Below are 144,179 nucleotides of genomic sequence, written 5' to 3' on the forward strand. Positions count from 1 at the left end.
TGGATGTGATACCCTGGACGGGTTAGATAGGAGTTGAGTGATATATTACTCCTTATATCCGTGGACCAGATTGCATGACCAGAAATTTTGGGAGTTCGTAGGTGGGGTATCAGGTAGTGACTTATAGGACAATCTTCCTACAGATGCATGATGTGAGGTTGGGATTCGACATTCAGTGGGTCCATTTGTTCACGATCGTCTTACAACGGTTCTTGGTCGAACCACGATGCCAATGATTCAATTAATCCCGTATGCAGTTCCCTTCGTCCAGCGGTATGTTACTTGCCCGAGATTTGATCGTCGGTATCTCCATCCCTAGTTCAATCTCGTTACCGGCAAGTCTCTTTACACGTTTTGTAATACAAGATCTGGTGACTAACTGCTTAGTCACATTGCTTGCAAGCTTCTTGTGATCTTGTATTACCGAGAGGGCCCACGGATACCTCTCCATCATACAGAGTGACAAAATTCGAGTCTTCGTCCATGCCGACCCAATAGACACCCTCGAACATACCTCTAGAGCATCTTTATGATCACCGAGTTGCGAAGTGGCGTTTGATACACATAGGGCATTCCTCCATTATTAGGGAGTTTCATGATCTCATGGTCTTAGGAACACAGACTTGACATGTAGTAAGCAATTGCAATAAACTTTGTGATACGATCAAATGCTATCCTTATGGTTGGATCTTATCCATCACATCATCTATCTTCTACTCCCTCTATTCCTAAATATAAGGTGTATTATTTTTTTAAAAAGTCAAACTTCTCTAACTCTTACCAAGTTTATAGACAAAAATATCAACGTCTAGAATATGAGTTCATTATACCCGGATTCACCATGAAATGTATTTTTATATGATATATATTTAGTATTGTAAATCTTTATATATTTTGCTATAACGTTGGTCAAACAGAGATAAAGTTTGACTTTTTAAAAAACTAATACATCTTATATTTAGGAAGGGAGGGAGTATATATTATCTCTCTCTATTATATACTAAAAGAAAAATACGGGTCAAATGTACCAGAACATTGTAGAAAATCCCACAATAATCACAAAATACGAGCCTTTGATCTTGTAAATCTTTTGATATAAACTAGCAAAAGGGCCCATGCGTTGCAACGGGAGAAAGAAATACCACACGGCACACGCTCTTAATTTATAAAAGATGTCTATAATTTGAGAATTTATAGTTACGATACAAATAAAGATGGTCTTATCCTACAAAAATGCAGTTCAAAATTTCACAGGTCTTCTATTTTAACACGGCTTGCTTGTAGATTTAATACGTATAAAGAATCAGTCAAGTGACCTTCAGTTTCATCTCTAATCATTTTGTTGACGTGTTCATCCCCAACCCGGATGAGTACCGGTATGAAAGAAAGACGAATAATGACTTATTTATTAAGATTGCACCCTAGATAGTACTTTTATTAAACGTTTAACAAATAAAATAATATCATATTTAAATTCTACATATTTTTCTAATCAAATTTCATGTATAATATGTTAAATTTGGAGTTACGGTTTAAAAGATACGAGTGTTTTAAAAAATATTTAATATATACTACGAGTTTAATGTCATAAACAGTAAGAGTTTTTTTGTAAAATCACCTCGGTGCCTCTTTATTATTAAGGTAAAGAGTAAAGATAAAGATAAGTAATATCCGTCAGATCTTTCTATACAATGTAAACTTAGTGGACCCGGATTCATATTCCAAATAATGTAACGTGTCCAACGTCCAACACGGAAAATGCAATTTGACGCTCTATGTGCAGCCGTGTCAGGGCTTCACACACAGCAGGAGAGCGATCGGGCTAGACCAGTTAGCTGGGTTGCAGTGCCCGATTTTGGAAACCTTCTCGACGTTTTGAGTCCGTTTTTTCTGGTTTTGGAAAACTTCTACAAGGTTCCTTGAACCGTTTTTTTTTTTTCATTTTTCTTAATTCTTTACTCTTTTCTTTTATACTTTTCTATTTTTGTTTCAAAAAATATTCTTGTTGTTCAAAAATTGTTTTTGGATTTTTAAAAAATATTCTTGATTTTTTTAAAAAAATCTGTATTTTCCAAAAATTGGTTTCGGTTTCAAAATTTGTTATTAAGGTTCAAACTTTTTCTCGTTTTCAAACTTTTATTCTTACGATTCAAAAAATGTTTGTCCTTTAAAAAATTGTTCGAGCTTTCAAATTTGTTCAAGATTTAAAAAAATTGTTCCCAGTTTCAAATTTTGATCTCAAAATTTAAAAAATGGTCATGCTTTAAAAATTTGTTCGCACTTCTAAATTTATTTGGAGTTTTTCAAATTTGTTGCCACTTTCAAAATTTGTTCTCAAGATTCAAAAAATGTTCGTGCTTTCAAAAATTGTTCGCACTTCCAAATTTGTTCACTTTTTTAAATTGTTCTCGGTTTCAAAATTTGTTCTCAACATTCAAAAAATTTGCTCTAATTTTTTTTCGCGCTTTCAAATTTATTCGTGTTTTTTCAAAATTGCCCTCCTTTCGAAACATTTGTTCTCAAGATTCAAAAAATGTTGTGCTTTAATAAATTTGTTCGTGCTTTCAAATTTATTCAGGGTTTTTCAAAATTGTTCTCCTTTTCAAATTTTTGTTCTAAAGATTCAAAAAATGTTCGTGCTTTAAAAAATTATTCGCGCTTCCAAATTTGTTCATGTTTTTTAAAAATTGTTATCCGTTTCAAAATTTTTTCTCAAAATTCAAAAATGTTCGTGCTTTAAATATTTGTTCTCGCTTTCAAATTTGTTCGGAATTTTTAAAACTTTGTTCTTAAGATTCAAAAAATGTTCGTGTTTTAAAAAGTTGTTCGCGCTTGCAAATTTGTTCACATTTTTAAAAAATTGTTCTTCAAATTCAAAAAATGTTTTTACTTCAAATAAAAAAAGGAAAGGAAAAAGGAAAGAAAACACAAACAAAAAAATAAAATAAACAAAGAAGGAAAGTAGTAAAGTAAAAAAAGAAACAAAACTGGGTCAGGCCATTCGGGACGCCCCCCCCCCCCCCCCCCCCGGTGCGGCCGAGGGCTCCCTGCCGCAATGAGCAGCTGTCCCGTCCAACATGTCTAGCTATTATCTATGTACGCCTAGCACGTCCAGCTTTCTAGGCCCACCACGTCTAGCTAGGTTTTTAGAACACTTTCGCTTATTAGATACTCCCTCTTTCTTAAAATAAGTGTTTTAACTTTATACTATCTCTAGTACAAAATTGTACTAAGCTTGAGACAGTTATTTTGGAACGGAGGGAGTATATATGTCCCTGTGTCTAGTACATGTACAACATTAACCTTCTTTATAAAAAAAAACATTGATCTATCCCAAAGTCCACTATATCCCTTATATACACGTGTTCTGATGGATGCCGAAATACTAACATTGTAGCAAGACCAGCATCCACACTTTGGTCATCAAATTTAGCCACTGTAATCCTGATGAAGCTTGATATCTCTTTGGTTCAATGCACATCCCAACGGGCTGTCCATCCCAGCCGATGGTGTAATTGTGTAGGCGTCAACCAACAGACATGAAAGGGAGGTTTAATCACGGAATCCAACATTGATTTACAGTTATTATAGATGCTCTCGGACACTAGAGCATGCCCTTTATATCACACTATAAAGGCTGATATAGGTCACGTTTGCGGATGCTTCTCAATGTAAACATGAAAGTGTTTGTGTACTATCGAAACAAACAATGTGAAACTAGCTGTTACAGCTACTTGTAAGAAAAGTCCATTGTACATAATTGGTTGTATATATATATATGGTTAGCTCTTTCATTGTTTCGCCTCTACTTGAACGGTTGGTATAGTTCACACATATCTTCACGTTAATCTGAAAAGTAGAAAAAATAGCTAGAAAATGCTACATTAATCAGAAACATCGGACCATTAATCTGATCCCACTAAACATAGCCATTAGATTGGTGTAATCGTCCCATTTATGTTAGCACTACGTCCATCATGTGGACCCTTGAAAATTACATACACAATAGCTTTTTTTAGACAAAGTTACACAATAGCTGCCCGACGGACCTTGCATGTGAACAAGAATTTCTAAAAAAAGGGAAAGCGTGAACAAGCAGGACACCAAAACCCATTTGCACATCTCAATTATTGTTACGGCCACCCATCAATTGGTTGTGTTTTTTTGAAAGTTATTCCCTCATTAGCAAACAAAAGTTATTGCCTAATACGAGTACATGCAAGAATTTTTTTGTTTTCAAAACTAACTTATAACTGGCAGCAAAATAAAAATAACAATTGGTCCAGTTACGTACACTCACATGTATTTTTTTAAGAACTACACACATGTGTGTTTGTTTGGTTGCAACAACATTGTACAGGTATTTCCTACATGGAGAAAATATATTATACAAACAATTTACTATTATACGTAATCTTGATTACTTAAAAATACATAATAAAAGACAAGAAACTATCATAAGGTACTACACATTTAATGTTTTGTTTGTGAAAAAAACAAATGAATTCCCAATTTGATGGACCCTTCCATCTGTCAATCTAAATTTTATACTTTTGAAAGTATACATACAAAAGTAATAATATTTTATAATAACATTGATTACCTAAAAAAGTTATATTACATAATACAAAGATGATCGGCTTAATGAGAAAAAGAGACACGCACTAGAAATTCGCATAAAGTACTACCAATTTAATGATTGATTTTGTGAAATACAAAGTTGATTCTGTATTTGATGGAATATTCTGTCCTTCAATCTAAAATTTAAACTTTTAGGTTTTAATATCACACAAAAATGCAATCAGCTGCCATGATATCTTGCTAACTGCACATTTATTCCATGCATCAATGTAATATATTCTGGCAGAATTATTTTTATTAATTGAATATCATGTAAAATTATAATAGGAAGCCTCCCAGGAAAAATAGAACATCTAGCCATACATCTGGCAGCCCCCTTCTAATTAACAAAGTACGACCAGTCGTAGATCATCAAATAATGTCCAAACATCTTTCAACCGTTGATCTACAAATTCAATATTAGTTGAGCAGAATATGGCAGATCTATATATCCGATAGATGCTCTTTTAATTAATGATGTATGACCAATAGGTCTAAATTTATCATTGTAACAAAAAAGATGATACGGAGCTTAGATCTTCATCATTATCTAAGATCGTCTTTAAATCATTAACCAATTTTATCTATGTTACATGATCATAGACGATAGGCCCTCCCTATGTAAGAAAACTTGAGATTTTGATTATGCACATACCCCCATGTTTAATACTACCATAATTTCATCAAAAATTTCCTGCTAATCTGCCACACCCTACAATTTCATATAGTATAGGTGTGGCAACCAGCTGCCGTTATAGCACACACATGGAAAAACATCTTATTTTTCCGTCAGTCTTATAATATTAGTGTATATCATGTGTAACATGGAAAGCAGCTAACATGAGAGATTGCAACAAAAAAGATGTGTCTCACATGAAGGTAATATATTCGAGTAGAAGTATAATTTATTATTATTAATATCAAATGAACCAAGGTAAAATTCGTCCAAGAAAAACCAACAAGTCTAACCATCTATCACGTGAACCCTCTTTTGGTCAACGAAGTATGAAATATGCATCTTCCACTAGTAGAAAACAGGGATGAAGTCCCGGTTGGTTAGGGCTTCTAGTTCTGAGTCATCAACCGGAACTAATAATTTGGTACTAAAGGCCCCGCCCCTTTAGTTTCGGTTGGCCAGGACTCAGGACTAATGCCTTTCCACATGGCTGGCTGCGCGCGACCGGGGGGGGGGGGGGGACCTTTAGTCCCGGTTGGTGACACTAAACGGGACTAAAGGCATTGGGGTTTTGAGGTTTATTGTTTATTTCTGCTTTTCATTTTGTGTTTTCCATTCAATTTTTTTTTCATTTCAAACATATTTTACGTTACTACATACTATACACATTATGAAAATATCATAGAATTTCTCGTAGGACCAATCATATATCATTCTTGAAATGAGATCGGGATTTGATCCGTGACAATAACTCCGTATTGACGTACAAATTTGTGTGCATTCTTCTTGGGAGCATTTGGTTCGCCACTAGGTGTTATCTCGTCAATGTTATATATATATATATATATATATATATAATACATCTAATGATCATCCGAGGCCAAATATATATACCTCACTGGACTTTGTTAATTGGATAAAAATTTCTTCGCCATCATTGTTTGGTTCCCCTTCGTCTCTTGGTTGTTCTTCCTCAATTTACTCATCGGATGGGTTAAGATATTGTGCGCCATCATCTGCTTCTTCATTCTCTCTGTTTCTGGAGCGTATCACGTCGAACAAGACATACTCTTGATCATGGTCTGTGTCTCTACCATCCATAGCTTAACTAATCCAAAACAAATATAAAACAACTAGAATGCATTCAATAAGAAAAACCAGAGATATGCAATCAATACAAGGAAATGCAACAATATGATCATATATAATATTATCATCGGTCTCCGGTGATCGCCGGGGACTCCTCGATCTCCAGCAATCGTCGGGGACTCCTCACCGACGATCATCGGGGACTCCTCAGACGATCGTTGAGGACCCCTCACGGGCAATCGTCGGGGACTCCTCACGTGATCGTCTAGGACTCCTCACCGGCGATCATCGAGGACTCCTCACCGGCGATCATCGAGGACTCCTCTAGCGATCGTTGAGGACTCCTCATCGGCGATCGTTGGGGACTCCTCACCGGCTTTCACCAGGAGTCAGATCGGAATCATGCCAACTGAACTTGTTGCACTCATAGCCAAAAAATACACTGTCATGGTTACTCCAAGCAACAAATCACTCGGCAGCAACCACAAATATGCAATGAAAACAATTGCTATATCATTTTGTCCTACACTGTGAATTCACACACACACATAGTTGAAGCCACTCCGAGAAGGTCTAAGTAAGCATGTAACTAAAGAAAATAAGACCATATTATCTAAGTGCTGGCACCAAAATTCTTCTTTTTCTACAGATTATGAACACTAATTTGGATCATAATTAAGGGTGTATATCTCTGTGAAGACACTCTTCTACCAAAATAAAGGCCAAAAGGACTTCAAATGCCTACTTTTCATAAGTGTGTCTCTTCCTAGGACATTCATTTTGTATAGTCATATAAACAAAAAGGCTTTAGTGGAAATAGTTATTAAAGTCGTATAATCAACTGACGGAACAATCGTCCCTTTTGTCGTGTTTTTTGCCAATCAAATGTAACATTGTTGTAACAAATTGGCTTATAGAGTCATTTTAGCTAATAATTAACATGTTGATATATGAGTCGGGGGGAAAACGCTAACACATAACAGGTGTGTCTTATAATACAAACATGAACTCATATCTGAGCATACTCAATGAAGGCAACAAAAATAATCAAAATGCCAAGTGCATGTTATTGTAAAGAAGCAACAGTCTAGAGGGGATGCTAACTACAGGAAACGGCGTTGCGGGGTCGTCGAACGGTGGCGCGCATTGGTCCCAAGATGTCGAGGGCACGGGCGGTGCTAAGGGGTCACCGGAGACGCACACGGATGCCGAGGCCGGGCACGGAGGGCACGAGAACGCCAGAGACCCGCGCAGACGTCGAGGGCACGGGCGCTACGGGTCGCCAGCGAAAATGAGCAGCCTGACGGCGTCGCGCTAGAGAGGGTGCCGGCAGCTCTGCTTTGTTTCTTCGTGAAAATGTTGGTCGATTGCGAAGGGGAGAAGGCACCAGTTATATATGCCAGGGACCTTTAGTCCCGGTTGAAGCCACGAACCAGGAGTAAAGGGTCTTTAGTCTCGGCTCTAGCCACCAGCCAGGACTAAAGGTCTCCTTTTCGGCGGCCCAAATTCCGCGCGGGAAGGGACCTTTGGTCCCGGTTGGTGGCTCCAATCGGGACTAAAGGTGTATTTTCTTTTTTTTTGGTTTGTTTTGTTTTCTAAATAGGTTAGTTTCTGATTTTAGATTTGAAATAACTATTAGACTATTAATAGTTTTTGAATGAATCTTTTTGCTTTAGGTAAAAAATTACAAACTTTCTGTTAGTGCGAGTAGTTTTAAAATTTAAATAGTTTAAATTTGAATTCTTTTGAAATTTGTGTGAATCACTAGTGTGTGAATAACTTTACTTTAGAAATAGATTTTTGAGTGATTCTTTTTCGTGATGTTTAATATTAGTGTGATTTATCATTATATTAAATTTGGTAAGTTTTAGGTTCTTTTAAACGGGTGTTTAAATCAAAAACAGATTTTGTTTAGTTGTTTTAGTAATATAGCTCAAAATATCAGTAAATGCGTGAAAATAGCAAATGAAGTGTGAAAGTGTTGAAAATTGATAATTTTTCTCTGAATGGTGCATATGGAACGCACAAAATGTTTGGAGTTAAAATAAGTTTTTAAAAAGGAAATGCCTTTGTAATACATGAGTTTTCGTCCGAAACCCTCATACTTCGATAGAGATTGTCTAGTTTATACACGAAGTGCATCAAGTTTTTGTCGTAACCCTCTCAACTTTTTAGCACATGCTATGTGGGTGAAATGATGATACCATGCCAAGTTTCAGCCTTTTTAGAGTTTATTTGTAGTTTTTTTCAATTTCAGGGGGATTTGGCTAAAAAATCATTAAATGCATGAAAAATATCAAATGAAGTCAGAAAGGGTTGAAAATTGATGACGTGGATTTGAATGGTGCATATTGAATGCATAAAAATTCTGGAGTTGAAATAAGCTTAAAAATGAAATGCCTTTGTATGAGATGAGTATGTGTGTGAAACTGTGATACTTCGAAAGAGATTATCCAGTTTGTATACGAAGTGCATCCAGTTTTTGTTGTAACCCTCTCAACTTTTTAGCACATGCTATGTGAGTGAAATGATGATACCATGCCAAGTTTCAGTCTTTTCAAAGTTTATTTGTAGTGCTTTTCAATTTCAGGGTCATTTGGCTCAAAAAATCATTAAATGCATGAAAAATAACAAATAAAGTGAGAAATGGTTGAAAATTGAGGACATGGCTTTGAATGGTGCATATTGAACGCACAAAAAGTTTGGAGTTGAAATCAGCTTAAAAAATGAAATGCCTTTGTAAGAGATGAGTATTCGATTGAAACCCTCATACTTCGAAAGAGATTGTCTAGTTTATACATGAAGTGCATCCAGTTTTTGCCATAAACCTGTCAACTTTTTAGCACATGCTATGTGGATGAAATGATGATACCATGCCAAGTTTCAGCCTTTTCAGAGTCCATTTGTAGTACTTTTCAATTTTATGGTCATTTAGCTAAAAAATCATTAAATGCAAGAAACAAATGTTTGCACATAATTGCATTGATTAACTCCTACATAGTGTTTCTTCGCGTTTCAAATGCCACAACACACGCGCGCGCGCACACACACACACACACACACACACACACACACACACACACACACACATATATATATATATATATATATATATATATATATATACCCTAACTCTTAAACAAAGATTCCCTCCAGTTTGTCCGAAGTGGGACTTTCCAGATAAGTCCGAAAACTCACTACACAAGAAAGTGATGACGGTGAAGCCGGTCACATTCGAAAGTGGGATCTTGGCTATAAAACATTTTATTCATGTGTGTCCCTTTGTGCCGTAACCATGGACAATCTTCATCATTTAACAGGATGCTTGGGCCAGTTTTCATTTAACAGAAACTTTTCATAATCTTGTGACATGTCTATCTTGTCCTCCACTCCCATGATGTTTCTTTTCCGTGAAAGAACTATGTGGCGCTTTGGCTCGTCGTATGATGTATTCGCTTCCTTATCTTTTCTTGTTCTCGACTTGGTAGACATGTCCTTCACATAGAAAACCTGCGCCACATCATTGGCTAGGACGAATGGTTCGTTTGTGTACCCAAGATTGTTGAGATCCACTTTTGTCATTTTGTATCCCAAGTCTTCCTTTACCCCGCCTCCTTTAAGATTGACCCATTTGCAGCGAAACAAATGGACCTTCAATTTTTTTCCATAGTCATGTTCCCATATCTCCTCTATGTAACCATAATATGTGTCCTTTGTCCTATTGATGTTTGCTCCATCAAAGCAGACACCACTGTTTTGGTTGATGCTCCTCTTGGACGATCGTGTAAAATGTATTTCCATGACTTGGCGAGCAAGTACAGGTCATCTCCAACAGCGTCGTCATGCATGAAATGTGTTTGCAACCAACCGCCAAATGATGCCATGTGTGTACGTTTGATACAGGGCTCAGACTACTTTGGGTTCTTGGAGCGTACAATATCAATGTGTTCCTCGATATACGGAGCCACCAAGGTGGAATTTTGTAGAACTGTGTAGTGTGCTTGCGCCCAAGAATTATCGTCCCTACATATTACTAAATCCTTTTCTAGCATGCCTTTTCCACCCAGTCTGCCCTCATGCCGCGATTCAGGAACACCAATCTTCTTAAGATGAGGAATAAAGTCAACACAAAACTCAATGACCTCCTCTGTTTCATTGCGCTTGGAGATGCTTCCTTCTGGCCAAGCACGGTTATGAACATATTTATTTAAGACTCCCATGAACCTCTCAAAAGGGAACATATTATGTAGAAATGCAGGGCCCAGAATGGCAATCTCTTCGACTAGGTGAACTAGGACGTGTGTGATGATATTGAAGAAGGATGGTGGGAACACCAACTCGAAACTAACAGACGTTGCACTAAATCATTCTGTAACCATGGTAGGATTTCTGGATCGATTACCTTCTCAGAGATTGCATTGAGGAATGCACATAGCTTTACAATGGCTGATCGGACGTTTTCCGGAAGAAGCCCCCTCAATGCAACCAGAAGCAATTGCGTCATAATCACGTGATAGTCATGAGACTTTAGGTTCTGGATTTTTTTTCTCTACCATATTAATTATTCCCTTTATATTCGATTAGTTGCCAGACGGAACCTTCGTACTGAGCAGGCATTCAAAGAAGATTTCCTTCTCTTCTTTGGTAAGAGCGTAGCTGGCAGGACCTTCATACTACTTTGGATGCATGTCGTCTTTTCGTGCATATGTTGCTGGTCCTCTCGTGCCTCTAGTGTATCTTTTGTCTTCCCATACAAGCCCAAGAATCCTAGCAGGTTCACACAAACATTCTTCGTCACGTGCATCACGTCAATTGCAGAGCGGACCTCTAGGTTTGTCCAATAAGATAGGTCCCAAAATATAGATTTCTTCTTCCACATTGGTGCGTGTCTATCAGCATCATTCAGAACAGATTGTCCCCCAAGACCCTTTCCAAATATTACTTTTAAATCCTTGACCATATAAAGTATATGACTACCAGTACGGTGGTCAGGCTTCTTCTAGTGATCTACCTCACCTTTGAAATGCTTGCCTTCTTTTCTTAAGAGATGCTTCATCGGAATAAATCGACGATGTCCCACGTACACTTTCTTCTTACATTTATCCAAATATATACTTTCGGTATCATCTAAACAGTGTGTGCATGTGTGGTATCCCTTGTTTGTCTGTCCTGAAAGGTTACTAAGAGCAGGCCAATCATTGATGGTTACAAACAGCAACGCTCGTAGGTCAAATTCCTGCTGTTTGTGCTGATCCCACACACGTGCACCTTTTTTATCCCACGGCTATAAAAGTTCTTCAAATAATGGCCTTAGGTACACATCAATGTCGTTTTCGGGTTGCTTGGGGCCTTGGATGAGCACTGGCATCATAATGAACATCCGCTTCATGCACAACCAAGGAGGAAGGTTATAGATGCATAGAGTCACAGGCGAGGTGCTATGATTGTTGCTCTGCTCCCAAAAGGATTAATGCTATCTGCACTTAAACCAAACAATATGTTCCTTGCGTCATCTGCAAAGTCCCCCCCCCCCACACACACACACACTTTCTCTCAATTTCCCCCCACTCCGACCCATTAGCGGGTACTCTCAAATTTCCATCTTTTTAACGGTCTTCTTTGTGCCATCACATCAACTTGGCATGCTCTTTGTTTTGGAACAAATGTTTCGACCATAGTATTATAGGAGCATACCACATCACCTTGGCAGGAATCCTCTTCCTGGGGCACTGGCCCTCAACATCATCACCAGGGTCATCGCGGCTGATCTTATAGTGCAACGTACCACATACCGGGCATGCATTCAAATTCTCATACTCCTCACTGCGGTAGAGGATGTAGTCATTAGGGCATGCATGTATCTTCTGCACCTCTAATCCTGGAGGGCAGATAGCCTTCTTTGCTTCGTACATACTATCGAGCAATTCGTTGTCCTTTGGAAGCATCTTCGTTAACATTTTCAGCAACTTTTCAAATCCCTTGTTAGATACACCATTATTTGCCTTCCATTGCATCAATTCCAATGTGGTACCCAGCTTCTTCTTGTCATCTTAGCAATTTGGGTACAACAATTTCTTGTGATCCTCTAACATGCGCTGCAACTTCAACTTCTCCTTTTCACTTGCGTAGCTTCTCCTTGCATCAGCAATGGCCCGACCAAGCTCATCAGCGGGCTCGTCTGGTGCCTCTTCTTTAGCTTCTTCCCCCATTGCAGTACCATCATATTTAGCGAACACAAGATAGTTGTCATCATCCTCAGCTTCTTCATTCTCTTCCATTAGAACCCCTCTTTCTCCGTGCTTGGTCCAACAGTTATAGCCGGACATGAAATCAGACATAAACTGGTGGACATGAATGACTCTGGACTTAGAGTAAGTGCTATCATTCTTACAAACAGCACATGGACAACACAAAAAACCATCCCGTTAGTTTGCGTGAGCCGCACGTAGAAAACTCTACACGCCATTAATGAACTGGGGAGAGCGTCGGTCATCGTACATCCATTGCCGGTTCATCTTCATTACACAAGACCGAAAAGACCAAATTAATACAAGTTTATACACACTTATTCTCATAAAACAACATACAAGAGTACCTAGCTAAAGCATTTAAATGGAACAACAAATGTGATCAAGATCGCAACTAAGGTAACAATTGATCCAACAACATAGTGATACCAAGCCTCTTTATTAACGGCATATTTTATAATCTTTTTAATCTTCAAGTGCATTGCATCCATCTTGATCTTGTGATCGTCGACGAGATCGGTGACATACAACTCCAATTTCATCTTCTCTTCTTCAATTCTTTTCAATTTTACTTTCAAATACTCGTTTTATTTTTCGACTAAAATTTACTTCTCGACAAGAGGGTCGGTTGCAATTTTCGGTTGACATACCTCATAGATAAAATATCTATGTCAACTTGATCGACATAATTGTCATAAACGCAAAATGCAACAAATAGTTATAAAATACCATGGCACTATGTATAACAAACAATCATACAAGTAATAAAACTATCTAAATCATACAAATAATTTTTTTTTATAAAAAGGATAAGAACAAGAGGATCACCATGGTGATGCCGGGGACGAGACGGTGCGGGCGACCGATGGTGGTTAGGATGGGGACGGGAATGCACTAAGTAAATCACACCTACACATATGCAAACTAAGAAGTTAACCTGAGCTCAAATTGCATATAAATCAAATAAACTCCCACAAAATTACTCCCAAACTAAAAGCCACAAATCACTATACTTATAGAGCTTTGCACGAGCTAATATACCAATGAGGGATGAAAGGACAAAGATGCTAACCTTTGTGAACACTTGGAGAGATGGCGTGCCTCAAGTCTTGACAAATCTTGGCAAAAAATGGAGGATGAGCTCGAGCTAAGGCGAGGAACAGAGAGGGGAATGGAGAAAACACAGAAATGGGCTTGGTCTGAACGAAGGGCTTATATAGGGACATCTTTAGTCCCGGTTGGTTATATAAACCGGGACTAAATGGCTACCTCTAGTCCCGGTTTGTGATACAAACCGGGACTAAATGGGCTCGTGGTGGCCCCAGTATGACGCCCGCATGCCACCATACCTTTAGTCCGAGTTTGTATCACAAATTAGGACTATAGGTACAAAATGAACCAGGACTAAAGATGCCCGTGCCGCCGACCGTTCCTAGCCATTGAAACCGGTACTAATGGTCACATTAGTCCCTAGCCGAAATCAAACCGGGACTAATGATCCAAACGTAAGGTCTATTTTCTACTAGTGTACATACTCGCATATAAACATCATATAGACATCACTGGAACATTGATATATATATATATAATCTTTTATTAGTTGATAACAAACAGCATATACATGGAAGACAGAAAAACTCCAGACTTTAATTATCTCTTTGCATCTACATTAAATACTCCTCCCACATGATCACAACTTCTGCTCCTAATTTGTTATGCCCTATAATCGGATGTTGCTATTCTCGACCATTGTCATTTAACATGTTTTAATGATAGTCTTAGTGTCACTAGGATGCCTTCACATTTGCGAGGGTCACTGTGCTAGTTCTCCTAATTATGTGATCCCGTTATCAAATGACAACTCATGTCTATGGTTAAGAAACCTTAACCATCTTTGTTCAACGAGCTAGTGTACTCGAGGCTTAATAGGGACACGATGTTGCCTATGTATCCACACATGTATCTGAGTATCCGATCAATACAATTACAGCATTGATAATAAACGATTATCATTAACAAGGAAATATGATAATAAACAATTTATTATTGCCTCTAAGGCATATTTCCAACAACGTCTTGATCTGATTCTTTTGATTTTGTGTTCCATACAAAATTGAGAGCTAGCGGTCGCTGATAGCCTAAAGTAATTTGCTTCCCTAGAGATATCAACAACACATGCATTGCATCTGACAAATACTGAAGAATGAATTGTTACAATTAGTCTTTGTAACGAAAGCACTAATTTCAAACACTCACACCTCAACTTACTAATGTTTTTCTTCATATAACAGGGAACTCACACAATTGGACTCTCGAGAGTTTTGATGCTGTGTAGAAAAATAGCCATTTTCTCATAGAGGTACATAGGCAACACATTGTTTCCACTTGTATTCTTGCGTTTTCCTCTCTTAGAAAAGGCATTTTTTTTACTTTTTGGATAAGTTCATTTACATTGGCAGTTGGACTCCACATATATATAGCTTTCTAAGTAGATTATTGAGATTTCATTACTTATAAACTTTTGTCGAACTTTCCTTTTGCAAGGTATTATTGAGCTAGCTATTGACCCCTAAAAAGTTTCACTTCTATTTTGCTCTCAGAAAATCTGGTCCAAGAAACAGTTTTATTGAGAATCTGATCCTCAGCTGCCATTCTTATGGATGGTCTGCACGGCGCACACACTTGCTTGTCTCCATGGAGGGTTATATCACAACAGGAGAGGCGGGTTTCCTCGGTCCGCTGTCAAGGAACATGCCCTGCTGCCTCACCAACCGTTGGCAAAGGGGGTTGTCCCATTGTACCTGGCCTTCCCACATTCATTTTTAGACCTGTGAGCATACAACTAACATGTTAAGTAGAAACAGTATACTCTTAAAAAAAAGTAGATATATTATACCCTTTGTCGTTCCACCGGGTAAAATGCCCTTAATTTTGTAGATTGCACGAAGGTGTTCAAGAAAGGAGGGCATGCACTGCCACTTTGAGTTCTTCGGCGAGATCCTCGAGATCGTCATCGCCGTAGACAAGGGCACTGGAGGATTCGTGAGTACCCGCCCAAACATTTCTATCTTCCGCTCATCCTCGATTGATCTTCAATAGTTATTTTTCTCGCTTAGTTCAGTCCCGTTAGTTGATGTTATGCCTGGATGGATGCTTGGCATATTACTTTCAGGAGGCGGAGGAGGCCATTACGGCGTGCTTTGATCCCTACCCAGTGATTGACGGTGGGAGGGCCAACTGCAACATCCCATTCCTCGGGGTCGAAAGGTTCAAGGAGCCACAACCAACTGCCTCTGCATCCATATGGTGGAAATTAATTAGTTTGATTTTTTTACTAGCAAAATGACCCATATGTTGTAACGGGAGAAAAAAAATCTCATAATCTTTAATGACCATGATCTCATTTTGCTGCAGTATCACTCACATTTTCATGAAATGTTGAACAATTTTTCAAAATCCTGAACATTTTTATAACTCGTGAATATATTTGAAATCATGAATATTTTTCAAATTCATGAACAATTTTACGGATTTTCAAACATGTTCTTAAATCATGAATATTTTCAAATTAATGAACATTTTATACTATTTGCAAACATTTTTAACACTATTCGTGTGACTTCAATATGGGCAGCGGCTTGATTACCAAAAACATATGTTTTTTGAGAAAATGCAAAAATTGTTGGACTTTGACTTAAATTTGTATTGCATGTTAATTTACAAAAAACCGAGGGATCTTTTATAAAAATGATGCAATGGTGAACCGACGAAAGCACTTTGTACTTTATTATTAGGTAGAGATTAACTTAGAGTTCATTGAATTATAAGATTTATTAGTTAGTGAGAATTAAGTGCCATGCATTTCTGTGTTAGTCATTATTAGGATAGCATCCTATTGGAGAATCTTGGTGATGTTGGGACATTGCAAGGAGTGTTTGAACTTGAAGCGCATTTTCTTACATGCATGCTCATTTTATAATAATTTCTTTGTTTGTTGTGAATTATTTAGTGAACACAATTTTTTAGGTCGTTGCATGAAAATAAGAATACTTACATCATTGAATTTCTGATTGTTTTTCATCGGAACTTAGTCCAGTTAGGTACTTCTATCTGCTTAAGCTTTACTCGGGTAGTTTTTTTCTTGCAAGATCATATCCATTTATCTAATTGCAACCTAGATTCACTTATCGATTGTAAATTTCTTAACTTCCCTACACATGAAAAGACAATATGCTTGGATTTGTGAAACAACTATATTTTTCTGTACAATGGTGAAACAGCTACATTCTTATATTGCTCTATGATTCAATTTCTTCTATTCCATTTGGACATAGGAAACTTGAATACTATACCACAACTCTTAGGCCTACCAAAATATAAGGATGACCACATGGTCATGAGCGAAACTAGACGACCCGGTAAGGATGGAGGCGAGATGAGGCAAACCTCTACGACAAGGCCACGAAACTGTCACCATCCTAGTTAAAGAGCACCGACAATTCAGAGTGGACCCCCATCATCATAGAGTCTCATTTTGCCCAGGACGTACCAGACCTCTACCGAGGGCAACAATTGTAGCTTCTTCCACAGCCGGAGTCGCCCATGGATTCAATGTCATGGTCACCCAAGAGCCGAATCCATCGCCGAGGCCACACAGTAGGAGCTTCTGTCACCGAGGTCATATCTAAACCAAAACCTGAACTTTCTATGGCTGGTAAAATGTCTAACCTCAATCTTCTAGGAGTCGGTGCTCAATGGCCTCTCATCTATATTCACTTGTTGCTCCTATGAAATAGATGTTTAAATGTTTATTTTCTTGGTCCCTTCTAGACGGTAGTGATGTGGAGACACAAGAGATAGTCAGGCCTATGCATATAAATAAAATCAAGCATTGATCTTTCTTATCTCTGATTTACTTTTGCGATGATGAAAGAATTGTTGTTCTAGATGTAGACCTATTGGGTTGCATATTTGACCATCACTCATGGTGGCCTATAGCTCTTATGGTTTACCATAGGAGTAGTACCAATCTTAGAAAATGCTCCTAATTCGGGTAAAATCTGGAAACATTTATTCATGGGTGAATTTATGGACTTGTTCCTTTATTACCTAATTGTATAGCTCATGATCTTATATAGTATAGGGTCGCTTATCATATTATTTATGCATGAAACTAAAGCTAAACATAGCTAATGACACAAGTGATCTATTAAAATATATTGCGGAATAAAGTACTTATTTTCGTTTCTACTTTTTCCGTGATGATTGGGAAGTTTGCTAAGTATGGAGCAAGTTATGTTGGTTGAACTTTAAAGTGCTATAAGAAACTTGCAGTTCTTTTCTTTTAGTTATATCTTGTAAGCTACCAAAAATAGTAGTATCATCTGTTTGTCTCCAGATGATCATCGAATGATTGTTCCATATCTGTTGATCCGCAAGATCCTAAAGTTGGTACGGGATGAGTGGCCCATGTTAAGTGTTACTAGTAGTCCAAACATATATTAACGTCAAACTGATGGATATAGTAGTTATGATGAGTGAGATGGGAAATGTGCAATAAGGAGACGTCAATAGATTGACTATTTATATTAATATCGCCATAAGATACTTCTAGTTTTGAAATTATGATGTGAGTGTATGATTAAATCCTGGTCATATCGGGTGTAAATGATTTCCCTTTTCCATCAATGCTTCCTTGTGAGTGTTCATTTTGTGACATGAAGAAAGTAGAAAATGCCTTTGTCAAGGATTGCATATGGTGTATTTTTTGTAAGAGAAAACACAATATTTTCGAGGTTTTTTATAAATGGGGTCCAAGTTCTGTGAGCTAGAATTTGAACTACATGATTAGAAATTGTAAACATTTTATGGAGATAGATTAAACTAATACCACAAAATTATGTCATTCAATGAAACGAAGGCATAATGGATTCAAGAGCTTGAAACAAAGTTGATTCTCCTTAATATTAAAGAGTGATTTTTCAATATAATCAAAATAGGGGAGGTGACTTTAAGAACATATAAGGAAAATGGTATGCTGAGAGCGGTGGAAGGAAATCACATATTAACACATGATATAAGATCTTGTACAAAGGATATTGTGGGTATAGGAAGCTCGGATGATGTGTCATGTGCAAGTCGATCGTAAAGTGATATGTTAAAGAAGGTTAATGTTCACCCAATAGAACATATACGCCCTTGTTGCGGTGCATGCATAATAAACAATTTAGGATAGGATTGATGTTGAACCATTTGAATGTGTATGTTCCGTTGCAACATACGAGCTTGTAGCTAGAAATGTCTCGCTATGGTAGAACACCGAGCAGGTAGGGGAAGGTCCGGTGGGAAAAGAAAAGGATGCATCATGGGGTGTTTTTTTTGTTGAGACCGTGTTTTGGAGGTAACATCGTGGATAGTCCGGACCACATTTCTCCCTCATATATGGGCTTGATTTGGGGGGACCCGGACACCACACGGTGGGATTTTGGGGAACCCGTTGGGTGCCCGTTCGATGTCCCAACACATCCGGACATATGAGGGAGGAGTAAGTTCCGACCTTAAAGGCCATTTTTTTATTAATTTATATGCATTGTAACCCGTAATAATGCATACGTTCTACTAGTCTAGAAAAAATAATCATGGGAGAACCCGAGGCTCCTCAAAGCTCAACAATGTTTGATCGCCTGGTTCGAGTTTTTGATGTGTTTTGGGCCGTTCAATCTCTTTCCAGGGTGACCTCGTCTATTTGATCAAAAGGGGTGACTATAGATAGGAATTTAGAAATAAGAACCGTGGGAGAACCTGAGGCTCCTTGTAGTTCAGCGATTTTTGGCCGCCTGGTCGATCTTTGATGCGTTTTGGACAGTTTGATCTCTCTCCTGGATATCTCAACCATTGGATCAAAAGATGCGACTCTAGGTAGGAATGGTGAAAAAAATTCCACTCTCGGATTTCGGCCTTATCTAGGTGAACTGTGGGGTCTGTCATGTGCGGGTCGTGCCTATGAGTGGTCGTGGGAGAGTGTGCTTGGTGTGATCGTTCTGCAGTAGAAACACTCGTGCCACCGCTAGTGAATTTGGTGCCCCGCTGAGGGCATTATTGGGATTTTGCATGATGGGTATGTGTGTGTTAGTGGGTGGATGGCTAGGGGAGAGATAGGGCTGAGAAGGATGATTGCTTCTCTCCTTCCAGGACCTGCATTGAGTGAAAAAACTTGCTGCTAGTCCCCATCATGAAGAAAGTACGACTACGGCAACCACATTCATTATAACGTTTCCGCTTTCGGTCTACAAGGGTATTTAGACTTTCCCATATTAGATGTTGGCTGAATTCGTATGATTTATTTTTTGTTTTCCATGTAACGATTGCCTATAGTGGTATCATGAGCATGGTCTATGCATAGATGTTTCGCATGAGTAGAACACAAATTTGTTGTGGGTGTTGATGTTCATGTTGCTGCCCTCTTTTATCATTTTGGATTTCTCGGTGTTGTGAGATGAAGCAGTCTGGACCAACTTTCCACACACAAGATACTGGTTCCTCGCTTGGCATGTAACTTGTATTTCATAAAGTGGTTGGCGGGTGTGTGTTTCTCCCAGTTTAGTTAAATCTCATTTGACAACGGTGGTCGTTGAAAAAGGTTGAAAGGTAACTTGTATATATATATATACAAAGTTGAAAATGTTTAACTCCTCAAATTTCTACTTTGCAAACAAATAAAGTGATGCAAGGTATTCAAATGTCTATGGTTGATCAGAATTTATATTGGGTTCAGCAATAAATTGGTGCTTAATTGTTGCCTTGGTGATTGCTACTGTTTCATGGTTTCAGAAACATGTCTGCAGTTGGACTGTCTCACAGTTTATGCCTGTTTCCAATCCGTTATATACGTATATCTACCTCATGTTAATGCTCTATCAAAATTGTCTCATTAATTCTTCTCACATTATTTTTCTCAAATACGAGTAATCCTTTGATTGGCCTGCACCTAATTTTATAATTCCTGATAGAATTCTAAATCAAACTACTTCATATGCAGAACTAGAAGAATTCTAAGAAAGATCGTTGCTTAAAGACTGGTAGCTGCCACAACATAATTGACATCAAAACTAGATCTGGGTCCTAGATATCCGGTCTTGCTCGGTGATATTTCTATTTTCCATTGTGTTATATACCTATATGATTGATTTGCTACATGAGGTAGTGAGAAAATCACCTGATACAAGGTCAAACTAAATTTCCATTTCTACAATACTAGCTACTAACCAACAATATGTGTTAACGATCTCATCACAGAGTGATCTCTACTATTAAAGGGGAATCTGTCGTCGTCGTGATGGTTCGACCTTCTTCGATCAACCCCTCCTATCACTACCTTCCACCCACGTCGTCCCGTTTTTTAATTAGCCTCTGAAAACCAACCGCAACCGCACGAAGACAAATTGCTCCACCCACGTTGCCCCAGGCAAGGCATCGCCTCGCCGGTCGATAGGGTTCCTACGCAACCGCCTCACCAGATCCCGCTCACCGGATGCCAGACGCCGACCTCGTCACGCAACTCTGGCCCTTCTACGCCGCAGAGCTCCTTCCCCGCCTTTCGCTCGCCCGACGTCGGACGCCGCCATGATCCGCCTCTGTGCCAGCTCGACCCGCCCTCTCGGCCAACTGCGTTGCCCGAGGTCGCTGGTGAGTAACATCCCCAGGAGGTGCTCGCGCTTCAGGAGCTCGGCGTGACTGGGACCGTCACCGTCGCGAAGAGGCGCTCCCGCCCACTCGCCATCGTCAGCGATGAACGCCGGCTGCCCTTTCCCGACTCCTCCGTCAATTTCGTCTTCGCCGGCCGCCGTCGACCTTGTCTTCGCCAGCCGCGCCCTCGATTTGTTAAAGCGCCTGGACCACCTCGTCGGGGAGGCCACGCGGGTCTTGAAGCTGTAGGGCCATCTCGTCGTGCTCACCTCCAGCGCCGACGTCGCCTACAGCCTCCGCCCGCTTCAAGTGTTCTTCCCGTCCCTGCAGTTGGCCCTCTGGCTCACGAGATCCACTGCCCCGACGCGTCCACCCTTCGGGAACTGGTCTTCCATAAGCTTCAAGACACTACCGCATCCACCTCCACTGATGATTCACCGAGCAACTTCACAATTGGGGATCACTAGATCCAGCTCCTGACGCACGCCGAGCTGTTGATCCAGGAAGAGCCACTCAAGTCATGACTCACGCTAAAGCGAAGCATCCACAACATCAAGTACCTTCCAGAGCTTGCCGACATCAGCTTCAAGCGCCGGTATGTGTATGTGGATCTCGGCTCACATAGCTATGGATCCAGCATAGGCAGCTGGTTCCAGAAGAAGTACCCCAAGCACAACCCAGTCATGCCGCCCCGACCATGGTTGTTAGAAACAGCATGGGGTTCATGATTCACGCATGTGATTATTTAGTTGCCTGAGTGTCCATTGTTAAGTGCTCATGAAGGAGATGACCACTCAAACAACACAAAAGTGCCTCAGTTAATCTGATTTATCATGGTGCCATATTCTTTTGTTGCTGCTGATTATACTAATTAAATGTGAGTCTGTATGTTTTCAGGGTGGACACTAGAGAAGATCAAGAAATCCTTCAGTAGTGTTGGCAACATGTTGTATGATAGGCCTGACAGGGCATGCCCGAGCTACTACTCGGGGCGTGAGGTGCTCTCAACAACGTCACCTTCACCATTTCGTAAGGTCTCTGTAGCAAAATCTTATGTTCTATTGCTGTCTGCAGACCTTCACTATGCGGTTACTAAGTACTAACACTTGTTCATGTGTGCAATGATGACAAATCTCTCCGGATTTAATCTTGGTGGCAAAATTTACCCAGCCAGCAGGGAGGATTTGAAGAGCATTATCGTATAACGTATGACATTGTTTCCTCAAATTTAAATGGTTTCATTTGCGTAATGAGTTTCAGTAACCTGTTTCACTAATTTTGTGTCATATGCAATGGTTTGCGGTCAAATGAATTTTTTGGGAAAATGATTGATGAGATTGGTGACTGTTCGTTGCTTAAATTGTTGTGAGCGAGCTTCAGACTGAGTTCACATGTCGCTCTAACCCAATAGATGGTTTTTGTGTTTTATGAATACAATAAGGGACCATGATAATTAATTTGTTTACATTATTTGTGTTGTGTGCCCTATTATTTGTGTTTTGTCAAACTAATGATTCTTTGGTGCACACCAATAAAGCCATAAAATCTTTCCATACTAGTATTGTTTTTGCAATCCATGTCATTTTCATATGAATCTTGTGGATCTAATCTGAAGTGACTGACCAATTGTTACTTATAGGCATCATTTCAGATTCTGTGGAAATGGTCTCAATAGTGTTTTCAATAGATTCTGGTTCTTGTGGATTCTAATGTATGTTTTCTTTTTGCTAATTCTTGAGCTGATTAATTGGTCGATGATTAACATATGATATTAGGTATTTAGGGCAATGACAGTGCTACGACATTAATTAACATGTCAATCTTTTGCCAACAATTTTAATCGCCTGTAATTAAACCTCCCATGAGATCTCCACAAGCTTTATCGGCAAGGCAATCGAAGATTTTCAGCATGCAAAGTTTCGAGAAGGACAAGTATGAAGTATCTCGGTTATAAATATCTGGCAGAAATTAGAAGAACTTCATATCCATTGGTTGTCTTCTTCTCAGCTAGCTTTAGCTTGGATTATGTATTAATGGAAGGTAGATGGTATGAACTAATTTCTAATCTCATCGTTGTATCACTGTAAAAAAATGTGTTAGCATGTAAGAGTTTAGTGTTATTCTGGCTTTGTTATGCAAAAACTGTAGATATCCACATAGTTCTGTTTGCTTTTACAGAGAGGTATTTCTCTCCCTGAACTTTGTGTTATCCATTTGAATTCGACTAGACATATCCTGCTTGCACATAGTAGGTTTCATACAACAAGCACTAAAACATCCTGGATCTACACACACGATTACGTATATATACTCAAGTAGCTACCGACTCTTAGTTCTTTTTATTGCATAGACTTTGTGTGCATGCATATATCGACCAAATTATGTTCAGATCTTATATATCATATTATCATTATCATATTTTAGAAAGACTTAGACCATCTTTTAGTTTTCATCTTTCCAACTTGGTATTCTTTTGCTTCAATCCATATGATGAGTTATTACAATAAATTCAGGTTTGAAAAATACATGAAGCTTTCGTTTGAATGGTCTGATTAATCCAACATATAATTTTCCAGAGAAACGCATTGACACACCTACACATGAACGTTACCAATCTGTACAAAAAGCAAATGGCACAGACGGCAGCATATCATGTCATATTGGAGTTTTCTCGACTGAAGTAGAGTGACGACACCAAAGCTAGAGCAAAGGAGCAGTTTGAGATAAAACCGAGAGGGAGGAGGGCAGCGTTTGTCTTGTTGGTCGGGGTAAGGTGTCCGTGGCAACGCACGTGCAATCAACTAGTACTAATAAAAACAATACAAGTATACATTATATTTTATAGATTATTAAATGAATAAAATAAAGCTTTAATTTGCAAAAGTGTAAGTTCACATCACATACTAATATGTTATATCAGGCGTAGGCAAAGTTAGCCGACTAGCGAAGTTGAGTTGAAATACACTATTCTCTCTTTACTATGCATGTCTTAGTATCATAACGAAAATTATGTGACTAGATATTAATGTTTAAACTAATGCATAACTTTTAATTTAATAAACGTGTAGCCATCTCATTTGCACGAAATCCAACCAAGTAAACCTGAACAAGCACGTTAGGTAATTGAATCATACATAAAAATACAATTAACAATATTTTTGGTTCTTCGATGATTCTATTACTGAACCCAACTTGCAGGCCACCTTTTTATGCCCTAAAAATTTCCATGAATTTACCTAATAAACACTAGAGACCACTATTAAAATATTTGTTAGTGTGTATATAAATTAGAAATCTCTACCATAATATTCAATCATATTTAAAAAAATATGCACATACATATAGATATGCAAACGTGTATACAGTACATTGTTTAAGTAATAGTAGAAAATAAATCTGAAATATTATTTTAACAACAAATAATTTTTTACATCATAATTTTCCATTTTGTAAAAATATATATTTAATAATATATATATTTAAATTGCATATCAATGAATAATATAATTACAACTATGACTAAGTAATAGAAAAATATATTTATTACAACTGTAATATGGTACACTGTTATTAAAATAAATAAATAAAATTAGTATGAAAAAAGTTGTTTACATCGTCCCGGGCCAAAAAATTCTTTAGACCGGCTCTGCCCGTTGGTAGCGGTTTCCCCATCCCTCGCCTCGCCGTCAACTGCCGCTGCAATCTCATCGGCAACGTCGCCCGATTCAATCCCGCCGTTCTTGCCGTCTGAGCTCGTCTCGCTCTGGACCGAACCAACCGCAGCTGCTTTCTTGTAGTTCTTGCCGTCTGGGCTCGCCTCGGCGAAGCCCGTCTCGCTCTGGACCGAACCAACCGCAGTTGCTTTCTTGCAGTTCTTGTCGTCTAAGCTCGCCTCGGCGAAGCCCGTCTCGCTCTGGACCGAACCAACTGCAGCTGCTTTCTTGCAGTTCTTCCCGTCTGAGCTCGCCTCGGCGAAGCCCGTCTCGCTCTGGACCGAACCAACCGCAGCTGCTTTCTTGCAGTTCTTGCCGTCTGAGCTCGCCTCAGCGAAGCCCGTCTCGCTCTGGACCGAACCAACCACAGCTGCTTTCTTGTAGTTCTTGCCGTCTGAGCTCGCCTCGGCAAAGCCCGTCTCGCAGAAGCCCTTCTCGCCGGGGATGGAACCAACCGCCGTTTCGATCTTCCTCATCTTGTCGCCTAATCTCGCCTCGCGGAAGCCCACATCGCCGGGGACGGAACCAACCGCCGCTTCGATCTTCCCCATCTTGCCGGCCAATCTCGCCTCGCGGAAGCCCGCCTCGCCGGGAACGGAACCAACCGCCGCTTCGATGTTCCCCATCTTGCCGGCCAATCTCGTCTCGCGGAAGCCCGTCTCGCCGGGGACGGAAGCGACCGCCTCATCGACCTTCCCCATCTTGCCGGCTAATCTCGCCGCGCGGAAGCCCGTCTCGCGGGCGACGCGCGGAATCAACCGTGGCGGTGATTTCCGCTGAGCTCCGATGACGCCGTGCACGACACCGCCCCGGCCCGCTCGTGAAACCACGGCTCCTCAACGGTTACGGCAGGCCAACTGGCGGCAATCGATGGAGCTTGAAGTTGGATTGGTTGGTTATACTTGCCGTAGCAAGGGCTCCCCTGCTATAAATACACGGGGCTCCGTATGGTTCCTCTTGCAACAAGCCATTTGTTGCAAAAAATAATTTTCTTCTAATTTTCTACAAGACCTTTGTTGTAAAACCTTCTCTTCTCTAATTTATATTTTCTTTAATATTCTGCAACAATGGCTTTATTGCGAAAATTGCAACAACATAATATCTCCACCATATCTAATTTTCTATAGCAAGACCCATGTTGCAAAAAATGCACCACATCTCGCGTGGTCATCGTTCGATGCCACCGCTCTGCAACAAGTTGCAAATAAAAGTGAGGGAGAAAGATGTGTGTGGTCAAGCAGACCACGTGTCAAGCAAGGAAGGTAGAGGATGCCCCACGTTAGATTGGTCGGCTGATCAGAATCATTTACCTAAATATATTGGAGTCTCCGAACGCATTGCTGTTATAGAATTAATAAAATCCAAACGATAGAAATTTATCAACAGCTCCGAACGACCCGATCTCGCCCATTGTAGATCGGACGACACTTGTTGTTCTCGTGATAACTTCTATAGCCGTTATCGTTTCCGTGTCTTTGACAGGTGGGACCGACCGCGCCGTTCGCGTTGCTAGTTGTCCCATCATCGCGCATGTTCTCTACTCCACCCACACGATCTCCTTCAGCCGCATTAATTCAGGGGCTAGGTGGTTCGATTCTTGGGTAATTGCGCCGTGCTCGTACTCCGCCATTGCTCTGCCTCCTCTCTCCCTACTTCCTTCAAGGAAATTCGAGGCCGGATCAAGGGCAGCTCCTCCTTCCGCGGCGAAGAGAGGTAGGAGTGCGGGGTTCATCTGCGGCGGATGGCGACCAAGTTTGGCGGTGAGTTTTTCAGCAATTCCCCTTTCTATGCAACCCCCATCCCGTCTGTTCCTTGTGCAATTCTACAATAGATGTGTTAGAACGAGATTTGATGAGATTGATTTGTAGCACAGGTAGTTCGAGGTGTGCTGGGTTCAAACCCCCCAAGTTCAATCCCGATTAGGCGAACATCATGGTGGTGATGTTGTTTGCACCGATAGGGATTTGAACCCCCTCTAGTTAATCCCCAATTTTGTCAGTGGTTGTTGATTTTTGGTCCTATTTGAGATGTTGCAATCCGGGGGTGCATGTGTGTTTTGCTGTGTGTGTAGGGTTTGCTTGTGTATTTCTAGTCTATGAGGTAGTTTGTTTTTGTTATATTTTCTATGGAATGTGATAAATTCCTGTCGATAATTTTGGCTACTAGATTAAATTTGTATGTGGAATTGGACTCTAAATACAGATCCTCTCCCCCACAAGTCTCCTTGATCTATTAGAACTCTAGATCCTCATTTTGTTTGAAAATGCATGTTGTAAATGAGAAATGTAGTGGCTCTGTTTCATAATTTATCACCATGCTATATTGCTTGAAGTTACCAATGCTGGCTTATTGCATTTACGAGGGCAGATTGTCTAAAATTCATGAGGTCCATATTGCTTGTAACTACCGATCCATAGTGCTTGTAATTAGCAACTCAAATTGCTTCAAATCGCCATGATATGTAATTTTTTCTGCTTATTGTTTTTCCCAAAATGTTCAGGTCACCATGACATTCATGCTTCTTTGGTTACTTTGAAATTTTTGTTCTATGCTAATGTCCATATGTCTTTGTCTCTATTTTTTCTGTTGTTGTTGTGCGCTCATGATTTCTTATCCCGATCTTCTTCTTTTCCCTGGGGTATTATGTTGCTATGTTCTTTTTGTGTATGTATCATGTGTATTGTGTAGGAATTACCATGTTGTATGCATGTAAATTACCGATGATATTACTAAAAAGTCTATGCCAAATTATATAATTATCATGCCAGATCTGTATAAATTACCACTGCTATATCATACAAGTTACCATTCTTGTTGTTTATTATTCTTTTTTTATTTTCTTTTGTACCAGGCTATTACTTGTTGTGTCTTTTATTTGATTATTCACAATTTTGAAAGTGGTGTCCAATTTTTTTATCGCGTTCAATTTTTTGTTTCTTCATATGTGAGAGGGACACAATGCTAAGGAAGCACAAAGGAGATGGCGATGGCCATGAGAAAGTTGCCTCGAAGAGGTCGACGCGTGCTCCGCCTCGAAATAGGGCTTTGCCTAGCTCTCTTTTACTCATATGCAAAGATATGTCTGACTAGAGAGGAAATTCCATCGATGAAATAGACTCCAACATCCTTCGGAATATCAAGTGCGGCCATCTATGAAATTGTCCAAGTCAATGGTTTGCTGGGTTATATGACCCTGAATTCCGTAAGGTGGTCGTTCGCGTGCAATATTCCTGTTAATGAAGAGTCTGTTCATCGTGTGATGGGCAAGCGGCACAGTCGGGAAGATGTTCCTTTTCGTATGCCTAATGAAGTTGATATTGAGCTAGGGGTTGCGTTGTTTGGTGAACTTTGATATGTGCCAAAAACTACAAATGTACTTGCTTATCACGAGTTTTGTCAATTTTGACATCAATTTTAGCGGATGTGGCTTATGTGTAATGTCCAAGATGCGACACTATCCATATTTGGAGACGAGGCCTTAATATGGATAGAGGCGCATCTTAGCGTTTCACAAGTACAAAAATCACCGCAATACATTTATGAAGAGATAGTATATGGATTGGCTTGCACTCGCCGTAATTTAAGTTACAAGCCACACAACATTATTTCAATCATCCATAAGACAAGGTCCAGCTATGGACAAGATAAACGATAAAATGCAATGACTCTGTCTCGCTAGCCCAAGAGACGACCAAGGTCCTCTAATTGTCGGGGTACGTCACGTACATGCTCCCACTGCCTTCGTCAAACTCCCACTGAAGTTGTGAAGCGTCAACGCCTCTGAATCTGCCGTACCTGGACTTGTGGTGTTGTAGTAATTTGTGAGCCACATGGACTCAACAATCTTGAGATAATGATACTAGAACTAATCAAGTTATTGGGTGTGGAAGGTTAAGTGTTGAGGTTGCAGCAGCACTAAGCATATATGGTAGCTAACTTATGAGAACATAATGTAAAGTGAGTGGTCTATGCATGACGATCGTGAGCTACATAATTATCACTAGGTGATCTTGAACACCTACTTACACTAGTAGAAAACAGGGCTTTGGTCCTGGCCTGATAAGAGCATTAGTCCCGGTCGACTTACGAACCGGGATTAATGCGTGCATCAATGTCGATTCGAGCGGCCAGGGCACCGGTCGGGCCTCAGCGGGCATTAGTCCCGGTTCTTCTAGGACCTTTAGTCCCGGTTCGTGCCACAAACCGGGGCTAAAGGTTCTAGCTCCTGGCGCAACCCCTTTAGTCCCAATTCGTGTCTGGAACCGGGACTAAATGGCTATCTTCAGTCCCGATTCTAGACACCAATCAGGACTAAAAGATTGCCTATATATATGCTCGTCTGCCCGCTCACTCTTCTCATTTTTGGTCGGCCAGCGTGTGCAGGTGTGTGCTAGTCTAGTTCTCAACTCCTATGCACATGAGGCGTTTGATGAAATGCCCGAGCCACACTTAAGCTTTCTTTCCTCTCCAAGCTCGATATCCAAGCTTCATCCCCCAAGATTTGTCTAGGTTTGGCGGTGCACAAACTATTCCCGGTATTCTAAAAAGGTTAGCAATTCATCTCCTCATCTCTCACTACTAGTTAAGCTCATTTCAAATGCTCTAGAAGTAGTGTGGTTTATGGGTTTTAGTGGAGGAGTGTGTGTGAGTTTATTTGATTTAGATGCACAATTTGATCTGTATGTTGTTTATATATATACTTAATCATATATAATGCACGCAGTGAACCGACAATGGATGTACGGTGACCGACGCACCTCCGACTACATTGACGACCTGCATAATTTTCTCGAAGTGGTTGAGACAAACAAGCAGAATGGTTTTATGTATTGTCCTTGTACTGTCTGTGGAAATACGAAGGATTATTCTTCATCGAAAACCCTTCATTTGCACCTGCTTGAGAAGGGTTTCATGCCACATTATAATGTTTGGACCAAGCATGGAGAAAGATGGATTATGATGTAAGACAATGAAGAAGAAGAGGATGATGACAACTATCTGAATCCTATGTTCCCCGAATACGGTGATATTTCAACGCGGGAAGCTAAAGATCAAGAGGCACCAGATGTGCCCACTGATGATGATCTTCGCCGGGTCATTGTTGATGCACAGAGAGAATGCGAAAGTGAAAGGGATAAGTTGAAGTTTGGTCGCATGTTAGAGGAATACAAAAAAGGGTTGTACCCAAATTGGAAGATGGCAACACAAAGCTTGGTACCACACTGGAATTGCTGCAATGGAAGGCAGAGAATGGTATATCTGACAAGGAATTTTAGAAGCTACTAAAAATAATGAAGAACAATCTTAAAAGGATAACAAATTGCCTGACAGTACGTACAAAGCAAAGAAGGTTCTATTCCCTCTAGTATTAGAGGTGCAGAAGATACATACATGCCCTAATGACTGCATCCTCTATCGCGGTGAGGAGTACAAGAATTTGAATGCATGCCCGGTATGCGGTGCATTGCGGTATAAATCATATGAAAATCTTAAGACCATGCAGATATGAAAATGCCAATGATATAGAGATGTGAGACCTCTATGAATGAAGAACCGGCAAAAACCCCAACACTGAAAACATCATAGTAGATGCATATGGACTCCGTTTTCGATGAACTCGAGCTTGTCATTAAGATGACCATAAGCTCTAAAACTCACAAAGAGAAACACCAAACAAGAACCAAGAAGTACGATGCAAGGATGCAAATGGTTTGAGCTCTCAACAAACAATACGATCAAGCTACTCACTTGAGAGCCCCCCTTGACAGTACATAATTCTATCCTAAAACAGAAAACCTATCAAGGGCAAACCTATACCTTGCACCTCGACCTCTTGAGCTAGATGATGATGATCTTGGCTTCCTCAAGATGGACCACCTTTCTTGATTGCGTTGGCTTGATGAAGACTAGTTGATTGCTCCCCCATACTCACTATGGGTGAGCCACTCTTCAGCATATCTTCACAAGTCCATTGCCACCACAATGGACGGCAAGCTTCAGGCATGATATATTCGTGCTGATCCACTTGAACTTGCACACCGCAATCTTGATGACGATCACCACTTGACGTCATCCTTCATGGGTTGTATGCGATCTTAATTTTGACGCAAGCCCATGGAAACACACCTAACCCCCACAAAGAACTCTCACGAAGACCATGGGTTAGTACACAAACACGTAATGGACAATGCTTACCATACCATGGGATCACTTGATGCCTCTCGGTACATCTTGTACGCTTTGTGTGTTGATCATCTTGATTTACTCTTTGTCTGAGATCTTGATCAACCTTGTGTCTCTATGACCATTCTTTGGATAATACCTTGAGTACCATCTTGGTCATCATATAAACTCCTTGAACCCAACAGTTGGACTTCAAGAAGTGCCTATGGACAAATCCTATAAGTATAACTTAAGGCAACCATTAGTCCATAGGAATTGTCATCAATTACCAAAACCACATGTGGAGATATATGCTCTAACAATTGAGACCAAAAGATGTAGAGTTAATAATGATAGCGGCACTTTCTTGTGGCATTGTCGCTTAGGTCATATTGGTGTAAAACGCATGAAGAAACTCCATGCTGATGGACTTTTGGAGTCACTTGATTTTGAATCACTTGAGACATGCGAACCATGTCTCATGGGTAAGATGACTAAGACTCCGTTCTCCGGAACAATGGAGCGTGCAAGTGGCTTGTTGGAGATCATACATATTGATGTGTGCGAACCGATGAGCATAGAGGCGCGTGGTGGATATCATTATTTTCTCACCTTCACTGATGATTTGAGTAGGTATGGTTATATTTACTTGATGAAGCACAAGTCTGAAATGTTTGAAAAGTTCAAGCAATTTCAGAGTGAAGTTGAAAATCATCATAACAAGAAGATCAAATTCCTACGATCTAATCGAGGAGGTGAATATCTGAGTTACGAGTTTGGTGCTCACTTAAGACAATATGGAACTGTTTCATAGTTGACACCGCCTGGAACACCGCATCGCAATGGTGTGTCCGAACGTCGTAATTGTACTTTATTAGATATGGTGTGTTCTATGATGTCTCTTACCGATTTGTCGTTATCGTTTTGGGGCTATGCATTGGAGACAGCTGCATTCACTTTAAATAGGGCACCATCAGAATTCGTTGAGACGGCACCATATTAACTATGGTATGGCAAGAAGCCAAAGTTGTCATTTCTTAAAGTTTGGGGATGTGATGCTTATGTCAAAAAGCTTCAGCCTGAAAAGCTGGAACCCAAAGCGGAAAAGTGCGTCTTCATAGGTTACCCAAAAGAGACAGTTGGGTATACCTTCTATCTTAGATCCGAGGGAAAAGTGTTTGTCGCTAAAAACGAAGCTTTTCTTGAGAGAGAGTTTCTCTCGAAAGATTTGAGTGGGAGGAAGATAGAACTTGATGAGGTTGTAGAACCTTTGCTTCAACTAGATGGTGGCGTAGGACAGAAAGAAGTTTATGTCGAAGCTACACCAGTTGAAGAGGAAGCTAATGATGATCATCATGAAACTTCAGATCAAGTTGCTATCGGACCTCGTAGGTCGACAAGGGCACGTACTACTTTAGAGTGGTATGAGAATCCTGCCTTATCGATTTTGTTGTTAGACAACAATGAGCCTAAGAGCTATGGATAAGCAATGGTGGGCCCCGATTCCAACAAATGGTTAGAGGCCATGAAGTCCAAGATAGGATCTATGTATGAAAACAAAGTATGGACTTTTGAAGTATTACCTGAAGATTGAAAGCCATTCAGAACAAATGGATATTTAAGAAGAAGACGGATGCCACGGTAATGTGACCGTCTGTAAAGCACCACTTGTGGCAAAGGGTTTTCACAAGTTCCAGGAGTTGACTACGATGAGACTTTCTCACCCGTAGCGATGCTTAAGTCCGTCAGAATCATGTTAGCAATAGATGCATTTTTTGATTATGAAATTTGGCAGATGGATATCAAAACAGCGTTCCTTAATGGGTTTCTTAAGGAAGAGTTGTATATGATACAACCGGAAGGTTTTGTCGATCCAGAGAATGATGACAAAGTGTGCAAGCTCCAGCGATCCATTTATGGACTTGTGCAAGCATCTCAGAGTTGGAATCAACGCTTTGAAGAGGTGATCAAGGCATTCGGGTTTATACAAGTTTTTGGAGAAGCTTTTATTTACAAGAAAGTGAGTGGGAGCTCTATAGCGTTTGTAATATTATATGTGGATGACATATTGCTGATTGGAAACAATGTAGAACTTTTGGAAAGCATAAAGGATTACTTGAATAAAAGTTTTTCAATGAAGGACCTGGGAGAAGCTGCTTACATATTGGGCATTAAGATCTATAGAGATAGATCGAGGCGCGTGGTAGGACTTTCACAAAGCACATACCTTGATAAGATTTTGAAGAAGTTAAAAATGGAAAAATCCAAGAAGGGGTTCTTGCCCGTGTTACAAGGTATAAAGTTGAGTAAGACTTAATGCCCACTAACTGCAGAAGATAGAGAAACGATGAGTGTCGTCCCCTATGCTTCAGCCATAGGGTCTATCATGTATGCAATGCTACGCACAAGACCAGATGTCAGCCTTGCCATAAGTATGGCAGGAAGGTTTCAAATTAACCCAGGAGTGGAGCACTGGACAACGGTCAAGAATATTACGAAGTACATGAAAAGGAATAGGGAAATGTTTCTTGTTTATGAAGGTGACGAAGAGCTCGTCATAAAGGGTTACGTCGATGCAAGCTTCGACAGTGATCCGGATGACTCTAAGTCACAAACCGGATACGTATTTATTCTTAATGGGGGTGCGGTAAGCTGGTGCAGTTCCAAGCAAAGCGTCGTAGCTGATTCTACATGCAAAGCGGAGTACATAGCTGCCTCGGAGGCAGCAAAGGACGGTGTCTGGGTGAAGCAGTTCATGTCAGATATTGGAGTAGTGCCAAGTGCACTGGACACAATCAATCTATTCTGTGACAACACTAGTGCCATTGCTCTAGCTAAGGAACCAAGGTTTCACAAGAGGACCAGACACATAAAGCGACGCTTCAATGCCATCCGCGTTTACATCAAGGAGGAGGACATAAATATTTGCAAATTGCACACGGATCTGAATGTTGCAGATACGCTGACTAAGCCTCTTCCACGAGCAAAACACGATCAACACCAGAATTGTATGGGTGTTAGATTCATTACATTGTGAATCACAAACAGATGTGAAGCTAGATTATTGACTCTAGTGAAAGTGAGATACTGTTGGAAATATACCCTAGAAGCAATAATAAAATAGTTATTATTATATTTCATGTTTCAAGATAATTGTTTATTATCCATGCTATAATTGTATTGAATGGAAACACAAATGCATGTGTGGATATATAGACAAAACAATGCCCACTGAGACTCTAGTTGACTAGGTTATCAAAGATGGTTAAGGTTTCCTGGCCATAGACAAGTGTTGTCAATTGATAACGAGATCACATCATTAGAGGAATGATGTGATGGACAAGACCCAAACTATAAACGTAGCATGTGATCTGCCATTTTGTTGCTAGTGTTTTCTGCATGTTAAGTATATGTTCCTATGACCATGAGATCATGTAACTCACTGACATCGGAGGAATGCCTTGTGTGTATCAAACATCGCAACATTATTGCGTGACTATAAAGGTGCTCTACAGGTATCTCCGAAGGTGTCCGTTGAGTTATCATCGATCAAGACTGGGATTTGTCACTCCGTATGACGGAGAGGTATCTCGAGGCCCACTCAGTAATACAATATCGCAAAACAAGCCTTGCAAGCAATGTGGCTAAAGAGTTAGCCATGGTATCTTGTATTATAGAACGAGTAAAGAGACTTGCCGGTAACGAGATTGAAATAGGCATAGACATACCGACGATCGAATCTCGGGCAAGTAACATACCGAAGGACAAAGGGAACAACATACGGGATTAACTGAATCCTTTACATGGAGGTTCAACCGATCTTCGTAGAATATGTAGGAGCCAATATGGGCATCGAGAGAGTGTATCTGGTCATGTCTGCATTATTCTCGAACCCACAGGGTCTGCACACTTAAGGTTCGGTGACGTTTTGTTATAGTTGAATTATTGATGTTGGTAACCGAATGTTGTTTGGAGTCACGGATGAGATCCCGAACATCACGAGGGTTTTCGAAATGGTCCAAAAATGAAGATTGATATATAGGAATGTTGCATTTGGCTTCCGGAAAGATTTCGGGCATTACCGGTAAAGTACCGGGAGTGACGAATGGGTTTCAGGGTTTTACCGGGAGGGGCCACCCACCCGGGAGAGGACCTAATAGGCCCATGGGTGGCGCATCAGCCCACAGGGCTGGTGACGCCAGCCCAATAAACCTATTTCGGCTGAGAGCAAAAATAAAAGGAAAAGGAAAAAAAGAAGGAGGTGGACAAGTGGGGAAGGAGTCCTCTAGCAAACCGAATTGGAGGAGGACTCCTCCCTCTTGAGCTCAGCCGAAGCTCCTCCTTGGAGTAGGAGCCAAGCTTGAAAAGACCTCGATGACGCCTATAGGGGGGGTGAATAGGCTATTTAAAAACTTCTTCGGATTTAGCTTAAACCTAATGCGGAAATAAACTAAGAGGATACTTGTCAAGCACAAATCCTAAATGCACTAGGCACTGCAACGTGTATCAACAACACGATCTACCAAGATGGACACAATACAGTTACTAACAAGCCCAAGTAAGTTACACAAACTTAATTGAGCTATATCACACGACAAGTAGGTGAACGACACAAGATACTAGATCACACTATAGCACACGATATATCAAAAGCTGCAAGTGTGAACGTGTGCATATAGAGGGTATGCTTGAATGATTAATCTTGTACAAGAAATAGCCAACACAATATAATGAGCACAAACAATATGCAATGTATGTATGCTCAAGTAACACAAGTAAACCACAAGTAAGGAGTTAGGGTTAAGGATAACCAAGGTCACTAAGACGAAGATGTATCCCGATGTTCACTTCCTTGGAGAGAAGCTAGTCACCGTTAGAGAGGTGGATGTTACCACGAAGGCACACCAACGCCACGAAGGCTCACCCTATTCTCCCTTTGAGATAACACCACGAAGGCGTTTCTCAACCACTAGTGGTAAGCCTTTGAGGTGGCTTCTAAATGTTGGGGAACGTCGCATGGGAAACAAAAATTTTCCTACGCGCACGAAGACCTATCATGGTGATGTCCATCTACGAGAGGGGATGAGTGATCTACGTACCCTTGTAGACCGTACAGCAGAAGCGTTAGAGAACGCGGTTGATGTAGTGGAACGTCCTCACGTCCCTCGATCCGCCCCGCGAACAATCCCGCGATCAGTCCCACGATCTAGTACCGAACGGACGGCACCTCCGCGTTCAGCACACGTACAGCTCGACGATGATCTCGGCCTTCTTGATCCAGCAAGAGAGACGGAGAGGTAGAAGAGTTCTCCGGCAGCGTGACGGCACTCCGGAGGTTGGTGATGACCTTGTCTCAGCAGGGCTCCGCCCGAGCTCCGCAGAAACGCAATCTAGAGGAAAAACCGTGGAGGTATGTGGTCGGGCTGCCGTGGAAAAGTCGTCTCAAATCAGCCCTAAAACCTCCGTATATATAGGTGGGAGGGAGGGGGCCTTGCCTTGGGGTCCAAGGACCCTCAAGGGGGTCGGCCGAGCCAAGGGGGAGGACTCTCCCCCCCAAACCGAGTTGGACTAGGTTTGGTGGGAGGGAGTCCCCTTTCCTTCCCACCTCCTCCTTTTTTTTTTCTTTCTCTCTTGATTTTCTTCTCCTTGGCGCATAGGGCACTTGTGGGCTGTCCCACCAGACCACTAAGGGCTGGTGTGTCTCCCCCAAGGCCAATGGGCTTCCCCGGGGTGGGTTTCCCCCCCCCCCCGGTGAACTCCCGGAACCCATTCGTCATTCCCGGTACATTCCCGGTAACTCCGAAAACCTTCCGGTAATCAAATGAGGTCATCCTATATATCAATCTTCGTTTCCGGACCATTCCGGAAACCCTCGTGACGTACGAGATCTCATCCGGGACTCCGAACAACATTCGGTAACCAACCATATAACTCTAATACGTATAAAACAACGTCGAACCTTAAGTGTGCAGACCCTACGGGTTCGAGAACTATGTAGACATGACCCGAGAGACTCCTCGGTCAATATCCAATAGCGGGACCTGGATGCCCATATTGGATCCTACATATTCTACGAAGATCTTATCGTTTGAACCTCAGTGCCAAGGATTCGTATAATCCCGTATGTCATTCCCTTTGTCCTTCGGTATGTTACTTGCCCGAGATTCGATCGTCAGTATCCGCATACCTATTTCAATATCGTTTACCGGCAAGTCTCTTTACTCGTTCCGTAATACAAGATCCCGCAACTTACACTAAGTTACATTGCTTGCAAGGCTTGTGTGTGATGTTGTATTACCGAGTGGGCCCCGAGATACCTCTCCGTCACACGGAGTGACAAATCCCAGTCTTGATCCATACTAACTCAACTAACACCTTCGGAGATACCTGTAGAGCATCTTTATAGTCACCCAGTTGTTGCGACGTTTGATACACACAAAGCATTCCTCCGGTGTCAGTGAGTTATATGATCTCATGGTCATAGGAATAAATACATGACATGCAGAAAACAGTAGCAACAAAATGACACGATCAACATGCTACGTCTATTAGTTTGGGTCTAGTCCATCACGTGATTCTCCCAATGACGTGATCCAGTTATCAAGCAACAACACCTTGTTCATAATCAGAAGACACTGACTATCATTGATCAACTGGCTAGCCAACTAGAGGCATGCTAGGGACGGTGTTTTGTCTATGTATCCACACATGTAAATGAGTCTTCATTCAATACAATTATAGCATGGATAATAAACTATTATCTTGATACAGGAATTATAATAATAACTATATTTATTATTGCCTCTAGGGCATAATTCCAACAGTCTCCCACTTGCACTAGAGTCAATAATCTAGCCCTCACATCACCATGTGAATTACATTGTAATAAATCTAACACCCATACAGTTCTGGTGTCGATCATGTTTTGGCCGTGGAAGAGGTTTAGTCAGCGGGTCTGCTACATTCAGATCCGTGTGCACCTTGCATATATTTACGTCCTCTTCCTCGACGTAGTCGCGGATGAGGTTGAAGCGTCGTTTGATGTGTCTGGTCTTCTTGTGAAAACGTGGTTCCTTTGCTAAGGCAATGGCACCCGTGTTGTCACAGAACAAGGTTATTGGATCCAGTGCACTTGGCACCACTCCAAGATCCGTCATGAACTGCTTCATCCAGACACCCTCCTTAGCCGCCTCCGAGGCAGCCATGTACTCCGCTTCACATGTAGAATCTGCTACGACGCTTTGCTTGGAACTGCACCAGCTTACTGCACCCCCATTAAGAATAAATACGTATCCGGTTTGCGACTTAGAGTCGTCCGGATCTGTGTCAAAGCTTGCATCGACGTAACCTTTTACGGCGAGCTCTTCGTCACCTCCATACACGAGAAACATCTCCTTAGTCCTTTTCAGGTACTTCAGGATATTCTTGACCGCTGTCCAGTGATCCACTCCTGGATTACTCTGGAACCTACCTGCCATACTTATGGCCAGGCTAACATCCGGTCTAGTGCACAACATCGCATACATGATAGAACCTATGGCTGAAGCATAGGGGACGGAGCGCATATGCTCTCTATCTTCATCAGTTGCTGGGCACTGAGTCTTACTCAATCTCATACCTTGTAAAACTGGCAAGAACCCTTTCTTGGACTGTTCCATTTTGAACCTCTTCAAAACTTTATCAAGGTATGTGCTTTGTGAAAGTCCTATCAGGCGTTTTGATCTATCCCTATAGATCTTAATGCCTAAAATGTAAGCAGCTTCTCCTAGGTCCTTCATAGAGAAACTTTTATTCAAGTAACCTTTTATGCTCTCCAAAATCTCTACGTTGTTTCCAATCAGTAATATGTCATCCACATATAATATTAGAAACGCCACAGAGCTCCCACTCACTTTCTTGTAAATACAAGATTCTCCAACCACTTGTATAAACCCAAATGCTTTGATCACCTCATCAAAGCGTTTGTTCCAACTCCGAGATGCTTGCACCAGTCCATAAATGGATCGCTGGAGCTTGCACACCTTGTCAGCATTTTTAGGATCGACAAAACCTTCGGGTTGCATCATATACAACTCTTCCTTAAGGAAACCGTTAAGGAACGCCGTTTTGACATCCATCTGCCAGATTTCAGAATCGAAAAATGCAGCTATTGCTAACATGATTCTAACGGACTTAAGCCTCGCTACGGGTGAGAAAGTCTCATCGTAGTCAACTCCTGGAACTTGTGAAAAACATGATTGATAAGACGGGATTACCGTACCACTCTGGAGCAGCGCGTGATCTCGTCGACCTGCGTGGTTCAACAGAAACTTGAACTGGAGTTTCATGATCGTCATCATTAACTTCCTCCTCAACCGGCGTCGCAACGACAGAGTTTCCCCTTGCCCTGCGCCACCATCCAGAGGGATGAGAGGTTCGACAACCTCGTCAAGTTCTATATTCCTCCCACTCAATTCTCTCGAGAGAAACTCCTTCTCGAGAAAAGCTCCGTTTTTAGCAACAAACACTTTGCCCTTGGATTTGAGATAGAAGGCGTACCCAACTGTCTCTTTTGGGTAACCTATGAAGACACACTTTTCCGCTTTGGGTTCCAGCTTTTCAGGCTGAAGCTTTTTGACATAAGCATCACATCCCCAAACTTTAAGAAACGATAACTTTGGCCTTTTGCCATACCACAGTTCGTATGGTGTCGTCTCAACGGATTTTGATGGTGCCCTATTTAAAGTGAATGCAGCTGTTTCTAATGCATAACCCCAAAATGATAACGGCAAATCAGTAAGAGACATCATAGATCGCACCATCTCTAACAAAGTACGATTACGATGTTCGGACACACCATTACGCTGTGGTGTTCCAGGCGGTGTTAACTGCAAAACAATTCCACATTGTCTTAAGTGAGCACCAAACTCGAAACTCAGATATTCACCCCCACGATCAGACCGTAGGAACTTGATTTTCTTGTTACGATGATTTTCCACTTCACTCTGAAATTGCTTGAACTTTTCAAATGTTTCAGACTTGTGCTTCATCAAGTAGACATAACCATATCTACTTGAATCGTCAGTGAAGGTGAGAAAATAACGATATCCGCCGCGTGCCTCTACGCTCATTGGACCACACACATTGGTATGTATGATTTCCAACAAGTCACTTGCACGCTCCATTGTTCCGGAGAACGGAGTCTTGGTCATCTTGCCCATGAGGCATGGTTCGCACGTGTCAAGTGAATCAAAGTCAAGTGACTCCAAAAGTCCATCAGCATGGAGTTTCTTCATGCGCTTTACACCAATATGACCCAAGCGGCAGTGCCACAAAAATATGGTGCTATCATTGTTTACTCTAACTCTTTTGGTCTCAATGTTATGTATATGTGTATCATCACTATCAAGATTCAATATGAACAATCCTCTCACATTCGGTGCATGACCATAAAAGATGTTACTCATAGAAATAGAACAACCATTATTCTCAGACTTAAAAGAGTAACCGTCTCGCAATAAACAAGATCCAGATATAATGTTCATGCTCAACGCAGGCACTAAATAACAATGATTTAAGTTCATCACTAATCCCGATGGTAGCTGAAGTGACACTGTGCCGACGGCGATTGCATCAACCTTGGAACCATTTCCCACGCGCATCGTCACTTCGTCTTTCGCCAGCCTTCGTCTATTCCGTAGTTCCTACTTCGAGTTGCAAATGTGAGCAACAGAACCGGTATCGAATACCCAGGCACTACTACGAGAGCCGGTTAAGTACACATCAATAACATGTATATCAAATATACCTGATTTTTCTTTGCCCGCCTTCTTATCTGCCAGATACTTGGGGCAATTGTGCTTCAGTGACCCATACCCTTGCAATAGAAGCACTCTGTTTCAGGCTTAGGTCCAGCCTTGGGTTTCTTCGGCGGATTGGCAACAGGCTTGCCGCTCTTCTTTGAATTGCCCTTCTTGCCTTTGCCGTTTCTCTTGAAACTAGTGGTCTTGCTCACCATCAACACTTGATGCTCTTTATGGAGTTCAGACTCTGCGACTTTCAGCATCGCAAACAACTCGCCGGGAGACTTGTTCATCCCTTGCATGTTGTAGTTCAACACAAAGCCTTTATAGCTTGGCGGCAGTGATTGAAGGATCCTGTCAGTGATAGCTTCTTGCGGGAGTTCAATCCCCAGCTCAGCTAGACGGTTTGAGTACCCAGACATTTTGAGCACATATTCACTGACAGACGAGTTTTCCTCCATCTTGCAAGCATAGAATTTACCGGAGGTCTCATACCTCTCGATCCGGGCGTTCTTCTAAAAGATAAACTCCAACTCCTGGAACATCTCAAATGCTCCATGACGCTCAAAGCGACGTTGAAGTCCCGGTTCTAAGCCATACAAGACTGCACATTGAACTATTGAGTAGTCCTCCTTACGTGCTAACCAAGCGTTCTTAACATCCTGATCAGCCGTAGCGGGTGGTTTATCTCCTAGCGCAGCATTAAGGACATAATCCTTCTTCCCAGCTTGTAAGATTAGCTTAAGATTACGAGCCCAGTCTACAAAGTTGCTTCCATCATCTTTTAACTTAGCTTTCTCTAGGAACGTATTAAAATTCAGGATGACTGTCGCGTGAGCCATGATCTACAACACAAATATATTCAAAGTGGACTTAGACTATGTTCAAGATAATTAGAGTTCAACTTAATCAAATTATATGCTAAACTCCCACTCAAAAAGTACATCTCTCTAGTCATTTGAGTGGTTCATGATCCACTTACACTATCCCAAGTCTGATCATCACGTGAGTTGAGTATAGTTTCAGTGGTAAGCATCCCTATGCTAATCATATCAACTATATGATTCATGATCGAACTTTCGGTCTCATGTGTTCCGAGGCCATGTCTGCACATGCTAGGCTCGTCAAGCTTAACCCGAGTGTTCCGAGTGCGCAACTGTTTTGCACCCTTGTATGTGAACGTTGAGTCTATCACACCCGATCATCACGTGGTGTCTCGAAACGACGAACTGTAGCAACGGTGCACAGTCGGGGAGAACACAATTTCGTCTTGAAATTTTAGTGAGAGATCACCTCATAATGCTACATTCGTTCTAAGCAAAATAAGCTGCATAAAAGGATTAACATCACATGCAATTCATAAGTGACATGATATGGCCATCATCACGTGCTTCTTGATCTCCATCACCAAAGCACGGGCACGATCTTCTTGTCACCGGCGCCACACCATGATCATCCATCAATGTGTTGCCATCGGGGTTGTCGTGCCACTTATGCTATTACTACTAAAGCTACATCCTAGCAAAATAGTAAACGCATCTGCAAGCACAAACGTTAGTATAAAGACAACCCTATGGCTCCTACCGGTTGCCGTACCATCGACGTGCAAGTCGATATTTCTATTACAACATGATCATCTCATACATCCAATATATCACATCACATCGTTGGCCATATCACATCACAATCATACCCTGCAAAAACAAGTTAGACGTCCTCTAATTTTGTTGTTGCATGTTTTACGTGGTGACCAAGGGTATCTAGTAGGATCGCATCTTACTTACGCAAACACCACAACGGAGATATATGAGTTGCTATTTAACCTCATCCAAGGACCTCCTCGGTCAAATCCGATTCAACTAAAGTTGGAGAAACCGTCACTTGCCAGTCATCTTTGAGCAAAGGGGGTTACACGTAGCGATGAAACCAGTCTCTCGTAAGCGTACGAGTAGTGTCGGTCCAAGCCGCTTCAATCCAACAATACCGCGGAATCAAGAAAAGACTAAGGAGGGCAGCAAAACACACATCACCACCCACAAAAACTTTTGTGTTCTACTCGAGAAGACATCTACGCATGAACCTAGCTCATGATGCCACTGTTGGGGAACGTCGCATGGGAAACAAAAATTTTCCTACGCGCACGAAGACTTATCATGGTGATGTCCATCTACGAGAGGGGATGAGTGATCTACGTACCCTTGTAGACCATACAGCAGAAGCGTTAGAGAACGCGGTTGATGTAGTGTAACGTCCTCACGTCACTCGATCCGCCCCGCGAACAATCCCGCGATCAGTCCCACGATCTAGTACCGAACGAACGGCACCTCCGCGTTCAGCACACGTACAGCTCGACGATGATCTCGGCCTTCTTGATCCAGCAAGAGAGACGGAGAGGTAGAAGAGTTCTCCGGCAGAGTGACGGCGCTCCGGAGGTTGGTGATGACCTTGTCTCAGCAGGGCTCCGCCCGAGCTCTGCAGAAACGCGATCTAGAGGAAAAACCGTGGAGGTATGTGGTCGGGCTGCCGTGGAAAAGTCGTCTCAAATCAGCCCTAAAACCTCCGTATATATAGGTGGGAGGGAGGGGGCCTTGCCTTGGGGTCCAAGGACCCTCAAGGGGGTCGGCTGAGCCAAGGGGGAGGACTCTCCCCCCCCAAACCGAGTTGGACTAGGTTTGGTGGGAGGGAGTCCCCTTTCCTTCCCACCTCCTCCTTTTTTTTTCTTTCTCTCTTGATTTTCTTCTCCTTGGCGCATAGGGCACTTGTGGGCTGTCCCACCAGCCCACTAAGGGCTGGTGTGTCTCCCCCACGGCCTATGGGCTTCCCCGGGGTGGGTTGCCCCCCCCCCCCCGGTGAACTCCCGGAACCCATTCGTCATTCCCGGTAACTCCGAAAACCTTCCGGTAATCAAATGAGGTCATCCTATATATCAATCTTCGTTTCCGGACCATTCCGGAAACCCTCGTGACGTACGAGATCTCATCCGGGACTCCGAACAACATTCGGTAACCAACCATATAACTCTAATACGTATAAAACAACGTCGAACCTTAAGTGTGCAGACCCTGCGGGTTCGAGAACTATGTAGACATGACCCGAGAGACTCCTCGGTCAATATCCAATAGGGGGACCTGGATGCCCATATTGGATCCTACATATTCTACGAAGATCTTATCGTTTGAACCTCAGTGCCAAGGATTCGTATAATCCCGTATGTCATTCCCTTTGTCCTTCGGTATGTTACTTGCCCGAGATTCGATCGTCAGTATCCGCATACCTATTTCAATATCATTTACCGGCAAGTCTCTTTACTCGTTCCGTAATACAAGATCCCGCAACTTACACTAAGTTACATTGCTTGCAAGGCTTGTGTGTGATGTTGTATTACCTAGTGGGCCCCGAGATACCTCTCCGTCACATGGAGTGACAAATCCCAGTCTTGATCCATACTAACTCAACTAACACCTTCGGAGATACCTGTAGAGCATCTTTATAGTCACCCAGTTACGTTGCGATGTTTGATACACACAAAGCATTCCTCCAGTGTCAGTGAGTTATATGATCTCATGGTCATAGGAATAAATACTTGACACGCAGAAAACAGTAGCAACAAAATGACACGATCAACATGCTACGTCTATTAGTTTGGGTCTAGTCCATCACGTGATTCTCCCAATGACGTGATCCAGTTATCAAGCAACAACACCTTGTTCATAATCAGAAGACACTGACTATCATTGATCAACTGGCTAGCCAACTAGAGGCATGCTAGGGACGGTGTTTTGTCTATGTATCCACACATGTAAATGAGTCTTCATTCAATACAATTATAGCATGGATAATAAACTATTATCTTGATACAGGAATTATAGTAATAACTATATTTATTATTGCCTCTAGGGCATAATTCCAACACTAAACCCTCACAAACTTTTCCGGGGGTAATCACACGGATTGATTCCTCTCCTAAGAACTCCTACCGCCTAGGAGTCTCCAACCTCCAAGAGTACCAAGATCACGGGGAATGCTCAAAACTTGCTCAAATCTCAAATAGCTTGGGTTGAGAGAAGGAGAGGGAGACGGTCTATCTTTTGATTGGAACAACTCTCAAGGGGGATCACAAATGCTCTTGGGATCTAAGATTTGGTGTGAGAAAATGTATGTGGGGTAGAAATGTGTTCTTATGAGGATATGGCTGTGTTGGGCACCCTCTCGCGAAGTGGGAGGGGGGTATATATAGTGGGGAGAGTAAAACAGCGGTTGGGGACACTTTAAGTCAGACAAGGGTCGGACATCCGGCAGTTGCTCGGATGTCCGGACGCCCACAAGGTGTCGGACGTCCAATAGTGGTCGGTCGTCCGAGAGATGTATATATATCTGGAATCACTGTGTAGTTCAACAGGAACCGGATGTCCGGAGGAGGCCGGAAATCCGAGTTATATGGCTCAAGTTTCTCTGGTGCAAAGTTCCAGATTTCCGAAGCTGGTCGGACGTCCGGAGGGAGCCGAAAGTCCGAGTTATATGGCTCAAGTTTCTCTGGTGCATAGCTCCGAATTTCCAAAGCTGGTCGGACGTCCGGGCCTCGGACGTCCGGAGGGAGCCGGAAGTCCGAGTTATATGGCTCTGATTTCTCTCGTACAGGATTCCGGATTTCCGAAGCAGTCGGTCGTCCGGCCCTCGGACGTCCGGAGGAAGCCGGATGTACGAGGCACTGGTTCTGTTTTCTGATAACAGCAGAGCAGTGCAGATGTGGTATGAGCAGAACAGTGGATATCTAGTTTGAGCAAGTTCATCACAAAACCTGTGTTCCCCTCTTAATAGTGCGGGATCCCTAAAGACTCAAGAATTATAAAAGGGGTACCGATGATCCATACTTGAGTGTATACTTTTATTCGCTGATCATCACTCCGCACCACTAACGTCAAAGGGACTGATACCTTTGAGTTAGCCCTTTCACTTGAGGTTGATGTTGTTGTTCCTTCTTGGCTCAAGTTGAAAGCAAGACATGATGAAGACTTCAAGTAGCTCTCCCATACACAATGTGGAAAGCCTAGCTTATGTATTCATCTTCATTTGTCCACCATGTGAACATCCACAAGAATCAAGCATGTAGTGCTCAGGAATGCTTATCTTGATCTTGTCCTTGTTAGCACATGAGCTTGTCCTTATCAACACATGATCATTCACAATAGCTTACAGGGGATTAGTGATTAGTTATCTATATGTGTGTTGTCAGCAACACCAAAACACGATTAAGGGCATGACTGCACTCTGAATCTCCCCCTTTTTGGTAGTTGATGACAACATACATATAGCTATCAAAAATAGTAATAAACATGTGTGGCTTAGGAGAGATTTGTTACGATGCTTATGAAGCTCCCCCTTATTATATGCATAGTAAAATAGGTATGTGTGGGAGCTCCCCCTTAATGTGTGCATGAAGATAATAGCATGATATAACACCATAATAGTTCAGCAATACATAGCATATCATAAGAATCAATAATTCATAGCATATCATATGAATCCAGGCATATCATATGAATCAATAGGATAGCATAAAACTCATCATCATATGACACAACGATAATATCATGATATCTCATCACCACATGATAGTTCAACAATACATCATCCATAAGTGATGGCATAGCACATCATCCATAAGTATCGTTACATGATGACACATCATTAAGTTCGACATAATACATCATACCATACATTATGAGAGAAACTAAAATCGAAACTAAGATAAGATAATGTTCTCCCCCTTTGGCATCAAGGACCAAAAAGGAGGGAAACCCGGCAATGCTACCACATACTCAAATATCACCCTCATCAATATCATCATCATCATGCATCATCCTCATCATCCTCATCCTCATCCTCACGCAGACCACTGCCACCAGCCTCATCAAGAAAATCAGCCCACTCAGGACCAGATGGGAAGCCAAAGTCAGAAGGAGGAGCAGCAGGAAGGGCCTCATCGTCAGTCACATAAAGAGCACCCGAGTCTCTCAGACGAGCCTTGAGGGCATTCTTGGAGGAGACGAGGCGAGAAACCACATCATGAGTTTGACCGCACTGGAAAGAGAAGGCCTTCATCATAGCAGAATGCGCCTTGCCAATGAATTTGGCAAAGCGACCGAGAGGAGCTGAGCTGGATGAAGGGGTTGCTGACCGGGCAGCACTGCAACGAGTGGAGGTGGATGATGGGGTTTTCTTGGGAGCATAGTTATCCGCCATGTGAGCGGGAATGACCCACTTGTGATGCGTGTGAGAGACAGCAACAGTGAATTCAGCAACACGGTTAATAAAAGCCTGGATGAAGGGGACATGAGGGAAGGCTCGCTTGTATTGAAAACTAGCGAACCGAATCTCATGCCATAGAAAGTGAGGCATATTAATTTTGCGCTTGGGGTTCTCGTGCAAATGTGACATGATGTCAATACAGTAGCCATTGCAGGATCCCTTATCACCCATCTTGGGATAGATGGTGCGGATAAGACACTGAAAGATGATAAAGTAGGGAGAGCGCCAGATGGATACTTGGTTAAGATCCTTCATCCGTTCGTCTGCATCAAGTTCACGGAGTGGTTTGAGGAGAAACCCACATGCCTCAATTGGCTTATGTGCATGGTTAGGATCATTCTTATGGATTTTGAAGCCGGAGCCGGGGAAACCGAGTGCGGCAACAAACTCATCATAAGAGGCTGTGAACTGAACGTCAGAGGTCATACAGCTAACAGTGTTGTTTGGGACAAAGAAACATGTGGCATAAAATTGGTGAATAGCAGCAGCGTTAAAATCGCACCGAAAAGCAAAGGGGGCAGCAAGCCCCGATGACTCAATGAGCTCAATGGCACCCGGGTATTTCGTCGGGTGCGTGCGAATATGCTCAAGATCAATAAAGGGATGGACAGAGAGACCCTTAGGAACAATGACCGTAGTAAAGATGTCCGCCTGGACGTTTGTGCGGAAACGTGAGTCCATAGAGTCACGTACAACAGAGAATTGGTCAACGTCACGACGGAAAGTGAAGTAGGAAGACTTAGGACTCGTGGTGAAGTTCTTGACTTCACGACCTAAAGTAGGAGGAGGTTCAAGAGAGATGCGACGAGCTTCACCTTCGGGCTGTTCAGGAGGAGGTGGTGGCATATAGGAGGGCCTGCGAGTCCCAGGCTTCGGCATAGTCTTCCGAACGGCGACGTATTCAGCGCGTTCCTCATCTGCAAGCTCATCCTCGAAATCCGAGCCATCAGACGGGGAGTGGGGCTGACGAGGAGGACGCCGGGCGATCCGTTTGAAGGGATGGCATTGCCCCTCGGAGTCATCCGACCCCGTGCCAGTAGGGGCATGAGAGGATGAGCCAGCAGTGTTCTTCCGGGCGGTGTGCTTAATCTTGGGCATGATGAACAAGGCCTACACGATTGGAAACCCAATGGAGAACGGTCACGGGCAAACCACATGAACGAACACATGAATCTTGCGAGAAAGGGGAACCAAACGTGAGTGAGACCGAGGGGATACCTGCAGATCGAGAGAGAGGAGATCGGATCCCGTGGAGGGGATCAGTCAGATCCCGGAGCAGGTCCCCTGGTGGCGGCGCCGGCGAGCACCTCTGGCGCTGGCGGCGGCGGCTATGGTGGCGTCTAGGAGAAAAGGAGGCGAGTGGGGGCTAGGGCAAGGCCCAACCCGCGCCCTTCTATTTATAGAGCTCTCAAAGTGTCGGACGTCCGGAGATTGTTTAGCCGTCGGACGACCGACATGTGTCGGACGTCCGGAGTGCGTTTAGCCGTCGGACGTCCGAGATCCGTCGGACGACCGAGAGAGAGAAGGCAGAGGCAATTTCTGGGATTTGGATGATGAGGTGATAAGGAGTATTCTCGCATGTGTAGCAACCAAAGGGGCCTCTCAACTAACATATTTTGGACATGTTATGATGTAAATCTTTTAATTTGATTACTATGATAAGTCTGGGTCCAAAATACCGTCAAACGCATGAGTGCATAGACTCATGCACAAGTTATCCTCTTATAAGAGCAAGGGACATGACACAAGGGTCATGGCACAAATTTGTCTCATTCATATGACCATGAAGTGCTAAGAGAACACCAACACTAAGCATTTCATCAATGTGATTGACAAGGACATGCAGGAAATTACGAAGTGGAAAAAGTATTATGTTCATGCCATGATGCAACCTACACAGTGTTGACTCTAATGTTGTACATGCATGAAGTAAATACTTGTTACTGGAAAAGCATTGGTATGGCTTAGAAGTAGCCGAGTCCTGTCTTGACTCTAATTTCTTCGTGACCAGCACCACCTTCTTCTGAGAATAAGTCAAGATAGCAATGCTTCTCCAAAGTACCTAAGCCACCAATTAAGCACAATATGGTCCCCAAACTTATTGGGTCCGAAGTAGTTAGTCCAACTACAATATATATAGGGTAAGATCACTCAATTATGTGCCTATAGATATAAGTTTTACTCTCAAGCACACCTTAACCTTTTAATGGATATGTCTGATTTACCATATACATATATTGGATCAAAGATACGATAGACACGGCATGTGCATCTACACATAGTAGATATGCCTACACAAGCCTATCAAAATCCAAGGATATACAATTTGGACAAATGAACACATAATTTTCTATTATAGAACATTCATGTCGTTCAAAATGGATCGGGGTGACAAATCAACATATGGTAGCACCCCAAGTTCAACACATGAACCGGTCAAGGCATCAAACCTTACATGCATGTCTCACTCCAGTAGATGTATAAGTGTAGGTAATATGATTATAACTCCCACAACATTATGAAATAAATAGTGCGAGCTCAAAGACATGCATGGGAGATTACCGGGAGAGACATGAATTTCTCGGCAAGTTAAGTAGGTCAAATGAGGACAAAACCGAAATAAAATGACCATGAAAAACACTACCAAGCCAGAGATACCAAGTGAGAGAGAACACAATGGCATTTAGAGTTATCAGTGGTGTTAGGTGCCAAACGAGCAGAAAGATTGTTTTATACTCACACAAGTGTGATATGGGATTTCAATCATAAGCATAATGTTTAGATGTCATATCATACGTTAACATCCCAATTAGTTAGATCGTAGTGTGGAGAAATAATTAGAAAGGCATGCATCAACTATGCCCTTCTTTTAGATATGATCTATCGGCTAAGCCATGAGTATTGGTGTAGTAGGACGTTATACTCACGTGCATCTAAGGGATTTAGACACCAATAGGGTTATAATGTGAATTAAGACATGTGGAGCATGACACGCCACACAGTTATAGAATAACCCCATGTGGTAGATTCTGAGTGGCATACAACGGATGTTTTATCTTACCAGGGGATGTGACGTGCAAAAAGCATATCACACTCCCATAATGTGATAATCCATGTATTTATCATACAAGGCAATCAATCATCCAACTAAGCTGATAAGTGGATGCCAATTCGACCTTCGGATGGCTTTGACATGAAACGAATTGATTGGATAATCTTGCATCGTGAATACCAGATGGAGTCCAATACATATATACACATTTTGGGTTAGTGACGTGCGTAGAGCAGAACACTCCCCCTTAATGTGATGAGCTATTAACGTCTCACAAGACCCCACACATCGGTGCAGCTAGGATGCAAGTAATGATCAGGACTACACACAACTATATGACATACATAACGACCTACACATGATAGATAACACATAACAATCATACTAGTAGGCGCAACATGTCAAAGTACATGCTAGGTACCAAACCTACACATGAGAAGGAGTGGGGCAGGCAACTTTCAATGTAAACAATTTAAGTACAAGTTACCGCAAAGAGGCACATTGGATATGGGATATGGGCTCGATAATCCAAATGACTTGGCTTGAGATAATACGAATGATGTAAAGTCCTTAAATCTTCATTGTGTATCCAAGTCTCCAATGTCCTCCAAAGCCACCTATTGATCAAGTTTGAGCTTGTTGGTCCCCAACTACGTTGGGTCCTAAGAGGTTAGTCACAATAGTCTTGGCAACCCAAATGGTTCTTTTCTTGACACCATTTTGAGTACCAACAAACTTGGCAAACACATTGCCAACTTTATCCTTCCCAAGGGAATAGCTATCATCAATAGTGATTGGGTTGGATAAGTTACCTTTCGTGCAAGACGAAGCGACGTGACCCTTCTCACGACATAAGTAGCAACATCTACCCTTTGTTTTCTTCCCAGTTGATTTCTCACCTCGGGGAGTGTTGGCTTGGGTCTTATTGGGAAGAGGCCTTCCTTCAACTTGTAGCTGAGTGTGTGATTGAGTTTGTGGCCGCTTCCCTTGTTGCTTGTGACTTTGAGACTTCGTCTTCAGAGGGCAAGATCTAACATGGTGCCCTTTAACTTTGCACTTGAAGCAAATGATTTTGGCCGAATTCTTAACTTGTTCTAGGCCACTCTTGTTCTTGTTTGAGTTTACTCCAACATAATTTTTGTCATTCGGAGATGTTTGCTCACACAGGACGTTGTTGAGTGTGGACATCCCTTCATGACACCGTTCCAAGTCTTTCTTCAAAGAAGTGACTTGGGCCTTGAGCTCTTCGATTTCCTCTACACGGTTAGTGTCAATGCAAGTACTAGAGGAAGTGTAAGCTTCAATGTTAGAGCAACAAGACAAGGAAAGAAATTCATCACACGAGCTAGCAACATTATGAGTAGACGAATTACAAGGACTAGCACATGGAAATATAGTACTTTGACTAGAAGTAGTGCCATTGTCCACATGAGGCTCACTTGATGTTACCTTGGTGATGATAGCCTCATGAGCTAACTTTTGCACATTATGGGATGTTAGAAGATCGGCATGAGAGCTTGTGAGCATTACATGGTTTTCTTCCAACTTCCCATAATTGCTAGTTAGTAAATCAAGTTGAGCACGTAGCTCAACATTCTCCTTCAATGTTGATACTTCAAAAGAGATAGGGTTAGACGTACAAGTATCATCAACAATATGAGAGGACTAAGTAGCGATTAGAGACTTCTCATGAGTAGATTGAAGCTCCTCATAGATCATAGAGGTTTTGATGAGCTCTCCCTTGACATTCTTGCATTCAAGGAGAAGGACCTCAAAATCCTTTTTAAGTTTATCATGAGCAACTTCAATCTCTCCTTTTGAAGATCTTAAGTCTCTACATGCTTGATGACTCTTCTCAAGTTCATGTTCAAGTTGTTCAATTTTAGCTTGTTCATGATTAAGTGAATCATTACAATTTTCAAAGTAAGCAAGAACATCTTGGAACCTTTGAAGAGCGTTATTTTTAGCTTTATGAAGAATTTTACTGATCACATAGATATTTTCAGTCAAGTCATCATCATCATCCTCATCGCAAATATCATCGTTATTACACAGGGAAGATGATACCTCATTATTACCTCTTGCCATGAGGCACATGTGAACTGGAGGAGTTGATGACGATTCTTTTGGTGAATCAGATTCTTCATTAGTCAAAAGTACTATATATTTCTTGATTTCCCCTAAATGATTAGTCATAGAACAACTAGGGAGAAACAAGATATTTTGATCAAGAGGACACGGGAGAGCAGGCATATCACCACAGACACTTGTCGAGGGATCTTTAGGTGAAATCATGACCTATCAACACAATAATTTACACTATGTGGGGTGCTAGATATACTCGTGTCCATAGATGCTATGACATTTTCATCAACATATATTTCTTCACTCACCATGTCATTACCTTGTGAGATTGAAGATGCTTAGGTGTGCAAGCAATCAGATATGGAAGTAGTGGTGGACTCTTTATGATCGAAAAGAGTGAAGAGCTCATGCACCAACTCCTTCATCATAATATCGTCTTCATCAAGATTGTACCCACCATATATATCTTCAAGTTTAGTCCAAACTTCATGAGTTGACTTGCAAGTCGAGATATACTTAAACACTTCAGGACTTATGGTTCGATGAATGGCAAGAAAAGCCTCACAATCAAGATACATTTCATTAGTAGATGAAGATGCATCATCCTTTTTATCGGCAATCCCTACAAGAACAATTCGTACAATATTTGGGCCCATGGCCCGAAAGTGATGAAGCATACGAATTCTCCATAGGGTATAATTTGTGCCATCAAAGTCAAAGGTGTCATTGTGCACTAATCCAATAGTCGACATCGATACTCTCTAGGTCGTGAAACCTAATTAAAGAGAGAACTTGCTCTGATACCAATTGAAAAGACCTCGATGACGCCTAGAGGGGGGTGAATAGGCTATTTAAAAACTTCTTCGGATTTGGCTTAAACCTAATGCGGAAATAAACTAATAGGATACTTGTCAAGCACAAATCCTAAATGCACTAGGCACTGCAACGTGTATCAACAACATGATCTACCAAGATGGACACAATACAGTTACTAACAAGCCCAAGTAAGTTACGCAAACTTACTTGAGCTATATCACACGACAAGTAGGTGAACGACACAAGATACTAGATCACAATTTGGCACACGATATATCAAAAGCTGCAAGTGTGAACGTGTGGATATAGAGGGTATGCTTGAATGATTAATCTTGTACAAGAAATAGCCAACACAATATAATGAGCACAAACAATATGCAATGTATGTATGCTCAAGTAACACAAGTAAACCACAAGTAAGGAGTTAGGGTTAAGGATAACCAAGGTCACTGAGACGAAGATGTATCCCGATGTTCACTTCCTTGGAGGGAAGCTAGTCACTTTTAGAGAGGTGGATGTTACCACGAAGGCACACCAACGCCACGAAGGCTCACCCTATTCTCCCTTTGAGATAACACCACGAAGCCATTTCTCAATCACTAGTGGTAAGCCTTTGAGGTGGCTTCCAAACCCTCAGAAACTTTTCCGGGGGTAATCACACGGATTGATTCCTCTCCGAAGAACTCCTACCGCCTAGGAGTCTCCAACCTCCAAGAGTAACAAGATCACGGGGAATGCTCAAAACTTGCTCAAATCTCAAATAGCTTGGGTTGAGAGAAGGAGATGGAGACGATCTATCTTTTGATTGGAACAACTCTCAAGGGGGCTCACAAATGCTCTTGGGATCTAAGATTTGGTGTGAGCAAATGTATGTGGGGTAGAAATGTGTTCTTATGAGGATATGGCTGTGTTGGGCACCCTCTCACGAAGTGGGAGGGGGGTATATATAGTGGGAAGAGTAAAGCAGCCGTTGGGGACACTTTAAGTCAGACACGGGTCGGACATCCGGCAGTTTCTCGGATGTCCGGATGCCCACAAGGTGTCGGACGTCCAACAGTGGTCGGTCATCCGAGAGATTTATATATATCTGGAATCACTGTGTAGTTGAACAGGAACCGGACGTCCGGAGGAGGCCGGAAATCCGAGTTATATGGCTCAAGTTTCTGTGGTGCAAAGTTCCGGATTTCCGAAGCTGGTCGGACGTCCGGCCCTTGGACGTCCGGAGGGAGCTGGAAGTCCGATTTATATGGCTCAAGTTTCTCTGGTGCATAGTTCCGGATTTCCAAAGCTGGTCAGACGTCCGGGCCTCGGACGTCCGGAGGGAGCCGGAAGTCCGAGTTATATGGCTGTGATTTCTCTGGTATAGGATTCCGGATTTCCGAAGCAGTCGGTCGTCCGGCCCTCGGACGTCCGGAGGAAGCCGGATGTCCGAGGCACTGGTTCTGTTTTTCTGATAACAACAGAGCAGTGCAGATGTGGTATGAGCAGAACAGTGGATATCTAGTTTGAGCAAGTTCATCACGAAACCTATGATCCCCTCTTAATAGTGCGGGATCCCTAAAGACTCAAGAATTATAAAAGGGGTACCGATGATCCATACTTGAGTGTACACTTTTATTCGCTGATCATCACTCCGCACCACTAACGTCAAACGGACTGATACCTTTGAGTTAGCCCTTTCACTTGAGCTTGATGTTGTTGTTCCTTCTTGGCTCAAGTTGAAAGCAAGACATGATGAAGTCTTCAAGTAGCTCTCCCATGCACAATGTGGAAAGCCTAGCTTATGTATTCATCTTCATTTGTCCACCATGTGAACATCCACAAGAATCAAGCATGTAGTGCTCAGGAATGCTTATCTTGATCTTGTCCTTGTTAGCACATGAGCTTGTCCTTATCAACACATGATCATTCAGAGTAGCTTACAGGGGATTAGTGATTAGTTATCTATATGTGTGTTGTCAGCAACACCAAAACACGATTAAGGGCATGACTGCACTTTCAAAGCTAACCCTCCCTCTTGTTCCTCCTATATATAGTGGAGGTTTGAGAGGCTTTTTGGCACCCAAGACATTGTGTAGCCCTCTCCCCCTCGCCACTTCGTGACACCCCATAGCTAGTTCAGTACGGCACGGCGAAGCCTTGCCGGAGTAGCTCCACCACCATCACCGCCATGTCATCGTGCTGCTAGAGAATTCAGCTACCTCTTCGTCTCTCTTGCTGGATCAAGAAGATGGAGATCGTCATCGAGATGTACGTGTGGTGAATGCGGAGGTGTCGTCCGTTCGGTACTAGATCGGGATGGAGTTTGTGGGATGCTTGCGATTCGCATCGCGAAGACGTTCGACTACATCAACTGCGTTTCTTAATGCTTCCCGCTTAGGGATCTACAAGGATATGTGGATCCGATCTCTCCTCTCGTAGATGATCATCACCATGATAGGTTTCCCATGGACCAAATACCAGCTTGTATCTAGTTTGTCCAATAGGATGAGAGATAATAAATAAGGTAATCTCTCATTCAACATTGAAGCTTGTGCAAGCGTGTTAGAATGTTGCTCTCTTTCCTCGATAATTGTATGACACATCATTAAAAATCTTATTCCTTCCGTTCCTAAATATTAGTCTTTTAAGAGGTTCCACTAGAGGGCCTATATATATATATATATATATATATATATATATATATATATATATATATATATATATATATATATATATATATATATCGTATGTAGCCTTCTAGTGAAATCTCTAAAAAGACGTATACTCCCTATGTAAACTAATATAAAGAGCATTTAGATCAATATGGATCTAAACATTCTTATATTAGTTTATGAAGGAAATAGTATTTAAGAACGGAGAAAGCATGTGTTAAAATCTACGAACAACTACTCCCTCCGTTCCAAAATACAAGACCTTTTAGGGATTTCACTAGAAGACTACATACGTAGCAAAATGAGCGAATCTATACTTTAAAATATGTCTATGTACATCCATATATGGTTAATAGTACAATCTCTAAAAGGTCTTATATTTAGGAACGGAGGGAGTATTTAATAATCATTGGAGATGCCTAATCAATCTGAACAAATAAATGTGGTACGAGCCGCAAGCACGGACGCATTACGTTATGGAACGGAGTAGTACTGGTTGTGCATTCAAGTTCACCTTCAGGTTCTGAGGTGTCGACAAGCAAACCAGACCAACTGCGGAATGCCAAAAATTGCCAAAAGCATCACTCCCCGCTCATGAGCTGAGCTGAGCCCGGGTCCTCCCCCGCTCTACGCCGCTGGCCACCCCGGCCACGGCGGCCACCACCTAGCAGCCTTCATGGCGAGCCGGCCACCAGCAAGATCCGCCGGATCCTCCCCTGTAAGCTACTGTCTCTCGACCGTCGGTCTGTCGGCCGCCCTTCTGGCGCGCGGGCCGACGGCCGGTTCCTCCCGCATTGACGCCATCCGCCCCGCTCGCCCGGCGGTCCGTCGGCTGCCGTCCTGACGCGCGAGCCGACGGCTGGTTCGACCCGCGCCGACACCGACAGCTCCCGTTCGCCCGTCGGTCAGCTCGCTCCTCTGGCACCGTCGCCACGCGAGCATACGCTGGACCCCTCCTCTCCGCCGCGGATCTAGCTTCGAGGGGAGTGTTCCCGCGCTCGGACCGGGGAAGAGTGGGGCGCTGCCATTGATTGCCTAGTAGCGCCGCCTGCACCTACAGCAAAGTCGCCCGCCCCACCTACTGGCACGTCGCCGTCAGTCAAGTCTCCCGTTCTCCCGGAGCTCCCCATGCCGAGACCGCAAGCCAGGCTCAAATCAATCATAGTCGCATTGGATAGAGATGACTCTGCCGAGGGGGGGGCCTGGAACGAGGTCTCCTACCAGAAACCGCGGCACCGCGTGGACGGACTGGCGGGTCTTGGAGATTCCACTGAAAGGCATAGCTTGGGCCGGCTAGCTGCTTCCAATTCAGAGCAAGCGTGCCTCGGCTTCTTAAGCAAGTTTAGGGGACGCTGTTTTAGATGCCCCAGCTCTCGGCACAAGGTAGCCGGCTGCAGAGAGCCTGTCCACTTCATCACCTGCAAGCGCGCAGCACACATTAGCCGCCACTGCCCGAAACACCCCAAGTTTGCAGGTAGAGCCGAGTGTGTCAAGAGCAGGCTCGGCCCGGTGCCGCCAGGACAGCCGCTCTATGCCAGGCTGCGTTTCCCTCCGCCGCAAGGAGCCATGTCGGCACCGGCTGCGTCGCTGCTGCGGCAGGCTGACCCTGCTCGACGCCCCCGGGACAGCCGTTCGGTGACTGTCCCGTCGCCGGCAATAGAGCAGGCTGCAGCTTTCCTCCGCTCGCACGCCGTGACGCTTCGGGCGGCTGACGGAGTGAACGCCACGTCCCCGATGGCGGTCGGACGGGCGCTCGAGGCGCAGCTCTCCGTGCCGGTGCATTTGCTGTGTGTCACCGCCTACCACCCGGAGCACTATTTTGTCGTCTTCACCCAACCGGCGCTCCAGGTGAACGCCGTGCGGCGTCGCTCCATCAAGGTGGACGGTGCCATCTTCATCGTCTCCGCGTGGCACGAGCACGACCACGCCGTCTTCGACTCCCTCCTGATGCATGTGCGTGTCGTCATCGAGGGGGTGCCCATGCACTACTGGTCGGTGGAAGGCGTTGAGGACATCCTTGGCAAGAAAGTGAGAGTTGATCGTCTCGACAGTAGAACTCTCAAGTGGGGCCATACCAAGACTTTCGTATGCTGGGTCTGGACCAGCGACGTCACCAACATCCCCACCAAGCACACCTTGGCAGAGCTCCCGCGCGGAGCAGGCTGGGTCGAGGAGATGGAGGGCTTCTCTCCGCCCGACCGACGCGTAGCTCCTCCACCGGCGACGGCCGACTACACCATGCTCATCCATGTGGATCGAATCGAGGACTGGACCACTCCATCCCCGCGGTCCTCCCACTCTGGCCAGAGTGGCTTGCCGTCGTCCGACCACGACGACCGCCCGTTCCCGGCGGTGACTGCAGCCTCCTGGACCATGAGGGCCGAGGACGGCCAGCGGGGAGCTCGGGCGCAGCGCCGCGACCATGCCCCAGTAGCCAACACCGGCTGCAATGGCATGCCACTCCGGGGACACGGCCACGACAATGACGGCAACGAAGGCTCCAGGGGTGCGGGCCAGCGCTCCTGGAAAGATGTCCTGCTCCGGAGAAGCCGCACCCCGGCTAGGAAGACGCAGCCAGGAGCGGAACGCCAGCGTAGTCGATCACCTCGTCGCCCAAAGTCCACCACACAGCGTCAAGGGGGAGGCAAGGTCGCCACAGCACCTCCCCCACCACCTCCTCTTCGCCACAGATGAAGCCATGGCCACACCCCAGCGGCACCAGCTGCAGCGCCACTCCCAGTGGCGGCCGACGAGGGAGGCCGAGAGCGCACTCCGGTCACACGTCCAGAGGCGGCCGACGGAGGAAGATGAGATGGGAAAGACCCTGTTGATGACTTCTTCAGGGAGGCAAGGAAAACCTTTGTCGCCTCTGTGCTAGCAGACCCTGTGCCGACCGACGTACAAGCTGCTGCAGAGGCTGTAATCGCCGCATCGCTAGACTTCGGCGGCGACAGCTACTTCGACGAGGACGTGGACGAGGCCGAGCGGGTGCAACTTGATGCATTCAGCCCGACGCCCTCAGCTGCTACAACGGACTACGGGCAGTTCAACCGTGCTACACCATCAACAACCCGCACAATGGAGGTGCAGCTCGGCGCCGTCACAAGCCGAGTATGCCAGCTCGAGATCACCGCCGACGACGGCAACCTGCAGCAGCACCGTGGCCTTTTCCGCGCGACGGAGCCACCCATCCTCGCCACGCCGGTGAAACGACCGTCAGCACCACCAAAGAGCCGCACTGCAGCCACCCCGACTCGGCACAGCGCCCGTCAAGCGGCTAACACATCGAGTATACCGGTGGCGCAGCGAGCCTCCTTTCGCATCGTCAAGGAGCTGGGGCTCTTAGGACCTAGAGAAAAGATGACCGAGGACGTCGCAAAAGCACTCGTCCGGCACTTCGAGGAGCCACTGTCGGATAGCGACACTGCAGTCATTGCAAAGCTCACACACTTAGACAGCGGTGCACTGCGCGTCATGCACGCATGGCTGGACCCGATGGGCATGCCGCGGAGGCCGATGTTTAGTAAGTTTGCTTACCTACAGCTCCAATGGCGGCCGGCTCGTAGCTGGTCTGAGTTAGGATTTAGTTTCATGTGTAAGGCTAGTGGTAGAGCTCATGATCGTCGGCGTATTCTGGGGCCTATTGGTGGACGTCGGCGCCCCCCTTGTATGTTAGCAGTGGAGTTGTGCTTGGGCCAGAGGCCATCTAGTAAAGTTAGCCATTGGAGTTTAATCCTGTCTCCAAATGAATGACAATCTTGTTCCAATTATGTCACGGAACGTCCGGGGAATTAACAACCCAGTCAAGAGAGCGGCCATTTGTGAGGTGGCTTCCGCGCACCGCGTTGCAATTCTCTGCCTTCAGGAAACTAAGATCACGGATTGGACCCCAACAATTATTAGTGAAATTGGGGGGCAATCCCTCGCTGATTGCATAGTGATGTCGTCTATCGGGGCAAGTGGCGGGGCGGCGATACTTTGGAATAGGAATCTAGCAACGGTAGAATCTCATGCTGTAGGAATTTTTGCAATCACAGCAAAAGTTAAACTACTTGGGCAGCTAAATAGCTTCTGGATCTCATATGTCTATGGTCCAACGGATGACGCCAGAAAGGAAGATTTCCTCCGAGAAATCACCCTCTCTGCACCCCCGTTAGCGGAGCCATGGCTGATCAACGGAGACTTCAACCTCATCTATGAAGCTAGGGATAAGAGCAACCTCAACCTGAACCGTAGGCTGATGGGCAGATTTAGAACAGCAATCGACACAGCAGGTCTCAAGGAGATCAAATGTAAAAATAGGCGCTACACTTGGAGCAATGAGCGTCGTGACCCAACCATGGCCAGCATAGATAAATTCTTCTGCAACCAGGCATGGGAACAAAATTTTCCCTGTGCTTCCCTAATAGCGGCATCTACGGCTACATCCGACCACTGTCCACTACTCCTCGCCGACACAGCTACTTCGCCTAGACCTTCCATGTTTAAGTTTGAAAGCTTCTGGCCAAGCCTCCCCCGCTTTCGCGAAACAGTTATGGCGGCTTGGAGTAGACCGGTACAAGCAACATCCGCTTTCCAGCGTCTTCACATCAAGCTAGGGCGAGCTGCGCGAGACCTTAGAATCTGGAGCAAGGCTTTTCTCAGCAATGCGAAAATTCAATTCCACATAGCAGCTGAACTGGTACTTCGATTTGATGTAGCACAGGAAACGCGGCGACTGACGGACGCTGAGTTCAACCTGCGCAAACTACTAAAGCTGCGGCTGTTAGGACTGTCGGCGGTCGAGCGTGCAAGGAGGCGGCAAGCATCCAGGCTAACTTGGATACGTGTAGGAGACGCGGGAACAAAAAATTTCCACGCTAAGATGAGATCCCGTAGACAAAAGAACTTCATACACAGCCTTCAGAGTGCAAATGAGATTGCAACATCGCACGAGCAAAAAAGAGGCCCTCATTTACAGCCACTTCAATGCCAGCTTAGGAACCAAAGCGGACCGTCTCACAGGCATAGATTGGACTTCCCTCGGCATGCCCTCACTACAAAACTCAGGCCTAGACAACCCCTTCTCCGAGACGGAGATATGGGATGCGATAAAAGCTTCTCCGATGGAGAAGGCGCCGGGTCCGGATGGCTACATAGGAATGTTTTTCAAAAGCTGTTGGCAGCATATCAAAGCTGACGTCATGCTAGCTTTTAATAGTTTCTATCATCTGGCAAGAGGAGACTTTAGTAGTTTAAACACAGCCATGGTTGTACTCATCCCAAAAAAAGATGGAGCAACAAAGATTCAGGACTTCAGGCCAATCAGCTTGATTCGCTCCTTCGGCAAACTAGTTGCAAAAGTCCTCTCACTTCGGCTATCTACGGTGATAGCAGACATCATCTCACCGGCACAGTCCGCGTTCTTATGATCGAAGTCCATGCAAGATAGCTTCCTCTATGTGCAAAATGTTATTAGAAGCCTTCACCGACAAAGGATACTGTCGTGGTTTTGTCACGGCAGATGTCCTCGTGAAAGGACTTAATACTGGAGCCATCGCACCTTGGCGGCAGCTCAAAGGGGTTAAGCGGGAGAGACACGGCGATTTACCCTGGTTCGGCCCCTCGTGAGGAGGTAATAGCCTACGTCCTGCTTTTGTGTGTATTGATATGGTTTCGATTACAAGGAGGGCGTAACTCGCCAAACCTAGCACTCGATGATTTTCTAACCTCCCTTTCGTCCCCTGGGATTCGCCTTTATATACAGGTCAAATCCCCTAGGGTTTACAAGGACACTTTCCTTCCTACAAATCGTGACCCCTGTGGTCTCTAAATCGCCATCTTCTGAAGCTTGGAGACTTTCCATGAATCACAAACCGTCATATGACCTCGATCCGGCCAGGACAAGGCCCAAATAATTGCTTGGATGAATTGCCTAATGAATAACCCGGCCCAACTAGGGCGGGTCATTCACAGGTAATATCCCCAACATTAGGCCCCAAATTGACTTGAACTTCCTTTTCATGCCAATACATCTGCTTAGTTGAAGGCGATTCATTCCTCATTTTCCTTCATATGTCAGAAATTGTAATCCGCCATCGGGCACCGAAAATTCTTTAAGTCGCCAAACCATTTCTTGTTGGCCTCTTCTTATCCCTCGATTTTCGGGAAGATTGACACAGCCCCAATGGATCTTAGCGCATCGTTATCCCGAAATCTTCGGCGCACATTTATAGCGAATCTTTTTATTCCCCGGCGGTTCCCGCTCACGGCGCCTCGATTCCAGCACCGACTCTGATAAATAGACGGGGGGGGGGGGGGGACAGGACTGGTGCTTCCCACCTACGAGTCTCGTCAATCTCCTCCCCATCACTACAGCGAGAAAACCTCATCGCCTTCCGAGGACTTCGCCGCCGCCGTCCTTCCCGCCTTCATGCGAGAAGCTTTGGCGCCGCCCCTAGGCCTTCGCCATCGTCCAGCTTCGCACCGCGGCCGATCTGTCCGCCGCCGTCGACCACCACATCGTCGTCGACCATCTCGCCGGGTGCTACGAACTCCGCCGCCGCCGAAGACCTCGTCGCCCGACGGAAACTTCGTGTTTCTCCAACAACCTTCGTCGTCGTCGGCCTTCTTCGTTCGAAAGCATCAGGTTAGGCCTCCGCCCCTCTTTTAGGAAAAGATCCAACCCCTGCTCAAAGTTCCAGCCATTGCCATGTTCTTGATATTCCTTGCGAGCAGACGTCGCGTACCCTGTACCTTTATTTATCCATCTTTACTTGTGGATCTTTTAGAATAGTGTTCCATTAAGTGAGGGGCGTCATCTTGCCCTGGTAATAAATTGACGCATCCAGTCGATTTCCTCAGGGTTTTTTTATCTGCCTGGTAGATCCACCATTTACCTACTGTTTGCGGAAAGCTGTTTGTAGTCTTCACACTTGGACATTTCGAACGAACGTCCCCATCATCTCTAGAGCGCAGCTCTTGTGAATAGCCACACTCCGTAAGTCGCCATAATAAACCAACTCGACCCTTTGATATAGCGAGTCAAGTCCTTCCCTTAGTCCGCGGACAAAGTACTTGGCGATTTAAATGAACTTATTTCACCCCTTATAGTAGATGTTCGAGGCATGTAAGTTCACACCTTACCTCTTTGTAGCATGGGCGCCGTCTTCAAAAGTGACTGGCTTCCTACCAAGGTTGACGATACCATACTAGCTGATTATGTGAAAACGGGCAACCTGGACCCCCAAAATGTTATCGGCTGGCGCACCGGGTTTGGAGAGGATCTTCCTAACCCCAGGGAAGGGGAAATAGTCGTTTTTGTTGAACACCTGGAGCGAGGTTTTAAGCCGCCTGGATCGAAGTTTCTTAGAGACGCCATGGCTTTCATGAACGTCCGCCTTCAGGATTTGGGACCCAATTCCATAAGCAACTTATGTCAATTCCAAGTTTTCTGTGAAGCTTATCTGCGGATTGAGCCCTCTGTTCCTCTATTCTGGCACTTTTTTCATCTGAATCGCCAAACGGAATTCCACAACGGTCCGAGCCTGGAACTCGGCGGTGTCAATGTCCAACGCCGCAGGGATAGCCCATTTCCCTCACTCGCCATGCCCAGCCATCCCAAAGGTTGGGGCGAGTCTTGGTTCTACTATCAAGAGACTTCTCCTGCAGGCGAAAACAAACTTCTGGGCTACAGGCCGACTCGCCTTCCAACAAACTTCAAGCTTCTAGACAAACTCACCGAGGAAGAAGAATCGGAGTTCATCCCAATACTGTCCGAATTAAGGTCCTTGACGAATAATGGCCTTACTGGGGTTGACCTAATCCGCTGCTGGGTCGAATGGCGTATCCTCCCTCTGAGTCGCCGGGACGGTTTGATGTGCGACTTTGATGGCACCCTAGATCATCATCAATGTTATTTCCATACGACTTTAACAGAAAAGGACATTGTTACCATTATCAAGAAACTGACTGGCGAGCCTGCGGGAAAATGCGGCCAAATCGGCCTCAAACCTTTGTGCAAAATTAACCCGGCGCCCAAGGTGAACAAATCTAACCCGCCTTTGGTTTTACTCCTTATGCTTCATTTGTATTGTGTTTTTGTAACATACACTATTTTAGAAAGGCGATAAGTTCTGGTCCAGGAAGCCCAAAAGGCCAGCCATAAAAAATGTTAAGCTGCCCTCAAAGAAAACCAAGGGTAAGGGCAAAGCTGCTGTGGCTGAGCCATCTGAAGTCGATGAATCTCAAGTCGGCGATGCACTTTCGGAGGTAAAAATTCATCCTCTTCTCACTCGCCATCCACTACTGTTAATCTTTGTATTTATGCCTTTCCCTTTCCTTGTAATAGAACGAAGACAACGAAAGCCAGGAGGACTCTGTTGAGGTAATTTCTGTTTCCTCTGATTCATCTCCTTCTCCACCTAAGGCGGCCAGGCGAGTTTGTGGGAAAGTTCCCTTCTCACACCCAAATGCTTGTTTGGACCCAAATTTCCTACTGAAGAAAGCACATCATACTTCAAGTCGGAAGATGCGAAGTCATTCCGGTGATCTGGTGTCCGGCTTACCAGCAACGAACAAGAGGAAACCAAATGAGGTATTTTGTGAATGACAACTCTTCATGTTCTCCTTGAATCACGCCTGTAACCCGCCTATATTGTTGACGTATAATTCTTGCAGAACTCTCCTCCTACATCTGGCGACTCAGTGATGCCGACACTTCCACCAATGATTCGGGTTCCAGGGTAAGTCTTTTGATAATCTTGTTTTGAATCCTGAGAGTAATGAACCTTTCAGTTCCTTAATACGCTTCTCCCTTCTTTTTAGGGCACATGCCAAGAAAAGGAAAACCAGCGGGTCAAATTCTGTCCCAACTTCAGAACCCATCAAAGAATTAGCACCGAATCAGGACAAACCGGATCAAGCCGAGCCTGAAAATTAGATGGGTCTTCCTGAGTCGCCGAAGGAAACAATGGATACCCCTAAGCCGCCAAGTCCATTGATGACAACAGAAGACCCAGATGCTGTGATTATTACTGGTACTGGCTTCTCTAAGCCGGCGGCGACGGTTTTGTCAAAACATGTGGCATCCTCCTCCCAAGCCATTCCGGAATCGGGACTCTCCAAGGCCAAGATTTCTGAGTATGAAAGTCTGGAGTTCGAAGAACTCTGCTCTGGTTTTTCAAGTCGCCTAGAGGCGAGCTATGAGATGGAAAAAAAGTCTGCTGCGGATGTTAAAAAACAAACATGAGGTAAATTTGTTATATTGTATTACTCCCATTAACCCCCAAGGGTCGGGTCATCAAATAAAAAGATGAGCCGGGTCTTGAGAAAGTTTAGAAAAAACTTTGCGACTAGTAACCCCCAAGGGCCGGGTCATCAATAAAAAGATGAGCCGGGTCTTAAGAAAACTTAGAAAAAACTTTGCGACCAGTAACCCCCAAGGGCCGGGTCATCAATAAAAAGATGAGCCGGGTCTTAAGAAAACTTAGAAAAAACTTTGCGACCAGTAACCCTCAAGGGCCGGGTCATCAATAAAAAGATGAGCCGGGTCTTAAGAAAATTTAGAAAAAACTTTGCGACCAGTAACCCCCAAGGGCCGAGTCATCAATAAAAAGATGAGCCGGGTCTTAAGAAAACTTAGAAAAAACTTTGCGACCAGTAACCCCCAAGGGCCGGGTCATCAATAAAAAGATGAGCCGGGTCTTAAGAAAATTTAGAAAAAACTTTGCGACCAGTAACCCCCAAGGGCCGGGTCATCAATAAAAAGATGAGCCGGGTCTTGAAATTGTATAATTTTATCTGAAAAGAAAAAATTATACATTAGCCCCCAAGTGTCAGGGATATTGCTTGCAATAGTTCTGAGACTTGCCCTCGTTTTGTACTTTCAACAGGAAACTCTTGCTCACACCGAATCGGTGCTTGGCGATTTAAAGAAAAACTTATCTGGTCAACAAGACGCCCGAGCTAAGTCGGAGGAGAAATATCAATTGGCCTTGGCTGAGCTGGAGAAACTCAAAACCGAGTTGAAAAGAGCTCAAGCTGACCAAGATGCCACCAGGAAAAGAGCAGAGAAGGCTGAAACCAGGCTGGCCATTGTTCAACAGGAATTATCCAGCTTGAAGCGTCATATCTTCAACATGACACAAGCTGTCTTCGGTAAGCTTTCTTAAACTTTTGATCTCTTTTTGTTTAAACAATTCTTATCATAAGTCGCTGATCATCATGACTCCTTGCTCAGGTCCGAGAGCCGCCAACCTTCAAGAAGACTACGTGTTGATGCTGAAGGCGATTTACACGCTGACAGAGCAATTGTACACCGGCAGTGTCTTGACAGTTAAAGCTGTGATGGGTGCCAAAGAGCCTATCACTTCCATAAAGAAGGTGCTTGGCTGCTTATCCACACTTCCCCCTCAAATTGGCGAGCTAACTCGGTCAGCCGCCCGAAAGGGTGTTCTGACTGCCCTGAGTCGCTGCTTGGCGTATGCTCCAGAAATCAACCCGGAAGAGGTAGCAGCAGGCTTTCCTCAGCTTAAAGGCGATGGGTCAGAATTTGTTGAAGAGGACTATCAACGTGTCGTCAAAGACTCCCGACTGGCAGCAACCCAGCTTGCAGCAAGCCTTGATTTATCAAAGTATCAGGCGGCTTATGATAGTAAAAACAAGAAGGTCAACCCGCCAGCCTTTGCGATGACCAGTTTAACTCCTCGGCGACCCAAGAACCCTTTTGACTTGGAAGCAGACCTGGCATCGATCCTGACTGATGAAGATGACTTCGCAGCCTTGTCTAAGTGCAATTGGGTACTGGGAGACTTGCAAATCGAAGTTGGCCAAAGCTCACAGCAGAATGATCCTAAGGCGCCAACAAAATGAACCTTACTGATTTTGGCCTCAGAGCCATGTAATAGGTTTCTTTCATAAGTCGGTACTGTTTTGGTGATACCCTTTGCAAGAATCTTTATGTCGCCCGTAAGGCGATTTTGAAATATTTGAGACTCCTTTAAAATGCCCAACTCGCCATGGATGAAGTAGTTATGATCATTAACCTGTCTTTAGGCTTTGAAAACCGCATATATGAAAACCAAATAAGTGATAACAAATATTTCCCAGAGGGATCAGAAAGAAAGGTACAAAACCCTCAAGGCTATGCCTTTAAACAAAAACAGCAATTTCGTCGGCTCATAAGGTCGCGACAGGATGAGGGGAGTCAGAAAGCTCGAGCACACACCCATAAATGCAGGTTTCGTCGGCTCATAAGGTCACGACAGGATGAGGCGAGTCAGAAAGCTCGAGCACACACCCTAAATGCAGGTTTCGTCGGCTCATAAGGTCACGACAGGATGAGGCGAGTCAGAAAGCTCGAGCACACACCCTAAATGCAGGTTTCGTCGGCTCATAAGGTCACGACAGGATGAGGCGAGTCAGAAAGCTCGAGCACACACCCTAAATGCAGGTTTCGTCGGCTCATAAGGTCGCGACAGGATGAGGCGAGTCAGAAAGCTCGAGCACTCACCCTAAATGCAGGTTTCGTCGGCTCATAAGGTCGCGACAGGATGAGGCGAGTCAGAAAGCTCGAGCACACACCCTAAATGCAGGTTTCGTCGGCTCATAAGGTCGCGACAGGATGAGGCGAGTCAGAAAGCTCGAGCACACACCCTAAATGCAGGTTTCGTCGGCTCATAAGGTCGCGACAGGATGAGGCAAGTCAGAAAGCTCGAGCACACACCCTAACTCATAAGGTCGCGACAGGATGAGGCGAGTCAGAAAGCTCGAGCACACACCCTAAATGCAGGTTTCGTCGGCTCATAAGGTCGCGACAGGATGAGGCGAGTCAGAAAGCTCGAGCACAGACCCTAAATGCAGGTTTTGTCGGCTCATAAGGTCGCGACAGGATGAGGGGAGTCAGAAAGCTCGAGCACACACCCTAAATGCAGGTTTCGTCGGCTCATAAGGTCGCGACAGGATGAGGCGAGTCAGAAAGCTCGAGCACACACCCTAAATGCATGATTCTGTCGGCTCATAAGGTCGCAACAGGATGACACAATTGCTTTTAAACGAAGAAGCCCCCAAGTCAGGGAGTATTTTATTACTTTATAATGAAACTGAAAAACTTACAAAGTGTAGAGCTTAAGAGCTCAAGTGTAATAAGGCCGCAGATGGGCAATATTCCAGGGGCGAGTTGACTCAGCCTCCGTGGTTGGCCGATTAGGCCGGAGATCCACCAAATAATAAGAGCCATTGCGGAGGTTCTTGCTGACGATGAACGGCCCTTCCCAAGGTGGTGACAGCTTGTGCATTCCTGCTCGATCTTGTATCAGCCCAAGAACCAAGTCGCCTTCCTGAAAGGTCCGACTCTTAACCCGGCGACTATGATAATGCCGCAGATCCTGCTGGTAGATAGCTGAACGGGCCGCAGCCAGGTCTCGCGCCTCCTCTAAGGCGTCCAAAGAGTCTTGACGCGCCAGCTCATTGTCTTGTTCCACATATGCGGCGACTCTAAGCGAGTCATGCCTTATGTTAGTAGGGAGAACAGCCTCTGCTCCGTAGACCAAAAAGAAAGGGGTGAATCCCGTGGATCGGTTCGGGGTGGTCCGAATACTCCACACTACTGAAGGTAACTCTTCAACCCAACACCCTGGGGTTTTTTCCAGGGGAACCATGAGTCGGGGCTTAATCCCTCGCAAAACCTCCTGATTTTCCCACTCTGCCTGCCCGTTAGATTGTGGGTGAGCGACTGCAGAAACATCAAGTCGGATATGTTCTCGACGAAAAAACTCCTGCATCGCCCCTTGGGACAAGTTAGTACCATTATCAGTAATGATACTATGAGGATATCCAAACCGGAAAATCAGCTTCTTCAAAAATTTGACCGTTGTTTCCGCATCGCAAGCTCCAACAGGTTCCGCCTCAACCCACTTGGTGAACTTATCAACCGCCACCAACAGTGGGTCTTCTTGTTGGAGGACATTTTAAAGGGGCCAACCATGTCCAGCCCCCAGACTGCAAAAGGCCAAGTAATGGGAATCATTCTTAATTCTTGAGCCGGCACATGAGCCTGCCTCCCATAACGCTGGCACCCTTCGCACCGATGAACTATGTCTTCTGCATCTGCATGAGCCGTCAGCCAAAAGAAACCATGACGAAAAACCTTTGATACCAAAGAACGTGACCCGGCGTGATGTCCACAGTCTTCGGAATGAATGTCATTTAGGATTATGCATCCTTCTTCGAAGGAAACACATCGCTGAAAAACTCCAGAGGCGCTCCGTTTATATAACTCGCCATTGCTGATGACCATGGATTTGCTGCGCCGAACGATCTGGCGAGCCAAAACTTCGCCGGCCGGTAACTCGCCCCGAGCGAGATAAGCCACATAAGGGAGAACCCAATCCGGAGTGACATGGAGAGCCGCCACGAGCTGAGACTCGGGATCTGGTATCGCCAATTCCTCCTCTGATGGTAAAATCACGGATGGTTTATGTAAGATATCCAGAAAAACATTAGGGGAACCGGCTTTCTCTGGGAGCCAAGTCGTGAGAGAGCATCAGCTACCTCGTTGAGGCGCCGATCAATATGGTCCACCTGATAGCCATGAAAATGACCCGCCACATTAGACACAGCTCGTTTGTAAGCCGCCATCATGGGGTCCCGAGAATCCCAGGTACCCGAAACTTGTTGTGCCACCAAATCGGAGTCACCAAAACATCTTACTCGTGTTAGGTTCATCTCCTTGGCGAGTCGCAAGCCGTGAAGCAAAGCTTCGTATTCCGCCGCATTGTTAGTGCACGGAAACATGAGTCGGAGAACGTAACAGAACTTATCTCCTTGGGGGGATACCAACACCACACCAGCCCACGAGCCTTCCAGCTGCCTAGATCCATCAAAGTAAATAGTCCAGTAAGTGAGATCAGGCCGGTCTTCCGGAGCCTGTAGCTCTGTCCAGTCGTTAACGAAATCAACTAATGCCTGGGACTTGATGGCTGTGCGGGGAATATATTGTAAGTGATGAGGCCCAAGTTCTATTGCCCACTTGGCGATTCGCCCTGTTGCCTCCCGATTCTGGATGATGTCCCCAAGGGGGGCAGAGCTAACCACTGTGATAGGGTGTTCCTGGAAATAATGCTGAAGTTTTCGACTTGCCATAAACACCCCATATACCAACTTCTGCCAATGTGGGTACCGCTGCTTGGAAAGAGTTAGCACCTCGCTGATAAAATATACTGGGCGTTGCACTGGGTATTCCTTCCCTTCTTCCTTTCTCTCAACGACCACTGCCACGCTTACTGCTTTGGAATTTGCCGCGATATACAGAAGCATGGGCTCCTTTTCAGTTGGGGCTGCCAGGACCGGCGGGTTGACCAATTGGCGTTTCAGGGCCTCGAACGCCACGTCTGCCTTGGATGAAGCATGGCGGTTCTTGAAACGTTTCTTGGAAAGACGTGTTTCTTGGAGGAATTCTCCATCATATGTGTCTGGGTTAATATGAGGTTCATAATCATGTTCATTTGGGAGAGGTGGTCTAACATGTGGCGGCACTTCATAAACAACATACCAACCTTCCAGATTCTTATCCGTTTGGCAGGACCACGGTAGATAGAAAACTTGGGTCGCCTGTTGAGCCGTAATATAGACATCAGGAACATCTAAATGGGTGTTTGGATTGATTTCGACTACTCCTATATGTTCATGAGTCCTTCTAGTCTTTTTCGGCTGGAACCAATAACATTTGAAGACTACGATGTTCGGTGGGTTTTCACCATAGAATTGAAGTTCATAAATTGCTTCAACTCTTCCATAATACTCGATAAGGCCTTCGCCGATAGCAGAGACACCACAATTTGTAGATTTCCGGTCGGGCATAGATAGCTCTTTGCCAAAGGTACGAAAGAGATACCCGTTAATGTTGTATTTCTCAAATGAACGGACCTTATAGTCAAAACCATTAGCGACTTGTCTCAATTCGGCGTCCATAGACTCTGAATTAGCCTACAAGTTTAATACAAAATGGTTGTTGCATTAGCCGCAAGTTAGACCAAGAATGAAATGGTCCATTATTGATAATTACCGTTTGTTTGAACCAAGAGATGAAACCGGGATAGCCACCTCCTGTCTTTGACAGAAGCTCATACTCTTCGACGGAATCATTTTCGATCACCGCTCCATCCGAGAATTTGACGACGTAACGGCTGTTTGAAATATCCGGGAATAAGAGCAGTTCAAATGAATTAGAAGTTACGGGAAAATGTGCAGAGAACTCACTCGATGTACGACCGCACTTCTGTTAGGTTGTTGAAGATATACAACGAAATGTTCCGCCATTCTTCGATATCCAACGTTATTGGTTTCGAAGCACCGGCTGGTGCGAGCTTCCCTTTGAATAGGCTGAGGTTGGATCCACCTTTTTTAGGGTCTCCATCATTGTGCCAAGGCTTCGGATTATGCAAATGATGATTTTTGGCTTCGTAGTGTGCTGTCACAAAGTTTGCCACCTCCTCAGTAATGAATGCCTCAGCCATCGATGCTTCAATTCTACGCTTATTTTTACATTTAGCTCAAAGGGTCTTCTGCATCCTCTCAGTTGCATAGCACCAACGATCTTGCACGGGCCCACCCAATCTTGCCTCGGTCGGTAGATGTAAAATCAAATGCTGCATTGGATTAAAGAAGCCCGCTGGAAAGATCTTCTCTAACTTGCACAACAACTCCGGTGCAAACTCCTCCATGTCTTCTACCACGCCAGGCGACAATTCTTTCGCACAAAGAACACGGAAGAAATAGCTCAGCTCCGCCAGTACTAGCCATTCATCCTTAGGAATAAAGCCACGTAACATCACCGGCATTACCCGCTCTAGCCATATGTGCCAATCATGACTCTTGAGACCAAAGATTTTTAATTTTTCAAGACTCGCTCCCCTCTTTAGATTCGCTGCATACCCATTGGGGAACATCAAGTGCATTTTGACCCACAAGATAATTTCCCTCATAGCTGGCCTTCCAATATTGAACCAGGCCTTTGGCTTCGACCACTTCTGCTTTCCTTTGCCTTCAAGCATGTTTTGTAACGGTCTATGACATAGTGTCTCTTGATCAACTCTAGCCTTAATATTATCCTTTGTATTCCCATCTATGTCGAAAAATGTACCAAAAATAGCCTCTCCGATATTCTTTTCAGTGTGCATCATGTCGATATTGTGTGGAAGAAGGAGGTCTTTGAAGTAAGGCAGATCCCAGAAGCATGGCTTGTGAGTCCAGGCGTGTTTTGAATTATACCCCTCGAAATACCCTGGACGCTCTAGATCAGGCTCGAGGGCGTTTAACTGCTCCAGGATCTGTTGGCCTGTGAACGCAGGTGTTGCCAAGTTTTTGACAACTTTACCTTTGGTAAAGTTCTTCTTGTCTTTTCTAAACTGATGGTCAGGATCCAGGAACTGTCTATGCAAGTCAAAGCAAGAATACTTCCGACCCTCCTGCAACCAATGAAACTGAAGAGATGCCTTGCATTGGGGGCACGGGAACCTTCCATGCACACACCATCCAGAGAATAGCGCATACGCTGGCAAGTCATGCATAGAGTACATGTACCAGACATGCATTTTGAAGTTTTCTTTTCTAGCGGCATCGTATGTCTTGACCCCATTTTCCCAAGCTTCTTCCAATTCATCCTTAAGCGGTTGCAGGTACACATTCATATTCTTCCCCGGATAATTGGGCCCTGGAATTATCAACGTCAGAAATATGTTCTTTCTTTGCATAATCTGCCGGGGGGGGGGGGGGAGATTGAGTAAATGCAAATACAGGCCAACAACTGTATTGGGTTGCCGTCATGCCGAAGGGATTAAAACCATCCGTGGCGGTGCAGACTCGAGGATTCCTTGGATCTGCCGCTTTATCCTGATGCAATCCTTCGAAATGTTTCCACGCTTCCCCATCCGATGTGTGTACCGTCATCTTATTCCCATCCGCATCTAGTTCGATTCTTTTGCCCAATTTGTGCCATGTCATCTGTCTAGCTGTCTCTTCGACCATGAAAATACGTTGAAGTCTTGGTACGATTGGCATATACCGAAGAACACTAATTGTGATTTTGGTCTGCCTCTTCTCACCCATACCGTTGTCTACCACAAGATACCTGCAAGACTCGCAATTGGGACAATAGTCCAAGTGTGCATACTCCTTCCTAAATAAGACACATCCTTTCTCACATGCATCTATCTTCTCATAGGGCATCTTAAGTACACGAAGTATTTTGTCCGACTAGTACAGGTTTGCAGGCATGACATGGCCTTTGGGTAGGAAACGTCCAAATAGTGTCATCATCGCATCGTAGCATTCTCTTCCCAAGTTGAACTGAGCCTTCAGAGCCATTACTTGTGCAATTGCATCCAGCTGACAGAGCTCAGTGTGCTCATGGAGAGGACGTTTGAAGACTCCAACATTTCATAAAAGGCCTTTGCAGATTCCTCCATCTCATCTTCCGAATCCCGAGCATCATCAAAGTCTTGCACCATGTCTTCGATCCCGATACCATGCTCGTCCATGCGACGACGGACCACCTCAGCTCTTGTGCGTTTTATAGACTCACCATGAAATGTCCACACCGTATAATTAGGCTTAAAACCCCTCCTCTGCAGGTGTTTAATCATTGCAGCCTCTGTCGTCTTTTTATAGTTGTCGCATCCAGGACAGGGGCAATAGTTTCTTTCCTGGCCATTTGCGATTGCGGCCTTCACAAATTCCTTTGTTTTTAAAAACCATTCTTTCGTCATCTCTTTCTGACTAGGGTGACCGGTATACATCCACGCACGATCACTCATCTTGCGTAGCTACTAAAGACAGAAGAAATATATTTATATATAATTTAGCATTTATATTCATCGGTTAATCAGGTTCGCCATTTTTATTACGTCCAGGAAACCTACACGCTAATAGGTAAAGATAGGTCATAATCCCACCCGAGTATGTGTAGATTGGGTTCGTTTTCCCACGCTCTGCTCCGGATCCAATGCAAAATTTCGGTAGCACCTCCCCGATGTTCTCCTGATACACGTCTCCGCAATAAACAGAGAGGATGTGCATCCGGAGAACAACAGGGAGGCACTGACGAAAGTCCACATCGGATCCAGAGCACAACATACGGGAAAACGAACCCAATCTACACATAGTCGGGCTGTCCATGGATAATGTTGGACAATTCGAAAGGATGGCGGTTATAAATATGCAAAGACATGCATATTTATAGATGTCGCCCTTTCGAACGGGAGACGCATACTGGTCACACATACTGATAAATTAATTGAATTACCTAAATCTAGAAAGTTTCATCCGGAAACCGAGCCACAGTAAATGAAGGGGCGGGGAGGAGATGAAATTTGTACCGACCCACGAATGCAGGGGCGGAGCTCGTACAACGCACGGGCAGGTCTTCGCACAACAGACCTCACAGCGACGAGACAACTATCACATGTAAATCCACCATATCAACACAAATATTCCAATTATGCCATTTTAGAGGAAAACAAGCTAAGTATATAGTATTCGTGAGCTAACCAAGGTTCTTATGCCATTTTGAGGTTATTATGGCATTTTGGAGCTAAATGGGCTAATTATGTCATTGTTGCAGAAATTAAAGCAAGGATAACATGAAAGAGGAGAAGAAAGAGGAGGAGGAGGAGGAGAAGAAGAAGAAATCAAGAAGAAGGAGGAGAAGGAGGAGAAGGAGGAGGAGGAGAAGGACTAGAAGGTCCTTGGCCTTCTCCTCCTCGTCCTCCTCCTCCTTATCCTTCTTCTCTTCTTCTTCTTCTCTTCTTCTTCTTCTTTCTTTTCATTTTGCCTATTTCTTCTCCTCTTCTCCTCTTGTTGGAGCTAAATTACCTAATTATGTCTTTTTTGAGCTAAATGGGCTAATTATCCCATTTTAGAGGAAAACAAGCTAAGTATATAATATTAATGAGCTAACCAAGGTTCTTATGCCATTTTGAGCTTATTATGGTATTTTGGAGCTAAATGGGCTAATTATGTCATTGTTGGGTTAATTAAAGCAAGGATAATATGAAAGAGGAGAAGAACGAGGAGGAGGAGGAGAAGAAGAAGAAATCAAGAAGAAGGAGGAGGAGAAGGAGGAGGAGGAGAAGGATAGAAGGTCCTTGGCCTTCTCCTCCTCCTCCTCCTTCTCCTTCTTCTCTTCTTCTTCTTCTTCTTCTTCTTTCTTTTCATTTTGCCTATTTCTTCTCCTCTTCTCCTCTTGTTGGAGCTAAATTACCTAATTATGTGTTTTTGAGCTAAATGGGCTAATTATCCCATTTTAGAGGAAAACAAGCTAAGTATATAATATTAATGAGCTAACCAAGGTTCTTATGCCATTTTGAGCTTATTATGGTATTTTGGAGCTAAATGGGCTAATTATGTCATTGTTGGGTTAATTAAAGCAAGGATAATATGAAAGAGGAGAACAAAGAGGAGGAGGAGGAGAAGAAGAAGAAATCAAGAAGAAGGAGGAGGAGGAGGAGAAGGAGGAGGAGGAGAAGGATAGATGGTCCTCGTCCTTCTCCTCCTCCTCCTCCTCCTTCTCCTTCTTCTCTTCTTCTTCTTCTTCTTCTTTCTTTTCATTTTGCCTATTTCTTCTCCTCTTCTCCTCTTGTTGGAGCTAAATTACCTAATTATGTCTTTTTGAGCTAAATGGGCTAATTATCCCATTTTAGAGGAAAACAAGCTAAGTATATAATATTAATGAGCTAACCAAGGTTCTTATGCCATTTTGAGCTTATTATGGTATTTTGGAGCTAAATGGGCTAATTATGTCATTGTTGGGTTAATTAAAGCAAGGATAATATGAAAGAGGAGAAGAATGGCCATTTTTTTAGCTAAATGGCCTACTAAATCTACTAATTAACTAACTAAATCTACCAACTAAGTAAACTACCACTAAAACTACTAATTAACTAACCTATCAACTAAACTATATATGCCACAACCACTACAATAACAACAACAACTACAATAACAAGAACAACTACTACAACAACAATAAAAAATCATGCCGGTAGTTATAATCTAATTCCAAAAAACTAAATACCAAACAATAAAAAATCAACTTCTTCTTTTTTCTCTTCTTCTCCTTCTTATTCTTTTTTCTTATTCTCTTCTTCTCTTCTTCTTTACTTCTTTTCCTTTTTATTATTTTCTTCTCTTCTTCTTCTTCTTCTTCTCCTTATTTTTTTTCTTATCCAATTCTTCTTCTTCTTCCCCTTCTTTTTCTTCTGCTCCTCCTCCTCCTACTCCTCTTCTCCTCCTCCTCCTATTCTTCTTTTTCCTCCAAATAACTAAATAACAAGGGGGCGGGGGTGGATGGGCTTACCGGCAGTGGGGCTGCGGGGGCGGCGCCGAGGCCTGCGGGGCAGTGGCTGGGCCGGCGGCGCCGGCGATGGGGCTGCGGGGGCGGCACTAGGGGCGCCGGGGGTGCGGCAGCGGGGGCGCACCAGGGGCACCACGGGGCCCCGGCGGTGGGGCTTCAGGGGCGGCACCAGGGGGCACCGGGGGGGTTGTGGGGCTTCGGGGGCGGCACCAGGGGCACCGGGGCGGCGCCGGGGGTGGCCGGGCGGCGTTGGACGTCGGGGGAGGAGAGAGAGAGGGAGGGGCCGTTTGAGAGAGAGAGGGCCGCGGTGGGGGCGGGACAGCCGTTACTAGATTCAAGACCTTTGCCGTCTGCTGGCGGACGGCAAAGGGGTCTATACTCTTTGCCGTCTGCCTCTGGCATCTTTGCCATCAGCCAGCAGACGGCAAAGAAGGGAGTAGTTTGACCTAAGGTTCCCCCGGCCAGATGAGCATCTTTGCCGTCTGCTGGCCCCTTCTTTGCCGTTTGCGGCAGACGGCAAAGAGTTGACTGCTGGCAAAGACCTTCTTTGCCATCAGCCAGTTCTTTGCTGTCAGTTTTGCTGAAGCTGATGGCAAAGAGTGTCTTTGCCGTCAGCTAGCAGACGGCAAAGACTAGGCAGACGGCAAAATCTCTGATTCCAGTTTAGGGTTTCGGGTTTAGGGTTTTTTCTACCCCGAAAACATATAAAATATGTGGGGTTGCAACACAAAAATATTACCACACGTAAATGCGAGATAACAACCTATACACGGAAAAATAAACTAGCGGCAAACCCTACACGCAAAAATACGAGTGACCGCTCTATAATACATGACAAAGGGGTTCCTAAAACACGGGCATTTATACTACGGCATCCGAGCAATCCGGTCTTGCGCGAAAAATAATTACGGGCACTATCCTATTGGAATAGCACGCTAATCCATGCATTCGACACGTCAAACAACATCAAACAATTATGCAAGTTTGATAAACGGATTCTACGTATAAAACTACACAAGATACACATGCTACACGTCGCGATCCGACACACGAATTGAAAACTACGGGCGTTTTATTATTCGTCTAATTCCTGGAAATATAACTAATTTGGAAAACTCCAATAAACCTATTGGGCCGAATTGGTGGGCGCAAAATAGCTAACCTGCACACGGGTGAGGAATAGCTCACCTTAGGGAAGCCACTTGGGCCGAATTGGAGGGGATGGTGGAGTGGGCCGAGCCGGAGGTTGGTGTTGGGCCGGCTAGAGGCGCTCTGCCCTGCTCGCGCTGGCGAGCAGCGCCCTCATCGTCCTCTCCCTCGCGTGACCAGAGGAGGGAGGCGCGGCTGCAGGGACGGCGATGGACGGCGGCATGGGGCGCCGTGATCCAGCGGGGCCCGACCGAATCCCGGTGGATCTGGGTTGGGGAGACCCATTCTGGGCGCAGGGAGGGCAAGAGCCAGCGATGGTCGGCTCTGGCGGCAGGAGCTCTAGCAGACCCAGCGTCTTTCTGAGGAGATGGGGAGGCTCGGGCGGCTTGCTACGCTGGCTGGCGGCGGCCGGCGAACTGCTGGTGCTGCCCCGCGAAGGGAGGCCAGGGCCGAGGCGGCGAAGGGATCGGGCGCGGCGCACGGGCGCCATGGGGCTGCGGGCGCCATGGGAGGAACGGGCAAGGCGGCGACGGCAGTGCGGGCCCGGCGGGCTCCAGATGGGCCTGGGCGGGCCCGCGGCGGATGGAGGCTGGTGGGAGGAGAGAGAGAGGTGGGAGGCTAGGGTTAGGGCCGCGGATCCCGAGGTGGACTAGGGTTTGCTGTCTAAAATGCGTGGGAGGTCTATTTATAGACGAATGGGGGGGCTAGGTTAGCCGGAATTTCGTTCCGGATCCAACCGTGCGGTCGGATTTGGACAATTCCGAACGCGGGAATGGTTACGAGGCCATGTAGAGTTGATATCTGGAGACGAGAGGGAGAACAGGCGGCGTGGCAACGAATTTTAAAACACCGAGAAACGTCCGGCGGTAGACCGAATACGGTGTCACTACGGTCGACCGTTCGGTTACCAGACGAACTCCGATCGCGACGAAATTTGACACGCGGCCTACCTATATTAAAATTAGACCGCACGTCAAATCTCATCCCAATCAGAGAAAGTTTTACGCACACTTTTAAAACAAGGTTTGAACGATGCCGCGGGCGCGTGCGAGTGCGGTCGGGCTCAGAACGAACAACGACGAGAACCGGCAACTAATAACGGATGCAAGTTTGAAAACTGGCGGCAACGGAATGCCGATGCAATGCTGATGATGCGCATGATACGATGATGATGCGACAAAATAAAATAGACACACGACGAAAATGGAATAAAGGGGGGGAATCTTCTAGAACGTTGGTCTTGGGCTGTCACAACTCTCCTACACTACAAGAGGATCTCACCCCGAGATCCAATAATGAAAGGGGGGAGAGGAAGAGAAAGAACAAGAGGTAAAAATTAGTCGCTTCTTTGACAAACGAGTGACACCTAGAATCCTTGAAGGTTGCAAAGAGATGAGGAACGATATGAGAAACAAGTAAGAATTCACGGAAAATTTCGGCAGCACTTCGGTAGGAAAATGGGACAAAAAATTCGATAAGATGGAAGAAATACACAATATTCATAACAAACAACTAAATAGAGCAAGGGAACACCATCATCTTGATATAACAACATAATAGACCCAAAGAGCAACATCACAAAGCCTCCGAAACAAGAGAATATGAACTAGCTCATACGGAAGAAGAGAATGAAGGGAGAATGACAACTACTAACTCCAACGAACTTGGCAAACATTCTTGCAAGAAGAATTGGACGGAGTTGTTGGAAAAACAACAACGAAAAGAACAAGATAGTAGTGGGCTTATAGAAACCTTTTCAAATTAATGAAGTGACAACCATCCACTAACAGAAACAAGGATTGATTGGGAGAAACAAGATATGAACAATTTCTTACACCAAGAGGATACATTGAGAACTTGGATTATTGACAAGCAACATGATAGCAACAAACCATAGGAAAAGCTTTAGGTGAAATCCAAATCAAGATAGCTCAATGAAGAAATCATGGGTTGAAAATATCTCATGACCATAGAATTGGTTGGTTTAATTATCTCACATTTGAAAGGAAATCTCTTCGAGGCTCCTACACTAACAAGAATTCTATAATACCACCTCAAAGGATAAAGGAAGAACAAATGCACTTGGAAATGCAAGAGAAGAAAACTTGAGGTTCTCCAATAAGATTCTTGAAGAAAACTTGAGAATGAATTGATATCATGAGCCACTCCGGAAGAAGAATTTAAATCACTATGAACAAGAATAAGAATTATGTTATTCTTATCCTTCATCATATTAAATTGATGACAAGCAACGGATTTAGCATACAACTATTCTTCTTGAAATAAACTTAAAGAGAGAGATAGGTAAGCACCACTTGAAGCGTAATTGAAGGAAGCACCAGTAAGAATTCACAATTGAATGGGGATACCAAGAATTAATGGAGATACATGAGAATGAAGAGATCATAAGCCACCTGAGAAAACACTAGGACAAGGCACCAGATAAACGAGAGACGATGAAGAGGCAACAATTGAGAAGAATTGAGGATGAAAGCTGCAAGCTAAGAACGAAGAATCTTCAGAAATGATGGCCTTCGGAGGATCGAGGATGAAAACAACACAAAAATGCACCAGATATCAAGAAAGGGATTACTCATGATTGGAACAATTAAGATGATGGCACCAAGCTGAAATGATTAATCTCCAAGAGAATGAACCAAGATTTGAGAGAAACACTCCTCCGAATTTGCAAGCTGAGAACGATGACGAGGAACAACACCAAGAATAGCTGAGACACTCCGGAATAAGAACAAGGAAAAATTTAGCCAATGACGACAAATAAATTTGAAGCGATCTTGAAGAAGGAATATGAGTGATGAAATTCATGCTTACGTCATAGTTGAAAAGAATTACGGATCTCCGGGAAAAATTAAAAGAGCTAGGAAAGATCCTCGGAAAGAACCTGTGGGTTATGGGCCCACTCAAAGAAACCACCGTTGGAAAGATTACTTGGAAGAGAGATATTGCACCGTTATGAAGAGAACTAGATGAGGTTGAGAACCTCAAAATAATTAAAAGAATTGAAAACACGAAACTTCCAAGATATCTTCAACACTCCGGATGAAAAGAGAGGAATGAATAACCAAGATAGGCTGAAAGAATATCCAACATGAAAAAGAATTACAAGGATAATTAGGATATGATGAACACGGATAGCTGAATTAAATTCACCGGTAAGGATGACAAGAATGAACAAATATGACACGAATCTGCTGAGAATCTTCACAATGAATCACCGGGTAAGAGAGAAAAGAACAGACATCGGAAGCACAAAGAAAAGAAAACTCTTGGATGAAAATTGAATCGCTGAAGAAAAGGGTGGGAGGGCGGGGAAAACAAAAGACAACTTGAGACAGATGAGATGAACTCTGGAATAAAATGAGAGAATTATCTTGCAAAAATTGGAGAGGATTGAATCCACTTGAAGAGAAACACATCGGTTGAAATAGAATTGATACAACGATCTGATTGAGCAAAGAATTTGCATTCACATAAAAATATGAGAACACATATTAGGAAAGATCTGAAATCACCACTTGACATCGAAGCAACACGAATTACCACATTAAAAAAAACAAAGGGTGCGGCTTGCAATTAGCCAGAACAAACTCATGAGAAAGATTTCGTCCGATATTTTCGTGGACAGGATCGCATGGGCTCGATCCTTACAGTAGCCATCAAGTGCAAGGCAGTGCACCCGACATACGAAGCGTCCCAGAGTCGTAGCAAGCTACAAGGACTCTTTAAGAACAACGTGTACCGCTGTAAGTCGAACGTCAACAAACGAATCAACTAGATGTCGAACCCCAACCTAACATCATGCATTTGTTGGAAGATTGTCCTGTAAGCAACTACTTGAATTCACACCTATGAATTCCCGAAATAACTGGTCATGCAATCTGGCACACGGATACAAGGAGTAATATTCACACAACTCCTATACTAACCCGTCACCTGTATCACATCCGTCAACACACAACCAGAATCTCGGACCTTCATCTACAACAGACCCTCGTGATCACAATGATACAAAGTATGGCAGTACTCCCGAACAATCTGCACCAGCACTGGGGACATCGGGGTTATCTCGCCACTACTAGTATTGAAGCAATTATGGACATCCTTCGTTCTTAGATACTAAGAAATCTGAATGATAATGATGTGCTCAAGAATCCCCTGGAGCTCAACTCCCCGGAAGAAAATCAAGTCAGACAGTAGGCACCAAGACAGAACTCCGTCACATCGGCATCTTATAGACTACAAAAATATCCACGTGATCCTAAAAAAATTTTTGAGTGAGAAGAGGAGTAGAATAAATTATTACGTCAAGATTCCACACCAGAGCATAGAAGAGGAGAAAAAAATGCTACTCTCCGATATATAACTAGACTCAAAGTAGTTTTTCACTAGACTCGACTCGGCCAAGTTCGATCAATCAATGGGGCTCCTAGGTCGGTATAGCTCTGATACCAACTTGTCACGCCCAAGATGTGACCCTATCCTCAATTTGGCACGAAGGCCTCGTGAGGGATAGAAGCGCATCTCCTCGTGTCGCAAGAATGGATATCGTTACGAGTACATGTACTGAAAAGAAGATATATATATATATATATATATATATATATATATATATATATATATAGAATTGGCTTACACTCGCCACAAGCTACATCAGAGTCACAGCAGTACAATACATAATCATCATGAAGAAGAGCAGGGTCCGACTACGGACGAAAACAAATGAGAAAAGAAGAACGACGTCCAACCTTGCTATCCTAGGCTGCCGGCCTGGAACCCATCCTAGATCGATGATGAAGAAGAAGAAGAAGCAACTCCAAATGAACAATCAACGCGCTCGCGTCAAGTAACCTTTACCTGTACCTGCAACTGGTGTTGTAGTAATCTGTGAGCCACAGGGGACTCAGCAATCTCATTTCCAAAGGAATCAAGACTAGCAAAGCTTAATGGGTGAGGTATGGTTAAGTGGTGAGGTTGCAGCAGCGGCTCAGCATATATTTGGTGGCTAAACTTACGAGTACAAGAAATAAGAGGGGGAAGATCTACGCATAATGGACGTGAACTACTGATGATCAATAGAATGATCCTGAACACCTACCTACGTCAGACATAACCCCACCGTGTCCTCGATCGGAGAAGGAACTCACGAACAAGACAGTCGCGGTTACGCACACAGTTGGCATATTTTAATTACTTATATTCAAGTTATCTAGAACCAGTGTTAAACAAATTTCCACGTTGCCACATAACCGCGGGCACGGCTTTCTGAAAGATTTAACCCTACAGGGGTGCTCCAACTAGTCCATCACAAATTACCACAAGCCGCATAGAAATCCTCCATCACGAAGCTCGCGATCTCGTCGGATTCCCTAGTGGAAAACCTCAACTCTAAGATTACCCAAAGCATCACCGGAATCACGATGCACAAGATATTTCGTGAAAGGTAAAACTAATCCAGCAAGGCCACCCGACATGTCGACGATCCCGATAGGAGCCGCATATCTCGTTCTCAGGACACGACGGATGATCTAGACGTCGGGATCGCTAAACCTCTGGGTGACCAGAGGGGCGCCGGACATCGCTCAGGTGGGACCAACACTCATGAGGAGCACTGGCCCGGGGGTTGATTAAATTACTCCGCGGGTTTCGACGGGTCCCTATGCATTATTATTAGGTTATTAGGCAAAAGTAGTACCAAAGTTGGGCCTTGCCACACCAGCTTTAATCTAAAACGAATTATCAAGGGGGTCCCCATAACAACCCCCATCGTGTTAGGAGCGCTCACTTATGGAACATAACACCGGTAGCCGAAACTAAGGGGGCAAAGTTGGAACAAAACACCAGACTAGAAAGGCCGAGCCTTCCACCTTTTACCAAGTATATAGGTGCATTAAATTAAATAGCAATTAATATGGTGATATAACAAGGAACCCATGCTTTCACATGGAAGCAACTACACCTGCAACTAGCAACGCTAACAACATGGTTAGGCAAGCAGTAACATAGCCAATCAGTGGTTTGCTAGGTCGAACAGGTTGAAGGTTATCATGGCATTGTTGAGAGGCTGGTATTTAACATGTGGTAGGCAACGAGACATAATCGATAGAATCGAAATAACTAGCATGGCAATGATAGTAATGGTATCTGGGGAAATGGTCATCTTGCCTGAGATCCCGCTTGGAAGAAGAATGCCTCCGTGAAGCAGACGAACCGACGTAGTCGAACGGGTCCTCACAATCCGGTACGCTGCGGAACTCTATCGAGACGAAGCAAACCGGAAACACAAACCAACACACAGAATTCACCACACGATGCACAACGCATATGATGCATGAGCATCTGAATACATGCAAGTCATGGCATGACAATTCACACAATCAAACACTACACATTAAGTGAAGTTCAATATGCAACGAGTTGCATATTGACGAAACTCCACGTTTATTTATTTAGTTCTATCCTGATTAGTTACTCGGCAATATTAAATGCGGTTAAACATGGCAAGAGGTGAAGCGTAATTAATCTACCTATCTAGGCATTTTAAATGAGGTCGGAAATGACACATAGCATCTCCGAGATGACCTCACATGTTAATTTACAATTCTGTTCAGATCTGAACTAACACATTTAATTACTTGTTAAACACCAAAACAAATAGGTTCACGTGATTCTACGCATTGTTACAAGCAATTTACTCATAGAGAACATCTCCAACAGAGCTACGGATCAAAAGATACGGACACCGCAAGATATGATGGCATGAATGCAATATGTGTGCAACGATGGTCACGAGCACTTCAAAACATACAACCAGCAAGAGAAAATGAAACTACACCATATTCTAAGCAAGTTTCATGTAGGACATGATCAAAACGGAGCTATGGATCAACAACTACGAGCAAAACAAGGAATCACTACAAGCTGCCAAAATCAGCCACATAGCATCTTCTACGCCCCAAAACTACGAGCTACTCAACTCCAATATACTCAACCAAGACATGACACGAAAGAGGGCAAGAAGCACTACAACAAACAACTAACAACAACTAGGATGGCATCATGGATCACTAGGAAAAGAAGTCACAAAATGGCATCTCACACACTATTTCAGACTTAGTGAAAATAACACTTCATGAAAGTGCAGTTTTCAGTCTGAAGGCATATTGACAGCAGCAAAACCAATAGCTACAGGACTCCAAATGGCATGAAAATACACAACATGCTAGAGAAACACAAGGTCTACAACTAACTCCATTGCACCAACCTCAAAAGAGCTACGGATCACAAGATAGAAGCAAGACTATTAGAGTTAAACACGGCTTGGAATTTTCAAGTGCTAGTCCGAGACGGACTAGTACAGAAAACAGACTAGGTTAGCTATAGGACTAGTTAGCTCTTATATATACCTATGTAACCCACGTTGTAAGAAGACCAGAATAACAAAAAGAGAAAAAGAAGACAGGAGCGACACGCCCCTGTTGCTATCATAAAAATCTCCCGATCAGTTTAACGTCCACGTTCGCAAGTTGTAGAGACGTTCCGTCAAGAGATCGATCTGATCCTAGCGCAAGTCAAAGCTCATGTCACCGTGTGTGCGTTCATGCTAGACTACTGTTCATCAATCAAGCTGTGTGCTTGACTGCTTGTCTAGCTAGCTTGCTCATACGTATTCCTGGGAGATTTGATCTAGCAAGTTCAAAAGCCAACAATTGGTATCTAGAGCCTCGACGATCTACGGTCTATGATGACGGACAGCGACGCTGAGTCGGTCAAGTCCGGCAGCGGCGGTGCCAAGGCGAACAAGAACGGCGACAAGGTGAAGAAGGGCGTCAAGTCAGCAACCGGTGGTGGAGGAACGAGTGGCGCCAACGTCCAGACGCATCACAACATCCCCATCCAGTACCCGATGCTCACCGACGCCAACTACGGCGTGTGGGCGGTGAAGATGAAGATTATTCTTCGAGTGTGGGAGGCCATCACGGACGACGACGTTGATGAGGAGCGCGACGAAGGTGCCATGGCCGCCATAGCCCAATCTGTGCCGGATTTGGTGCTGATGACATTGGCGGAGTTCGAGACGGTAACAGAGGCGTGGAACGCACTCAAGGAGATGAGGATCGGAGGAGATCGCATCACCAAGGCACGGGCACAAGTGCTGAAGCGCCAATTTCACAAGTTGCAGATGGAGGAAACTGAATCGGTGAACGACTATGCCATGCGTCTTACTACTTTGGTGGGAGAGATCCGCGCGCTTGGTGCAAAGCTCGAGGAGACCGAGATTGTGGAGAAAATTTTCAGTTCAGTGATTGACAAATTCACGTACATCATCGGCACGCTCGAGCAGCTTTACGAGATCGACGACATGACCATAACGGAGGCGATCGGACGCCTGCGGACGTGGGAAGAGAATGCTCGTGGCTATCGAAAAGGCAACGGAGGAGGTAGTGACCAACTCATGTACTCGCCTGCAGATTGGGAGTCCCCAAGTAGCAAAGGAAGGCATGATGGCAACGAAGGCTCAAGCAACACAACGCGCGGCGGACAAACCGGAGAAGGCAAAGGAAAAGGCAAACCACAAGGTTGTGGTAAGGCAGACCGATCTCAAGGGCGGAAGCATCGAAACTTGGATATGTCCGAGGTCAAGCGCTATAACTGCAACGAGATGGGTCACTTTGCAAAGAATTGTCCGGAGCCTGACAAGCGGGAGATCAAGGCAAATTTGGCAAAGGAGGAAGACGAAGGTCCAGGTCTTCTGATGGCCGAAGTTTGTGATCTGCTGAAATAGTGGTTGTGAAACCAAGCCGGAAGGTGCTACTTCACGGGAAGAATGTGACACCTAAGTTATCCGGGGATCACAACGTGTCGTGGTATCTCGACACGGGTGCCAGTAACCACATGACGGGATGCAAGGAGAAATTTCTCGAGCTGGAATATGATGTTGAAGGCTCGGTCAAGTTTGGTGATGGTTCAAATGTGGAGATTTGTGGGCAAGGATCTGTCCTCTTCGAGGGTCTCATAGGCGAACATCGCATACTCACCGGAGTGTACTACATCCCACGGCTTCGCAACAACATCATCTCTATCGGGAAGCTTGACGAGAATGGATGCAAGGTGGATATCGAGAACGGAGTGATGACGATCTTCGACAACCTCCGGAACGTGCTAACTCGTGTTAGTCGCACACGGAACAGGCTCTATATCCTCAACCTTGATCAATCTCAACCGAAGTGTTGGCTCGCCAAGAGTGATGATGATTCGTGGTTATGGCATGCTAGATTTGGACATGTTAACTTCTACGCCTTGAAGAAGATGTCAAAGATGGAGATGGTATCAGGAATGCCAGTTATCGACCATGTTGATCGAGTATGTGACGGGTGCTTGGTTGGAAAACAGCACCGCAGGCCGTTCCCTGCTCAGTCTACCTATCGTGCAAGTGATGCACTCGAGCTGCTCCATGGTGATCTATGTGGCCCTATCACCCCGGCAACTCACGGAGGAAAGAAGTACTTCTTCCTTGTGGTAGATGACTACTCGAGATATATGTGGGTCGTTCTCCTATGGTCTAAAGATGAGGCGTTTGAAGCATTCAAGAAGCTGAAGGCTGCAACTGAGATGGAACACAAGTTGAAGGTTCGCGCTCTACGGACAGATCGCGGCGGAGAGTTTACGTCGAATGAGTTCAACGACTACTGCCAGAAGATTGGCATAAAGAGGTTCCTCACGGCACCTTACACGCCGCAGCAGAATGGGGTCGTTGAAAAGCGCAATCGAACCGTCGTTGACATGGCAAGGAGTTTACTCAAGAGCAAGAACCTGCCGGGGACTTTTGGGGGAGAAGCTGTCTCGACGGCGGTCTATCTTCTCAACCAGGCTCCAACGAAGGTGGTGATCGGCAAGACTCCGTATGAAGCAATTTACGGACGTAAGCCGAATGTGTCTCATCTACGGACGTTCGGGTGCATGGCGCATGTGAAGACGGTGGAGCCGCACCTCTCAAAGCTTGCCGATCGTAGCACCAAGATGGTGTTCATTGGATACGACGGGAGTTCCGGCACCAAGGCATACCGCTTCTACGATCCACAAACCAAGCGTCTACGGATTTCACGCGACGTCGTGTTTGAAGAAAACCAAGCATGGAATTAGAGCGCCGTAGCCGACGATGCTCCAAACAGTAACATATTCACGGTTAAATTTCCAATTGATGATGATGCAGTGGAGGTTGTCCAGGTGGTTGGCAAGACGCCCAACAAAGGTGACCACAACGGTAGTGATCATCATGGTGCCGACACCGACGACGACGCGCATAGGTCGCAAGGAGATAGCGACGACGCCGCGCACGACATAGGTGGAGATCTCGACGACAACATCGAAAACGAGGCGCATAGTGACGACGTCAATCAAGATGATGGTCACGGTCACGACAACTACGCCGACGACACAGATGTCGATGATACACCAGGGTCCCAGCCGTCTTCCTCAAGTGCATCAACATCGACACAATTTTGTGTCACCTCCTTCGCAAGCTACAACGGACTCCTCAGGGCCTCGTTGCTACAAGATGCTCAAGAAAGTCTACAAGTACACCAAGCCAGTTACGCTCGAGTACTCCGGACTATGTCTGTTCGGAGTTGAGGAGCCGGCGAACTTCGTAGAGGCGAGCAAAATTCGTAGTTGGATGCATGCCATGGATGAGGAGATGAAGGCGATTGAGAGCAATGGCATGTGGACTTTGGTAACCCGACCTCCAAACCAAAAGACGATAGGTTTAAAGTGGGTTTACAAGTTAAAGAAGGACACGGAGGGTGCCATTGGAAAGTACAAGGCAAGACTCGTTGCAAAGGGCTACGTACAACGTCAAGGAGTTGACTATGATGAGGTGTTTGCACCGGTTGCTCGACTCGAGACAGTGAGAGTGCTCCTAGCTTTGGCAGTTCAAGAGGATTGGAAGGTTCAACATATGGATGTTAAATCCGCTTTCCTCAACGGTGATCTCACAAAGGAAGTGTACGTGGAACAACCCCTCGGCTACGAGAAGAAAGACGAACAAGCGAAAGTTGACAAGCTCAAGAAGGCACTTTACGGGTTGAAGCAAGCGCCAAGAGCTTGAAATTCAAAGTTAGACCAAAGTATGGTCACGCTTGGGTTCAAAGGATGTGCCCTCGATGGTTCGAAGGACAGTCTACAAAGCACCGAAGAAGAGGTGAAGATTGAAGACGCGACTAAGAAGGAGTGTTGTCGTCAAGCTACGAATGAGCCGACGATAGCAAACGCAGTGACTGGGAGTCTACAAGGAACGATGGAGACAACGCCCAGGATGAAGCTTACAAGTAGTCGCATTTAGGATCCAGGTAGGGAACAAAGAGAACGCCATGTTTAAGGGGGTGAATATTAGAGTTAAACACGGCTTGGAATTTTCAAGTGCTAGTCCGAGACGGACTTGTACAGGAAACCGACTAGGTTAGCTATAGGACTAGTTAGCTCTTATATATACCTATGTAACCCACGTTGTAAGAAGACCAGAAAAACGAAAAGAGAAAAAGAAGACAGGAACGACATGCCCCTGTTGCTATCACAAAAATCTCTTGATCAGTTTAACGTCCACGTTCGCAAGTTGGAGAGACGTTCCGTCAAGAGATCGATCTGATCCTAGCGCAAGTCAAAGCTCAGGTCACCGTGTGTGCGTCCATGCTAGACTACTGTTCATCAATCAAGCTATGTGCTTGACTGCTTGTCTAGCTAGCTTGCTCATACGTATTCCTGGGAGATTTGATCTAGCAAGTTTAAAAGCCAACAAAGACAAGACAACAATCAAATATAACAGATTCCAGACTTAGAAATATTTCAGCACCTCCAAATCAGCACTATTTCTAGCAACTTGAGAGCAAGCAAACCACACCTAAACATGCATTTCTATTGCAACTAAAAATACCAGGGGCTAGACAAAACATCAAAGAACAACTCCCTAGTTGACAACTCCTTCAAACGAAGCACGAAATAAATCCTACGAAATAGACAAGAGGGCAACGTGGCAAAATATCGCGCGAACTAACTTACTCAAAAGCTAAAACTAAATGCACAGAAAAATCCAATGGATTTTTCTACCCCAAAAACATATAAAATATGTGGGGTTGCAACACAAAAATATTACCACGAGTATACACGAAAAAATAAACTAGCGGCAAACCCTACACGCAAAAATATGAGTGACCGCTCTAAAATACATGAGAACGGGGTTCCTAAAACATGGGCATTTATACTATGACATCCGAGCAATCCGGTCTTGCGCGAAAAATAATTACGGGCACTATCCTATTGGAATAGCACGCTAATATATGCATTCGACACGTCAAACAACTTCAAACAATTATGCAAGTTTTATAAACGGATTCTACGCGCAAAACTACACAAGATACATATGCTACACGTCGCGATCCGACACACGATTTGAAAACTACGGGCGTTTTATTATTCGTCTAATTCCTGGAAATATAACTAATTTGGAAAACTCCAATAAACCTACTGAGCTGAATTGGTGGGCGCAAAATAGCTAACCTGCACATGGGTGAGGAATAGCTCACCTTGGGGAAGCCAATTGGGCCGAATTGGAGGGGCTGGTGGAGTGGGCCGAGCCGGAGGTTGGTGCTGGGCCGGCTCTAGGCGCTCTGGCCTGCTGGCGCTGGCGAGCAGCGCCCTCGTCGTCCTCTCCCTCGCGCGACCAGAGGAGGGAGGCGCGGCTGCAGGGAACAGAGATGGACGACGGCACAGGGCGCCGGGATTCGGCGGGGCCCGACCAAATCCCGGTGGATCTGGGTTGGGAGACCCATTCTGGGCGCGGGGAGGGCAAGAGCCAGCGATGGTCGGCTCTGGCGGCAGGAGCTCTGGCAGACGCGGCGTATTTCCGAGGAGATGGGGAGGCTCGGGTGGCTCGCTACGCTGGCCGGCGGCGAAGGCTGGCTGCGGCCGGTGAGTTGCTGCTGCTGCCCCGCGAAGGGAGGCCGGGGCCGAGGCGGCGAAGGGATCGGGCGCGGCGCACGGGCGCCATGGGAGGAACGGGCGAGGCGGCGACGGTAGTGCGGGCCTGGCGGGCTCCAGATGGGCCTGGGCGGGCCCGCGGCGGCTGGAGGCTGGTGGGAGGAGAGAGAGAGGTGGGACGCTAGGGTTGGGGGCGCGGATCCCGAGGTGGACTAGGGTTTGCTGTATAAAATGCATGTGAGGTCTATTTATAGACAAATGAGGGGCTAGGTTAGCCGGAATTTCGTTCTGGATCCAACCGTGCGGTCGGATTCGGACGATTCCGAACGCGGGAACGGTTACGAGGCCGTGTGGAGTGGATATTCAGAGACGAGAGGGAGAACGGGCGGCGCGGCAAGGAATTTTAAAACACCGACAAACGTCCGGCGATAGACTGAATACGGTGCCGCTACGGTCGATCGTTCGGTTACCAGACGAACTTCGATCGCGACGAAATTTGACACGCGGCCTACCTATATTAAAATTAGACTGCACGTCAAATCTCACCCCAATCAGAGAAAGTTTTACGCACACTTTTAAAACAAGGTTTGAACGATACCGCGGGCGCGTGCGAGTGCGGTCAGGCTCAGAACGGACAACGACGAGAACTGGCAACTAACAAAGGATGCAAGTTTGAAAGCTGGCGGCAACGGAACGCCGATGCAATGCTGATGATGCGCATGATGCGATGATGATGCGACAAAAGAAAATAGACACACGACGAAAACGGAATAAAGGGGGAATCTTCTGGAACGTCGGTCTCGGGCTGTCACAGGGCGCTCCTTGCAGAGTAGAGAGCAACGCTCTCCGAAGAGGCGAGGCAGGAATGGAAGTACCCATCCCATCACCCGCCGACGAAGAAGGAGCCGCGGAGTGCCTTCGACCCTTTCCCACCATCTTTCGACACCTGTCATGACAAAGAGTAAATGAAATTAGTACAACATAAATACCAACATGAGTAATAAAATTTATATAATTTAAGTGTATCATCGTCATAAATACCAACATGACTAATAAAAATTGAATACCTAACATGAACTCAAAATTTATATATAGTATAATAGTTGAATACCTGACATGAACTAATAACAATCGTTCTCGTCTATATATGCTTCGGGGTCAATAAATGCATCATGATCATCACTATCATCAATAAATGCATCATCATCATCACTATCACGAAGAACATGTGGAAGGCCACCATTATGTAATCGGTCAAGAAGTGACAGGTCATCCGCAGCAGTAACCTCTTCTTCTTCCAGCTCTTCCTGTTCGGGCTCAGGGGTTAAGATGGATTCACTGTCGCTGTCTACTTCAATGTTCTGGGGTGAAGTAGAGCGGTTCTTGAAACATTTCTTGGACATACGTGTTTCTTGGAAGAATTCTCCTTCATATTTGTCTGGGTTAATGTGAAGTTCGTAATCCTCTTCATTGAGGGTAGGTGGTCTAAAGTGTGGTGGCACTTCATGAACGACATCCCAACCTTTGAGATTTGGATCAGTTTGGCAGGCCCACGGTAGATAGAAAACTTGTGTCGCCTGTTGAGCCGTAATATAGACATCGGGAACATCTAAGTGGGTGTTTTGGTTGATTTCGACTAGTCCTATATGTTCATGAGTCCTTCTAGTCTCCCTCGGCTCAAACCAATAACATTTGAAGACTACGACGGTCGGTGGGTTTTCACCATAGAATAGAAGTTCATAAATTGCTTCAAGTCTTCCATAATACTCGGTGTCTCCTTCGCCGATAGCAGAGACAGAACAATTTTTAGTCTTTAGGTCGGGCATAGATAGCTCTTTGCGAAAGGTACGAAAATGATACCCGTTGATGTTGTATTTGACAAATGAACGAACCTTATAGCCAAAACCATTAGCGACTTGTCTCAACTCGACATCCATAGACTCTGCATCAGCCTACAAGTTTAATACGAAAGAATGGATGCATTAGCCGCAAATTAGACCAAGAAATCAAATAGGCCCTTAATGGTAATTAATTACCCTTTGTTTGAACCAAGAGATGAAACCGGGATAGTCGCCTCCATGCTTTGCGAGAAGCTCATACTCTTCGACGGAATCCTTTTCGATGACCGCTCCATCCGAGAATTCGGCGACATATCGACTATATCAAATATCCGGGAATAAGAGTAGTTCAAAGCAATTAGAAGTTGCGGAACAATAAATTACCGAGAACTTACTCGATGTACGGCCGCACTTCTGTTAGGTTGGTGAATATATACAATGAAATGGTCTGCATTCTTCAACATCCAACGTTTTCCCTTTCGAAGCACCGGATGGTGCAAGCTTACCTTTGAATATGCTGAGGTTGGATCGAACTTTTTTTGGATCGCCATCATTGTAAAGGCTTCGGGTTATGCAAATGATGATTTTTTGCTTCGTAGTGTGCTGTCACAAAGTTTGTCGCCTCCTCAGTAATGAATGCCTCGGCCATCGATGCTTCAATTCTACGTTTATTTTTACACTTAGCTCGAAGCGTCTTCTGCATCCTCACAGTTGAGTAGCACCATCGATTTTGAACGGGCCCCCCATTCTTGCCTCGGTCGGGAGATGCAAAATCAAATGTTGCATTGGATTAAAGAAGCCCGGTGGAAAGATTTTTTCTAATTTGCAAATCAACTCCGGCGCCAACTCTTCCATTTCATCTAGCACGCCAGGCGATAGTTCTTTCGCACAAAGAGAACGGAAGAAATAGCTCAGCTCTGCCAGTACTAGCCATTCATCCTCAGGGATAAAGCCACGCAATATACCGGCATTACCCGCTCAATCCATATGTGCCAATCATGACTCTTGAGACCAAATATTTTCAATTTCTCAAGACTCGCTCCCCTCTTTAGATTCGCAGCATACCCATCGGGGAACATCAACCGCATTTTCACCCACAATAGCATTTCCCTCATAGCTGGCCTTTAAAGATTGAACCATGCCTTTGGCTTCGCTATGCTTTGCTTTCCTTTCCGTTGTCGCAAGTTTTGCAACGGTCTATCACATAGAGCCTCCAGGTCGATTCTAGCCTTAGGATTATCTTTTGACTTCCCCTCTATGCCGAACAATATTCCAAAAATGGCCTCCGCGATATTCTTTTCAGTGTGCATCACATCGATGTTGTGTGGGCAAAGGAGGTCTTTGAAGTAAGGCAGATCCCATAAGCATGACTTGTGATTCTAGACGTGTTCCGTATTATACCCTTTGAACTATCTTGGATGCAAAGGATCAGGCTCGAGAGCGTTTAACTGATCAAGGGTATGTTGGCCTGTCAACGCAGCTGGTGCAGTGTTTTTGACAACTCTACCTTTGATGAAATTCTTCTTGTCTTTTCTGAACTTATGGTCAGGATCCAGGAATTGTCTATGCATGTCGAAGCAAGAATACTTGCGACCAGCGTGCAACCAACGGAACTGAAGAGCTGCCTTGCATGTGGTGCACGGGAACCTTCCATGCACACACCAGCCAGCGAATAGCGCAAACGCCGGATAATCATGCATCGAGTACATGTACCACACATGCATTTTGAAATTTGTTTTGGTAACCGCGTCGTAGGTCTTGATCCCATTATCCCAGGCTTCTTGCAACTCATCCTTAAGCGGTTGCATGTACACATTCATATTCTTCCCCCGATAGTTGGGCCCTGGAATTATCAACGTCAGGAAAATGTTCTTTCTTTTGATAATCTCTCAGGGTGGCAAATTTAGTGGAATGACAAATACATGCCAACAACTGTATTGTGCTGCCGTCATACCATACACATTGAACCCATCCATGCTGATGGCAACTCTAGGTTGCCTTGGATCTTCTGATTTATCCTTATGTAATGCATCGAAGTGCCTCCACGCAAAACCATCTGAAGTGTGTACCAGCATCTTGTTCCCATCCGCATATAGTTCGGTTCTTTTGTCCAATTTGTGCCATGTCAGTTATCTGGCCGTCTCTTCGACCATGAAAAGACTTTGAAGTCTTGGTACGATTGGCAGATACCAAAGAACACTAATGGGGATTTTGGTCTGATTCTTCTCACCCATACCGTTGTCTACCACAATATACTTGGAAGAATTGCAAATGGGGAAATAGTTCAAGGCCGCATACTCAAGCCTAAATAAGGCACATGCATTCTCCCAGGCATGTATCTTCTCATAGGGCATCTTAAGTACACGGAGGATTTTCTCTGAATGGTACAGGTTTGCAGGAAGTACATGGCCTTTGGGTAGAAAGCGTCCAAATATCGTCATCATCGAGTCGTAGCATTCTTTGCCTAGGTTGAATTGATCCTTCAGAGCCATTACTTGCGCGATGGCATCCAGCTGACAAAGCTCAGTCTGCTCGTGGAGAGGACGTTTTGAAGACTCCAACATTTCATAGAAGGTCTTTGCAGATTCCTCCATCTCATCGTCCGAATCCCGAGCATCATCAAAGTCTTGCACCATGTCTTCAATCCCACTACCATGCTCGTCAGTGCGACGAGGAATCACCTCAGCTCTGGCACGTTGGCCAGACTCACCATGAAAAGTCCACACCGTATAATTAGGTGTAAAACCCCACTTCTGCAGGTGTTTACCCATTTCAAACTCTGTGTGCTTTTTCCAGTTGTCGCAGTTGGGACAGGGGCACCATGCTTTTTGCTGACCATTTTCAAATGCGGCTCTCACAAACCCCCTGGTTTTGTTAACCATTCATGGGTCATGCCTTTCTGACTAGGGTGACCAGTGTACATCCAAGCATGATCACTCATGTTGCCTAGCTACGTATGGGGGCACAAGAAATAAATATATAATTCATCATCTATATTCATACGCTAATCAAGTTTGTCAGTTTTATTACGTCCATGTAACCTACACGCTAATAGGTAAAGATAGGTCCTAATCCCACTCGAGTATGTGTAGATTGGGTTTGTTTTCCCATGCTCTGCTCCAGATGCGACGCAGAATTTCGGCAACACCTCCCCGCTGTTCTCCTGATACACGTCTCGGCAATAAGCAGAGAGGATGTGTACCCGGAGAACAACAGGGAGGCACTGACGAAATTCTGCATCGGATCCAGAGCACAGCATACGGGAAAACAAACCCAATCTACACATACTCTCGCTGTCCATGGATAATTTTGGACAATTCGAAAGGATGGCGGTTATAAATATGCAAAGAAATGCATATTTATAGATGTCGCCCTTTTGAACGGGAGACGCATACTGGTCACGCATACTCATGATTGAAGAAACCCATAGCTAGCAAGTTTCATCGGCATGAAGACCGGGACAGAGCAAATTAAGGGGGTAGGAGGAGAAGTCATTTGTACACACCAACAAACGCAAGGGCGAAGCTTGTCCAACGCACGTGGAGGTCGTCGAATAACTGCACATTGAAATTCACTCGATCAACACAAATATGATGTTCTTAACATAATCGGAAAATATGTGACCCAACTCATAATTTACAAAACTACGACCTCGCCGACCTCTAGAAGGCCGAAAAGCACCTTGTCGTTCAACAGTAGGCAGAAGAGGTGTCGGGGGTCGGGGCTTAGTGGCGTCGAGGGTCGGTGGTGTCGGGTGTCGGTAGCGTCGGGGTTCAGGGGTTAGTTCTGTCGGTGGTCGGGGGTCAGTGTCGTCAAAGGTCGAGGGTCACTAGCGTCGGGGGTTGGGGTCTTTTCGGTCAACAAGAGGCCGAAGAGGTGTCGGGGGTCGGGGGTCGGGGGTCGAGGGTCGGGGGTTGGTGGCGTCGGGCGTCAGGGGTCGAGGGTCGGGGGTTGGTGGCGTCGGGCGTCGGGGGTCGGGATCCTCTTCTTTCTTCTTCTCCTCTCTCCTCTTTTTCTTCTTCTTCTTCTTCTTCTTGATCATCTTCCTATTATTATTATTATTATTCTTTTTTCTCCTCCTCCTCCTCCTCCTCTTCTTCTTCTTCTTTCTTTTCTCTTTCTCCTCCTCTCCTTTTTCTTCTTCTTCTTCTTCTTCTTCTTTTTTCTTCTAGTTTATTATTATCTTATTTTCTTCTAAGTTTTTTCTATCTATTTTTTTCTTTTCTATCTACTTTTTCTACCTAATAAACTAACTATGTAATTTGATAGTCATTAACAAGTCAAAACCTTATCATAGAGATCCTACTATTAAAGATTGTAGCAAATCTGAGAAAGAGAGAGAGGACTGACCTGAACCAAGGAAGAGGCGGTCACCACCGTCGCAGTTGAGGAGGCGAGGAGGGGGTCTGGCCGGCGATGGGAGGGCGAGGGCGAGGGCGAGGGAGGCGGCGAGGGAGGACGGCTAGGAGGGCGCGGGTGCGGGCTGAGGGTGGATGGCGAGGGAGGCCGAGGGCGAGGGCGCGGGCGGAGGGAGGAAGGCGAGGAGGGATGATGTCTACTACACAACCTTCTCCCTGTAGACGTTGTTGGGCCTCCAAGTGCAGAGGTTTGTAGGACAGTAGCAATTTTCCGTCAAGTGGGTGACCTAAGGTTTATCAATCCGTGGGAGGCGTAGGATGAAGATGGTCTCTCTCAAGCAACCCTGCAACCAAATAACAAAGAGTCTCTTGTGTCCCCAACACACCCAATACAATGGTAAATTGTATAGGTGCACTAGTTCGGCGAAGAGATGGTGCTACAAGTGCAATATGGATGGTAGATATAGGTTTTTGTAATCTGAAATTACAAAAGCAGCAAGGTAACTAGTAACAAAAGTGAGCACGAATGGTATTCCAATGCGTGGAAACAAGGCCTAGGGTTCATACTTTCACTAGTGAAGTTCTCTCAACAATGATAACATAATTGGATCATATAACTAGCCCTCAACATGCAACAAAGAGTCACTCCAAAGTCACTAATAGCAAAGAACAAATGAAGAGATTATTGTCGGGTATGAAACCACCACAAAGTTATTCTTTCTGATCGATCTATTCAAGAGTCCTAGTAAAATAACACAAAGCTATTCTTTTCGTTCGATCCATCATAGAGTTCGCACTAGAATAACACCTTAAGATACATATCAACCAAGACCCTAATGTCACCTAGATACTCCATTGTCACCTCAAGTATCCGTGGGCATGATTATACGATATGCATCACACAATCTCAGAATCATCTATTCAACCAACACATAGAACTTCGAAGAGTGCCCCAAAGTTTCTACCGGAGAGTCAAAATGTGTGCCAACCCCTATGCATAGGTTCCCAATGTCACGAACTCGCAAGTTGATCACCAAAACATACATCGAGTACTCACATGAATCAAACGTGTGCCAACCCATATGCATAGGTTCCCAATGTCACAAACCCGCAAGTTGATCACTGCAGATAGAGACGTGCAAGACATACATCAAGTGTTCTCAAAGACTCAAACCGATAAGATAATTTCAAAGGGGAAACTCAATTCATTACAAGAAGGGAGAGGGGGAAGAACATCATAAGATCCAACTATAGTAGCAAAGCCCACGGTACATCGAGATCAAGACATCTCAAGAACACGAGAGGGAGAGATCAAACACATAGCTACAGGTACATACCCTCAGCCCCGAGGGACAACTACTCCCTCCTCATCATGGAGATCGCCGGGATGATGAAGATGGCCACCAGAGATGGATTCCTCCTCCGGCAGGGTGCCGGAACGGGCTCCAGATTGGTTTTTGGTGGCTACAGAGGCTTGCGGCGGCGGAACTCCCGATCTAGGTTTCTTTCTGGAGGTTTCTGGATTTATAGGACCAGATGGCGATGGAGTTGCGTCAAGTGGGCCCCTGAGGGGCCCAGAAGTTTGGTTGCCGCGGCCTGGGGGGAGCGCGCCGACATGGCTTGTGGCTTCCTCGGGACCACTCTCCGGTATCTTTTTGTTCTCGTATTTTTCATATTTTCCATAAAAAATCATTGCGAAAGAATTATTCCGTTTGGACTCCGCGTGAAAAAGGGTAAAAAACACGGAAAGAACAGGAACTGGCACTTGGCACTGAATTAATAGGTTAGTCCCAAAAAATATATAAAAGGCATATAAAACATCCAAAGTTTGACAAGATAACAGCATGAAACCATCAAAAATTATAGATACGTTGGAGACGTATCAAGCATCCCCAAGCTTAACTCCTGCTCGTCCTCGAGTAGGGAAGTGATAAAGAATAAATTTTTGATGCTTTCATGCTACCTAGCATAGATGTCCTTTGTAACTCCTCTTATGTGACATGAATGTTTAGATTCGTTAGATTCAAAACAATAGTTTGTTATTGATGTGGAGACAATAATACTTCAAGCAAACTAGCAAGGTAATCATGAACTTTCAAAATAACAAGGCCAAAAGAAAGTTATCCCTACAAAATCATATAGTCTGGCTATGCTCTATCATCCTTGCACAACAAATTTAGATCATGGACAACCCCGGTATTGGCCAAGTAATTGTTTTCACACCTTTACTTTCTCAAACTTTTTCGACTCTCACGCAATACATGAGCGTGAGCCATGGTTTTAGCACTATAAGTGGTGTGGAGTGTGGTGGAGGCTGCAAGGCAAACAAGGAGAAGATGGTCACATTGACTAGGCATATCAATGAGCTATGGAGATGCTCATCAATAGATATCAACGTGAATGAGTAGGGATTTCCATACAAATGATGCACTAGAGCTAAGAGTATGTGAAAGCTCTTAAAGAAAACTAGTGGGTGTGCATCCAACTTGCTTGTTCACGAAGGCCTAAGGCAATTTTGAGGAAGCCTATCATTGGAATATACAAGCCAAGTTATATAATGAAAATTTCCCACTAGCTATATGGTGGTGACAAAACGAGAGACTCTCAATCATGAAGATCATGGTGCTTAATAAGCACAAGCGTGGAAGGGTGGTAGCATTGTCCCTTCTCTCTTTTTCTCTCATTTATTTTTTGTGGGCTCTTTGGCCTCTTTTTTTATTTTTTTTATTTTGGTGGGCATCTTTGGCCTCTTTTATTTCCTCACATGGGACAATGCTCCATCAATGATTATCATCACACTTACAACTCAAAACTTAGAACAATGATGACTCTATATGAAATGCCTTCGGTAGTGTACCGTGACAATGATCTAGCATGGCATAGACATCTATGGGAACATCACGCTAGCTATCTTATGATCATGCAATGGCAATGTAGAAGTGGTGGCACATGTCATGGTGGTAGTCATATGGCAACATATCTCGGAATAGCTTTGAAAAAGCCATAGTAGGTAGGTATGGTGGCTGTTTTGAGGGAGGCTATATGGGTGGTTTTGTGCACCGGCGAAAGTTGCACAACACTAAAGAAGATAGTGATGGTGGAAGGTGAAAGTGCATCTAAACCATAGACTCAACATTAGTCATGAAGAACTCATATACTTGTTGCAAAAGTTTTAGTAGTAATCAAAACAAAGCATTCAACGCATACTCCTAGGGGAAGGGTTGTGTCGGGACCCCGATCCTAAGCCATAGGAATCCAGCCCGTAACACATCGCATCTCTTTGCGGTCTCACGCACGGTTATCCCCACGGCTGCAGCCTTACCTTAGCCGGGACCGTTTGCGCCTTTTGACTCGCGTATGCAATCGTGTCGCTAGCAATCCAGTGACAGAGAACCCGGATCGACATGTCTAGTCATAAACCAAAGCGACAGTTCCGCACAGGGACAAGCATACATGACCCAGCAAAGCAGGTGTCGGTCACCAGCGAATGTAGACGAGTTGTAGCAAGCTACAAGGACTCCATTACATCGCGTGACATTTCCCCAACCGGGATAGACACAGCAGCTAAGAAGGACACATGACGGTCAACCAATGTGTCCGGAGCAGTAGCGAACTACCATGCCTCGTTGGATCACAAAGGGGCATTTCCCTATAAGGAATGCTACTAAAGCCTACGGCTAGGTAATCGAACCCCATACATATGAAGTACAACACACGTACGCATGGCATACCGATATGTATAGATACATCGATGGCATCACAACATAACCATAAACATACAAACTTTATTTAGAAGGCTCGGAAGAGCCACACACATAATATTACAAAGTAGGGGTCTCACGACCCATCATCACAAGTCATACACACAATTCTTACAAACCAGCGGAAGAGTAAAGCTGTCTGAGTACAGACAGATGGAAAGATAAAGGCACATGGCCTGACTATCTACAGACCCACCCTAGGGCCAGACAGTAGCTGGGATACCAGCTACTCTTCGTCGTCGATGTCTAGGTAGAACCCTCCATTAGGGTCATTAACAACCTGTGCAACAAATTATTAAGCAAACGTGAGTACAGAGGTACTCAGCAAGACTTTAGGATAACTATCTACTCATGCAATGTATCAATAAGGAGTTGTGGGGTTTCATGCGGAAAGCCAACATTTAACTCGTGGCTAGACAACTTGCATTTTTAAATAATTTTGACAACTTGATTTCTCGCACACGAGTCCACTAACACCACAACAATACTCCATCGTGGAATCATTCCGTCTCCATACGGAAATACTGTCCACGACACTCACGCTTATCTTGACAATTTTATGAGTAGCCATTAAAGTTATCTATGAACAACATATGTCTCCAAGTAGTCCATATCCGCGGACGCGGCTATTCGAATAGATCATAACCCTGCAGGGGTGTACTTCTTCACACACGCTCTCGCCACTTATCGCCATGTGCACGTCATGCACCTCAGCAACCTTCAAGCGGAAGCCCAAACGAGGGAGTCGGCCACGACCGTTAACCACACTCATACCTAATCCAGGTCTATCGCCTATCTGAGGGTAACCCGCATCGAAGTCCGACCGAGGTTTCCGCCACGGCCCTAAACGATGTGCGCAGGGTTCCCAAGCCAACCATCCGGGTGCCACTTCGTACACCGTGCCACTGCCTACCGCATCACAGCCCACCTCTCAGTTCAGCGCTATGCACGGCCTCCAGCATGACTTTAAACACCAGAAACTACTTGCAACTCCTAGACCGAGTACTAAGCGGCTAATAAGTCGAGAGGGCCAATTAAGTATCCCAACATGTGGTAGTATCTCAACGTGTGATAGAAATGACATCAATCAATATCAATAATACGCAACAAGATGATGCATGGGCATGGCATGAATATGAAAGGTGATAGACTAATGTAGCTATCATTTATTAAGTTTGAAGCTGATTTGAATCAAGATTCAATATCACTTCAAACAAGGTATTTTTAAATACCCTTTTAATTGATTCGACCTGATGCTCAGATAATCTTGTATTATCATGCATGATGATAGTATTTTGAGGTGCTGATTGTTCTTGATCATTGTTTGGTCATAGTATTTGAAATGGAATTCAAATAGATTTCAAAGTCCGAATCTATATCACTTAATATGGTTATCCTACTCATTATTTAATCTGTTTGCTGATGTTAACATTTTCAAACATGTTCGAAAATGTCAAAATCCGATTCCTTGGATTTTTCTGATACTTTTTCATATATAAATTATTTTCATTGGAGTTACATATTATTTTCTATGATTTTTAGAAGTTTTGGGCATTTTCTGGAATTCTTTTAAATCAGAAAACTCTTTACTGCATCAGCATGACATCAGCAGGTCCAACTGGCCGTTGAAAGTCAAACCTGACCAGTGGGACCCACTGGTCAGTGACTCTGGCCAGTTTTAGATTAAGTTTAAACTTAATTAGCTAATTAGCAGAACTGGACCCACATGTGAGTGACTGGTTAAGTTAATTTAATTAGGTTTATTTTATTTTTATTATTACTGGTTAACCAGAGGCTGGCCCCACCTTTTATAGACTCAGGGGGGTCAGATTCACCGGCGACGATGTCGACCTCGGCGGCGGTGAGCCTCCGGCGACCACCAGAACGGCGGAGGGGCTCGGAAGCACGGCACAGGCGGCCAAACTCTATGCGGAGTGCACCAGAAGAACGACACTTCTCCCACAGGACCATTTTTGCACCTAGCCGGGGCTGATGTGCCGGAGATGACGCCAGCGACGAGCTTGGCGGCGGCCGAAGTTCGGGCGTCATCGGGATCATCGGAGCAGGGGGCTACACGCGCGGGGCTAGGCTCCTACGGCATCTACACGACGCCCTGAAGCCACTGGTGGCCTCAGATGGACGAACCGTTCACCGGAGGGCTACCTGTGACGAGCTCCCGCAGCGGATCTCGTCGGGCTCTGGTGAAATCACGGCTCGAGGAAGAGATCGAAGGGGGAAACTTGGGGGAAAACTTGCTAGGCTCACGGGGAGTGCAGTGATGGCGCTAGCTTGCTCGGGGACGGCCTCGAGAGGGAGAATGCCGGCGACGAACTTCGGTGACCCGTGGAAGAAGACAACTGCGTCTCGTCGATTCACTGCGTCTCGGCATCGAGCTCGTGGCTTGGAAGCTTCAAGGAGCTGCGGCGGATCTTCTGCGTGGCTCAGAAGGGAAGGAGGTAGGCTAGAACGACGACGAGCTCGAGCTCTGCTCGGGCTCCAATGGCGGCCGAGAGGAGAGGTAGCAGGGAGAAGATTGGGGAGAGGATGAGCTCAGGCATGCCCCGGGAGGGTTATCCCCTCACGTGCCAGCGCGAAGCGGCGGCTAGGCAGGCGCACAGGTGCGTGGCCACGCCGGAGTACGCGGCGGCCACATCCTGCTGCCCACTGGCGGGGAGGAAGACGACAGAGAGGAAGTTGGGTTGGGCCAGGTGAGCGACAGGTAATCTCTTCCTATTTTTTCTATTTTTCTTTCTGTTTTGAAACTGAATTGGTTTGCCATTTATTTTGGCTCCAAAATTAGTTCAAAATTATTTTGAACACACTAAAATATTAGTTGGAATATTTCCAACCATTACTGAAGTTTTCAACATTTTTGGAAACTTTGAAATATTTGAAACCAAATATATAATTGATTTCAGTAGCTTTTAACTTCATTTAAAATGCCAAAAGCATTTTAAAATTATGTTTCGCTTCTAATATCTTGTTTTCAACAAATATCAGAAAAGTTGAACTTTTCTTGAGGCCATTTTGGGTTCATTGATTTTAACAAGTTTTTGAATTTCATTGAATTAGAAGTGGCTAGGGTTTTGGGGGTTTTGTTTCACCACTTGCTTTGAATTTGTTTCAAGTTCTTGAATGCAATGAATGTAAACATGAGCACAATGCTAAACCTAGTTAGGGATCCAGGGATGTGACAACTCACCCCCACTCAAAAGAATCTCGTCCCGAGATTTAGAAGTCGTCGGGAATAACGCGGGATACTCAAGTCGGAGACGATCCTCTCTTTCCCATGTTGCCTCCTTTTCAGAATGATTTGACCATTGAACTTTAAGAAACTTGAGGTTTCGACGTCGAGTGGTACGCTCAGCTTTATCAAGAATACGCGCAGGGTATTCTCGGTATGAAAGGTTATCTTGGAGATCAAGCGTTTCATGGTCCACTTCACGGATAGGATCCGAAAAGCAACGCCTGAGTTGCGAAACATGGAAGACATCATGAACCTTGGAAAGATGCGGAGGAAGTTCCAGCTGGTAGGCAACTTCTCCTCATTTGGCAAGAATGCGAAAAGGGCCAATGTAACGAGGAGCCAACTTGCCCTTGATACCGAATCAATGGGTACCCTTCAAAGGTGTAACCCGAAGGTAAGCCTTCTCGTCAACTTCAAAGGTCACAACCTTATGATGACGATCATATTGGCTCTTTTGACGAGACTGGGCTGTTTTCAACTTTTCACGTATAATGCGAACCTGCTCTTCTGCATCCTGGATCATATCCGGGCCAAAGAGTTGCCTCTCTCCGGTTTCTGACCAATTAAGACGTGTTCGACATCTTCGTCCATAGAGAACTTCAAAAGGATCTTTGCCCAAGCTTGATTGATAACTATTGTTATAAGCAAATTCAGCGAATGGAAGGCACTTCTCCCAATTCATACCGAACGATATAACACAAGCTCGGAGCATATCTTCTAGGACTTGATTCACTCTTTCTACTTGACCACTTGATTGAGGATGGAAAGCTGTGCTAAAACATAAGTGAGTCCCCATAGCATTCTGAAAACTTTCCCAGAAACGAGAAGTAAAGATACTTCCACGGTCTGAGTTAATCTCCAGGGGAACACCATGAAGAGACACTATTCGAGAGATATATAGCTCTGCTAGCTGGCTAGCTGTTATACTCTCACGAACTGGAAGAAAATGTGCTACTTTATAGCGACAGTCAATGACCACAAAGATAGCATTATTTCCTTTCTTGGTCTTGGGAAATCCGGTAATGAAATCCATACTAACTTTATCCTGTTTCCATTTAGGAATAGCTAATGGTTGAAGGGTGCGAGCAGGCCTTTGATGTTCTGCCTTAACTCAACGACAAATGTCGCAGTTAGCAACGAACTCAGCAATTTCTCTCTTCATCCTAGTCCACCAAAACCTCTGGCATAGGTCCTGATACATCTTAGTACTACCAGGATGAATGGTGAGAGGAGAATCATGATCCTCCTTAAGGATCAATTGCCGCAGACGTTTGCTCTTAGGAACCACTAAACGGTTCTGAAAGAACACAACACCTTTCTCATTGATGGAGAAATCCCTAGTGTTTCCGCTAGCAATATTCTCCTTGATCCGGGATATACTCTTATCATAAGCCTGCACGGCTATGATTTGATCCCTAAGAGTAGGCTTCGCCACCAGGGTAGAAAGGAATCCTTGAGGAACAATATGGAGATTTAACTTCCGAAATTCCTCATAGAGATGTGGTTGACCTTGTTGTAGCATCAAATTGTTACAATAAGACTTACAACTTAGTGCATCAGCCATAACATTGGCCTTCTCCGGGGTGTAAGTTATCCCTAAGTCGTAATCCATGATCAACTCAACCCACCATCTTTGCCTGAGATTCAAATCTGGCTGGGTGAAGATATATTTCAGACTTTGGTGATGAGTGAATATTTCGCAACGATTACCAAGAAGGTAATGTCGCTAGGTTTTAAGTGCATGGACTACAGCTGCAAGCTCAAGATCATGTGTGGGATAATTATCCTCATGTGGACGCAACTGTCGAGATGCGTATGCAATCACATGACGATCTTGCAGTAGAATGCAACCTAATCCTTGTCGCGAGGCGTCGCAGTAGATAACAAAGTCCTTAAAAAATCTGGTGGTAGCAACACAGGTGCGGAAGTCAGGCGTCTTTTCAGTTCCTGAAAACTATGCTCACGCTGTGGTGTCCACTCGAACTTTTTATCTTTCTTGAGGAGTTGAGTTAGAGGCTTTGCAACCTTGGGGAAATTCTCAAAAAAGCGGCGACAATAGCTCGCTAGACCAAGAAAACTCCTACTTGCTTAACCGATTCAGGTTGAGTCCAATCAAGGACAGCTTGAACTCTCTCGGGATTGACAGCAATACCCTTACCAGAGATTACGTGACCTAGATAGGTCACTTCTGGTAACCAAAATTCACATTTTGAAAACTTGGCATAAAGGCGATGCTCTTGAAGTTTCATCAATACCAGCCTTAGATGCTCGGCATGTTTTGTTCGTTCTTCGAGTAGATGAGAATATCGTCGAGGTATACTACAACGAATTTATCCAGATACTCCATGAAGATTGAATTCATCAAGCGAGAGAAGGTGGCTGGGGCATTGGTTAAACCGAAGGACATGACGATGTACTCGTATTGGCCATAACGAGTGACAAAAGCCGTTTTTGGAATGTCCCCATTCTTGATCTTGATTTGATGGTATCCCAACGTCAAATCCATTTTGGAGAAGACTGAGGATCCAGCGAGCTGATCATACAGGTCGTTGATCCTGGGGAGCGGATACTTGTTCTTTATGGTGACCAGATTAACTGGTCGGTAATCTACAACCATCTGATCCGTTCCATCTTTCTTCTTGACGAAGAGGACGGGACAAGCCCAAGGAGAAGAGCTAGGACGAATGAAACCTTTATTCAAGGCTTTATCTAGTTGCTTCTTAAGTTCGGCTAGCTCCAGGGGTGCCATCTTATATGGTCTTCTGGCTATTGAACAGTTCCCGGAACAAGATCTATCACAAACTCTACATCTGTGTCAGGTGGAATTCCTGGCAGTTCCTGTGGAAAAACATCCGGGAAATCACGGACTACCAGAATGTCTTCAAGTTTCGGAAGAGGGTTGGCATTGAGGGAATAGAGTTGGCATTTGTCAACTCAGGTAGAGACATTGACTATCTCACTCGAGGGATGGATAAGCTGAACATTTCTAGAATGAGTATCAATCTTGGCATAGTGAGCTGACATCCAGTCCATACCCAAGATGATATTGATATCCGAAGATTTCAGGGCTATCAATGATGCTAGAGAAACTAGCCTATCTACTAGAATTTCATTGTCATAAGTTATCCTGGAGGTTTGCCACTTACTACCAGGGGTTAGGACAACCAATGGGATTGGCATATCACAGAAAGACATGTTATGCAACTCTGCATAACTTTCTGAAATGAAGGAATGAGAAGACCCAGTGTCAAAAAGAACAGACGATGGGTGATGATTAACAAGAAGCATACCCAGTATGACGTCGAGATCCTCTGCAGCTTCTTGTGTTGAAACATAGTTCACACGGCCACGTGCAGGAGTAGGCTTCACATAGTAAGCTTTGCCCGACTTGCCTTTCCCATCGAATTTTTCGGGTTGCTTGGCACCCACATTCTGAGGACACTCTCGAGAATAGTGCCCTGGTTCTCCACACTTGTAACAGATCACCTGATTAGCACGTGGTGCAGCATTGCTAGCTGGACCACCATAGGTTTTTGCTGGAGGGTTGGTTTGATTCGTCTGAGGCGCCACATAGTATGGCCTCGGAGTGTATCTTGGCAGCAGAGAACTGTTTGGAACCCACAGCCTACGTTTTGGAAACATGGAACCAGATGACGAGCCAAAGTCACGGGAGTGCTTCTTTGTGGCTTCATAGTCGGTATGACCAGTCTCGGCACTGATCGCCTTGTTGACCAGGGCTTGGAAGCTTGTACATTCATGGAGTCACAAATCACGATGAAGCTTAGGGCTCAGACCCTTACAGAATCTTGCTTGCTTCTTGGCATCAGTAGACACCTCCTCTGTTGCATAGCGGGCGAGGTTACCGAACTCGCGGCTATAGGCATCCACGGTCAACTTTCCCTGGGTGAATGCACAGAACTCCTCTCTCTTTCTGTCCATCAGGCCCTCTGGAATATGGTGCAGACGGAAGGCTGCACTAAAGTCTGTCCATGTAGCTGCTGGTTCAGCACGACGCATGGCTTCAAAGTTCTCCCACCATAGATTGGCAGGTCCTTCCAGAAAATACGCCGCAAAGGTCACCTTGTCGGCCTTAGAAACATTCGCAGAGCGAATCTTGCGTGAAATACTGGACAGCCAATCATCAGCGTCGAGACGGAGTGATGGAACTTTGGAGGATTCAGCTTCACAAAGTCATTGAGGGACACTGCAGCATTCCTAGGCTGACGAGCAGTATTTTTCTCAATACGCTCTAACAGTCGGTTGGTCTCCCTTTTGTTTCTCTCTTCCTCAAGCATAACTTCCGCCAAAGAGGGCGAGTGAGGCAGTTCTTCCTGCGACGCTTGACTACCCTCGCCTCGCTCATGAGCAGGGGCACGGTTCATCCTGGTGAACACCATCCTGATAACAAACTCACAGCTTAGACCAATATCATCATCAATACTGGCTATGGATTAAGAATGCACTGAACACATGGAATGCGGAAATGAATATCCGGACAGCATTGTAACAAGCAACTGCTATATATACACCATGGTTCATACACACCATTACATAGTTCAGTACAACCTTAACCGACGAGCAAACTATGGAAAATAAGAAACTACTCATCAGAGGCTTACAAGCTTCCTATACATTATTTATCTATGCCTCCGGAATTCATTTAACAACACAAGCATACTTCACAAGTCACACAGGACTGTGAAAGTACAGCTACTACCATACTATCCTTCCACTCACGGTTCAGGCATCCGCGTAGAACATCTCATAAAGATTGCCTCCATGGCCTGGAAGCTCAACCTGCGGATCAGGAAATACTCCAGCCTGAGATCCCTCGGATCCGTAAGGACACGGATGTGGCCTTGGACCCCTGACTGGTGGTAGTAGAGGTCCCCGAAGAGGGGTGACTCCTCCTATAGCCGGCCAGTCAACATGAGCCGGAAGATGGGTTCTAACAAGGTTCAGCATCTCCATATCTCCATACCCTGTCTGGACTACCGGTGCCAGCTGCGTCAAAGCCGTCCACAGACGGGCACGTGTAGCATAAAGCTCCATGCGGAGGGCACGAGCATCCCTGTCTCTATTCTCTAGCATCTCAGCAGTGGACTGCAGCAGCGGATCCTCCATAGAGGAATCAAAGTACACCCCACTGAGGTATCCTTCTTCACCCGGCTGAGAGGCAGGAACATAGCAGAACTCTGAATTCTGCAGCAGTGCATGTCTAGGCCTCATGGTGGTCAACATTGAATAGGCGGCATCTTGTACCGCCATGTCAACAGTGACTCCCAATCCATAAGACCAATGGATTGGCTCCTCAGCTCCAGGGTAGTCTGGGAATACCCTAACGGTGCAGAGGTACTGGCTCTGATTTAAATCCTGGTACTGCTCCTCCACTGTGTACTCTGGGTACCAGCGGTAACCGGACACTGATATCATCCTGACTAGCATGGCCGTATGACCCGGCACATCAATGCACCTAGTCAGACGAACCACCTGATGAGTAGGACGGCCAAGCATCTGAAAATAAAGAGTAATGCAAAAGCATTAGAGCTCTGAATGCAAAATTGGGCAGCATAACGGTTGTAATGCTCAAAAACAATTTTGAGACAACCCATAAAATAGAATAGCGTAACCACTCAACTATCAAGTTCAATTCTCTGATCATCAAACTTACTTCCTTTTCCTAGGGATAAAAGAAACCCAAGATAACTCTAGACCCGTTGTCCTATAATCTACCGATCGGAAACATGAGCCTAAAAGAAGATGAGTAACCTAGTCCTTAATCCCTGCAGAAAAGACGAGGATGACCAGAATAGAATAACTTGAGAAGAGAACAAGAATATTACGTTCCCTTCCACAAACAATTCCCTTATATATAACTAAAGCAATTCGAGACTCAACTTTGACCAGTTTGGCTTAGTAATCCTACAGTCAGTCAGGCTCTGATACCAACGTTGTCGGGACCCCGATCCTAAGCCATAAGAATCCAGCATGTAACACATCGCATCTCTTTGCGGTCTCACGCACGGTTATCCCCACGGCTGCAGCCTTACCTTAGCCGGGACCGTTTGCGCCTTTTGACTCGCGTATGCAATTGTGTCTCTAGCAATCCAATGATAGAGAACCCGGATCGACATGTCTAGTCATAAACCAAAGCGACAGTTCCGCACAGGGACATGCATACTTGACCCAACAAAGCAAGTGTCGGTCACCAGCGAATGTAGATGAGTCGTAGCAAGCTACAAGGACTCCATTACATCGCGTGACATTTCCCCAATGGGGACAGACACAGCAGCTAAGAAGGACACATGCCGGTCAACCAATGTGTCCGGAGCAGTAGCGAACTACCATGGCTCGTTGGATCACAAAGGGGCATTTCCCTGTAAGGAATGCTACTAAAGCCTACGGCTAGGTAATCGAACCCCATACATATCAAGTACAACACACGTACGCATGGCATACCGATATGTATAGATAAATCGATGGCATCACGACATAACCATAAACATACAAACTTTATTTAGAAGGCTCGGAAGAGCCACACGCATAATATTACAAAGTAGGGGTCTCACGACCCATCATCACAAGTCATACACACAATTCTTACAAACCAGCGGAAGAGTAAAGATGTCTGAGTACAGACAGATGGAAAGATAAATGCACATGGCCTGACTATCTATAGACCCACCCTAGGGCCAGACCGTAGCTGGGATACCAGCTACTCGTTGTCTTCGATGTCTAGGTAGAACCCTCCATTAGGGTCATTAACAACCTTTGCAACAAATTATTAAGCAAACGTGAGTACAGAGGTACTCAGCAAGACTTTAGGATAACTATCTACTCATGCAATGTATCAATAAGGAGTTGTGGGGTTTCACGCGGAAAGCCAACATTTAACTCGTGGCTAGACAACTTGCATTTTTAAATAATTTTGACAACTTGATTTCTCGCACACGAGTCCACTAACACCACAACAATACTCCATCATGGAATCATTCCGTCTCCATACGGAAATTCCGTCAACGACACTCACGCTTATCTTGACAATTTTATGAGTAACCATTAAAGTTATCTATGAACAACATATGTCTCAAAGTAGTCCATATCTGCGGACGCGGCTATTCGAATAGATCATAACCCTGCAGGGGTGTACTTCTTCACACACGCTCTCGCCACTTATCGCCATGTGCACGTCATGAACCTCGGCAACCTTCAAGCGGAAGCCCAGCGAGGGAGTCGGCCACGACCGTTAACCACTCTAATACCTAGTCCAGGTCTATCGCCTATCTGAGGGTAACCCGCACGGAAGTCCGGTCGAGGTTTCCGCCATGGCCGCAAACGATGTGCGCAGGGTTCCCAAGCCCACCATCCGGGTGCCACTTGGTACACCATGCCACTGCCTATCGCATCACAGCCCACCTCTCAGGTCAGCGCTATGCACGGCCTCCAACATGACTATAAACACCAGAAACTACTTGCAACTCCTGGACCGAGTACTAAGCGGTTAATAAGTCGAGAGGGTCAATTAAGTATCCCACCATGTGGTAGTATCTAGTATTGGATTACATACACGGAACTCAGTTCCTAAGGACGGTTCCAATGAAACAACCCGACATGTACTACTACATAGCCTTTCACCGGTACATTTACCAAATCAGGTTCAACACACAACCTTTACTTACTGAACACATTCTCACAATTCTGTTCATCTCCCAGATGACAGACCAAACACAACTCTAAGCATAGCATGCATAGCAGCATAAGGCACATCATGGCTCAAGCATCTATCAGGTATGCTAGGTTGCAAGGTTCAGCTATTTACTGTGACAAAGACAGGTCATGCAAATGAAGTGGGTTCAACTAACGTGGCAAAAGCATTTGAAGCATTTGATCTTAATGCAGTAAGTAAGTGCAGGAGCGAGAACATGGGATTTATCAGGATGATCAAAATGGTTGCTTGCCTTGTTGCTCAGTAGAGGGACAATATCCGTTAGTCGGATATTCGGTGGAATCCGGAGGAGCGGAGCCTACCGATAGACATGACATCAATCAATATCAATCATATGCAACAAGATGATGCATGGGCATGGCATGAGGATGAAAGGTGATAGACTAATGTAGCTATCATTTATTAAGTTTGAAGCTGATTTGAATGAAGATTCAATATCACTTCAAACAAGGTATTTTTAAATACCCTTTTAATTGATTCGACCTGATGCTCAGATAATCTTGTATTAGCATGCATGATGATAGTATTTTGAGGTGCTGATTGTTCTTGATCATTGTTTGGTCATAGTATTTGAAATGGAATTCAAATAGATTTCAAAGTCCAAATCTATATCACTTAATATGGTTATCCTACTCATTATTTAATCTGTTTGGTGATGTTAACATTTTCAAACATGTTCGAAAATGTCAAAATCAGATTCCTTGGATTTTTCTGATACTTTTTCATATATAAATTATTTTCATTGGATTTACATATTATTTTCTATGATTTTTAGAAGTTTTGGGCATTTTCTGGGATTCTTTTAAATGAGAGAACTCTTTACTGCATCAGCATAACATCAACAGGTCCAAGTGGCCATTGAAAGTCAAACCTGACCAGTGGGACCCACTGGTCAGTGACTTTGGCCAGTTTTAGATTAAGTTTAAACTTAATTAGCTAATTAACAGAACTGGACCCACATGTCAGTGACTGGTTAAGTTAATTTAATTAGGTTTATTTTATTTTTATTAATACAGGTTAACCAGAGGCTGGCCCCACCTGTCATAGACTCAGGGGGGTCAGATCCACCGGCGACAATGTCGTCCTCGCCGGCAGTGAGCCTCCGGCGACCACCAGAACGGCGGAGGGGCTCGGAAACACGGCACAGGCGGCCAAACTCTGCGCGGAGTGCACCAGAAGAACGACACGTCTCCCGCACGACCATTTTTGCACCTAGCCGGGGCTGATCTGGCCGGAGATGACGTCGGCGACGATCTTGGCGGCGGCCGAAGTTTGGGCGTCGTCAGGGTCATCGGAGCAGGGGGCTACACGCGCGGGGCTAGGCTCCTACGGCATCTACATGATGCCCTGAAGCCACTGGTGGCCTCAGATGGACGAGCCGTTCACCGGAGGGCTACCGGCGACGAGCTCCCACGGCGGATCTCGTCGGGCTCCGGTGAAATCAGGGCTAGAGGAAGAGATCGAAGGGGAAACTTGGGGCAAACTTGCTAGGCTCACGGGGAGTGCAGTGGTGGCGCTAGCTTGCTCAGGGACGGCCTGGAGAGGGAGAACGCCGGCGACGAACTTCGGTGACCCGAGGAAGAAGACGACTGCGTCTCGTCGATTCACTGCGTCTCGGCGTCGAGCTCGTGGCTTGGAAGCTTCAGGGAGCTGCGACGGATCTTCTGCGTGGCTCAGGAGGGAAGGAGGTTGGCTAGAACAATGGCGAGCTCGAGCTCTGCTCGGGCTCCAATGGCGACCGAGAGGAGAGGTAGCAGGGGGAAGATTGGGGAGAGGATGAGCTCGGGCATGCCTCGGGAGGATTATCCCCTCGCATCCCAGCGCGAAGCGGCGGCCAGGCAGGCGCACAGGTGCGTGGCCGCACCGGAGTACGCGGCGGCCACCTCCTGCTGCCCACTCGCAGGGAGGAAGACGACAGAGAGGAAGGTGGGCTAGGACAGGTGAGTGACAGGTAATCTCTTCCTATTTTTGTACTATTTTGCTTTCTGTTTTGAAACTGAATTGGTTTGCCATTTATTTTGGCTCCAAAATTAGTTCAAAATTATTTTGAACACACTGAAATATTAGTTGGAATATTTCCAACCATTATTGAAGTTTTCAACATTTTTGGAAACTTTGAAATATTTGAAACCAAATATATAATTGATTTCAGTAGCTTTTAACTTCATTTAAAATGCCAAAAGCATTTTGAAATTATGTTTCACTTCTAATATCTTGTTTTCAACAAATATCAGAAAAGTTGAACTTCTCTTGAGGCCATTTTGGGTTCATTGATTTTAACAAGTTTTTGAATTTCCTTGAATTAGAAGTGGCTAGGGTTTTGGGGGTTTTGTTTCACCACTTGCTTTGAATTTGTTTCAAGTTCTTGAATGCAATGAATGTAAACATGAGCACAATGCTAAACCTAGTTAGGGATCCAGGGATGTGACAGGTTGGTAGGTATAAACCATCGCGCGATCCCGACCGCCACACAAAGGATGACAATCAATAGACTAATCATGCTTAGACTTCATCGCATAGCGTTCACCATACGTGCATGCTATGGGAATCACTAACTTCAACACAAGTATTTCTAGATCCATAACACCTTACTAGTATAACTTCAATATTACCACAACCACAACTCAAAACTAATTGAGATGAATCAAACTTCTCTAACTACTCAATGCACATAAAGGTGGAAGTTTTCATATCCCTTTGGATAACTACCCCTTTTGAGACTACTTTCATAGCATAGATCAACTACCACGCCACGCACTATCGTGCTCCAAAAGATAGAAGTGAAGCACATAGAGCAAAATCAACTAGCACAAAAGATATAAGTGAAACACATGTGAGCTGAATTGCCTAACTCAAAGGATATAAGTGAAGCTCGACAAAATCACGGTGAGTGCATGTCTCTCTCTCTAGGTGTGCAGCAAGGAAGATTGTGACACAACAAAAATAAAAGACTCCTACGATACAAGACGCTCCAAGCAAAACACATATCATGTGGTGAATAAAAATATAGCTCCAAGTAACATTACCGATAGATTGAAGACGAAAGAGGGGATGCCTTACCGGGGCATCCCCATGCTTAGGCTTTTTCAGCATCCTTGAATCAACTTGGGGTGCCTTGGGAATCCCCAAGATTGAGATCTTGCCACTCTTTATCTCTTTGTCCATAAGAACTTCACCCAGAACTTGAAAACTTCACAACACAAAACTTAAACAGAAACTCGTGATATCATTAGTATAAGAAAGCAAATCACCACTTCCTTAGGTACTGTAGCAAACTTAAATTCTACTTATGTTGGTGTTGGGTTGCTATATTTTCACTTTTCCATGGCTAGTACCCTCCGATACTATCCATAGTTTCATCAAAATAAGCAACCAACTCAACAAAAACATAATATGTTAACAGCAGACCAGTCTGTAGCAATCTGTATACTTGGTATACTTCTGATACTTCAACAAATCTGAAAAATTATGAAAGTCTGAAGAAATTGCATAGAAATCAGCGTCAAAAAGAATCAACTCAAAATCTCTTACATAATAAAAATGAAAATTATTTTCGTGAGCAGAAAGTTTCTGTCTTTTTCCAGCATTATCAAACAATCATCACCAAGACTAATCATAACGGTTTTGCTTGGCGCAAACACAAAAAGAAACACAAAAGACACAATCATAACAGAATTATGATGGTGTGGAGAAAACAAAACAGGAAGCAAAAAAGCAAAGAAAAAATTATTCATTGGGTTGCCTCCCAACAAGCGCTATCGTTTAACGCCCTTAGCTAGGCATTGATTTCAATAATGCTCACATAAAAGGTAAGGATTGAAACACAACGAGAGAATCATGGAGCAAATGGCTAGCACATTTAAGTCTAACCCACTTCCTATGCATAGGGATTTTGTGATCAAACAATTTATTGGAGCAAGAATCAACTAGCATAGGAAGGTAAAACAAGCATAGCTTCAAAAATTTCAACATATGGAGAGGAAGCTTGATACTATTGCAATAAGTAGAAGCATATGATCCTCTCTCATAGTAATTTTCAGTAGCATCATGAATGAATTCAACAATATAACCAGCACCTAAGGCTTTCTTTTCATGATCTACAAGCATAGGAATTTTACTACTCTCCACATAAGGAAATCTATTTTCAAGAATAGTAGTGGGAGTATCGTAAAGGACTTCAATGCTACAAATAGTTTAGACATTGAAAAAGCAAGGTTTAGCAAAGGGGTACTCAAGAGTATGACAAGTTTTATCATCCCTCTTCTTTATAGCATAATTATCCTCGCAATAATCATCATAGATAGGAGGCATGCTTTCATCAAAATGATTTTGATCATTCAAAGTGGAAGAACTAAAAAGATCATCTTCATCAAATATAGCATCCCCAAGCTTGTGGCTTTGCATATCATTAGCATCATGGGTATTCGTAGAATTCATGCTAACAACATTGCAATCATGCTCATCATTCACATATTCTATGCCAAGCATTCTATGTAATTCTTCTTTCAGCACTTGAGCACAATTTTCCTTCCCATCATGCTCACGAAAGACATTGAAAAGATGGAGCATATGAGGCATCCTCAATTCCATTTTTTCGTAGTTTTCTAGCAAAAGAACGAGAAACAAAAAGATTCGATTGCAAGATCTAAAGATATACCTTCAAGTGCTAACCTCCCCGGCAATGGCGCCAGAAAAGAGCTTGATGTCTACTACGCAACCTTCTCCTTGTAGACGTTGTTGGGCCTCCAAGTGCAAAGGTTTGTAGGACAGTACCAATTTTCCCTCAAGTGGGTTACCTAAGGTTTATCAATCCGTGGGAGGTGTAGGATGAAGATGGTCTCTCTCAAGCAACCCTGCAACCAAATAACAAAGAGTCTCTTGTGTCCCCAACACTCCCAATACAATGGTAAATTGTATATGTGCACTAGTTCGACGAAGAGATGGTGATACAAGTGCAATATGGATGGTAGATATAGGTTTTTGTAATCTGAAATTAAAAAAACAGCAAGGTAACTAGTAACAAAAGTGAGCACGAACGGTATTGCAATGCGTGGAAACAAGGCCTAGGGTTCATACTTTCACTAGTAAAGTTCTCTCAACAATGATAACATAATTGGATCATATAACTAGCCCTCAACATGCAACAAAGAGTCACTCCAAAGTCACTAATAGCAAAGAACAAATGAAGAGATTATTGTCGGGTACGAAACCACCACAAAGTTATTCTTTCTGATCGATCTATTCAAGACTCCGTAGTAAAATAACACGAAGCTATTCTTTCCGTTCGATTCATCATAGAGTTCGTACTAGAATAACACCTTAAGACACATATCAACCAAGACCCTAATGTCACCTAGATACTCCATTGTCACCTCAAGTATCCATGGGCATGATTATACGATATGCATCACACAATCTCAGAATCATCTATTCAACCAACACATAGAATTTCAAAGAGTGCCCCAAAGTTTCTACCGGAGAGTCAAAACGTGTGCCAACCCGTATCCATAGGTTCCCAATGTCACGAACCCGCAAGTTGATCACCAAAACATACATCGAGTACTCACATGAATCAAACGTGTGCCAACCCATATGCATAGGTTCTCAATGTCACAAACCCGCAAGTTGATCACCGCAGATAGACACGTTCGAGACATACATCAAGTGTTCTCAAAGACTCAAACCAATAAGATAACTTCAAAGGGGAAACTCAATTCATTACAAGAAGGGATAGGGGGGAGAACATCATAAGATCCAACAATAGTAGCGAAGCCCACGGTACATCGAGATCAAGACATCTCAAGAACACGAGAGAGAGAGAGATCAAACACATAGCTACTGGTACATACCCTCAGCCCCGAGGGAGAACTACTCCCTCCTCATCATGGAGATCGCCGAGATGATGAAGATGACCACCGGAGATGGATTCCCCCTCCGGAAGGGTGCCGCAACGGGCTCCAGATTGGTTTTTGGTGGCTACAGAGGCTTGCGGCGGCGGAACTCCCGATCTAGGTTTCTTTCTGGAGGTTTTTGGATTTATAGGACCAGATGGCGGTGGAGTTGCGTCAAGTGAGCCCCTGAGGGGCCCACAAGCTTGGTTGGTGCGGCCTAGGGGGGCGCACCGATAGGGCTTGTGGCTTCCTCGGGACCCCTCTCCGGTATCTTTTTCTTCCGGTATTTTTGATATTTTCCATAAAAAATCATCGCGAAAGAATTATTCCGTTTGGACTCCGCTTGAAAAAGGGTCAAAAACACAAAAAGAACAGGAACTGGCACTTGACACTGAATTAATTGGTTAGTCCCAAAAAGATATAAAAGGCATATAAAACATCCAAAGTTTGACAAGATAACAGCATGAAACCATCAAAAATTATAGATACGTTGGAGATGTATCAAGGGCAAGGGCGCGGGCGAAGGGAGGATGGTGAGGAGGGCAAGGGAGAGGGCGCGAGCGGAGGGAGGACGACGAGGAGGGCGAGGGTGAGGGCGCGGGCGGAGGGGGGACGGCGAGGGAGGACGACGGACGGCGAGAGAGGGGGTGAGAGAGACAGAGAGAGGGGGCGAGGGCGATGGATGGATCTGTCAGAGAGAGGGGGACATGGGGTGGGGGAGACGGCCGTTAGGGGGCCCTCTCTTTGCCGTCCGCCCCCCGACGGCAAAGAGGTGTAAGGCAGACGACAAATAGAGCGGCCGTTAGGGGTGGGAGGGGGTGTGGTGGGCCGCTCGTGCTCTTTGCCGTCTGCCCTAGGTCTCTTTGCCGTCCGCTGGCAGACGGCAAAGGGCCAACACATGGCAAATAGTATTTTTGCCATCAGTCAGCCCTTTGCCATCCGCCTTGTCTCAACTGACGGCAAAGAGGTTCTTTGCCATCAGCCAGCAGACGGCAAAGACCTGGCTGACGGCAAAGAACTGGATTCTAGTAGTGTGTCAATCGATGAAACCAGTCTCTCGTAAGCGTACGAGTTATGTCGGTCCGGGCCGCTTCAATCCAACAATACCGCCGAATCGAGAAAAGACTAAGAAGGGCAGCAAATCGAACATCACCGTCCACAAAACCTTTTGTGTTCTACTCGAGATAACATCTACACATGAACCTAGCTCATGACGCCATTGTTGGGGAACGTTGCATGGGAAACAAAAATTTTCCTACGCACAAGAAGACCTATCATGGTGATGTCTATCTAGGAGAGGAGATTTGGATCTACGTACCCTTGTAGATCGCACAACAGGAAGCGTTAAGAAACGCAGTTGATGTAGTGGAACGTCTTCACGTCCCTCGAACCGTCCCACGAACCGTCCCGCGATCCGTCCCACGATCCGTTCCGATCTAGTGCCGAACAGATTGCACCTCCGCGTTCAGCACACGTACAGCTCGACGATGATCTCGGCCTTCTTGATCCAGCAAGCAAGACAGAGAAGTAGATGAGTTCTCCGACAGCGTGACGGCGCTCCGATGGTGGTGATGATCTACTCCTGCAGGGCTCCGCCCGAGCTCCACGGAAATCCGATCTAGAGGTAGAACTATGTGGTCTAGAGTTGAGTTGCACGTGGCAAAATTTGTCTCAAATATATATATATATAGGAGGGAGGGGGAGGGGCTTGACTTGAGGGGCAAGGCCCTCAAGGGTGCGCCGGCGCTAGGAGGAGGAGGACTCCTCCTCCAATTCGGTTTGGGGAAGGAGGAGTCCTCCTCTTCCTTCCCACCTCCCTCTTTCCCTTTTTCTTTTTCTTTTCTTTTGGTATTTCTTTATGTGGCGCCATGGGCCCCTTGGGCTGACTCCACCATCCCACTAAGGACTTGTGGCGCCACCCTAGTGCCGTGGGCTCACTCCCGGGTGGGTGGGCCCCTCCCGGTGAACTCCCGGAACCCCATTCGTCACTCCCGGTACATTGTCGGAATTGCCCGAAACTTTCCGGTGACCAAATGAAACCATCCTATATATTAATCTCCATTTCCGGACCATTTCGGAAACCCTCGTGACGTCCGTGATCTCATCCAGGACTCCAAACAACATTCGGTAACCACACATATAACTCAACTATACTAAAACATCATCGAACCTTAAGTATGCAGAGCCTGCTGGTTCGAGAACTATGTAGACATGCCCCGAGGCACTCCACGGTCAATATCCAATTGCGGGACCTGGATGCCCATATTGGATACTACATATTCTCCGAAGATCTTATCGGTTGAACCTCAGTGTCAAGGATTCATATAATCACGCATGTCATTTCCTTTGTCCTTCGGTATGTTACTTGCCCGAGATTTGATCGTCGGTATCCGTATACCTATTTCAATCTCATTACCGGAAAGTCTCTTTACTCATTCTATAATACAAGATCCCGTGACTTACACTTAGTCACATTGCTTGTAAGGCTTGTGTGTGATGTTGTATTATCGAGTGGGCCCCGAGATACCTTTCCGTCACACGGAGTGACAAATACCAGTCTTGATCCATACTAACTCAACGGACACCTTCGGAGATACCTGTAGAACACCTTTATAGTTACCCAGCTACGTTGTGACGTTTGATGCACACAAGGTACTCCTCCGGTGCCAGTGAGTTATATGATCTCATGGTCATAGGAACAAATACTTGACACGCAGAAAACAATAGCAATAAAACGACACGATCAATATGCTACGTTCATAGTTTGGGTCTAGTCCATCACATGATTCTCCTAATGATGTGATCCAGTTATCAAGTGACAACACTTGCATATAGCCAGAAAACCTTGACTATCATTGATCAACTGGCTAGCCAACTAGAGGCTTGCTAGGGACATTATTTTGTCTATGTATCCACACATGTATCTATGTTTTCATTCAATACAATTATAGCATGGATAATAAACGATTATCTTTAAACAAGAAATATAATAATAACTATTTATCATTGCCTCTAGAGCATATTTCCAACATATTCTTTGTCACGCGGACCTGTGGGACTTTCCAATAAGGTAGGTTCCAAAATATAGATTTCTTCTTCCACATGGGTGCGTGTCCGTCAACGTCATTCGGAATCAATTGTCCGCCAGGACCCTTTGCAAAAAATACTTTTAAATCCTTGACCATATGAAGTATATGATCACTCGTACGGTGGTCAGGCTTCTTCCGGTGATCTGCCTCACCTTTGAAATGCTTACTTTTTTTCTTAAGAGATGCTTGATCTGAAGAAATCGACGATGTCCTAGGTACACATTCTTCTTACATTTATCCAAGTATATACTTTCGGTATCATCTAAACAGTGCGTGCATGCATGGTATCCCTTGTTTGTCCGTCTTGAAAGGTTACTAAGAGCAGGCCAATCATTGATGGTTACAAACAACAACGCTCGTAGGTCAAATTCCTGGTATTTGTGCTCATCCCACACACGTACACCTTTGATATCCCACAGCTGTAAAAGTTCTTCAACTAATGGCCTAGGGTACACATCAATGTCATAGATACATAGAGTCATGGGCCAGGTGCTATGATTGCTGCTCTGCTCCCCAAAAGGATTAATGCCATCTGCACTTAAACCAAACCAAGAGTTCATTGGGTCATCTGCAAAGTCCGTCCACTCTCTCTCGATTTTCCTCCACTGCCACCCATCTGAGGGTACTCTCAACTTCCCGTCTTTCTAACACTTGTCTTTGTGCCATCGCATCAACTTGGCATGCTCTTTGTTTTGGAACAAACATTTCAACTGTGGTATTATATGAGCATACTGCATCACCTTGGCAGGAATCCTCTTCCTAGGGCACTGGACCTCAACATCGTCACTAGGGTCATCGCGGACGATCTTATAGCGCTCGGCACCGCATACCGGGCATGCATTCAAATTCTCGTACTCCTCACCGCGGTACAGGATGCAGTCATTAGGGCATCCATGTATCTTCTGCACCTCTAATCCTAGCGGGCAGATAGTCGTGTTTGCTTCGTACGTACTGTCGGGAAATTTGTTGTCCTTTGGAAGCATCTTCTTTAACAATTTCAGCAACTTTTCAAAACCCTTGTCAGATACACCATTATATGCCTTCCATTGCAGCAATTCCAGTGTGGTACCCAGCTTCTTCTTGTCATCTTCGCAATTTGGGTACAACAATTTCTTGTGATCCTCTAATATGCGTTGCAACTTCAGCTTGTCCTTTTCACTTGCGCAGTTTCTCTTTGCATCAGTAATGGCCCGACCAAGATCATCAGCGGGCTCATCTGGTGCCTCTACTTCAGCTTCTTCCCCCATTGTAGTACCATCATATTCATGGAACAAAGGATAGTCGTCACCATCATCTTCTTCATTCTCTTCCATTAGAACCCTTGTTTTTCCGTGCTTGGTCCAATAGTTATAGCTGGACATGAAACCGGACATAAACAGTTGGACGTGAATGACTCTTGACATAGAGTAAGTTTTATCATTCTTACATACAACACATGGACAACACATAAAACCATCCCGCTGGTTTGCCTCACCCGTACGCAGAAAACTCTCCAAGCCATTAATGAACTCGGGAGAGCGTCGGTCATCGTGCATCCATTGCCGGTTCATTTTCATTATACAAGACCGAAAATACCAAATTAATACAAGTTCACACATAAGGTTCATACACACTTATTTGCATAAAACAACATAGAAGAGTTTCTAGCTAAAGCATTTAAATGCAACAACAAATGCGACCAAGATCGCAACTAAGGTAACAATTGATCCAATAACATAGTGATACCAAGCCTCTTTATTAAGGGCATATTTTCTAATCCTTCTAATCTTCAAGCGCATTGCATCCATCTTGATCTTGTGATCATCGACGACATTGGCAACGTACAACTCCAATATCATCTTCTCTTCTTCAACTCTTTTTAGTTTTCCTTTCAAATCCTCGTTTTCTTTTTCAACTAAATTTAACTTCTTGACAATAGGGTCTGTTGGAATTTCCGGCTCAACTACCTCCTAGATAAAAATATCGATGTCAACTTCATGGGCATAACTGTGATAAACACGAAATGCAATAAATAGTTTAAAAAGAGAATATACCACATCCGAATTGTAAACCGGACGAGGGTCGACGGGTCAGGATATCAAAACCATGACACTATGTATAATAAACAATCATACAAGTAAGAAAATTATACAAGTAACTATCTAAATCATATAAATAAGATATTTTTTGTAAAAAGGATAAGAGCAAGGGGCTCACCAAGGTGGTGCCGACGGCAACGAGACGGTGCCGGCGATCGACGGTGCTTAGGACGGGGACGACACTAAGTAAACCACACCTACACATATGCAAACTAGCAAGTTAATTTGAGCTCAAATTGCATATAAATCAAATAAACTCCCATATAATTACTCCCAAACTAAAATCCACAAATCACTATACTTATAGAGCATTGCACGAGCTGATCTAGCAATGAGAGATGAAAGGACAAAGTTGCTAACCTTTGTGAACACTTGGAGAGATGGGGTGCCTCAAACCTTGACAAATCTTGGCAAAAAATGAAGGTTGAGCTCGAGCCAAGGGGGAGAACAAAGAGGGGAATGAAGAAAACAGAGCAATGTACTCGGGCTGGACGAAGGGTGTTTATATAGGAAAATCTTTAGTCAACCGGGTCTAAAGGTCTACCTAGAGTCCCGGTTTGTGATACAAACCGGGACTAAAGGGGCTATTGGGGGCCCTAGACTGCCACCGACCCATTAGTCCCTATTTGTTGGGACAAACCGGGACTATATAGGTCCAAATTGAACCGTGACTAATAGTGCCCGTGCCCCCCGACTGCTCCTAGCCACTGGAACCGGGATTAATGGTCACATTAATCCCGATTCAAAACCACACCGGGACTAAAGGATCAAACGAAAGACATGTTTTCTACTAGTTCACACATAATACTGTCACTTTGGTTTTTGGCCATCTTGTTTCAGCCAAACAGTAAACACAAGTAATATTTGCCAATTTTGTCCAACTAGCTAGGTATACAACACAGTTGTGAGGAAAATCTCTTTAATCGTCTTCAAGAACACCATTTTAACGGCCGAATACTATGTTGCACGGCAGGGATCTATTTGTGGTTTTGTGATGGTCAGAATAATAGTCACGCTTGAGCTTCCAAAGCCTTGACTCGGCTATATTACGCTCAAAAAATGTTTGGGTTAGCGAGTTCATTCTCGAGCATTGTGTCTTTAGTTAAATATAATTGTACAAACCAATTTGGCAGGAATACTGGAAAGCATCATTGAAGCTTGGTCAAGTGTTCAAAAGTTGACACAACTAGTAAAATCGTCTCTTCTGTCGATCAACTGCATTTATTCTGTTTTCTCTCTTTTAGAAAGACATTAAGACCATGGTTGCTCTTTTCATTTAGTATTTTAGAAGAATTTGTGTATTTTTCCTTTCTTGTAGAAATCATGGTTTTAAATACTTTGACGTGTTTGGCATCAACAAATAAAATGGTTTCATAAGCCGCAGTATAATATTGTGTTTCTGTTTCTGTGGTATTTTAGGAAAAGTCTAGACCTCTCTTTTTAAACCTCTCTATTTACTAGTAAGCTTGCACGTGCAACGCACGTTGGAAATTAATGACAAAACAATATTTGAATATATGAAGCTTACATTTTAAGTTTACGTATAGTGATATGTAGTCATACACAAGCAAGGATTTAGCACACATTCGACATACTCTATGAATTTAAATCTTGATGGGATATATAGTGAACAAGACTTTCAAGCATATTGAGATCAAATCCGCCACCAGCATTCACAAATCAAGAATCTTAATGAACACCCATAACATTTATTCCTTGCTTAGCCAATAAAATATGTATTCTAATCCATAGGCATTCACAAGTCGTATAGACAAGGTAGAATTAATCATAATATATTTTCATAATATTACGACAGTTGTTGCTCACCACTATTTAGCTGCTAAGACCGTCGTCAGTGTTGCCTGAAACACCACCTCCAGAGTTGTTCCCTTTGACATTATAATCTGCAGGATGAATCATCTTTTCCTGCATCATTTAGCGCATATATATTTTTGTTGTTTCCAGGCTACAGGTTGTTTCTAATAAAAATGAACAATTCAGTGACAATTGTTCTTCGCAAAATCAACAGTTTGCTTGCTCCTTGTCTCGACACACAGAAATGAAATCAAATACATCTTGAGGTAAGTAAATATAGAAATTTCATCTAAAAATAATATATAAAAGCTATGTCAGCCACATGAGAGTTCCATTCTGATTCCTGCAACCTCATTTGAAATATCAACAAATTAAAGTATATTCTGCATATTCATTAATTACAATATATCAAGTCCGTTTACACTATAAAGGAACAAATCAGATCTATCTAAATATCATGAATAAGTGTTGAGTTGGCTACTCAGAATTGAAGCAATTCGTCTGGGGAATTTCAATGAACCTCCAGACGTGTTATCTCAATTAACATAAGGAAATGATGCATATAAAGGTTGCAATAGAAAAAAGGCAAGCAAATAATATCAGTTTGTATGGAAATGGTTACCATAAGGAAATAACAATTTTCACGAAAAAGGAGTTCCTTTTCGGGGTACCAATTTGCACTTCATTAAAAGATAAGAAAGGACAACACCGCAATAAACATGTGAGTAGAAAATGATCAAACTGGAGCCCTCTGTTCTCCTACATGACCTTACTTTCTAGAAATATCACAGGGTGCTTTATAAAGACAACTACCATACGGGAGTCCTGTTAAGAGTACAAAATAACATCTATTATCTTTAGGGGGTTTGGAGAACAGAGCTCAAAACTATATCCATTTGACTTTACAGCTAGCTTTGATGATAGGAACTCCTCCTTGGGGTTCTAAATCAATTCCAAAAGGGAAGGCTTGTGCTTCAGCTCAAATCTCTAGTAGTTAGACTCTTTTCTGCAAGCACAAACAGAAAATAAGACAAACATATAAATAAATGTGTTCTTGTTCTCAAAAGGATGTGTGTGATAGCTACATGGTGCTCCAGTTTAGCTGGATAGAAAGTTCCCAGTATGAGGCAACAACTAATGGTAAGGATGTTCATAGGGTCATTGCTTAAAAAGACTACTGTCATAAAACATTGTGTTGTGCATATGAAGGTCCTTGTCTGAGCTAGCAAAGTACATCGGGCAACACAATTTGTGACATTGTACGATCAAGTTATCTGCTTCCTCGCGCATTTCCTGGTCATCTCATTAACCGTCAAGGTAGTAGAAAACTGAAGGGCCTTGCATTCTTATATATAATAATGATGAGAATAGTAACGAGCGATCATTAAATTGTTAAGAACTTAAGAAATCAAAGGCGCCTCCATGATAAACCTTTGTTCGCCACCATGTTTGAAATCTACCATCTTCACCAATCATGAGGTGCAGTACCTTTCAATGGCTTGGTGTCAACTAATTGCATGAATGATTCAGAAAAAATAATGTTTCTCATTCTGAATCAAAGCAACAATGACTACTTGTCTAGTATAATCATTTTTCTCGGTCTGGTGAGAAATGAACATAAAAACATAGAAAAATAAATCTATGCATTGCACGTCTATTGCACTATTAATGCGAAAAGTTTTAAATAAATGTGACATTAAATATTTATTTCAGTTCTCAAGATAATATTACATTATTAATGCATACAAAGAAAATACCCAAAGCTATTTGTGGTTCCTAAACCATGCAGTTGAATTGCTGGCCAATGGAGAAAACACAGATCTATCTATGGTTCTTTCATCAGCAATCAGTCCTTGTGTTTCTAAATCTCTGTAGTAAATAAGTTCAGCTGCATAGAATATTCATACTAATAACACTAAGAGGCAAGAGCAACTTAGCAAAATTATTGTTGGCAAAGAATAATTCTCTAACATGATTGAGCAACAACCTGAAATAAGCTGCAAATAAGGGTGCAAGCATGGTATCATACATGATTTATCTAGTAACGATTGTTGTAAGAACTTATTATGAATTCTCTGAGACCCAAAGGGCTATCAAGAACAAATTCTTTGTGATCTAGAAAGCCCGAACAGTAAAGGAGATAATCAAAAGATATTAACACATGTATGTTGTCTAAGCCATGTATGATATACAAGCTTCTAAGACACATATTTTCAAAAATTCATGCGAAAATATGAAAGATTGTAGAATATACAATACAACAGATGTTTGGAGATAAATTCGACATTTATAACCAATTTTTTTTAAAAAGCATAAATTGCACACAACACTACTTAAATGGTTAGGAAGGAAAAACGTGCATTTTCTCTTCCCTTGAATGGGTTCCGGCATTGCTGGAGCAACAACCCTACATCTTTGGTATCCTTCCCCTCTCTGCAACAATAAATAAAATATTAGGCTAGAAATAATGCATCTTGCCAGATATCCATATGGTGACTGCCGTCATCGTGGTGCAGGTGTTCGCCTTGAATTAGTGAGAGCGAACCGCTGAATCTTCACGGCGATTACAACCATGTGGGCACTACCATGAATTAGAGAGAATCACTCCTGAGCGGATTACCAAAATTTTCTATTATCTATGTGAGAATGCTTGCACTTCCAATATTAATTACAAACAGCTACATGCCTAGGTGCTGTTCTAGATAAACAGGAGAAATATGAAAAAGGTATCTCATTCTCATCCATCTACCTACCTATCTGAAATTCTGAAATCAGCCTTGGCGGTGAGCTTCTCATGCTCGCTGGCCAGCGGCTGCCCGTGCTCATTTACCTTGTGCGGCGTCGGGGTTGCCGAGCTTGTGCTTGAAGGCACTTGTAACTCCAAGAGTTAGTGTATGAAAACTACTCAGAAAATTCAGCTCGGTGAGGCCGGCAGGACTGTGATGAAAGCTTTTAGCTGAGATGTCAATTCAGGTGTAGTAACAAACTAACAACACAATCGGGGCAGCTAACGACTGATCTGGTGACTGAATCACACAAATTTATTTTCTTACTCATCATATGAATACACTCAGCCGCTTCTCTTCTGAAATTGTGAGCAGACAATGGTTTGTTTGGGGATTACCTGGATCATTGTGGAGCTTCCAGTGAAGTTGGCGACTAAACTTTGCGGAGAGAGTCGGGGGCGCGTGGACGGCGCTCGAAGGGAGGGATGGTGGCGTGCGGACGCCTCATTCTTGGCTCCGGCCCTGGCCTGGTACGGAAGGCGCCGAGGCGGCGGGGAGACACCGGTGCAGGAGGAGCATGAGGGTGATAAGGACCAAGGGGCGGCAGGGCGGGGCGGTGAGGGACGTCCGCCCGAGTCCTATGCTCGTCGTTGGCACGGCCACATCCAACGGCATCCTCCATCCAGCAACGCGGGTGTAACATCCAAGGACGGGATCTGAGCCGGCTATTCGCCCGCATAACCGGCGGAGTTAGTGGGGAAGACACGGCGTGCATAAGGCGTGGACGAAGGATTGTGTCGCGGGATTAGCGATTTGTTAGCGTGTTCCACCTGACCCGGTCAGATCGATCGTCTGGCGAGTGTCCTGAGAGAACATAGAATCTGAACCGTTCAATTGGCCGGCAGACCATGGAATTAATATGGACTCTTTTTTTTTGCGGAAGAAATTAATATGGACTCTTAGATTTGAGTGATTGGATTAGATCTGACGGTTCTTATTAACCTGTGTACACTTGTTTGGTGGGTTTAGAAAAAATCATGTTTACTCCTTTAATAGTAGTATAGAAAACCGCTCCGAGGAAACTGTGGTTTTTAGAAACTAAAGTAGCGGAAAACAAGGCAAAAATCAACACAAACATTCATTATCAACCCCATTCGAGATGACGACGCAAGTACGCAACACAACAAGAACGCACCAATTCAGCACGCACAAACAATTCCCCTGAAAAAAGCACGCATAAACAAAGGGATACGAGTCTGCCAAGCTAGCTAGTCTCCCACCACTTTAGGAAAGAAGAAGCCGCGACTGCTATTCGGTGATCAGACCTGAGAAGCTCTGGTGGAGACAAAGAAGCACACACTCCACAAGACCAAGCGTGAAATGAGCTCGCACAAACCAACGTGGACCCGTTCTACCAAGTTAGCTAGCTTCCAACCACTTTCAGGCCTTATTTGGTTCGTAAGTCCTAAGACTTTTTTTTAGTTCCAATTTATAAGTCCTAAGTTTCTAAAAAGTTTATATCTGTTTGGTTTTTAGTACTTAACATGAACTAAAAGATTATATTGCAACTATAAGTCCCTATAAGTCCCTCCTTAAGAGTCTTATTTCATAAGTCTCAAACGCCCACTTTAAGTCTTTATAAGTATCAAATAAGATTTAAAGTGACTTATAAGTTTTAAGTCTTTAATAAATCCATGTAACCAAACACCCTGTCGGAGAGAAGAAGCAGCGACTGCTACGGGTGGAGCAGACCTGAGACATTCCGGTGGAAATGGAACAAGCTTGCATTCCACAAGATCATGCGTGAAATGGCGATGCCTGGAACACCGATGACCAACACAGCAGGACATCTCACCACATGACAAGAGGGCAACACTCGTAATGCTAGCAACCTTAGACCCCCCCTGGCATAAGGTTAGACCGCTCGCCCCTTGTCTGGTCCATTGACCGAGCCGACGACCTCACCACACCTGCAACCAAAGATTACCACTCGTCCACTCATACCATACCGAGCCGCAGCCCTAGCACCACTAGTAGAAAAAGGACATTTAGCTCCGGTTTGATTGGACCATTAGTCTCGATTCTTGAACCGGGACTAATCAACCGAAACTAATGCTAGTCCCGGTTCGGTCCCGAACCAGGGCTAATGGCCTTCCACGTGGCGGGGTTGAAAGCGAGAGGGGAGGGGTATTAGTCCTGGTTCATATTACGAACCGGGGCTATTTCATCGCTGTTTTTTTAAAATAATTTTTGGGTTTAGGGTTTTGCACTAAATTGAATGGGCTATTTTGTTGTCCCTTATTTTCCCATTTATTTGTTACATAGATATTGCACATCGTCACGAATATATTACACCATCTCATCCGTCGTGCTTTGTCGAACATATTTACAAAATGTAGACACGAGTTACATGCACATATATGCATCTTTTTTACACTATATCATGTCATATCATTTTCGTCGAATGACAATAGTATTTTAATCGATCATCTAACAACTCATCATCAACTTAATCATATACCAAGTTATCATATGATACACATAAAATAAAACAAAGAAACATCATAATATATATATAGTCATCATATGCATCATGCATCCTAATTAATCGATCATGTCAAGTAATAATATAAACCAGAATAACTTGTCTCTCATAAGACCTAGTCCTCGCTCTTAGATATAATGTCATAAAACAGAATAACACATATGGCTCCATGATGAATCACAGAGATCCAACGGTATCCAGCTTGTGGCTTGCAAATCTTCTTTATTTCTCTCCATGCTTCAATTTGGAGTCTTTTTTATCTTGATTTGAAGTTAATCAAGTATGGAGCATAGAACACAGCCCTCAACGGACTTCTAATTTTCATTTGACCTTCTGGGTCCATCAACGGAGGCACTACATCATGTGGCAGTTGTTGTTGAAGAACATAATAATAACCTAGTTAGCAATGTAATCAACACAATCTATGAAATAGTAGAGCGTACTTAATTAGGAAACTCTTACCAAGACATTTCGACGAATGTCATCTGCACTCAATCTATGCACTAGTGGCATGTAAAATGAATAATTTTGGCCAATTCCAAAATGAAACGGGAAGGTATCCCTAGAAGCCAGAACACCAGCAACAAGAAAGTAGAGAAGATCATCCTTCTCCTCCCAAGTTAGATGTGATCCATACGTGTAGTGTGTCGTGTCAATTAATTTCCGTAATTCAGTTGAAGCAACGAAATAAGCTGTAAATTATAATTTAACAAATTTAGTATATGGATGAACACCAACTATTTCTAAATATAAATGCAAATTACTTCACATGAAGGTAAAACAGGAAGCATATCATCGACAACCACCCATATTTTGTAATAATTTAATGTTTCAAAAATACTTAGAAATTTTGTAAATGTCCACAAGATATGAGTATAACTTGTTAAAACATCAAATTCAATTTTGTAATAGTACACCTTGAGCTCTAAACAGTTCCACACAATGTGGGCATTATATAAACCATTCAAAACGACCACATGTGCTACGATCATTCAAAGGACAATTTGGGTTGTTGTTGTTGTTTGTACAACATGTAACATGAGACAATTATAACTATGGCCCAATAACTAGGAACCTGCAATGTGTGGCCAAAGTTCTAATAGACGATGAACACCACATGACATGTAAATTGCCGAGGAAAACAGGTTGACTACACCAACTATTTCTAAATATAAATGCAAATTACTTGACAAATGTGGTTGAGAAACTCACATGGAGGTAAAACAGGAAGCATATCATTGACAACCACCCAAATATCGATGTTGTCTGGCATATTATCTTCAGGACAAAGATCGAAGGTGATTTCCATACCCTCCTGAAATCCATATGCATTGCAAAGATCTTCCCACTTTGGGCACCCAAATTCTATTTGAAAACTGGATTAAATGCTTGGATAACAAATGTGTGACCATGTATAGTCCTCAGCTTAGCGCTCCTCGTCTCAATTCTCTCGTTGTCTTCGAAACCGAGCCTCTCCAACACATATCTTCTTGCATGGCAAGGGAGGCACATATCGCCATTCTCGTCAAGCTTCATGCTAAAGAACCTATCGTCTCGCAGGTGAGGCATGTCACACATACCCCGAGAGTCGCCGCAATATTCACACTCCCAATATCCATTGTCAGATATTTCCTGTTTTAATGTGGTAAATGTGTGTAAACAACAATATAATCGTGACACACTATATATACATCGAAAAAATTGAACATCTATATATTCCGATCGACAAAACTTAGCACAATTTAGCAAGCAAAAGTGAGGAACTAACTACTGTTTTATGCATTATATTAACACCAACAAAAGAATGATATTTGTAGGTTTGGTGAAATATGTATATGTGCCCTTTTTCCTCTCCAAAGTTTAAATAAGTTATTGAAACCATTGGTTGTCTAATTCAAACCTAATCTGCCTACTTACATGAACTTTACAAATATGATTTGTTTCCTTCTTACTAGTTAGCCCATCAAAAGATCTTCAACAAACATATATATATATATATATATACTTTCTTATTAACATATGTATCTCAATTTCCATTATTTCAATTTGTTCTATAGTTTGAACCGGCCCTAAAATCTAAATGGCAGTGCCTAGCTAGCAGTGGGAGGGGAGGGGGGCGGCGGCGCTTGGAGGGAGTGGGCTTACCGGAGCGGGATCGATGGGGAGCGAGGGGGCCGGCCGCGGCTTACCGGCCGGCGGGATAGGGGAATAAGGGGCTTACTGCGGGAGGGGATGGGGGCTGCGGCGGCGGCGAAGGAGGCGGCGGCGACAACGATGACATTGACAGCGAGGGAGGCGGCGGCGGGGAGGAGCGCGGAGACGGCGACGGCGTCGGGGAGGAAGAGTCGGCGTTGGGGAGGTTCGTCCGCGTCGCGCGCGAGAGGAGGAAGAGGATGGAAACCGTGATTTGGACATCACAAATTTCCAACTACAGCCTATATAGGCGGAGCTTTGGTCCCGGGTCGTGGCTCGAACCGGGACTAAAGACACTCTTTAGTCCCAGGTCGAGCCACGATTCACGACTAAAGACCCTTTTTCGGCAGACGAAGTGGCGGGAAATAAGGGTCTTCGGTCCGAGGCCGAGACAAGACCCGAGACTAAATAGCTGGGCTCGCGGCGCATCGCAATGTTTAGTCCCACCTCGCCTAGCGAGGAGCGTCACGAGTGCTTTATAAGCACTGATGCACGTGCTCTTTTGAGCATCTCTCTGCATAATTTAAAAATTGAAAAGATATGTGAATTTAAAGACAAAATTCAACCGAAAGTCAAAGTGCTCACTTTGAATTTCGGTTGAATTTTATCTATAAATACTCATATATTTTCGATTTTTTCATTTTTTTTTTGTTCTTTGCTTTACTTATTTAGTTTTTTTCTATTTCAGCTAAATATTTAGTTCTCAAATTTGAATTATTTCAAATTTGTGAATAACTTTACTTTCATTTTTATTCTTCTATTTTAGTTTTCTAAAATGTGTGCAATCTTTTGTGTATTCAAAATGCACCATTCAAAGGCACATCACAAATTTTCAACAATTTCTGACTTTATTTGGTATTTTTCGTGCATTTACTTTATTTTTTTGAGCTAGTTGACCCTGAAATTGAAAAGCACTACAAATGAACTCTGAAAATGTTGAAATTTTGCATGGTATCATTATTTCACCCACATAGCATGTGCTCAAAAGTTGAGAGGGTTACGACAAAAACTGAATGCACTTCGTGTACAAAACGGACAATCTCTCTCGAAGTATGAGGGTTTCGAACGAGAACTCATCCGTTACAAAGGGATTTCATTTTTTGAACTTATTTGAACTCCATACTTTTTGTGTGTTCAAAATGCACCATTCAAAGGCAGATCAAAAAATTTCAACAATTTCTGATTTCGTTTGGTATTTTCCGTGCATTTACTTTATTTTGTTGAGCTAGTTGACCCTGAAATTGAAAAGCACTACAAATGAACTCTGAAAATGTTTAAAGTTGACATGGTATCATTATTTCACCCACATAGCATGTGCTAAAAAGTTGACACGGTTACGACAAAAACTGGATGCACCTCGTGTACAAAACAGACAATCTCTCTCGAAGTATGAGGGTTTCGAACGAGAACTCATCTGTTACAAAGGGATTTCATTTTTTAACTTATTTTTACTCCATAGTTTTTGTGTATTCAAAATGCACCATTAAAAGGCACATCACAGATTTTCAATAATTTCTGACTTCATTTGGTATTTTCCGTGCATTTACTTTATTTTTTTGAGCTAGTTGACCCTGAAATTGAAAAGCACTACAAATGAACTCTGAAAATGTTGAAAGTTGGCATGGTATCATCATTTCACCCACATAGCATGTGCTAAAAAGTTGAGAGGGTTACGACAAAAACTGGATGCACTTCGTGTACAAAACGGACAATCTCTCTCAAAGTATCACTGTTTCGAACGAGAACTCATCCGTTACAAAGGGATTACATTTTTTTAGACTTATTTGAGCTCCATACTTTTTGTGTGTTCAAAATTCACCATTCAAAGGCACATCACAAATTTTCAACATTTTCTGACTTCATTTGGTATTTTTCGTGCATTTACTTTATTTTTTTGAGCTAGTTGACCCTGAAATTGAAAAGCACTACAAATGAACTCCGAAAATGTTGAAAGTTGGCATGGTATCATCATTTCACCCACGTAGGATGTGCTAAAAAGTTGAGAGGGTTACGACAAAAACTGGATGCACTTCGTGTACAAAACGGACAATCTCTCTCGAAGTATCATGGTTTCGAACGAGAACTCATCCGTTACAAAGGGATTTCATTTTTTTAACTTATTTTAACTTCATACTTTTTGTGTGTTCAAAATGCACCATTCAAAGGCACATCATAAATTTTCAACAATTTCTGACTTGATTTGGTATTTTTAGTGCATTTACTTTATTTTTTTGAGCTAGTTGACCCTGAAATTAAAAAGCACTACAAATGAACTCTGAAAATGTTGAAAGTTGGCATGGTATCATTATTTCACCCACATAGCATGTGTTAAAAAGTTGAGAGGGTTACGACAAAAATTGAATGCGCTTCGTGTACAAAACAGACAATCTCTCTCGAAGTATCACGGTTTCGAACGAGAACTCATCCGTTACAAAGGGATTTCATTTTTTTGAACTTATTCGAACTCCATACTTTTTGTGTGTTCAAAATGCACCATTCAAAGGCACATCACAAATTTTCAACAATTTCTGACTTCATTTGGTATTTTTCGTGCATTTACTTTATTTTTTTGAGCTAGTTAACCCTTAAATTGAAAAGCACTATAAATGAACTCTGAAAATGTTGAAAGTTGGCATGGTACAATCATTTCACCCGCATAGCATGTGCTAAAAAGTTGAGAGGGTTACGACAAAAACTGGATGCACTTCGTGTACAAAACGGACAATCTCTCTTGAAGTATCAGGGTTTCGAACGAGAACTCATCCGTTACAAAGGGATTTCATTTTCTTGAACTTATTTGAACCCCCACAACAACAGTCGGCATTCTTCTTCTCTCATATATGGTGGACACTCCCTCACCCGATTTTTTGACCGTCAATGAGGGTTGCTACTCCTACTTCCCCTAGTGCATAACAAATATCTAGCATAAGGAGAAGCGACCCCCACAACAACAGACGGTATTCTTCTTCTCTCATATATGGTGGGCACTAGCTCACCTAATTTTTCAACAGTCGGTGATGGTCGCTACTCCTACTTCCAGTGCATAACAAATATCTAGCACAAGGAGAAGAAGGAGAAACGACCCCCACAACAACAGTCGACATTCTTCTTCTCTCATATATGGTGGACACTCTCTCACCTGATTTTTCGACCGTCGATGATGGTCGCTACTCCTTCTTCCCCTAGTGCATAACAAATATCTAGCACAAAGAGAAGAAGGAGAAGCGACCCCCACAACAACAGTCGGCATTCTTCTTCTCTCATATATGGTGGACACTCCCTCACCTGATTTTTCGACCCTCGATGATGGTCGCTATTCCTTCTTGCCCTAATGCATAACAAATATCTAGCACAAGGAGAAGAAGGAAAAGCGACCCCCACAACAACAGTGGTTCCGCGGCATGCCACGTGGTTCCGCTGCACGCCACGTGGGACTGATGATATTTCATTTTTAAATGACTGTTTTAATCAAAAACAGATCTGTTACAAAAGGGGTTTCATTTTTTTGAACTTATTACAACTGAAGACTTTTTGTATATACATGTGGTGGAAATGCATGATACCATGAAGTTAGAAAGGGCTAAACCATTCAAAAGTAGCAAATGAAGTTAGAAATGGATAAACCATTCAAATTTGGAAACTATAATGGCACAAACAGAAACTAGACATATATAAATTGGTCCAAGCAGTACATGATACTAGTCCAAATAGTACATAATAATAGCTCCCATAGATATATATATATACAAGTGTTCGACGTTGAGAACACTACTCGTCTGAATCATCTGAATCAGAATGTCCACCTTCCTCAAGGTGACGCTGGTCGTAGTTCACGACTCGAATCTTGCAGTACACCTCGTATGAAACGTATGCATCTTTTGCTGCATACTCAATGTTGATACGATCAAGTGGGGCCTTCTCCCAAAGTTTGTGCTGAGACTTTGGGAAATTGGTCTTCATATTACCATACTCCTCATCGATCAAGGCAACTACCATATGAGCCATCGAAGTCCTGGCATGTCGAAGCCTGAATACCGTTTGGAGATAAATGAGGCAACCACCAGTTGGTATCTCAATACCGAAGTTGTACCTCATATTCAGCTTGTCGTTCGTTATGTCAACGGTAGCAAAAGTGATGACGCTGCGAACGAAGTCCATGAGTTCTGGACAATGCTTGTCACTACTGCAACAACAACAAATTAAAATGGAACAAATGTTACATACTGCTGCAACAAGGAAACATGTTTCACTACAACTAAAGAGAAAATTATCTTTAGGATTCAAATGGAACATATTGCTATCCTATGCAATTTTCATATCCTATGAATTGATCAAGAAACTGTAAATTAACTATGACATATATATATATATTCTCCCACGGTTTTGTAAATATGCAATAAGCTAGACATATTGCATATTGCTATCCAATGGAACCTAGAGAGATCACTATAGCTATCCAATGGAACCTAGAGAGGTCACTAGCTATATGCAATTTTCATGACTATGACATATCATATTGCTATCCAGTGGAACCTAGAGATATCACTAGCTATATGCAATTTTCATAACCTTGGATCAAAGAATGCCGCATAAAATTGTATCACTACAACAATGATTTCAATGGAACATAGTGAACCAATCAGATTTTTTAGATTATGGAACACTATTCCAATCAGATTGTGTTCCCTTCAACTAATCAAAATTGTTTCACTACAACTATTTGAAGGGAACCAACTATGATTCCAATGGAACATGTTAAATACTAGTTGATTCTAATAAGATTTTTCAGATTATGGAACACTATTCCAATCAGATTGTGTTCCCCTTCAACTAATCAAAATTGTTTCACTACAACTATTTGAAGGGAACCAACTATGATTGAAACAAACAAACTTACAATGTCATTACCTTGGATCAAAGAAAGCCTCAAAACTAACCTTGCCCATTGGAAGATCAAGACATGGTGTTTGAAACATAGTTGGATGACGGCAACACCGCGTTGATTGGCCGTGTACTCCAGATAAATCCCCAAGAACTTCTCATGATCCACTGCGGCGTCAAGCCATCGTTCCTTCAACTGTCTAAGAAAATGCGGCACCTCCTTGCTCTCGTTTGTGTACACGACATCGAGCTTGGTCTTGCCATGTGCGAGTACCTCTCCAAAGCGAGTTGGCATGGTGGAAGAAGAGAAGGGAAGAAGAGATGGGAAAAACAGAGGGACAGAGGAGAAGAAAAGAGCGAGAGCAAGAGAGGAAGAAGAACAGAGTAATGGCGACGCGACAGAGACTCTGCTTCGGTTGTGGTTTTGGGAAGCGGGATGCAAACCGTTTGGGCCTTTAGTCCCGGGTTGAGCCACCAACCGGGACTAAAGAGAGATACCAATGGTTGCCACCACTACGGCAGGCCACGTGTCAGACCTTTAGTCCCGGGTTGAGCCACCAACCGGGACTAAAGGGGGATACGAACGGTTGCCACCACCGCGACACACCACGTGTCAGTCGCTGAATCTTTAGTCCCGGTTTTTGGCACGAACCGGGGCTAATGCATCGAATTGAACCGGGGCTATTGCCCCGCTAGGGCCTGGCAGCTCGAACCGGGACCAATGCGTGGCATTGGTCCCGGTTTTAGTTTGAACTTGGGCTAATATGGTTTTGGGCTTCGGCCGAAAGACCCATTTTCTACTAGTGCACATAGAGCCGCCAGTACATAGTTCTCTTTGTCTCCATCTCAGCAGACTACTAGTCTTGTATGGCTTTGCTCTTTGTCGCCGTCATCCTTTGTGTGTATCTGTTTGTTGTGTGCATCATAGTCATGTAGAGGGATGATGTGTGCTTATTGTGTTTGTATTTCTTTGATGCTTCATCATATATTTATATGAAAAACACCCTTTATTGAGAAAAAAAATAGTGTTACCACAACAAGATTTTGTTGTTGTTGTTGCGGGAATTACAGTACCAAGATAGCACCTAATGTTTTTGACACCTTTATAGACTTTGACATCTGGGTTGGATGAGGGATATCCTTGTGCATCTCACCTTAATGGTGAAGAACACCAAGTTGACCTTTGGTGTTGGAAGCTTCCTACTACAAATTGTATGCACTCAATTGCCAAGTTCCTTCAATGTACAACTCTCTTGAGAAGGTACTTGTATGAATATTTGCACTGGCATTGTGTAAGTCATTTACTGAATACTCTTTTCTTGAAAGAAAAATCATATTTAAGCTCTACATGATTACTATAGGATGTGATATCAACTTCTAGATTTCGCTATAATTAACAAGGTATTGCCCTGAAATTTCTCACAATTTCTCCACGTTCATAAATGCATACTTTTTATTTTTTGCACCAATCAGAGATCAAGATTTAAGTCAAACAACTAATGATTTACATTTTCGGATATGAATATAGGCCTTTCATCAATGGTCATAATTGTGATCATAATAAAAATATATAGTACCCATTTAAACATAGAAAATGAACAGTGCAAATGATGGATGCTAATGTTACCGAAAACTCGAGTTAATATTTTGATTTCAGTTCCTTCATAAATCCAAGGGGCCATATTAGCAAATTTCCTGTGGATAGTTTTGGAAAACATGCTGAATTTTCTATTGGCTGCCGAGTGTTTCAGTACCATGGTTTCTGTACACCAGTAAGATACCAAAAATATTGCACAACTGCCTTGAATTCGTGATGTGTTATGTACTAAATTTTTTTATCCAAAGAGCAGCTAGCTCCGACAAGGCTACAAGTGCTTGTTATTGACTGCTATTGAGTATTTGCATGCGTGTGTTCGAGCAGCAGTCGCTAGAGTTCCACTTTTATCCATGTTCGCTGGACTGAGATTAGTAGTATCACTAGTGGGGCCGGGGCCTTTAGCCCCGGGCCCGTAAGGGGCTTTAGTTCCGGTTCACTAACCGGGACTAAAGGGGCGGGACTAAAGGCCTAACCTTTTCGTCCCGGCCCTCTTACAAGTCGGGACTAAAGGTGCTCCACGTGGGCGCCTCGTAGCGCCCCAGGGGCAGGCCCTTTAGTCCCGGTTCGTTACACGGACCGGGACTAAAGATTTTCAGATTTTGCTGGTTTTGGGGGTTTTTTTTGAATGAAATTATTTTTGGGTTTTAGGGTTTAGGTGTTCGGGAGATTAACGTGATGCCTCGTTTGGTGTTCGGAAATTAGTTTTCATATAATTTAAATAGAAATAATTATGCATATATATATATATATATATAAGATTAACTTATCTTACAAGCGATCATATATATACAATTATATGGAGATCTGAATTATCGGGACTAGAGCCCGTCTATTCGATTACATGGACGAACATCAGTAATGGCCCTTAGCTACACTAAATCGTCATTTGTCTTCTATAGCTTCCGTCCTCAGAAATCCCGCAAGCTCCTCTGCAACAGCAATCGCGCGTTGCTCTGGTAGGACCTTCGTCCTCATGGCCGTGTGTTATATAAGAAGAGGAGATGAATATGAATATCAATCATGATAACAAAGAATGACGGGTAAAAATAGAGGTGTGAATGTTCATTGCTTACGTCGAATCTGTGATCCTTGAATTCAGAGGTAAACGTGCAAATGGTCTCGCAAACATAGTATCCGCATAGATGCGTTCCCCGTGGCTGCTGGTCGCACTTTACGAGAATAGAATATACATAATCAAAATAATAATCTAGCATCATAAATGTATTAAAAATTAATAGAAGTATATCATACTACTACTTACCTGAGCCGCTCTAAAGGTCAGCTTCTCAGGAAAGTTACCGGGAGTCACGCACTTGAACCGCTTCAAAACCCTGCCCGACAAGGATAATGATTTGCTAAGTTTTTCATTAATTGATATATCAGAAAATCATCGAAAGAGACCGATAGAGCGCAAGAATGATTAAAATTACCCTTGGAGCATGTCCTCCAGGCTTTGGAACTGTTCCAAGGGTCTCGATAATGGGTCGAAGGCATCAACTCTTCCCTTATCAATTTGAATGTCCAACAGAATCCAATGGAAGCTGCACACGTATATATATATATATATATATATATATATATATATATATATATATATATATATATATGTGTGTGTGTGTGTGTGTGTGTGTGTGTGTGTGTGTGTGTGTGTGTGTGTGAGTAACTTATCAATTACACTTATAAGGGAATGGACACAACAGAGTAAAGACCCTCACCTGAAGTTGTATGGAAACAGTATGTGGTCATAGAAATTTTGATCTCTTAGAAACCTTAGAAGGTTTTCCTCCGTCTCCTTGGGTTTGTCAGTTAGCGTCGCTATATGTATTTTATCTGGGTCAATAAACCCAATATTTAGGATGCTCTTACTTTTACACTCCAGAATCTTCATTCTGCATAATAGAGTACAAGTTATATATAGACAATGAATTGAAATAACTAAACAAGTTATATGTAGACAAGGAATTGAAAAACTTACAGACAATAGCAACTCATAAGCGATTTGTCGAGGGCGTCGCCATTGTACATCTGGAAGAGTTCATCAAAGTCGACATGGATTTCTTCGGAGCGGCCATAGTACTCCCGTGGGACACTCAGCACGATCATCGTTCTCCCATTCTTTGATTCACTTAAGTACCATTTATGCAAGTAACACATATTTGTTGGGAGATCATCTTTGCTGACCAAAGGCTCTCCCATGACAAACTGTGGCTTAGGGGCTATCACAGCCTTGGTTATCCTATCGTCTTGGGAAGCCAGCAAATCTTCAACCGCGATACCACATTCATCCGCCAACTCCTTTGCTCTTTCAAAAGTTTGCCCCTGCACCGGAGGGGGAACATTCTCGGTTAACACCTTGAGGGGTGGGATCGACTGTTTGGCCTGTTGTCCAAGCTAAGGAACGTCTGATTTTTTTCTTGCTTGTAGTTGAACTTGATTTGCTCCCACTTGCACTTGCACGTGAGCTGCTCTTTTTCACTTCCTTCTGCAATGTGCGTGTATAGTCATCAGGCTTATAGTGTAAGTCATACTGTGATGGAAGGGTTATGAAGTCTTTTGCCCATGCTATATGCTTCTCGGTGTATTCCGGGCGGGGCTCGGGTTCCTTCTTTTTCATCTGCGCCTCATGCTGTTCCTTTGTTATCCTGGCGTTTTCCTTGGGGGTACGATCATAAGGTCTGATAGGAAGATTAGCATGAGGTACCTTTGGGAGGGGCGACAGTTTGCGCTTTGGGGAGCTCCGTCGCTTAGAAATCATCGACGGAGCGTTCTTGCTGGCACGCTTCTGCTTAGTATCATGTGCGGGCGGCGGCGGAGACGGACGACCCAAGTCCGGCGGCGGTGATCGAGATGGACTCGTGTTGTGCTGGCCGACGTCATGTGGAGGGCTTGGAGGTAATGGAGGTGTAGGTGACCTGCGACGACTCGGAGGCGGTGTTGTACTTGGGGCCGAGCCTGGAAGCTTGATGTAGTTCTTGTCCCATAGGATGACTCCACCCAGTACTTCTCCGAGTGTCCTCTCATCTTCGGGTCCAGCTATGTCGAGCTCCATATCATTAAACCCCGTCATGATTTCATCCACCCCGACTTTAGCAAAGCCAGCTGGAATCTCACGGCCATGCCAGCGTGCATCAGGGCCAGAAGGTAAAGCTTGTCTGATGGCCACCTTCATGGATATGTTCTTGAATTTCTGATGGAGTTCACATGATGCTGACTCCTTGATTCCATCCACGGGGTAGCCGGGACCGCCCTCTATCATTCTTTGTTCATCGTCGGGCGGGGCCTCAGATTCAGCCACGCTGCTTTTCCGCTTAGATGGGGCGCCGGTAATATCAAGTGCAGGATCTTCCTGGCGCGGTACTCCTCTAAGCTCATCAATCTGCTTCTGTTGCTCGTTAATCCTGGCAAGCAACTGGTTGAACTTGTCATTCTCCTCATCCTGCTGCCGCTTCTTTGCTCTCTCTCGGCTTCTGTAAGTGTCTTGGTCTCTGGCAAACCCAAGCCACCACGGGCAAGAAGGACCGAAGCCTCGCGTTCGTCCTCCATGTTCGTCATTGCCGAGGACCAGTGTGAGCAAATCTTTATCTCTATCTGCAGTGAACTTTCTTTGTCCCTCCTTAATTTCTTTCACTATCCTTTTCCAATTCTCCCTGGGTATCCTAAGATCGTCATTGCAGATGAGATCCCCTGTTGTTTCGTCGTACGACCCACCATGCGCAAGGAACCAATTTCTTGCTCTCAATTCCCACTCATCACGGAGTGGTTCACGTACGATGCCTTTATCTATCAGATCTTGCTCTTTCTTATCCCACTTTGGGATGGCAGTCTCATAGCCCCCTGGCCCCAGCTTGTGGTGATATTTCTTCTTGTCGGCATTTATCTTGTTCTTTTCTGATAATGCATGGGCATCTTCTGACTCCTTGTACTCTTGAAATGCCTTCGAGTGATTCGCCTGCTTGGCTAGATACCCCTCGAATACTGGCACTTTTTGTGTCTTCAGATAGTTTTTCCATAGCTTCTTCTTCCAGCTACGGAACAGTTCGGCCATCTTCTTCAGAGAGCACTGCTTGACTTTGGCCCTCAGTTTGTCTGCGGCGTCTTCATTCTCACATTCTGGCAGGTTGAAATGTGACATGAGATCATTCCAAAGATTATCTTTGTACCTTTCGGCGACATAGTCACTATCGGTTGCCCCTTTGCGCTTGTTCCACTCTCGAACGCTGATCGGGACGTGATCCCTAACAAGAACTTCGCATTGCTTCTTGAATGTGTCAGCAGCATTCTTAGGAAGCTTGGGTTCGCCCGTAGGAAATATCACCTCAAATGTGTAATGCGTCCGTGCATCCAACTTTCTAGTCGGGCCTCGTTTCGTAGTTTTGCTCGATGTGGAGGCCTAAGAGGGAGAAACATTCGTCAAATGAATGTATATGTATAAAATATAGAGCTATCTCCAATATTTTTCACATATTACAAGTGATTGTCGAACTTCATATGTATACCTCGCCGGACTTCTCCTCTTCACCGGCTTCTCCATCAGTGGAGCTATCACCTTCTCCGTCATTGGACCTATCTCCTGCCCCATCGGCTTCATCTTCGTGTCGCTCGACCTCCATTCCAACGTCCTGGTTTAGATATGACGACGGAGATTCAGCTGGTTCAACGTTGGGGCCGTCTTTGATTATATCTTCGAGAAGTTCTTCCTCTTCGAGGTTCCTGATATGTGGATCCATAGTTCTGCAAAAAACGGATTCTCTTAACCTTTGTACCAAAAAAGAATTATTCTATCAGGAACTCCGTTCCAAAACAACTTAAGTCCCGGGTCGTGGCTCCACCCGGGACTCCTAGATTTCTGCATAGTATTCAAAGTAGGAGCATTCAATAAGAAAAACCAAATCGTAAAATAAAGTAGTATTCAAATTAGCATGCATTCAATTATAAGCTAATACATCATCACTTTTGTCCGTACATCATCGAATATTATCACTAATACTCCTCGAATACTATCATACATATAGCATCACTAATACATCTAGAACTGTAGCGCCCGACGGGGATCGGCGCGGGCGGTGGACACCCAAAGAGAAGGAACCATCACAGGATCATAGCTCCAGTGAGATCCCCGAAGAACCTGCCAGGTATGCTCGAACCTGCCCTCCAACGCAACCATGTAGCGACGGACGTGCTCATCCTCCTCGCTGACATGGTGACGTACCACCTCCGCGGTGTCCGGAAGCCTCGGCACCCTCACTGGCCCACGCGACCGCCACCAAACAAGGATCGGGTCAACGACGGGCTGGCTCCTCACCAACCTACGCCCCCCGGAAGGTAGCACCTCCCAATACCAGCCGGGCGGAGCCCAGTCCCGAACAGGGCCCCTCTGATCAAGCAGGTGTCCTCCGCCGAGTCGACGATGAGGATGCGGGATAGGCATCGTAAAATGAACTAAAAAAATAAACTAGTTCTATTAATTTTCTTGCTAAAAATAAACTAAGAAACACTATTAACACTTAAGCATATACACTATACAATAGCAAAATTCCTCCTCTTCTTATTTTCATTTTTCTTCTCCTCCTCTTCTTTTCTTCTCTTCTCCTCCTCTTCTTTTCTTCTTTTCTTATACACTATATACACTATAGCAAAATTCCTCCTCTTCTTATACACTATACACTATATACACTATACACTTAAGCATATACACTATACAATATACACTTTTTTTTCTTTTCTTCTCCTCCTCTTCTTATTTTCATTTTTCCTAATCTTATTTTCTTATTTTTGTTCATGTTTCTTCTTCTTGTAACCCTAACCTAATTCTAAATATTACTAACCCTAATAATCTAGCACAAACCTAATAACAATAGGAATTAAATGACAAAAAAATCTTTTTTTTTCTTCTTTTCTTCTCCTTTTTCTTCTTTTCTTCTCCTTTTTCTTCCTTTCTTCTCCTTTTTCTTCTGCTCTTCTCCTTTTTCTTCTTTTCTTCTATACTGGCCGGAGTGTTGGGGAGGAGGGGGCGGGGGGCTTACCGACCGGAGGTGTCGACGGCGCGCGGCGAGGAGGACGGTGCGGAGGACGGCG

This window comes from Hordeum vulgare, chromosome 3H (assembly GCF_904849725.1).
Source record: "Hordeum vulgare subsp. vulgare chromosome 3H, MorexV3_pseudomolecules_assembly, whole genome shotgun sequence".
Taxonomy (NCBI): domain Eukaryota; kingdom Viridiplantae; phylum Streptophyta; class Magnoliopsida; order Poales; family Poaceae; genus Hordeum; species Hordeum vulgare.